Here is a 144,179-nt window from a genome sequence, read left to right as displayed (position 1 = left end):
AGTTTTCTGGAATTGAATGACAGCCCAAGTTCTGGGACTGTAGCAGTGTTAACTACTTCCTGTGAAAGAGATGTTTCAACATGATGACAGAAGGGTTACTGATAGTATGATGAAGAATTCTAGATTAGGCAGTGTTTCTTCCTGGTGGGAAACTGTGTTCGCTGGGCCTCAACACCTCTGTCTGCAACTGGATTCTGGATTTCTTAACGGAAAGGCCACAGTCAGTCCATGTGGGCAGCAACATCCCTAGTCCCATTATGCTGAGCACTGGCACGCTCCAGGGCTTTGCGCTCAGCCCACTACTGACGCATAACTGTGTTGCACGATTCAGCTGATGACACAGCATTGATTGGCCCATCAACAGCAATAATGAGTCAGAGTACAGAGGGGAAGTGGACTGGCTGACAGAGTGGTGTGAGAACAACAACCTAAGTCTGAACGTGGGGAAGACCAAGGAAATCATTGTGGACTTCAGGAAGCTGCAGATGAATTATTCCCCTCTGCGAATACATGGCTCCTCTGAAGAAAGAGTTAAGTACACCAAGTTCCTAGGAGTTCACATCACAGATGACCTCATCTGGTCCCTTAATATCACCTCCTTGAACAAGAAGTCACAGCAGCATCTACACTTCATAAGGAGATTGAGGAAAGTGAGGCACCCCCCCACCCCCCCAGTGTAAATGCATTTTTTATAGGAGCACCATTGAGAGCATCTTGACAAGTTGCATCTGCATCTGGTATGGGAGCAGTCAAGCATCGGACCAGAAGTCCCTAGAAAGGACTGTGAGAACGACTGAGAGGATCGTAGTGGTCTCCCTACCATTGATCAGGGACATTTATCAGGAGCGCAGCATACAGAGGACCCTGAGTAATATTAAGGATCCTACCCATCATCCACCGTCCTCTTTGACTTTTTACCATCAGGCAGGAGACTCTGTTGCATAAAAACAAAAACAGTTAGGATGGGAAACAGTTTCTTCCCTCAGGCCATGAGGCTTCTGGACTCTCGGCTGCATCGTATTCAGAGTGTCAATGGTTAATTTGTTCTATACGTTACAATATTTAATTTATGCACTTCAGTTTGTTTATTTATGACCAACTCATCTGTAGATTTCATCTTTATTTTTATATGGTATTATGTGTTATGTTTGGTATGTATACTACAGTGCTTTACACCCTATTTCGGAGAAACATAGTCTCCTTTGATAGTATACATGTATTAGTTAAATGACAAGAAACTTAACTTGACTTAACTTGACTTTTCCGGTAGACCCATTTCCCAAACATGCTGTTTTGACACTATAATAGTGACTACAAATCCCTAATTCAGAATAGTAGAATGTAAAAGAGGACATTCAACCTTCTGAGTTTGTACCGGCTCTAAGAACGAGCAGTCCAGCATTCCAAGTTTCTTGCCTTCTCCTTTAAAATAGTAATCCAGCTTCATTTTGAACAATACAATTCAATTTTCCTTCGTCACTGCCAATAACAGTGTTTTCCATAGCCCACTTAGTTATATCGGGTGGCCGAGTGGAGATTCATCTCTAGTAAGGGAGGTGTAAGACACTCTTCCATCTGTAGCCTGCAGATCACCCTTAGGCAAGGTGTAGCACCTGCTTAGGCCCCACACCCCACATCCCGATCAGGGTCACACGAAGCCATGGAGCAGGTGGTGGATGGTTGTGTGAGCAGCTGATGCATATCACAAGTCCTGGTTATGTGATCACTGACACCAGGCAGACAATCCCTGAAGAGTATTGATAACGGCTGGGGTCACCGTCTTGTAAAGACACTGCCCAGGAGAAGACAATGGCAAATCACTTCTGCAGAAAAATTTGCTAAGAACTATCATGGTCACCATGATCACCTATGTCAAACAACGCAACACATGATGATGATGATGACTCATTTATGTAACAAAGATTTTTCACTTGTCATTTTTTTGTTTCATTTGCCAGTCATCATCATTCTTTGTCCCTTAATTCTTGACTTCTGAAAATGGGACTTTTTTTTTATTCTCTCGCTTGCTGATGTTTGTATCCTTCATGATTTTAAACATCTCTGTCAGATCCCCTTATAAGCTCCTCTGTATCCAAGAGATCAATGCCAGTTTCTCCAAACTATCCATATAATCAAAGTCTTTCATCTCTGGAATCATTTTGGAAAATCTGTTCTACACCCTTTCTAAAATCTTTACAATATTTCCTAAAGTTCTGGCTGATATGGAGTTTTATAAGATTTATCATGGCTTTCTCACTCTTGTAGTCTTTAGCCCTGCTAATGAAGCCATAAGCTTTAGAAGAACTGGAAATCTCCAGCCTGGTGCAATCTCTGGCCCAAAGAATGTTGCTGTCAGATCATGCCCTTAAGCAGTGTTATCCTGCCAGTTAGAAGGTGACCTGTCTTGCCATTTTCAAAGTTTCAAAGCATATTTATTATCAAAGAATGTACACCTTGAAATTTGTCTGCTTACAGGCAGCCACGAAGCAAGAAACCCGAATTACCCAATTAATATAAAGAAAGACCAAAAACCACTGCGCAGAGAAAGAGAAAAAAAACATACATCGTGCAAACAATAGAAGCAAGCCAAAAGCACCTTGAACTAGACTGAATCCCAGGTCCACTCCCAGAGCAGCCGGCATAGGCCCCAAGCCTCGCTCCCAGTTCAACACAGCAGCGAGGCAGAAAGGCACAGCAGCCAGATCAGTTCACAGCCTTGGTGCCGTGGAGGGAGGAATAAACATTTGTAGATCAGTCCAACACTCGCCTCCATATCTGACACTCAGGCTTCATTGAACTATGTACCAATACTCCCAGATATTAGCATTTCTAAAACTTCCTACTAAAAGATAATACTTCACATTTCTCCTTATTAAATTTCATTTGATCCTTCCTGCCCAGTCCGCTAACTTACCATAATTTTTTTTTGAAATCTAGTAATACTCGCGGTTCATTATCCTGGAGATTTTGTGTCATTTGCACAGCACAGTCCCAAACCATTAATGTTCGTTCAGGAAAAAACTGTGGTCCTTGTTCTGACCCTTGGTAAACTCCACTGTATATTCTCTCCAGTCTGTAAAACCACCTTTTTTTTCCCCAGTTTTCCTGTTGCTCCTGTTATATTTTCCTGATATATTTCTATCCATTTTCCAACAGCTCTTTTTATTCCATGGAGTTTAATTTAAATGACAACCCTATTATGTGACATTTTATCAAATACTTTTTCCAAGGCCACTAACTTCATTTCCCTCATCAATCTTCCTGTTAATTTATCAAAATGCTCCATCAGATAAGTTCTTTATTGGCTGGGACATTTTGAAGTCATGAAAGCTGCTACACAAATGCAAGGCTAACTTTATAGGATATAGGGAACTTCCACAGACCCTGATGACGCTGTGATTTCACGTGAGAGCATCCTTCAGAAGGGTGAACCCACTGAAATCATCTGGCCCAGGGACAGTGTACCATGCCGAGTAATGAAGACCTGTGCTAATCAACTGGTTGGAATAGTTTACTGACATCTTTGCTTCAGCATTCTGACATGTCACCTGCATCAAGTAGGTTTCAATCATACCGTGCCCAGGAAGAACGTAGTAACCAGCCTGAATGACTATCATCCCGTAGCACTTACATTAGGTCTATCCAACCTTTTTTATGTCATGGACCAATATCATTAAGCAAGGCATCCGTAGGCCCCAGGTTGGGAACCCCCTGACTTGCATCCACTGTGATGAAGTGCTTTGAGAGATTCATCAGACAGCATATCAACTCCTGCGTGAGGAGTGACTTGGATCCATTGCATTTTCCTTACTGTCTCACAAAGTGCCTATTTTGGATTGGGTGTTGTGCAATGAACCAGAATTGATTAGAGAGCTTAAGGTAAAAAAAACCCTTACGGACAAGTAATCATAATATGATCAAATTTTCCGTGAAATTATAGAAGAAGAAGCTAAAGTCAGATATATCAGTAGTATAGTGGAGTAAAGGAATTACCGAGGCATGAGAGAGGAGTTGGCCAGAATTGATTGGAAAAGAACACTGATGACAGCAGAGCAGCAATGGCTGGAATTTCCGGAAGCAATTTGGAAGGAACAAGATATGTACATCTCAAAGAGGAAGAAGTATTTTAAAGGAAAGATGACACAACTGTGGCTAAGAAGAGAAGTGAAAGCTAACATAAAAGCCAAAGAAAATGCATGTGATAGAGCATAAGTTAAGTGGGAAGTTAGAGGATTGAGAAGCTTTTAAAAACCTGCAGAAGACAACTAAAAAAGTCATTCAACGAAAGTAAGCTAGCCAATAATGTTAAAGGGGATACCAAAAGTTTCTTCAGATACATACAGTATAAAAGAGAGGCAAGAGTGGATATCAGCCCACCTGAAAATGATCTTGGAGAGGTAGTAATGGGGGACAACTGAATAAGTATTTTGCATCAGTCTTCACTGCGAAGACACTAGCAGTATGGTGGAAGTTCCAGGTGTCAGGGGTCATTAAGTGTAAGAAGTTACCATAACTAGAGAAGGTTCTTGGGAAACTGAAAAGTCTGAAGGTAGATACGTCACCTGGACCAGATGGTGTACACCCCTGAGTTCTCATTGAAGTGACTGAAGAATCTCCCGCATATCGATAGTGGCTCCCTGATGCCCGGAAATTATATACAATATCCCGGAAATATATATTTTTGAGAAATAGAGGGAGAGGGAGAGCCAGCATCCTGATTGGTCTCTCTTCGTGCTAAGAGTGGTCCCCAACCACCGGGCCGCGAGGAAGAGATATGAGTCAGCTGCACCTTTCCTCATTCCCTGTTGAACTTAAACGCACGCGAGGTCATTACCCACACGTCATCCATGTCAGCAAGGGAAGGAGATCAACTCCTCGAGCTTGCAAATGACGATGGGCTGAAAAGTATGTTTGACATAACATCTCTGTCGGCATTCTGGATCAAAGTCAAGGCTGAGATAGCCATGAAAGCACTGAAAATGTCGTTTCCATTTCCAACATCATATCGCTGCGAAGCGGAGTTTTCTGCAATGAATGCAACAAAAACTAAATTGCGGAATAGACTGGACATAAGGAACCCCCTTCGACATCACCCCTTGATAGGACCGTCTTGTTGTAGGGAACAAGTATTCAGCCCAGGGCTCCCACTGATTCAGTGATATTGGTGTGTTGCAATGATTTTATATGTTCATACAGGGAAAATATGCACTGTGTGTTTAATATCCAAACATTACTTAAAATGTTATGATGCTATTATAATTGACTTATCACCTATATTCCGGTCGTGATTAACACCTCCCTCCGGGTCGGCCGGTCCGCAAGAATATTGTCAATATTAAACCGGTCTGTGGTGCAAAAACGATTGCGGACCCCTGCTAAGTAGACCTATCAGTTTTCTCTGTGGGTGGGCTTTTCAGTCAACCGCAAAAATAATGAGAGTGTTGCTCGCTGCACTGTTTGCAACACTGACTTTTCTATTGCCCATCGTGGGTTAAAATGCAAAAGACATGTTGAGGTGAGTTTAACAGGTGTCATTCGTTCACTAGCATAGCTAATGTTATTTAAACTAGCTGGCTAGCTGCTAAGGAGCTACGCTATTGACGTCCTACGTGATGAGGCCAAACTCCCTGTAGACTTGCTTAAAGTTGTAATAGAACAAACATGATAATATAAGTACATATTTTAATGCCACATTTTCTGCATATACCCAACTTGGTTTCCAAATTAGACAAAATCATGAAACAAAGTATTACATACACCCTTGGATGTCGACCGGGGGGGCGGGGTGGATATGGGGTTGTGGGGGGTGGGGGTGCTACCTCCCTGAAATGGTGGTGCTACCTCCCTGAAATGAGTTTTTGCAGGGTGGGATGTCTGAATTACTGGAAAGGTTCTTGCAAGGATAAAGATGGCTGATTGGCAGGAGGCAAAGAGTGGGAATAAAGGGAGTCTTTTCTGGCTGGCTATCGGTGACGACTGGTGTTCCACAGGGTCTGTGTTGGGACTAATTCTTTTTACGTTATATGTCAATGATTTGGATGTACCTTTATGTTTTTTAGCTTCCTGAGCAGCTTCTCCCTTGTAATAGTAACTGAACTCACTTCTCTTCCCTCACACGCTTCAACAAGTGGCACACTGCTAGTGTCTTCCACAGTGAACTAATGTAAAACTGGGGTGTATGGGGTGTCAGGGAGGGGTAGCACCTCTGGTGGGGGAACATGTCGCATCCTTTTCAGGGCGGTTAGTCCACCTTTGGTCCCCACCTGGCAGTCAGCTCTCACCTGTGGCTCCCCATAGCTGTTTGCATGCGACAGTGGCCACACCCCGGGCAATGGCTTCAACAAGCCGTATAAACAAGGTGAGGGTAGCTGACGGGTCTCAAACCCTTGGTGAGATAGGGAGTTGTCTATCCCAGCATGTGAAGACAGACTCCGGTGGATTGAGCGGACGAGACCAATGGAAGGTCCAACGGTCAAGAAGGCGGTCTCTGCAAGCGTTGTGGAATGTGTAGAGCAGGACAAGACACAGAAGACGTCCTGGTCATCCACTGCACCTAGTCCCATCTCCAGCCGTCTCAACTCTGTCTTGCCATTGGATCCAGATGGGAATTGGGAGAGAGAGTGAGGCTGATGTTGCACAACTCTCCCTCACTTAAGTCCAAATCAAGCGCTGGTCTCGACACCATCATAATGGTGTCGGGGTCCTCATCAATGTCGACGATGGACGGACACAACGTAAAATACTCATTTAGTTTATCTGTCATCTCCTTGTCCCCTATTATTATTTCTCCCACTTCATTTTCTGGTGGTCCTATATCCACTCTCATATACTTGCAAAAGCATTTTCTATCCACCTTGATATTGCTTGCTAGCTTGCTTTCTTATTTCATCTTTTCCCTTCTAGTGGTTCTTTCAGTTGCTTTCTGTAGGTGTTTAGAAGCTTTCCAATCCTCTCTCTTCCTGTTAATTTTTGCTTTGTTGTATGCTCTCTCTTTTGCTTTCACATTAGCTTTGACTTCCCTTGTCAGTTCCCTTGTACTATTTTGCCATTTGAGTATTTCTTTGAAATACATCTAACCTGCACTTTCCTCATTTTTCCCCCAGAAACTCAAGCCAATTCTGTTCTGCTGTGATTCCTGCCAGCATCTCTTTCCAATTTCCTTTAGTCAACTCCTCTCTCAGATCACTGTAATTTCCTTTACTTCACTGAAATATTGTTATGTCAGACTTAACTTTCTCCTAACCAAATTTCAAGTTAAACTCAGTCATATTGTGATCACTGACTCCGGTAGGAAACTTTGTCACATGGTGTGAGCAGAATTATCTGCAGCTTAATGTGAAAAAGACTAAGGAGCTGGTGGTAGATCTGAGGAGAGCTAAAGTACCGGTGACCCCTGTTTCCATCCAGGGGGTCAATGTGGACATGGTGGAGGATTACAAATACCTGGGGATATGAATTGACAATAAACTGGACTGGTCAAAGAACACTGAGGCTGTCTACAAGAAGGGTCAGAACCGTCTCTATTTCCTGAGGAGACTGAGGTCCTTTAACATCTGCCGGATGATGCTGAGGATGTTCTACGAGTCTGTGGTGGCCAGTGCTATCATGTTTGCTGTTGTGTGCTGGGGCAGCAGGCTGAGGGTAGCAGACACCAACAGAATCAACAAACTCATTCGTAAGGCCAGTGATGTTGTGGGGATGGAACTGGACTCTCTCACGGTGGTATTTGAAAAGAGGATGCTGTCTAAGTTGCATGCCATCTTGGTCAATGTCTCCCATCCACTACATAATGGACTGGGTGGGCACAGGAGTACATTCAGCCAGAGACTCATTCCACCGAAATGCAGCACAGAGCGTCATAGGAAGTCAGTCCTGCCTGTGGCCATCAAACTTTACAACTCCTCCCTTGGAGGGTCAGACACCCTGAGCCGATAGGCTTGTCCTGGACTTATTTCATAATTTACTGGCATAATTTACATATTACTATTTAACTATTTATGGTTCTATTACTATTTATTATTTATGGTGCAACTGTAATGAAAACCAATTTCCCCCAGGATCAATAAAGTATGACTATGACTATGACTATGACTATGACTATGACTAAGGGTTCCTTTACCTTAAGGTCCCTAATTGCCTCCGGTTCATTACATTACCCCCAGTCCAGAATAGCTGATCTCCTGGTAGGCTCAATGACAAACTGCTCTAATAGGCATTCAACAAATTCACTCTCTTGAGATCCATTACCAACCTGATTTTCCCAATCTACCTGCATATTAACTTCTCCCATGACTGTCATTACATTGCCCTTTTTCCATTTCCTGGTATAATCTGTAGTCCACATCCCAGCTACTGTTTGGAGGTCTGTATATAACTGCCATCAGGTCCTTTTACCCTTGCAGTTTCTTAGCTCAACCCACAAGGGTGCAACATCTTCTGATCCTATGTCACATCTCTCTAATGATTTGATGCCATTCTTTACCAACAGAGCCATGCCACCCCCTCTGCCTACCTTCAAATCCCTCCAATACAATGTGTAACCTTGGAGATTCAGCTCCCAACTACAACCACTCTTCAGCCACGATTCAGTAATGGCCACACCATCATACCTGACAATCTATAAAAGTGCAACAAGATCATCCACCTTATTTTTTATACTCCATGCATTGAGATATAACATTTTGAATACTGTATTTGCTAGCTTTTTTGATTCTCTATCCCTAATGCACTGATACTCACCCTATTGGCTGCACTTTTGTCCTATCATCTGCCTGCCCTTCCTGACAGCCTGATTGTAACTGTCTTTGCTTTTTTACCATCCATCCCATCCTGAGTCCGTCACTCCGGTTCCGATCCCCTTTGCCAAATTAGTTTCAACCCCCCCCCCCGCCAAAAAAAGCTCTAACAAACATGGCCACAAGAATATTGGTCCCCCTCAGGTTCAAGTGCAACCTGTCTCTTTTGCACGGGGCATACCTCCCCCAGAAGAGATCTCAATGATACAAGAACCTGAAGCCCTTCCCCCTGAACCAGTTTCTCAATCACACATCTATCTTCCAAATTGTCCTGTTTCTACCCTTACTGGCGCATGGCACAGGTAGCAATCCAGAAATTACTACTCTGGAGATCCTGCTTCTCAGCTTTCTGCCTAGCTCCCTAAATTCTCTCTTCAGGACCTCTTTGCTTTTCCTTCCTATGTCATTGGTGCCAATATGTACCGAGAAAAATTGAAAGGGTTGACTATTTTCTAAATAGAGAGAAAATACAAAAACTGAGGCACAGAGGAACTTGGGAGTACTTGTGCGTGAATCCTTAAAGATTAGTTTGCAGGTTGAGTCTGTGATGATGAAGACAAGTACAATGTTAGCATTCATTTCAAGAGGACCAGAACATAAAAGGAAGAATGACTTGTCATATGAAGAGCATTTGATGACTTTGAGCCTGTATTCACCAGAATTCAGAAGAATGAGGGGTGACCTCATTGAAACCTATCAAATGGTGAAAGGGCTTGATAGAATGGATGTGGAGAGGATGTTTCCTATGGTGGGAAAGTCTAAGACCAGAGGGCACTGTTTCAGAATAGAGTGGCATCATTTTAGAATGGAGGTGAGGTGGAATTTCTTTAGCTGGAAAGTGGAGAATCTGTGGAATTCTTTGCCATATGCAGTTATGGAGGCTAAGTCTTTATGTATACTTAAGGCAGAGTTTGATAGATTCTTGATTGGTCAGGGCATGAAGAGATATAGGGAGAAGACAGGAAATTGGGAAGAGAAAAATTGGGTCAGCCGTGATGAATTGGCAGAGTAGACATGATGGGCCAAATGGCCTAATTCTGCTCCTATAGCTTATGATCTTATGGTCAAGAGCAAATGCCATTCATTGGCTCTTCACTCAACACTAGAACATCTGAATAGTGAAGTTGTATACATCAGGATGCTTTTCATTGACTGCTATTCATCATTCAACACTATCATCCCCTTGAAACCAATCAAGAACAACAAGACCTAAGCCTGGACATTTCTTTGTGCAATTCGATCCTTGCTTTCCTCATTTGCAGACCTCAGTCAGTTGGATTGGCAACAACATCCCCTCCACAATCACTGTCAGCACAGGTGTACCACATGACTATGTGCTTAGCACCCTGCTCTACTTGCTTTATATTTATGAATGTGAGGCTAAGCACAGCTGCAATGCCATATTTAAGTTTGCTGATGGCGCCACTGTTGTTGGTGATGAATAGGTATATAGGAAGGAGACTGAAAATTTGGCTCAATAGTGCCACGACAATAACCTCTCACTCAATGTCAGCAAAACCAAAGAGTTGATTATTGATTATAGGAGGAAGAAACAGAGGTCCATGATCCAGTCCTTATTTGGGAACTGGAGGCGGAGAGAGTCAGTAACCTTAAATTCCCTGGCGTTATTAAAGGATCTGTCTTTAGTCTGGAACATAATTGCATTTACAAAGAAGGAATGACAGAGAACTCTACTTCTTAGAAGTTAGTGCAGATTCAGTATGTCAACTAAAACTTTGATGGACTTCTATAGATGCACAGTAGAGAGTATCCTGACTGGTTGTGTCATGGCCTCCTATGGAAACTCCTATTTCCAAGAACAGAAAAACATAAATTGGTGGATACAGTACTGTCCTTCACAGGAAAAGCCCACCCCACCACTGAGCACATTTACAAGCAGCACTGTCCCAGAAAGCAGTATAGATAGACAGATACTTATTGATCCCAAAGGAAATTACAGTGTCCAAATAAGTTACCTCAAACAGCCCAGCAGGAGGGGGCCATCACTTCCCCAGCTATAGATTGACTCATTATAGAGTCTAATGGCCATGGCTAAGAATGATCTCATATGGCTTTCTTTGGAGCAGTGCAGTTGTCTTAATCTGGTCTGCTAAGGTGGCATGCCAAGCATGAGAAACATCGTCCAGAATTACCAGGATTTTCCGTAGGGTCCTTTGTTCTCCTGAAGCCTCCAGTTTGTCCAGATTGACTCCAAAGACAGAGCCAGCCTTTCTAATCAGTCATCATGGAACCCCACCATCCAGTCTATGCTCTCTTCTCATTGCTGCCATTTGGACGGAGGTACAGGAGCCTTGGGTCCCACACTACCAGATACAGGAACAGTTATTACTCTTCAACCAACAGTCTCCTGAACCAGTGTGGACAGCTTCATTCACCTCAACTCTGAACTGATTCCACAAGCTATGGGCTCATTTTCATGTTCCTAGTATTTTTTTATTGTTCCTTTTGCATTTGCTCAGATTGCCTTCTTTTGTACATTGGTTTTTCGTCAGTCTTTCTTTGTGTGCAGTTTTTCTATTGTATATTTCTTGTTCTACTGTGCATGCCTGAAAAAAACTGGATCTCAGGGTTGAATATAGTGAAAACATACTTTGATAACAAATTTACTTTGAACTTTAGAACTTTGAAAAGGGGAGGTAAAGTGTGTGTAAGTGAATGCTCATGTGGAGTATAAAAACTGATTTAACTTGGTGGACTAAATGTTCAGTTCCAGTGCTTTAAATATGATATAATTTTCCAATCATACATAGCAGCAGTAGCAGACAAGGTGTGTCAATTCAGTGCTTATTCCCGTCAAGCTATTAATTGGTAACTTGCAAAGAGGCAGAATTGCCCATGTGATTGGTAACTGACCATGTCTGAATTAATTATACACACCTCATTGAAAACAAACTAGGTAACCTATGTTTGATCTGAGAGTGGTCTCTGGGAGTCTAGTGCAAAGGGCCACTCAGTACAACAGTTGAAAGATATTAATTCAAGAGATCACTAACCAGTCCCTCATGTGATGTATCTTAGCAGAAATTCCTGGGTCTGCCGCATTCAGCTGAGCACGTTCAGAAAAGCTAGAATTCTTCACTCAATGCTATTTCTAGGCTAAAGAATGTTGCTGGCAGTTCATGTCTTAAGCAGTGTACACCTGTTAATTGGAAACTGACTTTTGACAGTGTTTTAAGCATTTGTCAGGAGTAAGCACTTAAAGTAACTGCCACGAATGATGCTATGTTATACTTGCAACGAGCTGGGCAATTTGGATTGCAAAGGATGAAATGTATGTTCAGTAGAAGATTCCTGTATGAACTTAAACTGAGAAACTTTTCTGTGAGATTAATGCACGCTATTAAGACTGCCATTGAAAAAAAAATAGAAAAGAACTAGCAATAAATTAATGAGTCCTGAGGAAGGTTCTCAGCCTGAAACGTTAGCTGTTTACTATTTTCCATAGATGCTGCCTGACCTGCTGAGATCCTCCATCATTTTGTGTGTGTTGCTTTGGATTTCCAACATCTGCAGAATGTCTCATGTTAATAAATTAATGATTAGGATTTGACTTGAACTTTAGAAGTCCTAAGCACAAATAGGAGGAATTTCATGTTTTGAATTTCTGGAACTCCTGTACAATGAATGAGGAAAAGGTGGGATTGCATGAATGCAGTTTTGCATCGAGAGATTGGATTTCAGCCAGCTCTGTTTAGATTGTGAGTCAATTAAATATGCAAAGTATTGATTCTGCATGATGCTATTACTGCTTCGTGTTTTGTACAATGAAAGACCCCCAACATTTTCCAGTTTTCATAATATTATTGCCGTTCTGCACGCAGATAGAAACTCAAAGCCAAATGATAACATTTTCAGTGCAGTCTGAAGCTGTATTTTTAGCACTATTACCCCCCAAAAGCATACTCATTTAGCAAGTTAAGTGTATTTTTAGCAATGAGGTCTTGTTTAAGAAAAAGCAGGGTCTGGAATTGGAACAGATTAGCTGGACGTGCTGGAAAACATTTGACATCCTTGAGAAAAATACAGTCTGCAGTGAGATCCTTATTTACTGCTGATGGTTTGATTTTTTTAAATGTTGTGGGTGAACAAATCAACATTGTGCCATCAAGTGCTGATCCAATGGCACATTTCTCATCGTTTGCTGGGCAGGATCTAACAATTGTTTACAGAGGCATTTGGGAACTTTTACATCAGTGTAAAAGAACAAACTCGATGTAGCAACTCATCTGAGTGGAAAGTTGGAAAATGTCCTACCAGAGGTCACCTAGATTTGTTCATGATGCCTGACACATGTCATTGAGGAAGATAAGGAAGTTTAAATCTGGATGTATGTCAAATAGTCTTGAGAGGCCAAAGCAAAAGACATGCTGAATGACAAATATATTCAGTATTCTGGATTCAAAGAACAGTGAGAGGTAAAAGACAATCATTCTTTTAAAAAAAGAAAGTGTGATATAATAGGATAGAATTCCAGAAACAGATTCTACAAATTTGGGGACACAATTCAAGTGGTGGGTGTTATACATATTCCTTTCAAAGATTCAATTTAATTTTAGAAAATGTATACAGTATACAACCTGAAATTCTTAGTCTTCACAAACATTGATAAAACAGAAAAAAAGCCCAAACAATGAGTGACAGAAATGTCAGAACCCCCAAAGCCCCCTCCCTCCTCCCAAACACAAGTACAGCAAAAGCATCAACCCTCCCCCTCTCTCCCTCCCTCCACCTTGCAAGCAATAGCAAAGCCCACAAAGAGACCTTGATCTGGAGTCCATCCATCAACAAACTACAGTTCATCCCAACACGTCGTTATCTCAGACAAGTTCTCTCTCACTAGCGAGGGAGAGAGAGGTCGCTCCTACAAACCAGCAGCATGCTGTTTTGATGTTACAGTCTTCTGCGTTGCTATGAGTCCTTTCACGTGGTTATTCACCGTTATTATTCATTGGAACTTTTCCTATAATAGTCCGATCATACTCCTCTGACCTAAATTTCCACCCTTCATATCTTTCAATGGCTTCCCCTGTCCTATCACTGTGATCTGCTCCATCCATACAAACCCCAGAATCCGAGAGTTGTGGCCTGTAAAGCATGTGCAAACTTAATAGTTTTACTTCAGGTGACTCTGACTTCAGTTGCCAAGACTCTATTCCCTCCCTAAACTTCTATAGTCTACTACTTCGACAAAGCTTTTAGACACCTATCCCTGTGACCAGGGCCAGATTTTGTTCATGTCACCCTTAAGGTTGTTATAGCTGGGGTTAGTAATGGGGATAATTTCCCACTACCTGTAAATGCTCCTCAAGGTGTGCAACTCAAAAAGCCTCTGACAACCAAGACCAGCTCTTGGCCTTCACGTGTGGCTTAGCTACTAAGCCTGACAGAACAGTTTCTACCAATAGGAGAAGGGGCAAAGGCGGGTTGCTGGCACCCTAAGACCAGTCACTTCAGGCAGATAGGACTCACCAGCCATGATTGGTAGCCCATCTAGGAGAAGGAAACTTTGATCTTAAACCTCCACTGCCTTGCGTCTATACTCTCTCATGGGGAAGACTTTGGGAGTACAGTAAACCCCAAGGGAACAATCTGGAGCTGGAGTCCCTAACGCAGACCTACATAGAGTTCAACACTGACTGGCAACTCCTCTAATGATGCTGGCACCAACCTGTATCGGTTTCTGCAGTTCCTTTGGGTTCATTAGATGGATGGAGAGGGGCTACTTCCTGCATGTGCAACCACTTGCTCTCCATATTGTACTGCCCTGGCTTGCATATCTAGACAGCTAGGATACAACATCCATGGTCAACACTGACCAATGTAGGCCTGCGATTCAGAAAATAACTTATATTGTATTATGGATAGAGAGTAAAAAAAATGGCACATTTTTACATTTATTTGCACTACTTTGTGGCACTTCAGATCACAAAAAAATTAGTTTCTGTTATCCAACCAGCAATGCCCCTTTATAAACAGAAACTTGTGCCAGGTTTGCAACTGAACTTGGTGGTGAGTCACATTGAGTCTTATAGCCCCATCTACTGGAAGCACAATCCAAATTCATTCTCTTCCAACTGAAATCAAACAGGTTCAAACAAAGTCAGGTACAGACATTGCCATGTCCAACTGCTTCTTTAATGATTCTGATAGATGGCCACTGGCCTTTCTTGGGCAGGAATTGAAAATAAATTTCCTGGGTAAAACATAGGGATTATTTTTACTTGAAAGAGTAGTGTTGGATTTTTCTACGGTGTTGAAGTGCTTTGAAAGGTTGGTTATGGCCAGAATTAACTCCTGCCTCTGCAAGGAACTGGACCCACTGCAATTTGCCTGTCACCACAATAGGTCTTTGGCAGAGACAATCTCATAGGCTCTTCGCGTGACCTTGGACCATTTGGACAATACAAGTACTTATGTCAGGATGCTGTTCATTAGCTACAGCCCAGTGCTTAACACAATCATTCCTGCAATTCTGATCAAAAAGCTCGAGAACCTGGTCCTCTGTACCTCCCTCTGGAAATGGATCCTTGACTTCCTAACCAGAAGACCACCATCTGTGCAGATTGGGAATAACATCTCCACTTCGCTGACGGTCAACACTGATGCACCTAAGGGATGGGTGCTCAGCCCACTGCTCTACTCTCTCTGCACCCATGTCTATGTGGCCCAGCACAGCTCAAGTGCCATCTATAAGTTTGTTGATGATACAACTATTGTTGGCAGAATTTCAGATGGTGAGAAGAGGGTGTGCAGGTGTGCGATAGATCAGCTAATTGAGTGGTGTCACAGCATCAACCTTGCAGTCAACGTCAGTAAGACCAAAGGACTGATTTGTATCTCAGGAAGGGAAAGAAAAGAGAACATACACCAGTCCTGATAGAGGAATCAGAAAAGGAAAGAATGAGCAATTTCAAGTTCCTGGGTGTCATAGAAACATAGAAAACCTACAGCACAATACAGGCCCTTCAGCCCACAAAGTTGTGTCGAACATGTCCTCACCTTAGAACTACCTAGGCTTACCCATAGCCCTCTATTTTTCTAAGCTCCATGTACCTGTCTAGGAGTCTCTTAATGGACCCTATCATTTCCGCCGCCGCCGGCAGCCCATTCCATGCACTCACCACTTCCTGCGTAAAAAACTTACCCCTGACATCTCCTCTGAATTGAATTGAATTGAATGATCTTTATTGTCATTATACATAGGTACAATGAAAATCTGTTTGGCTTTTCTTAGGTAATTAAATAAAGCGGTAGATAAAAGCAAGACAGTAATAGAAAAACAGTATTAAATAGATAAGTAGCAGAAAATAGGTTGCAGCAGCACCAGAATATCACAGTAATGCACAAAGTGCCGTTAGTGCAAGTATCTGAGTCCTTGTGTGTGCATGTGTGTGCTCACAGTTTCAGTCATTGTTCTGTGGGAGTGGTGTGATGGAAGCCACAGCTCTGAAATAAATCTGTTCCTCAGTCTATTTGTTCTGGCTTTTCGTCCTGAACCTTGTGCTGGACAGCAGTGGGTCAAACAGGGAGTGGCCGGGGTGAGTGGTGACTCTGGTTATGCTGATTGCTTTCCTCCTGAGTCTACTGGAATAGATGGTGTCCAATCCTGGCAGCTCCATCCTGACAATTATTTACTTCCAAGCACCTTAAAACTATGCCCTATCATGCATGCCATTTCAGCCCTGGGAAAACACCTCTGGCTATCTACACAATCAATGCTTCTCATTATCTTGTACATCTCTATCAGGGTCACCTCTCATCCTCCATCACTTCAAGGAGAAAATGCCGAGTTCACTCAACCTATTCTCATAAGGCATGCTCCCCAATCCAGGCACATCCTTGGAAATCTCCTCTGCACCCTTTCTATGGCTTCCACATGCTTCCTGTAGTGAGGCGACCAGAACTGAGCACAGTACTCCAAGTAGCGTCTGACCAGGGTCCTATAATGCTGCAACAGTACCTCTCGGCTCTTAAAGTCAATCCCACAATTGATGAAGGCCAGTGCACTATTTGCCTTCTTAACCACAAAGTCAACCTGCGTAGCAGCTGTGAGTGTCCTATGGACTCAGACCCCAAGATCCCTCTGATCCTCCACACTGCCAAGAGTCTTACCATTAATTCTATATTCTGCCATCATATTTGACTTACCAAAATGAACCACCTCACACTTATCTGGGTTGCTGCAACACCACTTAATTAGCTGATCTATCGCACTCCTGTACATCCTCTTCTCATCATCTGAAATTCTGCCATCTGTCACTTCTCAGCCAGGTTTTGCATGTCCCACTGTATCCTCTTGACAGCCCTCCACACTATCCACAACACCCCCAAGCTTTGTGTCATCAGCAAATTTACTAACTCATCCCTCCACTTTCTCATCCAGGTTATTTATAAAAATCACGAAGAGTAGGGGTCCCAAAGCAGATCCCTGAGACACACCACTGGTCACTGACCTCCATACAGAATATGACCTGTCTACAACCACTCTTTGCCTTCTGTGGGTAAGCCAGTTCTGGATCCACCGAGCAATGTCCCCTTGGATCCTATGCTTCCTTATTTTCTCAATAAGCCATGCATGGGGTACCTTGTCAAACGCCTTGCTGAAATCCATATACGCTACATCTACAGTTCTACCTTCCTCAGTGTGTTTAGTCACATCCTCAAAAAATTCAATCAGGCTTGTAAGGCACGAACTGCCTTTGACAAAACCATGCTGACTATTTCTAATCATGTTATGCCTCTCCAAATGTTCATAAATCCTACCTCTCAGGATCTTCTCCATCAACTTACCAAGCACTGAAATAAGACTCACTGGTCTATAATTTCCTAGGCTATCTCTATCCCCTTTCTTGAATAAGGGAACAACATCCGCAACCTTCCAATCCACCGGAACCTCACCCGTCCTCATTGATGATGCAAAGATCATCACCAGAGGCTCAGCAATCTCCTCCCTTACTTCCCACAGTAGCCTGGGGTACATCCCATCCGGTCCCGGTGACTTATCCAACTTGAGCTTTCCAAAAGCTCCAGCACATCCTCTTCCTTAATATCTACATGCTCAAGCTTTTCAGTCTGCTGCAAGTCATCCCTACAATCACCAAGATCCTTTTCCGTAGTGAATACTGAAGCAAAGTATTCATTAAGTACCTCTGCTATCGCCTCCAGTTCCATACAAACTATCTCTGAGGATCTAACCTGTACGCAACATATCAATGCAGGCATGACAGCAGCTATATTTCATTAGGAGTTTGATATGTCATCAAAAACACTCACAAATTTCTACAGATGTACTGTCGAGAGCATTCTGACTGGCTACAACATGTTCTTGTATGTGGGTGGGGGGTTTCTGCACAGGATTGAAATAAGCTGCAGAGGGTTGTAAACTTAGTCAGCTCCATCATGGGAACTGGCCTCCGTAGTATCCAGGACATCTTCAAAGAGCGATGCCTCAAAAAGGCGGCGTCCATCATTAAGGACCCTCATCACCCAGGTCGTGCCCTGTTCTCATGGCTATCCTCAGGAAAGAGGTACAGAAGCCTGAAAGTACATTTTCAATAATTCAGAAACATCTTCCCTCTGTTATCTAATTTCTAAATGGACATTGAATACATACTACTCAACTACATTTTTATTTTTATTTTTGCACAACTTATTTAATTTTTTGCTGGTGGGGGAAGGGGCGATGTTTGCTTTGCTGCTGCTTATGCGTGGGGGGGAGTTGGGGGGTGCTTTGAGGTTCTAACATTTAACTGCCATTCATTCTTTGCGACATTGCTCTGTTTTCATGGGTGTTTGCAAAGAAAAAGAATTTCAAGATGTATTTTGTATACATTTCTCTGACATTAAATGTACCTATTGACCTATTGAATTCTTAAGTGGGAGGATGAGCAGCCAAAGGTTGTGATCAACGTCAGTATCAATGACTTGGGTAGAGAGAGAGACGAAGTCCTGCAAGGTCGGTTCAGAGAATTAGGTGCTAAGTTAAAGGACAGGACCCCCAGGGTTGTGCTCTCAGGATTGCTACCTGTGCCACATACTAGTGAGGCCTAAAATAGGAGGATCATACAGTTTAACACGTGGCTAAGGAGATATCTGCAGGAGGGAGGGCTTCATATTTTTGGAGCAATGGGCTCTATTCCAGGGAAGGTGAGACCTGTGGAGAAGGGACGTTTTGCACGTGAACTGAAGTGGGACTTCTCACCTCCTTCAGACAAGGAGTTACAGATGTCCATTAGCCTTTGGTCCCTGGATGAAGTGACTTCACTTCTTCCTTGTTAAACCTACTAATCTATGCCCCTTAGTTATTTCCCTCCATGTTAAGGGAAATAGGTCCTTTTATATTTAATCCATCCTGAAATTTTCTTTCTGCCTCGTCTGTTCTAAATATTCCCAGCCTAAGCAATTGTTCCTTATATCTTAGTGTCTGCTTATGAAAACCTCCTCAAATCTGCTGCTGTTACCTCTCCGCTGCTATGACCAGATTATATACAGTATTCCAGCATTGAGTTATTGCATTTTCTATAACCCTTCTGGGTGATGAGATTTCCCCTCAGATTCCCCTTAAATATTTCACCTTTCACCCTTAACCTATGTCCTCTAGTTCTAATCTTGACTAATCTGAGGGGAAAAAGCCTGCATGCATTTACCCCATCTAAAGTCCTTATAATTGTGTACACCTCAATAAGATCTCCCCTCATTCTCCTGCACTCCAATGGATAAAGTCCTAACTTTTTCAACTTCTCTCTGTACGTAACTCATGTTCTCAAGTCCCAGCAATATAAATTTTCTGTACATTCTTTCAAGCTTATTATTATCCTTCCTATAGGTAGGTAACCAGAACGGTGCATGATACTCTAATTTCGGTCTTACCAGCATCGTTTACAACTTCAACATAACTTCAAAACTCCTGTATTCAGTGCCCCGATTTATGAAGGCAAATGTAATAAAATCTCTCTTTATGGCTCTGTCTACCTGTGATATCACATCCAAGGAATTATGGATCTGTGTTCCCAGGACCCTTTGTTCTCCCACACTCCTCAGTGCACTACCATTCAATGTGTAGCCTTACCCTGGTTTGTACTCCCAAAGTACAACATCTCACACTTGTCTACATTATATTACATCTGACATTTTTTTTTCAGACTATTTTCTGGGCTGGTCAAGATCACGCTATGAGCTGTGATAGTATGACGCACTCTTGGTTTCATTCGCAAATTTGCTGATCCACGTTCTCATTTAAGTCATCAAATCATTATCATCTAAATTATTAATATAGATTTCAAATAACAATGGACCCAGCACAAATTTCTGTGAAACACCACGCATCACAGGCCTCCAGTTAGAGAGACAACTATCTACTAACACTTTCTGGCTTCTCCTGCTGAGCTAATGTTAGATCCAAATGGCTACTTCATCCTGAATGCCAAGTGACTTAACCTTGTGGACCAACCTCCCAAGCAAAACTTTGACATTATTCACCACCTTTTCTTCATCAACTTTCTTGGTAATCTCCTTGAAAAGCTCTATAAGATTGGTTAGTCATGACCTGTCATGCAGAAAGCCATGATAATGGTCCCTAATCAGGCCCTGTCTGTCTAAATACTTATATTTCCTGTACCTTAGAATACCTTCCAGTATTTTACCCAAGACTATCGTCAGGCTCACCAACCCACATACATACATATTCTTTTAAATTCATTTACGGGATGTGGGTGTCGCCAGCTAAGCCAGCATTTATTGCCTATCCCTAGTTGCCCTTGAGAAGGTGGTGATGAGTTGCCTTCTTGAACTGCTGCAGTCCCTGAGGTGTAGATACACCCACAGTGCTGTTAGAGACTATAACTTTGCAGGTTACTTTTAGAGCCTGTCTTGAACAACAGAACAGCATCAGCTATCTTCCAGCTCATCACCCGCAGTTTCATGATCTCTCTTAGTGTCCCTGTGATTACTGCACTAGCTTTCGCAAGGTCTGAAGGGGCACCTTGTCAAGCCCTGAGGATTACTTGCTCTCATGTACTTCAAGATAGCCAGCACTTCATCTTTTGTAATCTGTATACAGTCTCTGTACTCATGACTATTTTACCCCAGTTCTGTGTTTGTCCCCTGAATAAATATAAATGCAAAAAATTCATTTTAGATTTCCACTATCTCTTGACTCCATGCATAGATGACACACTAATCTTCAAACATGGTCATTGATGTCTTATTGAATCACAAATAAGGGCAAGTGTCAAATATATCCTCTTAACTACCTTATGTACCTGCAATATCTTCATGGATTTGAGGACATACAAACCCAGCTCCTCCAGTTCACTTGCACCTCTCATTATACTGTTTATTGTGTAATCCTGTGCTTGTTTGTCCTTATTAGATGCATTAGCCAATATTTCCTAGACTGAATTGCATTTCTACCAACACACTACCCAACATCTTTCAGTACAAACAGATTTCTCTCTCACTCACCCTCCCATCCAATTTTAACATGATGTACACTGATAAATGCCACACTAAGCAAGAATAATCACAATAAGAGCCTTTTTTTTCTAATCACTGAAGTCCAACTTGCAAGTTTCCCTTTGGGGCCCATGGACTTTTATTTTATTAAACAGCCTGTCACATGCGGTCTTCCTAAAGTCCATGTAGGCTACATCAAATCTAATGTGTTCATTGACTATTCTTGGTACCTCCTCAAACAACTGAATTATTAATGGATGTGGACTTCACTTTACGAATACTTACTTATTGTCCATTATTTACTGGCATTTTCCTGAAGATTCAAGTTTGTCTTTTTAATCTGCCCATCGAGATTAATACACTGATTTTTTAGATTTTTAGGTTATGAGGACACTCAGTCCTCGTTTATTGTCATTTAGAAATGCATGCATTAAGAAATGATACAATGTTCCTCTAGAGTGATATCACAAAAAAAATAAGACAAACCAAAGACTAACACTGACGAGACCACATAATTATAATATATAGTTACAGCAGTGCAAAGCAATACCATAATTTGATAAGGAGCAGACCATGGGCATGATAAAAAAAAGTCTCAAAGTTCCGATTGACTCCCGATAGTCCCCGATAGCAAGCGGCAAAAGGGAGAAACTCTCCCTGCCATAAACCTCCGGATGCCAACAACTGCCGACACATTGGAAGCACTTGACCACAGCCGACTCTGAAACCGTCCGAAAACTTTGAGCCTCCGACCAGCCCCTCCGATACAGCCTCCCAATCACTGTCCTCTGCTGAGCACTTTGACCCCGCCCTGGCCGCCGAGCAAAAAGCAAAGCCGAGGACTCGGGGCCTTCTCCTCCGGAGATTCTGGATCACACAGCAGCAACGGCAGTGAAGAAGGCATTTCAGAAGTTTTCTCCAGATGTTCCTCCGTGCTCTCACGTCTGTCTCCATCAAATTAGGATTGTGCACGGCACCCTACTTGACAGATAACAGATACTATTCATTGGAGTGGCCGCTGCGCGCTGTGTCGCGCCGCCATCTTCTCCTCCTCCTCTTTTAAAAACACTTTTAGCCTTTAATCAATGATATAACAGTTGGAGTCCTCCAGCTCCACATATGTAACCAAGGAAGAGTTGAAGATCATGATCAGAGCATCATACACAAAATGCTGGAGGAACTGGGCAGTTCAGGCAGCATCCATGACAATGATGCCTGCTCTTCTCACCTGCCTATCACCGCCCCCTGGTTTCGCTCCTCCCTACCTTTCTCCAGTGGTCCACTCTCTTTTTCTATTAGATTCCTTCTTCTCCAGCCCTTTACTTTTCCCACCCACCTGGCTTCACCTATCACCTTCTAGCCATCCCCCATGCCCTTCTCCCATCTTTTTATTCTGGTGTCTTCCCTCTTCCTTTCCAATCCTGAAGAAGATGGTCAGCTCAAAACATCGACTGCTTGTTAATTTCCATCGATGCCACCTGACCTGCTGAGTCCCTCCAGCTTTTGTGTGTGTTGCTCTGGATTTCAAACATCTTCAGAATTTCATGTGTTTATGATCTGAGCTTTGTGATTTCCTCCCCTTGCTTTTTGATACAGCTTGGAATGCATTTCATCTTGACATGGTAACTTGACCTCTGTCAAAGATGATAAGCCCTTTAATATTTCTTTACTCACAATGTGTACTTCCCTCCTCCAGAGCCTGCATTGATGCCATTTTAATGCTGACAGAAACGAAGAATTAAGAACCACACCAATTCCCCTTCCACATAACTTTTCTAGCCTATGTTCGTAAAGCATTACAATAATATTTGGAGGCATAGAGTATGGACATAGATCCTTCGGCCCAATGAGTCCCTGCCCATCCAGCTAATCCTAATTTCCTACATTTGGCCCATATTCCTTTAAGCCCCGTCCCTCTATGTATCTATCCAAGAGCTTCCTAAATGGTACCATTGACCCTGGCTCAACTACTTCCAGCAGCTTCTTCCATATACTCACCACTTTCTGTGTGTAAAAGTTGCCCCTCAGATCCCTTTTAAATCTTTCCCTTCTCACCCTGAATCTATGCCTCCTTGTTTTGGTCTCTCCTACCTTGGGGAAGACTGTTTCCATCCACTTTAGCTGTGTTCCTCATAATTTTAACATTCCTGTAAGGTTACTCCTCATTCTTCTAACTTCCAAGGAATAAAGACATAGCTTGGTCAACTTCTCCCTTTAACTCGGGCTCACTAGCCTGAACAACATCCTGAAATCTTCTCTGCATTCCTTCCAGTTTAACTACATCTTTTCTAAACCAGAGCTGTACACAGTAGTCCAAGTGCAGCCTCACCACAGACTCATATATACAACTGCAGCATAGTGTCCCAACTCCTATATTCAGTGCCCTGACTGATGAAGACCAGCATATTAAATGCCTTTTTCATTGGTATAGGAAAATAGGCCTTAATAGGGTTAATGAAGGGAATTTCAGCAATTCCACAGGAATTCAACAAATTGAGGTATTTGCTGTGTTTGTTCATGCTAGAACTGGCAAGTTCTGCTGTAAGTTACTGTGGTATTGACTTGATGTACTCTCCCCTCTACCGTAGCCTGGTCTACTGGGCATTTCATACAGTTCTGCATTTCGCAGCTATTATGTGTTACTTCGCTCGTTTTTTTATTCTCTAACTTCCCTCAATAACCCATCAACAAGAAGCATTCATCAACATGTTATCATCCCAACAACCTACAGAAGGTTTCATCTACCGAACGAACGCACATAAAAAATGCTGGTGAACGCAGCAGGCCAGGCAGCATCTATAGGAAGAGGTACAGTCGACGTTTCTGGCCAAGACTAACTCTTCTTTCAGTTAGTCCTGATGAAAGGTCTTGGCCCGAAACGTCGACTGTACCTCTTCCTATAGATGCTGCCTGGCCTGCTGCATTCACCAGCACTTTTTATGCATATTCCTTGAATTTCCAGTATCTGCAGATTTCTTCGTGTTTGCGCTTTTAATTCTACCAGAGAAAGTCATTTTCTTCAAAGATCATAGGGTCATGCAAAATGGAATCAAACCCATTAGCCAATTGTCTGCAATAACCATCAAGCTCTCTTTTATACACATCCTACCTTAGCCTCATTCTTTTTCCTCTCTCATCACCATTAACTCGCCCTAATTTTCTCAGTATCCAATTTGCAGTAAGGACAGTTTACAGTGGACAGATAACCCACCAAACTGCACAATCTGGACATGTCGTAGGAAACAGAAGAACCTGGGAGAAATCCACATGGTCACAGAGAGAAGATTAAAAACTCCACACAGACGAGATCAGGACTGAACCCAAACCTCAGGACCTGTGAGACAAGCACCACTAATCACTTTGCCATCCCATCTTCTTCACAACTTAAACCTGTTCTTTCTCACAGCTCTGAAGGTTCTTCAACCTGAAATATTAGATCTTCTTCACAATTGTTGCTTTACTAGCTGGATGTTCTAGCATCTTCCATTTCTCGAGTAGACTTTTCGGGCTTCCAGTCAGGTACGGGTATCAATATTACATAGAAACATAGAAAATAGGTGCCGGAGTAGGCCATTCGGCCCTTTGAGCCTGCACCGCCATTTATTATGATCATGGCTGATCATCCAACTCAGAACCCCGCCCCAGCCTTCCCTCCATACCCCTGATCCCCGTAGCCACAAGGGCAACTCCCTCTTAAATATAGCCAATGAACTGGCCTCAACTGTTTCCTGTGGCAGAGAATTCCACAGATTCACCACTCTCTGTGTGAAGAAGTTTTTCCTAATCTCAGTCCTAAAAGGCTTCCCCTTTATCCTCAAACTGTGACCCCTTGTTCTGGACTTCCCCAACATCGGGAACAATCTTCCTGCATCTAGCCTGTCCAATCCCTTTAGGATTTTATACGTTTCAATCAGGTCCCCCCTCAATCTTCTAAATTCCAACGAGTACAAGCCCAGTTCATCCAGTCTTTCTTCATATGAAAGCCCTGCCATCCCAGGAATCAATCTGGTGAACCTTCTTTGTACTCCCTCTATGGCAAGGATGTCTTTCCTCAGATTAGGGGACCAAAACTGCACACAATACTCCAGGTGTGGTCCCACCAAGGCCCTGTACAACTGCAGTAGTACCTCCCTGCTCCTGTACTCGAATCCTCTCGCTATAAATGCCAGCATACCATTCGCCTTTTTCACCACCTGCTGTACCTGCATGCCCACTTTCAATGACTGGTGTATAATGACACCCAGGTCTCGTTGCACCTCCCCTTTTCCTAATCAGCCACCATTCAGATAATAATCTGTTTTCCTATTTTTGTCACCAAAGTGGATAACTTCACATTTATCTACATTAAATTGCATCTGCCATGAATTTGCCCACTCACCCAACCTATCCAAGTCACTCTGCATCCTCTTAGCATCCTCCTCACAGCTAACACTGCCACCCAGCTTCGTGTCATCCGCAAACTTGGAGATGCTGCATTTAATTCCCTCATCCAAGTCATTAATATATATTGTAAACAACTGGGGTCCCAGCACTGAGCCTTGCGGTACCCCACTAGTCACCGCCTGCCATTCTGAAAAGGTCCCGTTTATTCCCACTCTTTGCTTCCTGTCTGCTAACCAATTCTCCATCCACATCAATACCTTACTCCCAATACCGTGTGCTTTAAGTTTGCACACTAATCTCCTGTGTGGGACCTTGTCAAAAGCCTTTTGAAAATCCAAATATACCACATCCACTGGTTCTCCCCTATCCACTCTACTAGTTACATCCTCAAAAAATTCTATGAGATTTGTCAGACATGATTTTCCTTTCACAAATCCATGCTGACTTTGTCTGATGATTTCACCACTTTCCAAATGTGCTGTTATCACATCTTTGATAACTGACTCCAGCAGTTTCCCCACCACCGACGTTAGGCTAACCGGTCTATAATTTCCCGGTTTCTCTCTCCCTCCTTTTTTAAAAAGTGGGGTTACATTAGCCACCCTCCAATCCTCAGGAACTAGTCCAGAATCTAACGAGTTTTGAAAAATTATCACTAATGCATCCACTATTTCTTGGGCTACTTCCTTAAGCACTCTAGGATGCAGACCATCTGGCCCTGGGGATGTATCTGCCTTCAATCCCTTCAATTTACCTAACACCACTTCCCTACTAACATGTATTTCGCTCAGTTCCTCCATCTCACTGGACCCTCTGTCCCCTACTATTTCTGGAAGATTATTTATGTCCTCCTTAGTAAAGACAGAACCAAAGTAATCATTCAATTGGTCTGCCATGTCCTTGCTCCCCATAATCAATTCACCTGTTTCTGCCTGTAGGGGACCTACATTTGTCTTTACCAGTCTTTTCCTTTTTACATATCTATAAAAGCTTTTACAGTCAGTTTTTATGTTCCCTGCCAGTTTTCTCTCATAATCTTTTTTCCCTTTCCTAATTAAGCCCTTTGTCCTCCTCTGCTGAACTCTGAATTTCTCCCAGTCCTCAGGTGAGCCACTTTCTCTGGCTAATTTGTATGCTTCTTCTTTGGAATTGATACTATCCCTAATTTCTCTTGTCAGCCACGGGTGCACTACCTTCCTTGATTTATTCTTTTGCCAAACTGGGATGAACAATTGTTGTAGTTCATCCATGCAATCTTTAAATGCTTGCCATTGCATATCCACCGTCAATCCTTTAAGTGTCATTTGCCAGTCTATCTTAGCTAATTCACGTCTCATACCTTCAAAGTTACCCCTCTTTAAGTTCAGAACCTTTGTTTCTGAATTAACTATGTCACTCTCCATCTTAATGAAGGATTCCACCATATTATGGTCACTCTTACCCAAGAGGCCTCTCACGACAAGATTGCTAATTAACCCTTCCTCACTGCTCAAAACCCAGTCCAGAATAGCCTGCTCTCTAGTTGGTTCCTCGACATGTTGGTTCAAAAAACCATCCCGCATACATTCCAAGAAATCCTCTTCCTCAGCACCTTTACCAATTTGGTTCACCCAATCTACATGTAGATTGAAGTCACCCATTATAACTGCTGTTCCTTTATTGCACACATTTCTAATTTCCTGTTTAATACCATCTCCGACCTCACTACTACTGTTAGGTGGCCTGTACACAACTCCCACCAGCGTCTTCTGCCCCTTAGTGTGACGCAGCTCTACCCATATCGATTCCACATCTTCCCAGCTTATGTCCTTCCTTTCTATTGCGTTAATATCTTCTTTAACCAGCAACGCTGCCCCACCTCCCCTTACTTCATGTCTATCCCTCCTGAATATTGAATATCCCTGATCGTTGAGCTTCCATCCTTGGTCACCCTGGAGCCATGTCTCTGTGATCCCAATTATATCATAATCATTAATAACAATCTGCACTTTCAATTCATCCACCTTATTACGAATGCTCCTTGCATTGACACACGAAGCCTTCAGGCGCTTTTTTACAACTCTCTTCGCCCTTGTACAATTATGTTGAAAAGTGGCCCTTTTTAATGCTTGCCCTGGATTTGTCGGCCTGCCACTTTTACTTTTCTCCTTAGTACTTTTTGCTTCTACCCTCACTTTACACCCCTCTGTATCTCTGCACTGGTTGCCATCCCCCTGTTGTGAACTAACCTCCTCATGCCTAGCCTCTTTAATTTGATTCCCACCCCCCAACCATTCTAGTTTAAAGTCACCTCAGTAGCCCTCGCTAATCTCCCTGCCAGGATATTGGTCCCCCTAGGATTCAAGTGTAACCCGTCCTTTTTGTACAGGTCACGCCTGCGCCAAAAGAGGTCCCAATGATCCAAAAACTTGAATCCCTGCCCCCTGCTCCAATCCCTCAGCCACGCATTTATCCTCCACCTCATTGCATTCCTACTCTCACTGTCGCGTGGCACAGGCAGTAATCCCGAGATTACTACCTTTGCGGTCCTTTTTCTCAACTCCCTTCCTAGCTCCCTATATTCTCCTTTCAGGACCTCATCCCTTTTCCTACCTATGTCATTGGTACCTATATGTACCACGACCTCTGGCTCCTCACCCTCCCACTTAAGGATATCTTGGATACGATCAGAAATATCCCGGACCCTGGCACCAGGGAGGCAAACTACGATCCGGGTCTCTGGACTGCATCCACAGAATCGCCTATCTGACCCCCTTACTATGGAGTCCCCTATCACAATTGCCCTCCTCTTCCTTGCCCTACCCTTCTGAGCTACAGGGCCAGACTCTGTGCCAGAGGCACGGCCACTGTCGCTTCCCCCGGGTAAGCTGTCCCCCCCAACAGTACTCAAACAGGAGTACCTATTGTTAAGGGGCACAACCACCAGGGTACTCCCTATTACCTGACTCTTCCCCTTCCCCCTCCTAACCGTGACCCACATTTAACTGACATTTCGATGACAAATCCTGCTATCTTCATTGGGGATGATGTCTAGTCATGTCTAGTCTGGTGGTATATATACTCCCATCATCGGTTCCTTCTGAATGGTTAGTCCTCATTCAATCAGGTTTCCACTGTCCCACCTTGTTTACAATTGAATATCAGTTCTTACTTAGAGCGAGACCACTGTCTTTGTTAAAATTCTGTCTACCCTATATTTCCTTGGTTTCTGGAAGGATCGCCAGAATCCTGTAGAAATACCAGATTAATACCATCCACAAACCAATAAGGAAGTTCAAATTGCAGCTTATCCCAGATGACCTGGGACTCAGGATGACTGACATTTACTGGATTCCCTGTGAATGCAAAGCAGCGTATATTGGCCAGACGGGACACGTGGTGGAAACCTGCATCAAGGAGCATAGGAGGTGTATTGGTTTGGGTTACCAAGAGGAAGCAGTGGTAGCAGAACATTACATTTGCAATGGCCATAGAATTGACTTCAACAGCACAAAGCTACTGTGCTGTGCCAGTGGGTTTTGTGACCAGCTGGTGACGGAAGCCTTTGAAATAAAACTAAAGGAAAAGAATTTTAACAAAGATGAAGGTCCCACTCTAAGTAAGAACTGGAATTCAATTGTAAATACGGTGGGACAGCGGGAACCTGATTGGATGAGGACTAACCAATCAGGAGTGATGGACGATGGAGGTACATATACCACCGGACTAGACATGCCTAGGCATCATCCCTGATGAAGATAACAGAGTTTACCATCGAAATGTCAGTTAAGATTGATATCTGTACCCAGCTGGAGGCCCAAGAAGAGTTTATTTGTCATATATGCCAGAAAAGCACTAGATCTTTTCTCATCTTCTATTTTTATTTGTGAAAGACCAAGGCCAATCATTTCCCTATGTATTTTCCTGCCACTTGATGGTATAGTGATAACTTATTTTTGACTGTTTGGAGCAAGCTATTTCTATTGACCATAGGCTCAAAAAGTGGCATGACAAAAATAAACCAGATGTAGTTGAGATCCATCAAACCAATTGTAGCAGTTACAATGTGTCTCATTTCAAGTTATTTTTCTGGTGGTAGTTTGTGCAAGATTAGTAAGCAAGTCATACACATTTCACTCCACACGAGGCAACTGTTAGAAATCATTTATCAAGTTGATGTATCTGAATAAGTCTTTACATAAATTTAGCTATTTCTTCACAGCAGTCAACAACAACATTTGTTATATGTACAATTTATAAAGATACAACCATTTGCATAGTGCATTCTTAAACCGTCCCATTGTGATTTATAAGGGCATTACCAAAGAAGATTTGACATGAGAATCACAAGGAGAAAATGGACTGATTGACAAAGAAGAAGACCTGAACAAGCATCTTATATGAGAAGAGACAGGGAGGTTCTATAAGTAGATTTCAGGGCACTTAAAGCTTGAGAGCTAAAGGCACAACCATCACTGGTGCAGTAATTAAAATAGAGGAAGTGTGGAAGGAGAGAATTGCAGGAGCAAAGATATTTTGAAATGTGGTAGGACTGGAGAAGACCGCAAGGAAACAAAAAAAAACACCTTGGAGTTTGAAAACAAAGATGAGAATTTTTAAGTGAAACGAGTGACTTGATGGACAGCTTGGCAAAAGTACATTGGAATTTTTTTTAAGGGTGTTCCAAAGCAGATAGGATGGTTTTAACAGCTGACAAACTGCTGTGGCATTGGTGGTGTGGGAGATAATATGGGTGTGGAAAGAGCCATAGGATATGTGATCAGAAACTCACTTCAGGTTCAGATATAACATTGCTTGTCTATTTCAACCTCATACAGTTGACAGAATAGAATTGGTGGTTAGGAAGACTATTTATCACAGAATCAAAGACAAGACCATTTATTTCCCAATAATTAATAAGAGGCGATCCCATATAACACATTTGTAGATATTGAGCAGTTTGAAGGCAGTCATGGGGGAGATCAACATGCTGTGGAAACTCAAACTGATTCCAATTGATATCTTGAAGCAGCAGCAAATAGAAAATGAGGAGGGAAAGAAGAAATATGAAGGGTATGCCAAATGAACAATACTGAATTTACTTAGCCCTGTTCCATTCTAGAGAGCCATCCACATCTCTGTTAGGAAACATTTAACGAAACATTCTGCCCAAATGTTGAAACATTTGCAAGTAGCTTATGTCAATCTACAACATGAAATTCTGCAGAATTATTGCTCCAATAACTCCATGTATAATGTCATACCACCTTGATAAACTGGCGGCAGAAAAGTAAAAGTGAGATTTTTATTTACTTGTTTACAAACAATCGGTTCAGCCCTGTTGAAGGAGTTCCCAAGTCCAGTGACTATTGGAAATTTAAGCTGAGGCTTCATTCTTTGCCTGAAAAGAGTCCTTCAGTTCCTTCTGCAGCTCAAGGTTCCGTTTCTCAGCATCTCCTAGTGCACGTGTGGTGTCACGGAGCTTGACCTCCATTGCTTCATACAGCTTCTTATGTTCCTCTATCTGTTGGTTGAGTCGCAACACTTTGGCCCAGACTTCATAATTCTCTGTTAGAACACTGCAAGTAAAAATGTATCAATTTTGTAAATGCCATCAAAATGTGAATCATTTTAATTATAACTAACCTTCAAAATTTCCAGCCTAGCCAATTGGATTGACAGCACAGTATACATGCACAGTGAAATATCTGAGGCAATTGGCATTTGTCGTGCAGTCACCATTTTGCACACACATAGTGTGCCATCCAGCAAGACTGATAATGCAATAGACACACAATGGGTTAGCAAACAGTATTGAAAGTAGATACAGTACATGGAGTACCATCTAAGTCAATTGGTAATGGATATTCAGTGTGTCATCAAAAAGATTTCATGGTAGAAACAATACACCATTTAGCAGGAGTGATAGTACAGTTAACCCTAAAACAGAATTGTTAATTGACAGTGCACCATTTAACAGGATTGACAGTAGATGCACAGCAGCTCACATAACAGGATTGATCAGAGGTGCAAAGAGCAGGAACAAATTCATTGATAGTAAACACAATCCATTACTAAAGGGATCTAATAGTGGATATGCAAGTCAACGTTGACCACTTATTACAGACCAATAATATACCATTAAACATAATTAACCTGGAAATGAACTGTACGAGTTAATGGGATTGTAAGTCAAGTTTATCGTCATTTAACCATATACAATACATGTAAATAATGTATATAACACAATGTAGAATATAGAAAGGAAATCGCAGTGGTACACATAACACACATTGTACAAGATAACTTATGAAAGTAAGGATAAAATCTACAGATGAATCACACATGAATAACAAACCAAAGTACGTAAATTAAATATTGCAAGGTAAGGACCAGATTAACCAGCAGTACTTTGAATGTGATGCAGCGGGGAGTTCAGAAGCCTAATAGCCTGACAGAAGAAACTGTTACCTATCCCAACCATTCTTGTTTTTATGCATTGGAGCCTCCTGCCTAATGGTAGAAAGTCAAACAGGATGCTGGATGGATGGGTGGGATCCTGAATAATGCTAAGGGCCCTGCATATGCAGCGCTCCTGATAAATATCCCCGATGAAGGGTAGGGAGACCCCTATAATCCTCTCACATTCCTTTGTAGGGACTTCCTAGTTCATTACCTAATAGGTTTAATGATAGACAGTGTGACTTCTAACAGGATTGATAGGATGTGCACAGTGCACTATTTAATAGGATTGATAGTAGATTCCTGGTGTAAGAACTATCAAAACTGCTAGAAAATACACAGTGTATCATCCAACTGGAACTGATGGTGGATATCGTGCATCTTATAAAAGATCCAAAGGCATATTCACAGTCTGCCATTCAACATACTTAACAGTAAAAATGCATTTACTCATCTAACAAATGGTAATAGACAACATTTATCTTATATAAAACTTGGAATAGATATGTAAGGCACAATCTGACAGGATTGATAGGACATGCAGCACCATTGAAAAGGATTGAAGGAACACACCCGATGCACCATCTAACTATGTAAATAGTGTACTATCCAATAGAATTGATGGTAGACAATACTGTGAGGAAGCACTGACCATTGACACATAGTACCCCATTTAAGTGGTCATTGTGGATGTGCATAACCATGTATTCAGACTGGGACCAGACACAATGCACCATTTGACAGGATTCATTGTAGTCATGCATTATAGCATCCAGCAGAGTTGAAAGTAAGACCATAAGCTATAGGAGCAGAACTAGGACATTTGGCCCATCGAGTCTGCTCTGCCATTTCTTCACGGCTGATCCAATTTTCCGTCTCCTCCCAATATCCCTTCATGCCCTGAACAATCAATAATCTATCAAACTCTGCCTTAAATATACACAAAGACTTAGCCTCCACAGCTGCTCGTGGGAAAGAATTCCACAGATTCACCACTCTCTGGCTAAAGAAATTCCTCATCACCTCCATCCTAAAAGGAAGCCCCTCTATTCTGAGGCCGTGTCCTCTGGTCTTAGACTCTCCCACCATTGGAAACATCCTCTCCACATCCACTCTATCAAGGCCTTTCACCATTTGATCCATTTCAATGAGGTCACACCTCATTCTTCTGAATTCCAGTGAACACAGGCCCAGAACCATCAATCACTTTTCATATGAAGAGCCATTCAATCCTGTAATTATTTTTGTGAAACTTCCTTTGAACGGTCTCCAGTTTCAGCACATTCATTCTAAGATAAGGGGCCCAAAACTGCTCACAATACTCCAAGTGAGGCCTCACCAGTGCTTTATTAAGTCTCAACATTACATCCTTGCTTTTATATTCTAGTCCTCTTGAAATGAATGCTAACATTGCATTTACCTACCTCACCACAGAATCAACCTTTTAGGGAATCCCACACAAGAACTCCCAAGTCCCTTTGCACCTCAGTTTTTTGTATTTTCTCTCCATTTAGAAAATAGTCAACACTTTCATTTCTTCTACCAAAGTGCATGACCATGCACTTCCCAATACTGTATTCCATCTGCCATTTCTTTACCTATTCTCCTAACCTGTCTAAGTCCTTCTGTAGCTCTCTGCTTCATCAAAACTACCTGCCCTTCCACCTATCATCATATTGTCTACAAACATTGTAACAAAGCCATCAATTTCATCATCCAAATCATTGACATAAAATGTAAAAAGAATCAGTCCCAGTACAGAGCCCTGTGGAACACTACTCTTTGCCTCCTTCAAATCAGCCGGTTTTATCCGTGCAAGAATCTTTCCTGTAATACCATGGGCTTGTAGTTCGTTAAGCAGCCTCATTTGTGGCACCTTGTCAAAGGCCTTCTGAAAATCCAAGAACACATCATCATCCAATTCTCCTTTGTCTATCCTGCTTCTTGTTTCTTCAAAGAATTCCAACAGGTCTATCAATCAAGATTTTCCCTTGAAAATCTACAGCCTATTTTATCATATGTCTCCAAGTATCCTGAGACCTCACCCTTAATAATCGATTCCAACATCTTTCCAACCACTGAGGTCAGACTAACTGGCCTGGTGTCTCCTTTCTTCTGCCACTCTCCCTTCTTGAAGAGTGGTTTGACATTTGCAATTTTCCAGTCTTCCAGAACCATTCCAGGATCGCGTGATTTTTGAAAGATAATTACTAATGCCTCCACGATCTCTTCAGCCACCTCCTTCAGAACTCTGGGGTGTACATCATCTGGTTCAGGTGACTTATCTGCCTTCAGACTTTTCAGTTTCCCAAGAACTCTCTAGTTATGGTAACTTCTTACGCTTAATGACCCCTGACACTTGGATTTCCACCATACTGTTAGTGTCTTCCACAGTGATGCAAAATACTTATTCAGTTCATCCGCCATTTCGTTGTCCCCCATTACTACCTCTCCAGCATTGTTTTCCAGAGGTCCAAAATCTACTCTCAACTCTCTTTCACACTTTAAGTACCAGAAGAAACTTTCTGTATCCTCTTTAATATTATTGGCAAGCTTTCTTTCGTATTTCATCTTTACCTTTTTAATGACTTTTTTAGTTGCCTTTTTTTGGTTTTTAAAAGCTTCCCAATCCTCTAAATTCTAATTTGATCATATTTTGATCATTTTCCCCTAAGGGTTCTTTTACCTTAAGGTCTCTAATCAATACTGGTTCATTGCACAACACCCAATCCAGAATAGCTGATCCTATAGTGGGCTCAACCACAAGCTGCTCTAAAAAGCAATCTCATATGCATCCTAGGAATTCCCCCTCCTGGATCCAGCAACAGCCTAATTTTCCCAATCTACCTGCATATTGAGTTCCCCCATGACTATTGTAACATTGCCCTTTTGACATGCATTTTCCATCCCCTGTTGTACTTTGTAGGCCACATTCTTACTACTGTTTGGGGGTCTGAATACAATTCCCATCGGGGTCTTTTTACTCTTGTTGTTCCTTAGGTCTATCTGCAATGATTCTACATCTTCCAACCCTATGTAACCTCTTTCTAATGATTTGATTTAATTTTTTATCATCAGAATATTGTCACCCCTGTCTGCCTTCCTGCCTGCCCTTATGATATAATGTGTGTCCTTGGACATTAAGCTCCCAATTATAATCTGCTTTCAGCCATGTTTCAGTGATGCCTACATCATACTTGCCAATCTGCAACTGTGCTGCAATTTCATCTACCTTATTCCATATACTGCGCGCATTCAAATACAACACCTTCTAAAGTAGACTTGTCTAATGTAGACATAATGTACCCTGAAACAGCCTTTTAACCATATTCACAATGACACACAACACCATGTACCAAGACTGAGACTAGACTCAAATGAACCATCTAACTAGATTGATTGTAGATAAGCAAGGCACCATCAGACAGACATTATATGTAGACAATATCTTTGTGATGATCCTACAAAAATAGTTGAAAAAATGTGATGTAACATCCAAAAGAATAGGCAATCGATTTTCAGTGTACCACCTAACACAGCATAGAAACACAGAAAACCTACAGCACAATACAGGCCTTTCGGCCCACAAAGCTGTGCCGAACATGGCCTTACCTTACCTAGGGTTACCCATAGCCCTCTATTTTTCTAAGCTCCATGTACCTGTCCAGGAGTCTTTTAAAAGACCCTATCGTATCCGCCTCCACCACCGTTGCTGACAGCCCATTTCACGCACTCACCACTCTGCGTAAAAAACTTACCCCTGACATCTCCTATGTACTTACTTCCAAACACCTTAAAACTGTGCCCTCTCGTGCTAGCCATTCCAGCCCTGGGAAAAAGCCTCTGTCTATCCACCGATCAATGCCTCTCATCATCTTATACACTTATGATATATACGCACATTGTGTGGATTCAAGGTTCTTTAGTGTTATTTCCAGTACACAAATGTAAAGGAGAACAAAATAATCGTTACTCCAGATCCAATGCAGCACAAAAAACACAGTAAGATAAAGAACACAATAATAGAAAATACAGTAATTATAAATAATATAGCTTATATACATTGATTGATTGTATGTCCGTAAGTTGATGCTAGACAGGAGTGTCTGTACATAAGGTGACTCTGACAGGAAATAATAAAGTAGTGCTGTTGGGGATGTGGGGTAGGGTTAGTGGGTGGAGGCGTTGATCAGCATTACTACTTGGGGAAAGTAACTGCTCGAGTCTGGTGGTCCTGGCATGGATGCTATGAAGCCTCCTCCCTAATGGGAGTGGGACAGGGTGGCTGAGGTGGAATTGCTGGCCTTCTTCTGACTCCTTTCTGTTTATATATGTCCTTGATGGCAGGTGGGTTGGTACCGGTGATCCGTTATAAATCCCTCATGTCCGCTGTGTGTAGTTTCCATACCATGCAGTGATACAGCATGTTAGGATGCTCTCTATTGCACATTTGTAGAAGGTCATGAGTATTGAATTATTGAATCAAAATGAGAATATATATAATAGGTACTGCAAAGAGAAAGCAAAAATAGAAAAAAAAATAATGAGGTAGTATGCATGGGTTCATTATCAATTCAGGGATCTGATGCCGGAGGGGAGGAAGCTGTTCCTGAAACGTTGAGTGCGTGGCTTCAGACTTCTGTACCTCCTCCTTCATGGTGGCAATGAGAAGAGAGCATGTCCTAGGATGGATGCTGCCTTTTTGAGGCACTGCCTCTTTTGAAGATGTCCTGGATACTGGGGAGCTAGTGCTCATGATGGAGCTGGATGAGTTTGCAACTTTCTGCAGCTTTTTCCGATCCTGTGCAGTGGCCCCCTCCATACCAGATGGTGATGCGACCAGTTAGGATACTCTCCATGGTACATGGGTAGAAATTTCAAATATAGCAGCTGCTGTGCCTTCTTTGCAACTACATCAATATGCAATTACAGGTTAGATCTTTAGGGATGTTGATACCCAGGAACTTGAAACAGCCCATAGCTGATCCCTCAGTGAGGGCTGGTGTGTGGTCCCACCACTTCCTTTTCCAGAAGTCCACAATCAGTTCCTTACTGACTTACTCACTGACTGATGTGCATAGTACAGCTCTCTTTGGCCTCCGCGAAAGTGGAGATGTTGGTGAGCTTTTGTGATTGTGCAGCATGTGTTCTGAGACTCTGAGAAGTTGTGTGGGATATGCACTCCCAGGAGTTTGAAACTGCTTGCAGTTTCCACTGCTGTGCTGCCGATGTAAAGGGGGGTGTGAGTGGTGCGAGTTCTCCTGAAGTTGATAACCATCTCCTTTGTCTTGTTGACATCGAGGAAGAGGTTATTTGGCTAACCACCGGGCTTTGAGCTCCTCCACTTCCTCTCTGTAGGCTGTCTCATTGTTGATAATGAATCCCAACCCTATCGTGTCATTAGTGAACTTGATAATCATATTAACACCTCATGGCCTGAGGTGTTTGGCCATGTGTGAGCAGAGTGCACAGCAGTGGGCTCAGCACACAGCCCTGGGGGCACCTGTGTTAAAGATGATGTGGAGGGAGGAGCGGTTCTGCATTCTGACTATCTGAAGTCTTGGTTGGGAAGTCCAACACCCAGTGGCACAGTGGTGTGTTCTGACCGAGGATCAGGGGTTTCCCTACCAAAGTCAGTAGTACTGAATGCCAAAATTAAATCCAGTAACAGTATTTTCACATAAGTGTCCTTGTTTTCTGGGTGTGTCAGGCCAGGCGCATGATAGATGCTATGGCATCTGTCGTAGAGCGGTTCTGTCAGTAATCAAGTGTCCAATGTGGTAGGAGTGCAGTTTTTGATGTGTGCCATTACCAGCTGTTCAAAACACTTCATGATGATTGACATGAAGTTGCCTCACAGGTGGATAGGGTAGTTAAGAAAGCTTATGGGGTGTTAGCTTTCATAAGTCGAGGGATAGAGTTTAAGAGTCGCGATGTAATGATGCAGCTCTATAAAACTCTAGTTAGGCCACACTTGGAGTACTGTGTCCAGTTCTGGTCGCCTCACTATAGGAAGGATGTGGAAGCATTGGAAAGCGTACAGAGGAGATTTACCAGGATGCTGCCTGGTTTAGAGAGTATGCATTATGATCAGAGGTTAAGGGAGCTAGGGCTTTTCTCTTTGCAGAGTAGGAGGATGAGAGGAGACATGATAGAGGTATACAAGATATTAAGAGGAATAGATAGAGTGGATAGCCAGCGCCTCTTCCCCAGGGCACCACTGCTCAATACAATGGGACATGGGTTTAAGGTAAGGGGTGGGAAGTTCAAGGGGGTTATTAGAGGAAGGTTTTTTACTCAGAGAGTGGTTGGTGCATGGAATACAGTGCCTGAGTCAGTGGTGGAGGCAGACACATTTGTGAAATTTAAGAGACTACTGGACAGGTATATGGAGGAATTTAAAGTGGGGGCTTATATGGGAGGCAGGGTTTGAGGGTCGGCACAACATTGTACTGTGCTGTACTATTCTATATTCTATGTTCTATGACATCAGTGTCATCAGGTGGTAGTCTTTGAGTTCTAAAGGTGCAGGGTTCTTTGGTATAGGAATGATGGTGGTTAATTTGAAGCATGTGGGGACAGTAGCCTGGATAAGTGAAGCGTTGAAGATATCAGTGAGCTGGCGTGCACACTCCCTGGGATGATAAGCAAACATACTGTACACCATCCAACAGGACTGATAGTAGGGTGCTTAGTTATCCTCTGGATTGAAGTCTGACAACCTGTACATCAACTTTATGTATTGATAGTGGATATATTGTGTAAAATATTTGATAGTAAACACGACTGCACTAACCAAAGGGTTAATGATAGACACATAACAGAACTAACCACAGGACTAACAGAATTCATAACCAATAGTAGATCCTCAGTGGATTATCTAACAGAACTGATACCTGCAGAGTATATTATCTGGAACCATTAATAGCTGATGTACACAGCACACTTTTACAGTATTCAAATGGTTCAAAGGGTTTCATTTTACATATATACTGTATACAACCTGAAATTCTTATTGATGATAGATCCACAGTGAACAAATGATTGTTAGTAGGTAGTGTAATTTCTGAAAGGATGGTGCACCAACTAATGGAATTGATAGAAACATTCTAAAAGGACTGTGGAGACACACAGTGCATTATTTAGCAAACTTTTCAGTAGGTGCGCAATGTACCATCGAACAGGACTGATGATAAACTCAGTGTACCATCTAATTTAATAGAAAATTGATGTCAAATGTACCATGTAAATGGATGTGATGGATGTGAAGTTTGCCATTTGACATCAAACTTCAGTAAAATTTTCATTCAGTGTTTCCAGATCCCTTCAAGGTCCTCACATTTCATAGTTCATCAATGAACAGTTGCAGCTTCAGATGTGGAGGTTTAAACTTGATGTGGCATTCGTTAGTCTTGCGAGACCATGGATCTGTGCCTGGAAAGTCTTCGCTCTCCAGGGCGCAGGCCTGGGCAAGGTTGTATGGAAGACCAGCAGTTGCCCACGCTGCAAGTCTCCCCTCTCCACGACACCAATGTTGTCCAAGGGAAGGGCATTAGGACCCATACAGCTTGGCATCAGAGTCGTCGCAGAGCAATGTGTGATTAAATGCCTTGCTCAGGGACACAACACGTTCCCTCGGTTGGGGCTCGAACTCACGACCTTCAGGTAGCTAGTCCAATGCCTTAACCACTTGACCACGTGCCCACACGTTTAAACTTATTTTCATTTAATGGCCACCTAAACCTTTCTGACCACACTTCGATTATCTGACCTATTGTCTGCTTATGTAGCACATTGACAAATTCTGTTCAATAATCACCTCTGGGAAATGTTTTAATTAAGATGTAAGTATTATATTAATGCAGGTTGCATTTGTCATGTTCTCAGATATGTGAAGCTCATGGATAGAAAGGGAAGATTTATGTTGACATTTCTTGTTATTGCAGTGCTATTTACCATAAGCCAGCTCTAGGTGATGAGTGACTGTTCCTTTTACAACTGAAGTCTGCACCATGTGGCCCCTTGGTTGCTAAAAAGTGTATCACACATGTAAACTTTCCCCACATTTCCTACATCACAAGAGTGAAAGCATTTACAAAGAATTTAAGTTCCTTAAAAGAATTTTAGTAATTTATGAGGCAGTGGACAGCACTGTATAAGTACAAACCTTGCATTTTACTTCAGTAAGGTGAATGGTTCTGGACCATAAAACCATAAATAATTAACTACTTAAAGTAATATTTTAGCTTGGCAACCATATTCATGACAGCCTCATAATTTTAAGTGTGATTTCAACGTAATTCCACTTCCTTTCCCACACTAGAATGCTTACGATAGACAGTCTTACAGAATATCCTGTGGCAACTCATAACCATTGAAAACCATTGTGGGAACTTGTATGTACACACAGGCTTTGGAAACTGACAAATTTTAAGAGCTTAAGCTTCTACTTGTTGTGTATTTAATATTTCAGTAATATTGTAAATATATTGCTTGATTAAGCATTCTTTGTTTGTTTAAATAACTCATTAAGGGTTGTATGTAAAACTACATGAATGGTTTATGTCATTATACCACCACCTCATAAGTGCACACCTCACGAAAGAAAAATGAAACATGCAGGATTTATTCCCAGCTCCAAGTTTTCCTTTCAATTGGTTTTATGTTTTGGAGTTACAAAACACAATGGTGGTGACAAGGAAGTTTTAAATGAACCCGAGACAACTACCCACCTGTTGAAGTTATAGAAACGTTGGAGTTAAAAAAAAATACTTCTTTGGGAAGTGACAGAGACGTTCGAATTTAAAAAAAGGCAGAGAACAGACAAATTCACGAATTCATAAACAATGAGTACTGGGTGATAATTATCATTGATATATTAAAAAAACAGAAATGACCGGCTTCTTCAGAAAGATAGACACGTTCGATTGCACAAGGCATAACTGGATATTGTATATGGAGCAAATGGATCATTATTTCAAGTAAATGAAATAGCTGATGCAAATTAAAATGGAATTGAACACTGGTTCAACTGTTTCACTCATTCCACAAAATGAGTTTGAACAGCATTTTAAAGATACTGAACTGGACCTGTGGATATCCAACTGAGAACTTATACTGGAGAAAAGATAACTCCTGTGGGAGTGACATTTGTAAAAGAGAAATATAACAACCTACAAGCCACTTTGGGCTTGTATGCGGTAAAAACAGGAGGGCCAGCATTGTGGGGTTGTGATTGTCTGTGACAACTACAAATTGATAGGAGATCTATCTACCATTTGCATGCCACAGACCCTGCAACGGAGTCAATTAAAAACAAGTTAAGAAAGGTACTGAATGATGCAACAACAGGAATTCTGCAGATGCTGGAAATTCAAGCAACACACATAAAAGTTGCCGGTGAACGCAGCAGGCCAGGCAGCATCTCTAGGAAGAAGTGCAGTCGACGTTTCAGGCCGAGGCCCAAGGGTCTCGGCCTGAAACGTCGACTGCACCTCTTCCTAGAGATGCTGCCTGGCCTGCTGCGTTCACCAGCAACTTTTATGTGTGTTGAATGATGCAACAGCAGTGTTCAAGGATGGCATTGGAAAACTCAAACACATCAAGGGTAAAATTGTTAGCACCTGTGGTGATTTTAAGGTCACTATCAATGCAGTACTGAAAGTAGGTCAATACCCTCTGCCCAGGGTAGAGGATATCTTTGCAAACCTCTCTGGAGAAAAGCACTTCAGCAAGTGGACCTAGCTGAGGCCTACCTACAGATGGAGCGAAAAGAAGAGTCTGAAGTGTTTCTCACCATAAATGCTCACAAAGGGCTTTATCACTATAATAGGCTGACTTTTGCAGTGGCATCTGCACCTGCACTATGGCAGAAATCTATGGACTAGGTGCTGCAAGGCTGTTTAGGCACTCAATGTTACCTGGATGACATCATTTTTATCTGTAAGGATGATGAGGAACATCTCCAAAATCTGAAACTGTGTTAAAAAGATGAGAAGATTATGGGCTTAGAGCATGATGCAACAAGTGTGAATTCTTTAAACCAAGCATCACTTACTGTGGTGACACCATTGACACACAAGATTTACACAAGTTTGCTGAGAAAATTCAAGCAGTGGTGGATGCCCCAAGGCCAAAGCGCATGTCACAGTTGCAGACCTTTTTAGGATTTGTCAATTATTATAGCAGGTTCCCGTCAAACCTGCCTACTGTGCTTCACCTCTTGAACTTAATACTATAGATCGGGAAGAAACAGAAATGGACAAAGCATTTTAAGGTGCCTTTCCAAAAAACAAAGGGAATGGTGATAACAGGCACACTGTACTTACACATTATGATCCATACTGTTCAGTGAAGCTTGCCTGTGATGTCTCACCTTATGGTATACAGTAGGTAGAATCATGTCACATGCTATGAGTGATGGGAGTGAATACCCCATAGCCTTTGTATCACATTGCCTTACCTCTGCAGAGAAAAGTTATATCCAGATTGACAAAGAGGTCTTGAGTCTGGTTTGGGACGTAAAACATTTCAAGTTCAAGTTTAATTGTCATTTAACCAGACATGAATATCCATAAATACAGCAAGATGAAACAGTATAACTCTGGGGTCAAGATGCAAAACACAGAGCCAAAAGTCATACATAACACAAGGCACATATAGCACATATAAGATCACAAGCACAGATAAGATATCAGTCACACAAAAAAGAATATAATCCAAGAGTCTGAGTCCATGAATGTTGCAGCAGTCTGCAGTTAAATACAATATGGCTTGTCTTCTGCCAAGTAAGCACAGGGAAGCAGCACTGATTCCAGCGTTGACGCCATGCCACACTGCCCTCTGGCACTCCGGTGAAGCGCACTGACCAACACCTCTCTCCTGGTCAACCGTAAATAGACGATACCACGGCTTGAGGCCTTATCCTTGCTATGACCGAAGCCATGCAGCTTCCCTGCCATCTGCTTCTACCACTTACCCCACCATCCACCAATAAATCAGTGAACTGGACTTGCAGCATTCCACGTTATCAATGTCCAACAGGGTCCTGTGATCACAAGAAAAGCGACTAAGGTGATCACTCGCTGTTGGACTGCACACTGCCTCCACGCGCCAACTCCTCCGAAGCTTCTCTGATGCAGCAGGCAACACAATCCACACCAAATCTAGTTCCTTCAACTTCTCTGCCAATCAGTACATGCTGATGAGGTAGACCTGCAGTACTTTAAATTCTTAATGTCCTGCAGGGTCTTGCGATTGTAAAAAAAATACATTTAAAAAATACAATCACCTTTGATTGGCCCCACAGAAGCCGCTGAGCTGAAGCTTATCACCGTCTTACTGGAAACTAGTACTTGTATGGGAGAGAGTTAGCCTCATTACTGATCATCAACCACTGGTGTCCATTTTCAGTCAACAGAAGGGTGCTCCTCTGACAACAGCTGCACAAATGCAGAGATGGATACTATTTCTTGGAGAACACAGTTACAAGATCAAACTCAGGAGGACAACTAATCATGGAAATGCTGATGGATTGTCCCAATTACCTTGGAAAAGGAAAATACCTAAAAAATTTATAAAATAGGACATTCCTCTTGATGTATTCTCCCTAATGCAAATTGAAAGACTCCCTATCACAGCAAAGATGATCCAAAGGGAAGCCAGAAAAGTAACCCACACTGTCTCAGGTCTACATGGCCACCCAAGGTAGAAACATAGAAACATAGAAACCCTACAGCACAATACAGGACCTTCGGCCCACAAAGTTGTACTAAGCGTCTCCCTACCTTAGAAGTTACTAGGGTTACCTATAGCCCTCTATTTTTCTAAGCTCCACATACCTATCCAAAAGTCTCTTAAAAGACCCTATCGTATCCACCTCCACAATCGCAGCCGGCAGCCCATTCCTCGCACTCACCACTCTCTGCATAAAAAAACTTACCCCTGACATCTCCTCTGTACCTGCTCCCCAGCACCTTAAACCTGTGTCCTCTTGTGGCAACCATTTTAGCCCTGGGAAAAAGCCTCTGACTATCCACACAGTCAATGCCTCTCATCATCTTATACACCTCTATCAGGTCACCTCTCATCCTCTGTCACTCCAAGGAGAAAAGGCCGAGTTCACTCAACCTATTCTCATAAGGCATGCTCCCCAATCCAGGAAACATTCTTGTAAATCTCCTCTGCACCCTTTCTATGGCTTCCACATGCTTCCTGTAGTGAGGCGACCAGAACTGAGCACAGTACTCCAAGTAGGGTCTGACCACGGTCCTGTAAAGCTGCAACATTACCTCTCGGCTCCTAAATTCAATTCCACGATTGATGAAGGCCAATACACTGTACGCCTTCTTAACCACAGAGTCAACCTGCGCAGCTGCTTTGAGCGTCCTATGGACTCAGACCCCAAGATCCCTCTAATCCTCCACACCGCCGAGAGCCTTACCATTAATACTATTTTCTGCCATCATATATGACCTACCAAAATGAACCACTTCACACTTATCTGGGTTGAACTGCATCTGCCACTTCTCAGCCCAGGTTGCATCCTATCAATGTCCAGCTGTAACCTCTTGACAGCCCTCCACGCTATCCACAACACCTCCAACCTTTGTGTCAAAATCACAGTTCCCCCATTTTTACCAGCACCGGGATAAACGCGCACATAACGGAGGTTGGCTTATGTTGGGATTGGGAGTTCTTACACCATTCAAGCTGAGAGCTAAAGTGTTGGAGAAATTACATACCAGTTGTATAGGCATGGTCAAAATGATAGTGTTGTCTCAAAGCTTTGTCTGGTGGCCTAGGATAGACTAGCAAATTGAGCAGTTTACCATGCACTGTTACGGATGCCAATACGTCCAGAAGAAATGTGTCCAGAAATGTCAGACTACTTCCTTCAGTCCAGAGTCAACTCCTACAACCACCATGGAGAAGGCCCCAGAATTTGAGAATTTTTCATTACCACAAGTCTCCTCTGCCATGCAGAGTGACACCACCACACCACCACCCCCCCCTCCCCCGCACCAGTCATGAAAGACATTATCCCACAAGAGTAAGAAAGCCTCCATAGCAATTAAATCTTCAGGTCTGATTGGGACAATTGAAAATTCACTATGCTGTGGATGTCTCTATAGTAGTTGCATTATATAATCTGTGTGTGTGTGTGTGTGTGTGTGTGTGTAGTTGAGATGCCTACTACATTGAGTTGTGTTTATATCTAGGCAGAAAGGAATGTTGTGTATTTAATATTTCAGTGATATTTGAGTAATATTGTAAATATACCATTTGATTAAGCATTCTTAGTTTAAATAATTTATTACAGGTTGTATATCAAAGTATGTGAATGGCATACATCATTCTGTCACCACCTCATACATGCATACTTTTCTGAAGTAAAACAAAACTAACGAGTTACTCCCAGCTCTATGTTTTCCTTTTAATTAGTTTTATTTTTCAGGGTTACAAAACATTACACTACTGAATTTAGAATTCCCAACTGTCTTTTAAGAGCAAAAAATAACAGGAGGAGGCAATATGACTCCTTAAATTTGCTCTGCCACTCTTTATTCAAGGTTGATCCTGTGCCTTGTCCATTTTCCCATCGAAACCACATATCCTCCAATTCTAAAGCACAAAATTCTAATAGCCTTGAATAGACAGTAATTGGGCATTCATGAACCTTTAAAACAGAGCAATTCTGATATTTTACAGCCGTCTGCATAAAACAAAACTCTCCTCATCTCAGCTCCAAATGACCTATCTCTTATTCGGGGACCATGTTCTTAGTTCTAGACTTCCAGCCAGAGCAATCAGCCTCTCAGAATCCACTGTGTGAACTTCCCTTAGAATTTTGGATGGCCTCTGATTCTTCTATACTGAGTAAAAGGGGTTACAGAAATTCAAATCTTTCTGTTGTTGAGACTGCATAGCTTTTGTGAGGCTCTGTTTGAAGCACCGCGTAAAATTTTGATCTCCATATCTACAAAAGAAAATACTTAGCTTTGAGTCAAAGAAAAGTAGAATCCTTTGATTGGTTCCTGTGATGTAGGAATTCTCACTTGAGGAGAGATTATGTAAATCATTATGTCCATAATACCCTACAACCTTCAAGGCAATTAAATCATAGCTGCTCCAACAAACTAGGAATTGTGATAGCTGAATTGCAAACAGCAGGCTATAGCATAAAGTGCAGTAATGATCAGATTTATTTTAAGAACTGTTGGCCGGATAGCTGGAAATACCATACTGCTCTTCTTCCACAGATGTTGTGGGATCATTGATATTTCACCTAAAGTGTTAAATATATAACACCGTCAGCAGTGAAGTCTCTGCAAGGGGACTTAAAATGGAAGTCTTTCAATTCAGAGAGGAGCATACTTCCCACTAAGCCAAATCTACCTTGGGAAACTCAGTTCATTATTAGAGATGCTTACCTTTCAATTCTGTCCTCATAACTTTGCTTCTGCTTGTCTAGCTTCTCTCTTAATTCGACAAGCAGGCTCCGAATCTGTTCCGTGCTCATTTGTCCCACATCAAGCTCCACCTTTTCATCTTCCCTTTCCACCTTTCCATCTTTTTGGGTCTTTGTTGAGAGGCTTTGGCTGTCCTTGAAGAGAGAATTCTCATAACTCTCCAGTTCCACACTAAGGGATTCACTTTGTTCAACAGACCATCCAGAACTCACAGAGTCTTTTTTCTGAGAATCACCAGAATCTGTTATATCATCGTAAGTGGAGACCTGTTCATAGGCAGTAGGAGCCTTCATAAGGTCCTGGGAATAACTCCTTTTGTGTCTGTCAGTTGTGTTTTCTTGAAAGGACTTGCGTTTGTCTGAGAAGTCGGCAGTATTAACACTGTGGGACATCTCTCCAGCTGAATTCAACATGCAGCTGCTGGCTGGAAGTGTCTGTGTCCTTTTCCTGGGGCATTCATTCCAGCTTTCAAATTCACTCTCCAATGTGTTTTCACCAATCCCATCAATTTGGTTGGGCTAAAAACAAATAAATTACTGTAAATACTCTTAATATTTCACTGAGAAATATGCATTTTTATTGTCTGTTTCATCTCCATTTTAAGATATCCCAAAATAATTTAAGCCTATAACTTGCATTTCAGGCTCTGTCATGATGCAGCAAACGGGGTACAGGTCAAGTTCCTTCAAAACAGCGCTTAGTTTAAATTTGTGCTGTTGTTGATGGGTAATGGAGGCCCATATTCCAGGGATAATTCCCCTGTTCTTCTCTAACAAAACTGCAGGGAACTTTATGTCTGCCAAGGAGGTCAGACGTGGCTTTGTATGAGCATCTTGGGTGAAAGATGTATAACATCTCAGTTTTGTCACCAGAATCAGTGGCCTGGATTACATTCCCTAGCTCCTGGAGTAGGACTCATACTTCTGATTTCTGAATTGAAGATGAGAGTGTTCCCACAGAGCCATAGCCAAAATCCTTAAAGTGAAATCAATTTATCACCTTGATAGGCTCCATAAGGCGCAATGACTGAATTCACAAATACAGTGGTTTCCAGTTAACAGGGCCATCAGTTAATTGGGGCAGCCACTTACTTGCAAGAACTCTTAAAGAACAAATAACTAATCGAGAAAATAGCTGGATTCCCTTCATTTATTTGGCACATTATGCTACCTAATTGGGACGGAAGACTGTAGCCAAACAGTTTCTAATTAGCATCAAACGCATGGACTTGTTTGGCCATAGGACACTACACCATGGTTAGAGAATGCAGTTTTTAAATGGTGTCATTTGTGTACACTTGTGATCAAAAAGCAGTGATTTTTGTCACTGATAGTTGGTGAGAAATAAGTAGAAAGACAATTCAAAACTGCTTTGTTCACTGCAGTTTCAAGCATTCAGGATTTAAGATGCCAGAAACATTCAGGAGTGAAAATGAAATGATTTCATACTTCAACAAGTTAGGAACTATAGAGAATTTGAAGGTATCAATATTCATTTTGCATGTTACAATGAAAACGAAGATTTGGAGGACGCAATCATCAAAAACATTGTACAATGACAAACCATTATCTACACTAGGTGTCTACACTGATTTTGTTCATTTACAGTCAATGGCACTGTAGACTTGATTAACTCCTTGTCGATAACTATTTAGAACTAACAAACAGTTTTATAGTACTTTAGTAGTATAGGCAGTGTTTTAATTTATTAGGTATTTTATTTAAACACAGAATTTGTTACTAATTGGAGCAGGTACTTAATTGGGCCAAAATATATTAGTCCTGGTTTGCCACAATTAACCAGAAATGACTATATTATTTGGAAGCAATGGCATTACTGATGTGTAAATGGAAAGATTACAGCCAGTCACTAAGTTGGTCTAAACGAGTCTACATTTTGATATTTTTTTCTCTGTCGGTGTTCTAGACCATTCAATTCCATGCTCACATTTAATATAGTTAGGTTTGTGTCCCTACCTAGGGGCAATAAGTTACATTGTTTGAAGTCTACAAAAGGAAACACCAACAAATCCTTGTGCTGCTAATTGAAGTTGGGGAGAAAATGATAACCATGCCACATGCTTCCAGCAAGAGTTCGGACAGAGAATGTTGATGTGGTAACCAATCCATTGTGCAGCTGCTATCCTCAGTCAGCATTCCCTATTAACCCCTCTAGAAATGGATATTGTATGTAATATCCATTTTCTTTGCCCAAATACAGAGGGCCGTGCCTTTAGTAACCTAGGCATTAGGCTTTAGAATTCTCTTCGAAATTCTCAGCCTCATGATATCTCTGCAAAATGCTTCCTAAACATATGTCTTTCAATCAAGTTTTTGGAAGATGCCAAATTTTGGTTGAGTTTCTTCCCATGGAACACATTGGAACATTCTAATGTCATAGAATAATAGAGCATGGAATCAAGCCCTTTGGCCCAAAACATCTATGCTGACCATGGTGCTCACCAATCTGGTCCCATGTGTCTAGATTTGACCCATATCACTCTAAAGCTATCCTATCCATCTACTTATCCAAATGTATTTGGAATGTGGTTATTGTACCTGCCTCAACTATATTCTGTGGTAGCTCATTTTATACACCCACCACTATCTGAGTGATGAAGTTACCCCTTAAATCCCTATTGCTAGGTTAAAATTGCTAACTATATGCTAGTTGTCAAAGAGCTGGTTATTGATGAAGATCATTCTTAGACAGCTGTACCCTGTAAGCACCGGTCTGATTCTCTGAAGCACCCCAGCCAACCATGCTCCGCTGAATAGAAGCTTTCTTGCTCTCTGACTTTGAAGGGGAAGGTGGTTTATCCTTGTGTTTTGGGAACAATTCATCATGGTTGCTGATCATCACAGTCATCAGTTTCTGAATTTGTGGTGCTCCTATATCAAAAGAAAAGATTGAGTCATTTCTCTGCTAAACATACTTATAAAATTTATACTTTACATTGGGAAAAACTATGAATCAAAGTAACAATATGCTCATCAGAAACCAAATTAAAACTACTGTAAGTTAATTGAGATGGATTAATTCAATATACCAGTGACCTGCACATGATGAAAAGAAGCATAAAATTGTGGATAATAAGGAACATTTTAGAAAGGTAATTTAATTGCTCACAGTTTTGAGCTCTCTATTTTATCTCTACATGGACTCTAGGTAATTTCTCCTCTGTAGCTCCTCTAGGTAATGATAGTTATTTAGTACGTAGTGGGTTCAGTGGGGCCAAACAATTGAATAAAACTATTTTTATGTGCCCTGACTGTCTAAGAATAGACCGATTCTCTTTATAAATGAGCATTTCCAGCTATTGAAATGAACCTTGTAATTCACATATATTTCAAACACTAAAACAAGGATTTCATCAAAATGGCAACTACTTCTTTCAATCAGCTCATTTACTACACATTGCACATCAACTTGCAATTATTTGACTCATTGCCAATGGCAGCGTCAACCCTAAAAATCAGATATTCTTTTCCAAATTCCCCAATTATTGTCAGGGATTTTTCTTGTGAAAATGATATCTCTTCATCACAGATTTGAGAGGCCTTGAGTAAAATCCAGAGGGAGTGCACAATGAGTCCTGAGTGTGCCAGAGGTGGGCTATTTTGTCCCTTGAATCCTTTCTGGCATTCACTTAGCTCACAATGAGTCTTATCTCGGCTTCACCTTTTTTTAAGAACCATTAATACCTTTGCCAAACAATATCTACCCATGCACAAGAAAATCTGCAGATGCTCGAAATCCAAAGCAACACACACAAAATGCTGGAGGAACTCAGCAGGCCAGGCAGCATCCACAGAAAAGAGTAAACAGTCGACATTTTGGACCAAGACATTTCATCAGGACTGGAGAGGAAGGGAAGAAATCAAACTAGGAAGGTAGGGGGAGAGAAGGAAGAAGCTTAAAGTGGAAGTTGATAGGTGAAACCAGGAAAGGGGAAGGAGATGAAGTAAAGAGCTGGGAAGTTGATTGGTGAAAGAGATAAAGGGCTGAAGAAGGGGAATTCTGATAGCAGAGGACAGAAGACCATGGAAGAAAGGGAAGCGGGAGGAGCACCAGAGGGTGGTGATGAGCAAATAAGGAGATAAGGTGAGAGAGGGAAACAGGAATGGGGACTGGTGTAGGAGATGCAGGGTTAATTACCAGAAGTTATCAAGAGGGAGGTGACGGGCAGATAAGGAGATATTTACCAGAGGGAGGTGACCCACCCCATCTACCCATCACAGATTTCCACTATTTTCTACCTGAATAAGTTTTTTTTCTGACTACTACTAAACGGCTGGCCCAAATTTAGTCTCTCTTCTTTTAGAGAGCCTTAACAGAAAAGTAGTGTAATGCCCCGGTTCACATCTGTACTGTTATGTTGTAGGTGTTTCATCTGGCAGCTCTGTGGGAGTGATTTGTTCTGCTTTCAGCCTGTTTGGGTTATTGTTGAGGTTAAAGGATGATGTAGTACATGTTCTAGTGGGAGGTTTTTCTTGGTGGGGGACAATAAGGGTGGGCTTGGGCTTGTTTTCAGCGGAGGTGAAGAGAGGAGACACTGGGGAGAACCAGTCATAGGATATGACCCGGTGGGAGACCTGTTTGTTCAAGATGGATGCGAGTGAAGTGCAGAAGGTGGTGTGAGCTTTCACGCTGACCGAGGGCCCAGCGCGTGAGTGACAGAGAAGTTCAACATGAACTCCAACTTGTGCACATTTGACTTTAGTTAAAATGGACCCTGTTCTTTTTGTTTTTCTTTATTAACCGTTTAGTTAAGTTAAGATTCATAAGTATAATTCCTTTAATAGTGTGTTATTTTGTGGAACTAATTTGTAACAAGGTAGCAAATTAAACAGCATTCACACAAATTGGGATTTGGGGTGGGACAAACCATCTCAATCTCCCGAGTTTAGAGGGACTTGAGAGTGTCTTCCCTAGACTTACGCAGCCAAGGAAATCAGTAGTTTCTCATTATCTTAAGGTATCTCAATAAAGTTATTTTTAGTTTTTTGGCTCAAGGGAAAAATTCTAATCTGTTTCTGTCTTCAAAATTCAATCCTTCTTAGCTCTGCCATTATCCTGGTGAAACACACTGAAACAAATTAATGATGAGGTTGGGCAACTTGGAAACTTTAAGGAGCCTGTAACCGGAAGAGTTGGATCTTATGCACCATTCAAAATGAAGGTAAAACTTGAGTCACTGTTTTATTTTTGCAGGCTTCATTATCCATATTTGCATATTATTTTATTTTGAGATACAATGCAGAAAAGGCCCTTCTATCTGCGCCACCCAGTAACACAATGATTTAACCCTATTCTAATTATGGGACAATTTACAACAACCAATTAACCTACTAACCATATGGCTTTGGATCTGGTTAAACTCCAGGACTTTAGACCAGGTGACCATTCGTCATATGTGCTGACAAACAGGTTAACTCCCAGTGGAATATTCCACTGAAGCATCAGTATCAGATCCAATTCTACCATCACCCATATCTACACTTTCTTCAGATCACAAAACAAGAGTGGGTAATCCCAATTAACAAGTGCGTGCCTATGAAAACCTCATGCTTGCTTTTCAATTCTTCCATGGTCCACATCTCTTTATGCCTATCCACCGCTACAATCCTCTCCAATCTCAGAGAACTGTCTCTAATTTTAATCACTGCTTTATTAGCATCAGATTCCCTCCCTAAACTTCTCTGCCTCTCTCGCCTCCTTTAAGCAGTTCCTTAAAGTGGACAATTCTACTACTTTCTTGGCCTAGTGTTTAATTTTTGTTGATAATGCTTGCCTGAGGACCCTAACTTGTTTTGTCTTGCTAAAAGTGTTTTCTATTGTTAAGCACACTTTCTAAATTCAAATTGTTGATATTATCATATCAGAACTTTTTTCTAGATCCTGGGGCTAGAAACCTTTCTCATGTTTATGCTGACTGAGAAAAGTTTGCAGATGCTGGAAATCCAGAGCAACACACAAAAAATGCTGGAGGAGCTCAGCAGGTCAGGCAGCATCTATGGAAATAAATAGATAGTAGATATTTTGCGCCAAGACCCTTCTTCAGGTGTTGAACGTATGTTACAAAAGTGGCACTCCACTTTCAACATTTGATTCTTTATAAAATTGAGCAAAACCTTGGAAGAGGATTACAAACTGCAAAAGATTACAGTATTCAGCTCTTGAAACATGAGACGAAAAATGATCTTTTCCTAGCCTTCTACCAATAACATCAATCAGCTGATGGGATGCATTGTCTGGTTTAAAGCTATTGCAACTTCATTTCTCGCCATTGTAAATGCTTGATCCACTTTCAGCAATTTTCATTAAGCTGTTGATATGATCAGATTTGGAGCAGGTCAGGGTCATTTCCTGTTTATCTTCTGTGCCATACATCCATGTGACCTTGTCCCTTACTGTCCATCTGCACTACTCTTTCTCTGCACTGTAACACTTCATTCTGCGGTCTGTTATTATTCAACTTTGTACTTCCTCAATGCACTGTTGTCATTTATTCATCTGGATGGATTGTAGACAAGACAAGTCTATTATTGTCAGATGTTACAAGATACAATTTACCAATATCGCTCACACAAGAGCAGGTTTGAGTTATTATTAACTATCTCAAACTGTAGACTTGATATTGTGTAAGGCTTAACTTGCCTCTCATGATGGCCACAGGATCCTCAATCCTGGGCCTGAAGAGATTCACTCCGATAACAGTGGCCAAATTGTCCACACTCATTTTGTTAACAGCGGAATGCAACTGGACTTCATGGAGAAACCTGAACAGGAAAGAGATCAGAGTTTGTCACATTATTATAGATTTAGGTCAAGTTATCAAAGTTATTTTGAAGAGAAGAAAAACTCTAACATCCAGTAAGCACTGTTCCAGATCATTGAATAATACAGCAACACAAGACCTATCTAGTCTGAGCCAGTTCTTTCAAAAACATTTTGTTGGATACTTTTCTATTTCCCTTTTGAAGGCAACTTTAAAATCAGTTATGAGCTTTGTACAATATAATGCCTTCCAAATCTTAAACACTCATTGCATGAATTCTCCTGTTCCTCCAGTCCTTTTGTAAATTGTTTAAATGTGTTCTCTGGTTACAATTCTGGCCTCTGACATCTCCATTACATATGTATCACATCCATACAGATATGTGGAAGGGTAACTTAATCTTTGATTGGTTGAAATGACTATGCCAAGTTGATTATACACCAAGGCTGATGTTCACAACCACCTTTAGCTCTAGCAACCAAAGACAGATTATTCCCGCACAATAGTAAACCAATCAGAATCAAAATAAAAATCACTCCCATTTTAAACTGAAGCCTTCATTGAACATACAACAGATGAGCAGAAAATATTAGAAATACTCAGTAAGCCTGGTAATATTTGTGTCTTGGCTTTTTATAAGAACTCCGTGAAATGGTGCAAGATTGAGTTCTAATGAAAGACCATTGACCGAAATGTGAACTCTGTCACTCTCTCTGGATAGTATTTTCAGCATTTTTCATATTTATTTCTGATATTCATCTACTTTCAAACTAATAGCCCTCTTCTAACCCTCTATTAATACCACACAACTTTTCCAATCTATCTCCAGTTCCATAGCCCTCAGATACTACATATCACATCCAATTTCATGGTTCTTTATTACACAGATGCATCCAGTGTTCATATTTTAATATTCGCTGCAACAAAGTTTGCAAATGTCCAAAGGGATGGGTTGTATTTTTTTCTAATAGACCTGCATACCTGCAGATGTAACCAAGCAGGTTGTAGTTTGCCTGAGGCAACAACGATATCAGTTTCGTCAGTTCCTGTTTCCCCTGTCAAGAAAAGATGACAAGTCTCAGTATTAATCATAATCAGAATCAGGTTTAATACCACCAGCAAATATTGTGAAATTTGTTAACTTTGTGGCAGCAATACAGTGCAATACATGATGATGTAAAAAAACTGAATTACAGTGAATATATATATATATATATTTTAAAAATAGTTAAATTATATAGTGCAAAAATAGAAATAGACACAGTAGTAAGGTTGTGTTCATTGGTTCAATGCCTATTCAGAAATCAGATGGCAGAGGTATTCCTGGATTGTTGAGTATAGCTGCTGCAGGAGTCACTTCTATTAATGCCACCCAGAAATAGACAAAAATCATCTAGGATGTCAGAAAGTACATCTTGGCTCTTTTGAATAAAACTCAATTGCACAATCACTTGAATGCTTTATCCCTTCACCAAATATTGAACCTAATACACTGACATAATTGTGTAAAAACCAAAAATGATAATGGAGATTGCCAAAGAAACAAAATGAGTAGGTTGTCCATGATAATATGAATATCAACCGGACTACAGGTGCTCTGTTTTGCTGGATAATTGTCTAATGTTGGATTCAGTTGTTCTCCGATCTTGGGAATTGCAAATGTTTTATCACGATGCAAGGAGGCATTATCAGCATACTATTGATGCGATGAGACTGACTCAATGACAATGTCTTCTCACATGTGATGAAACGTTTGCAAGTAAATTGCCAAGATCAGAGGACAACTCAACCCAACCATCAACCACCCAAACTACACATCTTCCGAATTATTGTATATTGTCACCAAGGCCACTGTTTGGAAACCCACTTATATTTCGTTTGGTGTGATGTTGCTCTAAAGAAGTATGTTAAATAGAGTAATTAAGATTCCATTAATCTAACACAATCTAATCTTTGGTGATGGATGAGCAGGCTTTCTGGACTTTTGGATGTTATTAAATATTTCAATCACTTTTATTTCAGTTTTAAGGAAAACATGTTAGACAATGGAATATTACGTTTTTCAGTGAACCTGTTGAGATTTAAAGAAGTGTTAGAAAGAGGATCAGATGATTTTAAAAGAATTTCAGTATTGGTATTACTTTATTATGAGAGGCAGCAAGGGAATCAGGACCCCAAAGAATAGAAAAGGATCATGGGGCCTGACACTGAACCACTGGAATTTCCTAACAGTCAGATAGAAGATTATTAGTGTATAATGTGCCTGGCTGTGCATTGTACACTGCAGTTAGGTCGGTAACTCTCACGTCTTTGAGACGGGATATATTGGGTCTCATGACTTGAATACGGAAAGGTCTTGGACAGAACAGTAAAGGTATGCAGCACTCTTACAACCGCTATCTTTTGAATTTTTAAATTGAAACCTCATCTGTCCTCAAGTGGATTGAAAACATTTCAAGTTCTCCCTGTTGAGGAACTGGAGGGACACTGATATCCCTGCCAAAAGGATTGCTGATAGTTGTCAAGAAGGTTTGAATTAATTTGACAGAGTGTTGGGAATAATTTGCAGAGCGGCAGATGCGGTAAAAAAATATAGAGAATAAATTAAGTCCAGTGGGCAAAGCAGACTGTGGCAAGTGGGGAGTATGAGAGGACTGACAAAACTAAATGCATTCACTTTAATGCATGGAGTCTCACAGGTAAATTAGAATAGCTTAGAGTGTGGAATTATGATGTTATTGCAATGACAGAAACCTAGTAAAGAGAACTGCAGGACACTCAGCTTAATGTTCTGGGGTTGTTCAGAAGCAACAGAGGGAAATGTAAAGGAGGGGAAGTCATAGCGGCAGCACCTAGAGAAAAGATATCTGGATGGGGTCATTCTGTGAGACCTTACAGGTAGAATTTAGGAATTTGAGCAGGCTGATAGTTCTGCTGGCATGATGCTACAGGCCTCCAAATAGTAAGCAGGAATCAGAGGTACAGATATGTAAGCAATTTGGAGAAAGGTATAAAAGGAAAATGGTTATGGGACTGGGTGATTTTAAATTTCCGAGTTTTGGCTGGGATTGCCTAAGAGCAAGGAGCTGAGACAGGGTGGAATTTGCTAAGTGCACCTAAGAAAGTTTTCTTGAGACAGAGTATAAGAAAGTCCTACTAGAGGCAGGAAATGAAACAGAACAGATGGTGGAAGTGTTGTTAGGGGAACACTCTGGGAACAGTGACAAAAATTTTGTAAATTTCATGGTAGTTATGGAAGAGAATAACTAACCCTCCCCATCTTAAATTGTCTTATGAGGACAAGTGGGATTAGTGTAGATGGGCAAAAGAGTAGGCATGGATTAGATGGGCTGAAGGGCACATTTCTGTTCTGCAGAACTCTATAGCTACAGGCAATTTATCACTGGGCCTTGACCAATATTAATCCCTCACTCAATACTGCTGAAGGGCCAATTATCAGTAGTTTTCACACTGTTGTCATTGGGAGCTTGTGTAATTAGACTCTCACATTTCTTATACAGAATAATAAATGTCAGTGAATCTCAGCAAATTGTCAGTGAATCTCAGATCCCAAAACAAAAACAATAAAAACTGGAGCAGCACAAAAGATGGCTATATGTCATTGTCTGAAAACCTCTTTGTGATGTTGTGAAAATTTCCAAAGGAATTTGAAGAATGTGAAAGGATCCACTTAAATAAAAAGTTTGGTTACCAGGTAGAAGAAATGGGATCTTACTGCCAATCTGTGCAATGGTTTAATGTAGTATCAGAGAATATATACAGTATACAACCTGAAATTCTCACTCTTTGCAGACATCCACAAAACAGAAAAAAAACCCACAAATGAATGACAGGTGTATTCCATTTGGTTAAAAATCATGGATGCCACCTTCAATTTGAAGAGGACTTTGGAGTTTGGAAGAAATAAAGAATCCATAGAAAGTGCAGAATCACTAACAGGGTACCAGGAGTGAGGGTTTACTTTAGTTAATGATAAAAATCTCTTCAGAAATTCAGGGATTTTATTTTCTATTTTTGTGATAGTCTAGTTTATACAAGTATGAATACTGCTGTGGTAACACATACAAAATGCTGGAGGAACTCGGCAGGTCATGCAGCATCTATGGAAAAGAGTACAGTCGAGGTTTCGGCCCAAAACGTCAACAGTACTCTTTTCCATGAATGTGCCTGGCCTGCGGAGCTCCTATAAGTATTTTGTGTGTGTTGCTCGGGTTTTCAGCATCTGCAGATTTTCTCTTGTTAATGATTGGAAAACTTTTGTGGTGTGAGTCATGAGGGTCAAAAGAGGCACAGCAGAAGAATTAGCAGCAAAGTAGAAAAATGATTATATTTTACCAATTCAGGCCAGATTGATCCCAGGAAATTTACTGTTCCCTTTGGACAAGGGTAATGTGGGTGAACAGAGAATTACATTATCCCACAGTCATCCTCACATCAGGAAGTCTTAACAGATTATAGGAGATAAACGAGACCATTAGATTTGAAAATACAGTACTTTATCAGACTGTGTGATATTTGTCTCTTAAAGATGACTTTCAATTCTGATGGCTTGCATTAATTTCATTTTGTTATTTCTTACTCCCTGGAATTCAGATGAATGGGAAGTTTTCATTTGTGGTGTATAAGGTTCTCCTCCAAGAGGGCCACAACTTTGTCATAGAATTTGGAGACCTGTGTGCCTCAATGGCCTAGAGAGTTATGTTGGCTGCATTCAGGGCTTTATGCTTTGCCTCCTGGTAGAGTCACCCATGACAAACAGGTCAAAGGGTAGAGGCCAGACTAAGAGTGATCCAGGTTCAGGGGTTCAGCTCAGGGCTAACAACCCTGACGAGTAAAACAAAATTGTTGCAGAGACAACAATGAAGAATCCTTCTATATATGTGTTCTAAGGAATGGACAGACTGATGGAGGATTCATTAATACTCTAAACACCAGCAGCGTAATGGGCATTAAGTAAGGAAGTATAAGATTCAGATTGGATTTGACAGTTTGAACTTAACAAATCACTTCTGAAATCTTCTTATTATTTTATAATTCAATTGACATTTTTTTCAGGCTAGACGATTTAAAACTAGGTGATAAATTCTCAGAGTAAATGGTTAGTGTTAGGAACTGAGATGAGATTTTCCTTTCCCTAGACACTCTTATCTAAATGCTATATGATTTAATTCCTGCCCGAATACTTTATTACCTGGTAGAAACACTTTATCCAATTTATTCCTTTGCTCTTCTGGCACGATATGATACTAACACTATCCAATGGAAGAATTGCTTGTGTCCCTTAATTTAAATAATTTTGAAAACTGGGCCATTATTTTAATGAAATAAGCCTCTTTTATAATATTATTCCTGCTATCATTCTGCTATACAAAGGACTCTATATTGTCTCCTTCCCATTCAAGCAATTTTAAATTTAAGTGAGCCCATCTACCTTTTTCCCACGTTCTGAAAACACCTTTCAATATTGATTGATCCCATTTTCTATTTCCTCTTAAATTTTTTTCTAGTACATTAAATGTTGTGAATGGATTTTACTGCTTCTACTGAATGTGACTGGGTGTCTTGAATCTGAACTCTGAGCACAAAATCTTCATTTTTCTTTTAGCTTTAAATTTATGATCTTTGTCAGAATCAGTGAAAATAGTTCTTTTAATCCTTTTGCCCTTGTCATGATCCAAACATTTTTACAAGATGTTAAGAGGAGGTGTATTTTTAGCCAGCCTTGCTCTGCTAGTTGGAGAGTCTTGCTTGGAATAGAATCTAAAAGATAGAGTCAAATTTTCTGGAGTCTATCACACCTATACTGCGGGATTTCCAGACATCATAACTCACACAAGGTAAATTGTTAATTCTAAATCTGGGATTTCTAGATTTTTGATTATGAAAAATTCTCAGGGATATGGCAAGAAACATAATAAATAGTGTTGAGTTATGAATCAACCTTGATTTTGTTAAATGAAGGAGTGGATTGAGAGTCAATTCCTTCTCCTATAATCTTGACTCTTTTTGTTGTACTAAAAATCCAATGGAAATTTTAAAATAATGTTTAATACTCAGAATATATGTAAATGTTTCCTCAACTAGATAAGATGGATATTTTGGGTGCATTTGAGAGGCAATTAAATTAGCACGTGAATATAGTGGAAAAGTATGGGAAGGCTTGATATTATTGTGTAAGTCAGGATGGACCAGATGGGCCAAATGACATATTTCTCTGTTAGCCTTTTTGCATTTTTTTTATTTAGAGGTAAAGAGAATATTCGTGAGCCTCCCATGTGACTAATTGAATGGAACTGAGCGATTGTATATCATCATTTAATCTTAGAGTTGTGGACACAGCTCAGCACATCTCGGAAACCAGCCTCCCCTCCATGGACTCTGTGTATACTTCACGTTGCCTAATAAAGTGGTCAGCATAACCAAAGGCCTCACACACCCTGGGTATTCTCTCTTATCCCCCTTTCCATCAGGCAGAAAATGCAAAAGCCTGGAAGTCCATACCACCAGGCTCAAAGACAGCTAACCCATTGTCATAAGACTATTAAACTGTTCCCTAGTATGATAAGATGGACTCCTGACCTCATAACCTACCTTGTTACGATTTTGCACCTTAATATTTACCGGCACTGCACCTTGTCTGTAGCTGTTAAACTTTATTCTACATTCTGTTATTGTTTTATCTTGTTCTACCTCACTACACTGTGTAATGATCTGATCTGTATGAACAGAATGCAAGGCTAGCTTTTCTCTGTATCTCGGTACATGTGGCAATAATTATTAAATTCCAGTTCTTAGCTCCTGAAGACAGGTGGCAGATCAACTGAAGATCCCACTGGTGATAGCACTGGACAGTTAACATCTTAGTTCACGTGTATTTTCAATTCTTTAATTATACAAAATATACGGGCATAATTGACTTTTAGATAATAAATCCGTATTCTTCAAAGCTAATAGAAAACAGCAAGATAGAGTATAAATTACAGGTAGACGAATAACTCACCAACTTGTTTTCGCCGTCCATCTTCTGACTGCATGCAAGGAAGTCTTCATATTGGGACCAAGGAATGACCGGTTCTGGGAGCTCCCTGAAGTACAGCTTGAACAAAGAGGCGACAGTGTGCACATCCGTATCCCTGGAAGAAAAGGCATGTGTCAATATATAATAATTTAATGAAGCAGGTGGAAGGAATTTTAAAGAAATTCTCGCAGATAATTTGGATAGATTAGGGCATAATGGCCATTGTGCAGCTCATTATATTTTTTGTGCCTGGAGACAATAATTATTTTGCAGAATTCAGGTTAAAGTCAGTCACCAGGCAAAATTCTGAATTAAGTGGTATCACACTTTGATGGCGTGAGGAGGCTTGTGGACAGACTCGCCTCCTAAGGCCTCACTTCAATTAGAAGTCTGAATGACATACAAAATAAAAACAGCAGCAGATCTGGAGATTCCCTCACGCAAAATTAATTCAAGGCAGGATAGGCAGCTGGTATCTGTTGGATGAAATTTGTTCATTTGTTTCAAATTGCCAAGTAAGTTGATAGAGATGCTGATTCTTGTAACTTATCCAGTTCCTCCTTCAATCTAACTTTACCATTTACTTCAACCACTTCCTATGATTATGAGTTGCACTCTGAGTAAAGAAGTTCTTTTTTGCATTTCTTATTTTATTTTGTGGTGAATGTCTTGTATTTGCACTAACCAACTTCTGCTGCCTCAGGGAAGAACATATTAAATACATTGCAAAATGCTGCGAGAAATCAGCAGGCTAGGCAACATCTATGGAAATGGGTAAACAGTCAACATTTCATGCTGAGACCCTTCAGCAGGACTGGAAAGGAAGGGGAGAAGTCAGAATAAGAAATCTGAAGGCCCGAAGTATTGACTGTTCCTTCTTTTCCATAGATGCTGCCTGGCCTGCTGAGTTCCTCCAGCTTTTTATGTGTTGCTTAGGCTTCCCAGCATCTGCAGATTTGCTGTTTTTTATATTAAATACATTTAAATATATTTAAATACATTAAATACACTTATTGTCACTTTCAGTCTTCTGTTCCCAAGATATCCTGTTCACTCCTCCATGATAGGTGAACCCCCACATGCTTGAGATTTTCTTAAATGCTTCTCAAAATCTTGAATGTGTACACCCACCAAATAATAGCACACAAAATTCCAAAATTGGCAAAAAGAATTTAAGCTGATTGAACACAACCTCTCACTTTTTCAACTGTAATCCTCTTGAAATGTACCTAATTATTGCTTTGATTTTGATTTTATTTTCATGAGTCCCCCATTCGTTGTCCCAAATTTCCCAAGACCTTACTCCAGTTAGAGCTTTGCTGGCCATAATGTGTGGACTTACTTTTCTTAAGTTACTCTTTATGACTGGGATTCCCAACATTTTTTAATGCCGTGGACCCCTACCATTACCGAGGGATCTGTGGACCCCGGCTTGGGAACACCAGCTTTATGATGATGAGTGTGATTTGTTACCGGGTACTGCATGGAATTATTAAGGACAGACACACTGTCATTGGATCAAAACAAAGGTTTACTAGATTGATTACTAGGATGAGGGGTTTGACATATGAAAAGATTTGAGAGCTTATTAGAGTTCAGAGAAATTAAAACGTGTAAAATTCTGAGCAACACTAACAGGATATATGCCAAGAGTACTTTACTCCTAATGGAGACATCTATAACTAAGGAGCATTGCTTTGGAAAATTTAGATCAAGCAGGAATTTTGTCTTTCAGCATTGTTTTGGAAATCTCTACTCCAGAGAGTTGTGGAGACAGTCACTGAATATATTCAAGGATGTGATCAACAGATATTTAAACAAGAGAACAATGGAACACACATAAAAAATGCTGGTGAATGCAGCAGGCCAGGCAGCATCTCTAAGAAAAGGTAGAGTGGATGTTTCGGGCCAAGACCCTTCGTCAGTACTAACTGAAAGAAGAGACAGTAAGAGATTTGAAAGTGGGAGGGGGAGGGGGAGATCTGAAATGATAGGAGAAGACAGGAGGGGGAGGGATGGAGCTAAGAGCTGGAAAGTTGGAAGGATATATGGCTGTAGTAGCGAGTCTGAGTCAAAATGTGGTCGAAAAGTTGAAGGGCCGAAGAAATTACAGATGGAGAGCAGTGAGAGGTGGTTTCACCGAACTCCCGTCAAAGAGAAGATTTAAACTTCTTCAGTGTAGGCACTGTTTGCGTTTTTAAAGAGAACAATGGATATGGGGAGAGAGAAGGAAAGTTGTCAAGGCTGCGATTGAATTAGTTGTGACTGAATGACAACAAGTTTGAGGGACAGATTGACCAGTTCCTGGTCTTTTAAGTTTTGGTATTTGGAGAATGGGTAACACAATCCATAGATTTATGCACTTTATGAGGTAACTTTAAGATAGATTGTTTAAAATATTGACTTTGCGGGCATGGTGAACTTGTTTCAGAGAAAGGCTATATAGGATGAATTTATATACGGATACAGTAAAATCTTAAACTATATTTTATCTGAAATATTGCTGATTTAAAAGTTTTTCAGAGCCATTTTCTATTGGAGAGAGTTCAGAGGAGGTTCACAACAATGATTCTGGGAATGCAAGGGTTATTCTACAAGGAACGTTTGATAGCTCTGGATCTGCACTTGCTGAAATTTAGAAGGATGAGGGGGAAATCACATTGACCTCTTTCAAATGTTGAAAGGCCTAGACAGAGTAAATGTGAAAAGGATGTTTCCCATGATGGGGGACTCTAGGACAAGAGGGCACAGCCTCAGGATAGACAGGTGCCCATTTAAAACAGAGGTGCGGAGAAATTCCTTTAGCCAGAGGGTGGTGCATTGGAGGAATATCTTACTACAGGCAACTGTGGAGGCCAGGTTGTTTGGTGTATTTAAGGCAGAGCCTGATAGGTTCTTGATTGGACATGGCATCAAAGGTTACGGGGAGAAGACTGGGGAGTGGGACTGAGGAGAGGAAAAAATGATCAGCTATTATTGAATGATGGAGCAGGCTTGATGGACCAAATGGCCTAATTCTGCTCATACGTTTTATGGTTTTATGGTATTCCAGGTGCAAAGCACCAAATGACAAGCTATTCGGCTGAGAAGAGGCAAGAGGAATTTTAACTCTGTGATCTGCATAACACTGAGTTGAACTTTGGCACTGTAGATGAGCAAGTAGATTTTATATCGCTTTTTAAAGATTCTGTTCATTTTAATTTACCCAGTGATATCAAAGTGGAGCGGAATGTGTACACCATTGCTGAAAGATTAATTCCAGTGCCTAATGCAAAATCATCAACCACAAGGATAATTGCTGAATAGTGTGACGATCATAAAAAAAATGCACAAAGGGAGAACATTAAACTAAATATATTGTTTCTTCCCCTCTCCAGTTTCTACAGGCATCAGTCCCTCTGCAATTCCCTTGTCCATTCATCCCTCCCTGCTAATCTGCTTCCCAAAACTTATCCCTGCAAGCAGCTTAAGTACTACATCTGCCTCTACACTTCCTACCTCACCTCCATTCAAAGCCCTAAACAGTGCTTCCAGGTGAAGCAACACTATACCTGCAAATCTGCTGAGGTTATCTATTGTGTTTGGTGTTCCTGGTGCAGCCTCCTCCACCTTCATGAGACCCAGCATTTATTGGGAGACCTGTTCATTGAGTACATTTGCTCCATCTGCCACAAGCGGGACTTCCTGGTGACAAATATTTTAATTCAGATTCCCATTCCCATTCTGACGTGTCAGTCTGTGGCTCCTCTTGTGCCAAGATGAGGCCACCCTCAGGGCCTCCGTCTGGGTAGCCTACAACCTGATGGCATGAATATCGATTTCTCCTTCTGGCAAATAGATTTCCCTCAGCCCCGTATCTACTGCTTCTATTTCCCACTCTGACCTTTTACCTCTTCTCACCTGCCTAATACTTCCTGTAAGTCCACTCCTCCTTCCCTTTCTCCGATGTCTACTCCCCGCACCTGATTCCTGCTTCTCCGATGTCCACCTGCACCTATCAGATTCCTGCTTCTCTAATGTCCACTCCCCACACCTATCAGATTCCTGCTTCTCCGATGTCCACTCTCCGCACCTATCAGATTCCTGCTTCTCCGATGTCCACTCTCCGCACCTATCAGATTCCTGCTTCTCCGATGTCCACTCTCCGCACCTATCGGATTCCTGCTTCTCCGATGTCCACTCTCCGCACCTATCAGATTCCTGCTTCTCCGATGTCCACCCTCCGCACCTATCAGATTCCTGCTCCTCCGATGTCCACCTGCACCTATCAGATTCCTGCTTCTCCGATGTCCACTCTCCGCACCTATCAGATTCCTACTTCTCCAGCCATTGACCTTTTCCACCCACCTGGTTTCACCTATCACCTACTACCTCCTTTCCCTCCCCCCCCCACCACCTTTTTTTCTTTTGGCAACTTCCCTCTTCCTTTTCAGTCCTGAGCCCAAAACATCGACTGTTTATTCACTTCCATAGATGCTGCCTAACCCACTGAGTTCTTCTCGCAGTCTTTTTTCCCTTGTGTGCTCTTTGCTGCGTATTGATAATACACTTTCCTAAATGTGATGGCATTATAGCAATTTTCCTCACAATGGATGTTTCATTTGCATACCTGTTAAATGTTGGCCTCTCTCCAGCATCAAAAGCATCCCTCAGTTCTTTGACCAAGTTGTCTTGCCCAGGTAAGCGAAAGATTCCTTCTTCTTTTAGTCCCTGCTCCCGCATGAAGGCAACACACTTCTCCACGATAATGGGCACCAAGTGTTGGCCAAACTTTTGCTCATATGCCACTGTGTCTGTCAGACGCTGGCCGAAGACAGCTGAGGGAAGGAAAATAATTAAATTAGAAATCTACCAACCCTCTTGGAGATCAAAGATCTCAGAATCAGGTTCTACCACCTTCACAGAGAGAGTAGTAAATCCAAATATGAAAATGTTCTTCCTATCTCCTATAGGGATGATGAGATTACTGGCACGACTTGTCTAAACCAGCATGGATAACTTCACTCACCTCAAATCTGAACCGATTGCACAACCTACAGACTCACTTTCAAGAACTCTGTAATTCACATTCTCAGTATTTTTACACAATTTGTCTTTTTTTTTGCACATTAGTGTTTATCAGTCTTTTTTTGTAGTTTTTCATAAATTCTACTGCATGGCTGCAAGAAAATCCCATGGTAGTATATAGTGACATGTGCATATTTTGATAATAAATGCACTTTGAATTTTGACTGCTGATAAAAGGAATTCCAAAGGAAATTCCTGGCTTTGCCGCAAACATGACCATTGAGCTGTTAGCATTGTATAAATGATGACTTCATTTCAAATTGAGGTAATAGTTTAATTACCATGAGTCCAACAAAATTTCATGTAGATTTTAGGCCTATGTACACCCTTCAAGCTGCGATCATGCCAGTGATAGGCTGAAGTACAAAGGTGCAGCAAAATCTCAGTGTCAAGCACTTGAATGGCTACGGAGCATAGATGAAGATCTTTAACAGTGTTTATTGGTTATTTTATTTACTTAGTGATACAGTGCAGAGTAGGCCTTTCGGGCCCTTTGAGCCGCACCGTCCCAGCAACTGCCAAAAAACCCAATTAACCCTAACCTATCCATGGGACAATTTACAATGGCCACTTAACCTACCCGGGTACATCTTTCAACTGTGGGAGGAAACTGGAGCACCCAGGAAAAACCCATGCATTCTACGGGGAGGACATACAGAGGCTCCTTACAGAACAGTGCTGGAATTGAATTCTGAACTCTGGAACATCCCAAGTTGTCATAACGTCGTGCCAACCTAAATTAGACCCAGCACGCAAATTCCATTAGAAAGACAGCACGGCAGCGCCCCTTGTTGTGTATTTAATATTCAATAATATTTGAGTAACCTTGTACATATATATTGGTTGATTAAGCATTCTTGTTCATTTAAATAATTATGGGTTATATGTAATAATACATTCATTGCATACATCACCATGCTACCAAGTAATACATGTGTGCCTCGCTAAAAGTAAACTCAAAGTTACACCCTTATTTCAGACTCCATATCTTCATTTAAATTCGTTTAATGTCTTGAAGTTACAAAACATAACACCTCTACTTCCTTAGAAGTGTGCAAAGATTTGGCATGACATCTAAAACTTTGACAAACATCTACAGGTGCATGGTGGAGAGTATTTAACTGGTTGCTGCATCACAGTTTGGTATAGAACACAAATGCCATGGAACTGAATGGAGAGTCTACAAAAAGTAGTATCAGGCTAAAACAAGAATATTTAATCATATCTATCGAGCTCTGCTGCTCGAGATTGATGTTCTGTAAGGTATCTTGGAAGGAAGCCTTACTACCTCACTTTTTTATATTATTTCTGTTTTTGCACTATTTTTAATCTATTCATATAATAAACATATACATAAATAAATAGTAATAAATAATAGACATATATATCTACTTACTGTGATTTATTTATTTATTTTTCTTCTTCTTTCTATATTATCATCTATTGCATTGAGCTGCTGCTGCTAATTTAACAAATTAAATGATTTAATTCAGAAGATGGCGGCGCGATGCAGCGCGCGTGGCCGTTCCGAACTGATATCGTATCTGTGAAGTAGGATGCCGTGCACAATCCTGATTTGATAGAGACAGACGTGAAGAAGCACAGAGGAACAGCTGGAGAAACTTCTGAAATGCCTGCTTCGCTGCCGCTACTACTGCACGATTGAGAATCTCCGGAGGGAAGGCCCCAAATCCTTGGCCTTGCCTGTTGCCTGTTGCCGGGGCCGGGGTCGAAGCACTCGGCGGAGATGGTGCTCGATGCATCGGTGTCAGAGAGCTGGTCGGAGGCTAGGAGTTTTGAGTCGAACTGTGGTCAGATGCTTCCGAGGTGCTGCATCGGCAAGCTTGCGGCACTGGAGGTTTACCGTCTGCGCGAGATGATGGGACTTTCGGGAGTCTTTGAGACTGTACTGTACCTATGGTCTGTTCTTATCAAATTACAGTATCGCTTTGCACTGTTGTAACTATATATTATAATTATGAGGTTTTTGTCAGTTTTTAAGTCTTGGTTTGTCATGTGTTTCTGTGATATCATTCTGGAAAAACATTGTATCATTTTTTAATGCATGCATTACTAAATGACAATAAAAGGGGACTGTGTGTCCTCATAATCTAATAATCTAATCTAAAATTTCACAACACATGCCAGTAATAATAAACCTGATTCTGAAGTAGTAAATATGGCCCAGCCCATCAAAGGCAAAGCCCTCCCACATCACTGAGTTCATGAACAGTTATTACCCCTCCTGAATCGGAGTGAATGTTGAGTTCAAAACACCGTCAAGAAAGGAGCTGCAGAATTACAAAGGGTAGAGTGAACTAACCCCATCTCCTTGGTTAAATATAGCATGTAATTTTTGCAGACCATTTCCACTGCTTTCAACAAACTCAACTACAATTTATATTTATGTAGCATCTTTTGATGTAGTAAAATAATTCAAACACGTTGTTGGAAGAGTGTATAGACTTGAGTCAGAAAAGAGGACTTTGAGACAGATGGTCAAAAGTCTATTCAGAGCTAGGTTTACTCTTAGAACAAGGGAGAGAGAGAGGAAGAAACATTTGGAGAAGGAATTCCAGGATTTAGGAACTCACCTGATGATATGATCACCAGTGACAGAAGGATGAAAACCAAGGATACTCATGAATCAGAGGGAAATGGAAATCATAACAAAAGAAAGCTGAAGTTCTGTTTACTCAATGTCTTTACTGTCAGGGCAAGAGTGAAGTCAACAGGTGCTGAATAAGATCTGGAGAGTACAGAGGCAGATGGGTAACAGAGATAGTTTGGAGGGAGCTATTAAATAAGCTATAGAGGCTGAGTGAGGAGGGAATTCCGGAAAGCAGACTCAGGTGGATGAAGGATTATACAATCAATAAAGTGGGTGGTGGATATTAGGACTGACAATGGATATTTTAATTTAATGCAGCAAATCATAAGGACAGAAGAAGTAGGAGCAGGAGTAGGCTATCTGTCCCATCAAGTCTGCTCCACCATTCAATAAGATCATGACTGATCTGGCCATGCATTCAGCTTCTCCTACCTGTCTTTTCCCCATAAACGTTAATACCCCTCCTATGCAAAAGTGTATGTAACTGTATCTTAAATATATTGAATGATATAGCCTGTTTCTCTGAGCAGGTAATTCTGCCACTCTGTGGGAAAAGCAGTTTTTTTCTCAGCTGCATCCCAAATCTGATCCCCTGAACCTTGAATCTATGTCCCCCGGTTCTAGTCTCACTTAAAAGTGGAAACAACTTTCCTGCCTCTATCTTATCCATCCCTTTCATAATTTTATATGTTTCTGTAAGATCCTCTCTCATTCTTCTGAATTCCAGTGAGCACGGTCCCAGATAATCCAATGTCTCATTATAGGCTAAGCCACTCTTTTCCAGACTCTACCTCCTGAATCTCCTCTGCACTCCAAAAGCCAATATGTCTTTCCTCAACAACACACAAAATGCTGGAGGAACTCTGAAAGTCAGGCAAGTTCTATGGTGGGGAGCAAACAGTCATGTATTGGGCTGTGATCATTCATTAGGATTGGAAAAGAGGTGGCAGACGCCAGAATAAGAAGGTTGGGGGAGGCAAAGGAGTACAAGCTGGTAGGTGATAAGTCAGACCAGGTCAGGAGGAAGGTGGGTGAGTGGGGGTGAGGGAATGAAGTCAGAAGCTGGAATTTTCTGATAAGGCCACACTTGGAGTACTGTGTCCAGTTCTGGTCGCCTCACTATAGGAAGGACGTGGAAGCATTGGAAAGGGTACAGAGGAGATTTACCAGGATGCTGCCTGGTTTAGAAAGTATGCATTATGATCAGAGATTAAGGGAGCCAGGGCTTTACTCTTTGGAGAGAAGGAGGATGAGAGGAGACATGATAGAGGTGTACAAGATAATAAGAGGAATAGATAGAATGGATAGCCAGCGCCTCTTCTCCAGGGCACCACTGCTCAATACAAGAGGACATGGCTTAAAGGTAAGGGGTGGGAAGTTCAAGGGGGATATTAGAGGAAGGTTTTTCACTCAGAGAGTGGTTGGTGTGTGGAATACACTGCCTGAGTCAGTGGTGGAGGCAGATACACTAGAGAAGTTTAAAAGACTGCTAGACAGGTATATGGAGGAATTTAAGGTGGGGGGTTATATGGGAGGCAGGGTTTGAGGCTTGGCACAACATTGTGGGCCGAAGGGCCTCTAATGTGCTGTACTATTCTATGTTCTATGTTAAAATTAAAGGGCTGAAGAAGAAGGAATCTTATAGGAGAGGACAGTGAATCACAGAAAGGGAAAAAGGAGGGGAGCCTGAGGGAAGTGATGGGCAGCTGAGGAGAACAGAAGGAGTAAGAAGTAAACACAATGGGGACTGGAACAAGAGAAAATAAGTGTGGGAGGGGGAGAAATTACCATAAGTTAGAAAAATCACTGTTCACGCCATTAGGTTGGAGGCTACCCAGACAGAATATGAGGCGTTGTTCCTCCAATATGAGCTTGGCCTCATCATGGCAGAAGAGGAAGCCACAGGCAGACATGTCAAAGAAGGAATGAGAAGTTGAATTGAAATGGCATCCTGCCTCTTGCTGCGGACAGAGCAAGTGTGCTTGGCAATGTGGTTCCCCAGTCTGTGTCAGGTCTCACTGATGTAGGAGAAGCCACACTAGAGCAATAGATACAGTAGATGACCCCAACAGACCTGCAAATGAAGTGTCTTCTCATCTGTAAGGACAGTTTTGGTCCCTGAATGGTGCTGGGGAGGAGGTGTAGGAGCAGGTGTAGTAGCCATCACTCTTGAAAGGATAAATACCAGGAGAGAGGTCAGTGGGGAGGGATGAGAGGACAAGGGAGTCACATAGAGTGTGATCCCTCCTGTGAGTGGAACAAGGATGGCAGGGAGAGATGTGCTTAGTGGAAGGATCCTGTTTGGGATGACAGACATTATAGAGAACGATGCACCAGATACGGAGGCTTGTGCTGTGGTAGGTAATGATAGTGGGATCACTATCCCTGTTGTGAATCAGGGGGATGGGGTGAGAGCAGATGTGTGAGAAATGGAGAAGATGAGGGAAAGGGCAGCATCAGTTGTGGTGAAATGGAACCCCTGCTTTTTTGAAAAAAAAAGGAGGACATCCGAAATGTTCTAGAATGGAAAGTGTCATCCTGAGAACATCATTAAAGAGAAACAGAATTAACATTTCAGCTCCAAGACCTTTCATCATAACTGGGAAAAAGAGCAAGTAAGATTATTTTCAGCACCAGGAAGTGGTGGAGGGTCAGACAGAACAAAGGTAATATTTTTGATAGGTAAGACCAAAAGAATAGGTAGAGCTATTGCAATCAGATTATGCCTCTTTGTCAACTGTGTGTTGTTAATAGTAGGGCAGTGGCAATACGCCTAATAAACAACTATAATAATGAAAAGAGAAAAGCTAAGCCAAAGGATTCCAGTAGACTGAATGCAGATATTCTGAAAAGCAAACACCCAATCTGCATTTGGTTTCTCCAATATCCAGAAGACTGTATTGTGAAAATGGAAACCAACGTGTATAGTAAATTGGAAGAAACACGATGAATTACTGCTCCACCTCGAAAGACATTGATGGGAAAGGACGCGATCTAAGGACAGTGGTGCCACCTACTTCGTCATTAGCTTATTTGGTTCCATCTTATCAGAGATTTTCCCTTTGATCTACCTATTCCTCCCTGACCTTCTTTGCTTCTAAAGCCTAATGTTTTTTTTCTCTCTCTTTGCTTTTGTCAAAGAGCTCTAGACCTGATACATTAACTCTGTTTCACCTTCCACAGCTGTTACTGGATCTGCGAAATATATTCAGCATGTTCTGTTTCTATTTCAGATTTCTAGCATTAGCAGTTTTTATAGATGTTCAACTTAAATTCAGGTACTTGAGTAAGAAAGCAATAAAATGATAGTATCGAGCAATGAAACTATTGTAGAAACACTTTAGGGAAGGAAATTTCTTGACTTCCTCAGTTTGGCCAATATGTGTCTCCAGAAGCAGCATATGACTAACAGTTTACTGCTTTCTAAAATAGCCTAGTAAGAAATTCTGTTGAAAAGTGTTTAGTGATGAAGCTAGTTTTGCCAGCATTGTCCACAACATCTGAGGAAGTGAAACACAGGCTGGTCATAAATTTACTTTATGGTCTATTTGGCAAAATTCTGATATTCAATTTCATGGCTGCTGATGAGATCCAGTTCAGTGGTCTATGGTTGTAAAAGGAAACTTAGATAAGGCATGGTCTCAAGAAAATAATCTTTGCTAGCAAGTTTTGAGTTGTTGGAAGCAGCAGACCATAATTAATGGTTGATTGTGCAATTATAAAGGACGGAAACTGAGCTGCAAGTAAAGTTCATGTTTAGTCTTCCCTGCCCTGCTCAGTTTTAATTATTAGGATCCTCAGGTTGAATGCTTTGTTTTTGTAATTCATAGCTATGGTTTTTTCAACAGAGTGAAGCTCTCTCCTTAACATAAGAAGGATGGATTATTAACAACACTTGTTAGCAAAACACATAAAGCAAAGAATCAAAGACTTAAGGAATGAAAGAGTTGTGAAGGTATCGTTGGTAGGCTATGAACAAAGTGCCGTAGAATAGGATCAATGCAGATACAAATTAATAGTTGGCATAGACCCAGTTGGCTAAGTGGTCTGTTTATATATGCACTATGACTCTGACTGAAATAAACACCAAGGTTCAGGTATCAAAACAAATATACACTCAATGTATACACTTAATTACGTACCCCCCGTACCTAATAAAGTGGCCACTGAGTGTATTTCTGTATGTTCATGGTCTTCTGCTGCTGTAGCCCATTCAACTCAAGGTTCGACATGTTGTACATTCAGAGATGCTCCTCTGCACACCATTGTTGCAATCCATGGTTAACTGAGTTACTGTCCCCTTCCTGTGAGCTTGAAGCAGTCTACCATTAACAACGCAACACGAGGAAATCTGCAGATGCTGGCATTTCAAGCAACACACATCAAAGTGGCTGGTGAACACAGCAGGCCAGGCAGCATCTCTAGGAAAAGGTACAGTGGACGTTTTGGGCCGAGACCCTTCGTCAGGACCATTGACAAGGTGTTTTTGCCCAGAGAACTGCCATTCACCGGATTATTTTTGCACCATTCTCTGTAAACTCAAGAGACCACTGTGTGTTATAATCCCAGTTTCTGATATACTCAAACCATCCCGTCTCCCACCAATGATCATTCTATGGTCAAAGTCACTTAGATTACAATTCCTCCTCATTCTGGTGTTTGGCCTGAGTATCAACTGAACACTTTGACCATGACTGCATGCTTTTATGCATTGAGCTGCTGCCACATGATTGGCTGATTAGATATTTGCATGAACCAGCAGGTATACCTTCTAAAGTGGCCACTGAGTGTGCTAGACAACACTCAGGATCTGCAAGAAATAGGTCTCTCTTGCCATGAGCTGTTGTATGACTTCAATATTTTAGAGTCATATACAAAGTAGTGCAGAATTGTGCCAGTTGAATCAGAATCAGAATTATTATCACCGGCATGTGACGTGAAATTTGTTAACTTAGCTGCAGCAGTTCAATGCAAGAAAAAAAAATTAATCAAACAAAAATAATAATAAACAAACAAGTAAATCAATTATGTATATTGAATAGATTTTAAAAAATGCAAAAACAGAAATAATGTATATTAAAAATAAGTGAGGTAGTGTCCAGAGCTTCAGTGTCCATTTAGGAATCGGATGGCAGAGGGGAAGAAGCTTTTCCTGACTCGCTGATTGATATGAGGCATCTGCATGACTTCCATCAAAGGGAATGAGAGGTACAGAGAGAAAGTGGAGACAAGGGTTTTATGTGTAAGTTAAGTATTTTGCAGAAGTTTTACTGATTCCTTCTGCAGTCACAACTCTACACCATGCCAGATTTCCAGTTCCTGGAATTGAAGAGATAGCAGCTTCTGTAAACTGTTGTCTGTGATTCCTTGTAAATAATACACTAATGGAAATATTTTCTGAGAAGCTAGATTACTTTGAACTGAGGTTTAAGTTAGAAAGTTCTCAAAACTTGTGTGACCGAGGCCTAAAAATTCAATTAAGTGTGTTGCATAGTTGATGCAGCATGATGGCTAGTCAACCTACAAATTTCAGTGGTATCTGAAGCCACCCTAGCCCTGCAGAATAGCAATTGCAACTTTTAGCCCTGGACCAATGACAATTAGTCAAAGAATGTGGCCTTGCTGGATTTCTGGGTGAAGGTCTAGGCTTTGGAGAGTCACTGCATACATGGGTCACCTCACGGGACCATTGGAGACTTGACAACAGGAACTAGAACATTGTGTCTGGGGATGATAGATAGTGGGGCCTCCAAACTAAGCCTTCAGTTCAGAGTCAGAATCAGAATCAGGTTTAATATCACTGGCATATGTCATGAAATTTATTGTCTTTGCAGCCCCAGTACAAAGCAATACAAAATAATAGAAAAAAACTGTGATGGCAGAGGAGAAAAAGCTATTCCTGAATCATCAGGTGTGTGCCTTCAGGCTTCTATATCTCCTTCCTGATGGTAGCAATGAGAACAAGGCCTGGGTGAAGGGGGTCCTTAATGATGAACGCCACCTTCTTGAAACGTCACTCCTTGAAAATGTCTTGGATACTATGGAGGCTAGTGCCCATGATGGAGCTAAGTTTATAACTCACTGCAGCTTATTACAATCCTGCGCAGTAGCTCTCCCATACCAGATAGTGATGCAGCCAGTTAGAATGCTCCCAGTATCTCTGGTGACATACCAAATCTCCTCAAACTCCTAATGATATATCAACATTTGATAATGACATTGTTGGGTACAGCTAAGACCATCTGAGCCACAGTGTGTCACAGCCTGAAACCTGTGGACTTAAGAGTGACATCAGAGTTTTGGGGGTGGAAGTTGGTTTCTCATTCAGAGAATAGGGCAGAGGATGGAGAATGAAAGGTGAGTAAGAGAACAACTTACAAGGATCTCAGAATTTTGAGTAATACTACTCTAATATGACTATCCCAGGTGACTAGTGTTGTTCTCTACAGGTGTAACACTCTAAGACCCCACAATGCTCCGTAAGGAACTCTGCATGCACAAGGGTACTCCAATATGACTATCCCAGGTAACTGGTGCTGTTCTCTCCAAGTAAGACCTCACAAAGCTCAGGAGGAATTCTGCACACAAAAGGGTGGCTCACTCTGTGAAGTTTCCAGAGCGTTGCAAAAGTGACTTGTGTTTCTGATTAAGTCCATGTTCGGTCATAAAACACTGAATCTCTAGCCCAAAATGTTTAAAAGGGCTTGATCTCAGAACAAGACTATCTGGGCCAAAGCAGGAATGCTGAAACATGGATTCAAATGGAAGAGGAATAGACAATAAACTCCTAGCCATTCAAATCCTCAATTCCATTTTTCTCCCTGGATCCCCATAACCATGGACACCATTGTAGCACAAAAAAAAATCGATCTGTCTCAGCCTTAGATGGCATAATATTTATTGGAATGTAGGTACTGGCAACCAAGTTGGTTCCCTTATCAAGATCCTGGTAACTGGGCTTCTTTCTCAGGAGAGGCAGAATTTTATAAGATTATGAGAGACATAGATAGTCAGTCGATAGTTTTTTCCTCAGGTTGAAGCACCCAGAGCACTGGAGGGCGAGTGTTTATTTATTTTTTACCTTATTGAAATACAGCATGGAACAGGCCCTTGCAGCACTCCAAGCCGCGCTGCCCTGCAACCCTTTGATCTACCAACCGTAGCGTCTTTGCATAGTGGAAGGAAACCTGGGCACTCAGAGGAAATCAATGTGGTCATGGAGAGAACTTCTCCCTGGCGGTGGGGGAAATTGAACCCCGGTTGCCTGTACTGTGAAACATTGTGCTAATCACTGTGCTCCTGTGGGGAGGGGGTAAGTTCAAAGGAGATGTGTAGGGCAGGTTTTGTTTTACAAAGAGCGGTGGATGCTTGGAAAGTGCTGCCAGGTGTTGTAGTGGAGGCAAATATGATAGAGGCATTTCAAAAGCTCTTAGATTAGGCACGTGAATGTGTAGAAAATGAAGTGATATGGACCGCGTGTAAGCAGAAGGGATTAGTTTAGTTATGTGTTTAATTACCAGTTTAACTAGTTCAGCTCAACATCATTGGTGAAAGGACAGTAACTGTACTGTGCTATATTAATAGGACCATAAGACATAGGGACATCTGTTCTACCATTCAATTCTAACTGATATACTTACTCTCTCAACACCATTCTCCTGCCTTGTCCCCGTAGCCTTTGATGCCCTTACTAATCAAGAACCAAGAAATGAACTTAAAGTTTGCAGCAAACTTTACACCGCACGCTGTTGGAGCAGTGCTGCCAGGATAATCAAGGACACGACCCACCCAGCCAACACACTTTTCGTCCCTCTTCCCTCCAGGAGAAGGCTCAGGAGCTTGAAGACTCGTACGGCCAGATTTGGGAACAGTTTCTTTCCAACTGTGATAAGATTGCTGAACGGATCCTGACCCGGATCTGGGCCGTACCCTCCAAATATCCAGACCTGCCTCTCAGTTTTTTTGCACTACCTTACTTTCCATTTTCTATTTTCTATTTATGATTTATAATTTAAATTTTTAATATTTACTATTGATTTGTACTCCAGGGAGTGCAAAGCACAGAATCAACTATCGTTGTGATAATTGTACGTTCTAGTATCAATTGTTTGGCGACAATGAAGTATAAAGTATAAACTTTACTGTGCAAGTTCCCAAATTCAGTCCTCCTCCAGCTAAAAGTTGACAAAGAAATTAAGAGTTAACCTTTCCTGAAAGATAACCAGCTGGAAGGACCACTGCATTTGAGAAGTGAGGCTGAGCAAACTCTGTATAAGGATGCTTTGGTTTCTGTAGTTCAAAGACTGGACTAACTGTGTTCAGCTATAACACTGAGACATACCTTACTCTATTTGAAGAAAGCTGCATTGTGCTCTCTGCTGTTCTTTGAGGCTAATGAGTCAAAGGTAAAATGTAAAAATGTATCATTTTCTTTTCCCTGCATCAGATTTAACTGTGCAAAATGCAGTAAAGGATGAGGTTCAGGGATAGCTAATTGTTTCAGGAAGGGATATTCAGGGGAAGAATGGTGTTAATATAACACCAGTAAATACTTTAACATTGGTCCAGCAAATATGCTTCTATAGATATATTTGGGATATTTTATTAATTATGAACGCTTTATTGCTGCAAAAAAAAAAATTTCCAATCCTGGCATGAATGTTCTAAATTTCGTGTGAGATGCAGTGCTGTTCATATGAGAGATTTCACAGTGCATTACATATTTTCAAATAAATTGTTTAGTAAGCTTAATCCAACTTTGCACCCACTTGTCAACAATGACAGTGGCTTCAAAAAGTCATCGAAATAGGCCTTTCAGCCCATTGAACCTATACCGATCACTGGCAATTTTTACACTGAACCTACATAAATCTCATTCTATTCTCCCCACATTCTCATCAGCTCTTCCTCATCCCACCACTCATCCCCCACTTTAGGGGTAATTTACAGAAGCCAGCTAAGCTACGTCCCACATGTCGTTGAGATGTGGGAGGAAACAAGAGTGCACGGACGAAACCCACGTGGTCACAGGAAAAGTATGCAAAGTCCACTCAGAAAGCACTGGAGGTCAGGATTGATCCCAGTTCAGTGGAGTTGAGGGGCAACAGCTACACTAGCTACACCATTAGAACATAGAACAGTACAGCACAGTGCTGGCCCTTCAGCCCATGATGCTAAGTCAACCTTGAAGCCTACTCCAAGATCTATCTTAACACTTCTCTCCCTCAGAGCCCTCTATTTTTCTTTAATCCATGTGCCTAAGAGTCTCTTGAATCTCCTTAATGTATCCTCTTCTATCACCACCTCTAGTAGTGTGTTCCATACACTTACCACCCTCTGTGTAAAAAAAAACTACCTCTGACATCCCCCCCCCCCACCCATACTTCAGTTATCGTAAAATTATTCCCTCTCTATTTGCCATTTCCAATCTGGGAGAAAGGTGTTGGCTACACACATAAAAATTGCAGCCAGGCAGCATCTCTAGGAAGAGGTACAGTCAACGTTTCGGGCCGAGACCCTTTGTCAGGGCTAACTGAAAGAAGAGCTAGTAAGAGATTTGAAAGTGGGAGGGGGAGGGGAGATCCAAAATGATAGGAGAAGACAGGAAGGGGAGGGATAGAGCCAAGAGCTGGACAGGTGATTGGCAAAAGGGATACGAGAGGATCATGGGACAGGAGGCCCAGGGAGAAGGAAAAGGGGGAGGGGGGGAAAGGGAGAGGATGGGCAAGGGGTATGGTGAGAGGGACAGAGGGAGAAAAAGGAGAGAGAGAGAAAGAATGTGTGTATAAAAGGTGTTGGCTGTTTGCTTTATCTATTCCTCTTATACACCTCCATCAGGTCACCTCTTATCTTCCTCACTCCAAACAGAAAGCCCCAGCTTGCTCAACCTTTCCTCATAAGACATGCTCGATTGTGCTGTCCAAAGAGATCAATCTCTGTTGATCAGGAATGGGCATGTATTATGAGTCCTACTCCCTGTCTAAGATCAGCCACTGTTAAGCCAGGATCAAATCTTAACCACCTTTATGCTTTGGTGTCATGTGCCTACTTAGCGGCATCAATGGAGTGAATCAACTTTACTTCGGAACACACTTAGCTATCAGATATTATTGGTTTTGATAATATCAATTGTGCACACGGTATTTCTCAATTTCCTTCCACCAACTTAGGATGTCACTGAATGCTTTACAATTTTTGAAGTGTACATACAAATATCGTGTAAAAATGGTTCCAAGGTTATCAAGACGAGCTCCCACTACCTAAAGGTGCTCCTCACGGCATGTGCCTCAAATAGCCTCTGACAACCAAGTCCAACTCCTGGCTGTCTCATGTGGCTTAGCCTCTAAGCCTGGCGGAACTGTTTCTAATGACAGGAGAAGGGGCGAAGGCAGGTCCTGGCGCCTTAAAACCAGTGTTTTGGGCAGATGGAGCTCATCAGTTTGGGAAGGCAGTCCATCTAAGAGAAGGGAAAACTCTGATTTCAAATGTCCGCTGCCTTGCGGCCATACCCAGTCATGGAAAAGGCTTAGGGAGTAAACCCTGAGGACAAGTCTGGAGCAATCCCTAAGGCAGCCCGACGTTGCCTTCCACCTCGTTCTGGCAACTCCTGTGATGACAATGGTGCCAATCTGTATCAGCCCTTGCCCTTCCCTTGGACAACACCAGTGGCGTGGAGAGAGGAGACTTGCTGTCTGGGCAACTGCCGGTCTTCCATACAACCTTGCCCAGGCCTGCGCCCTGGAGAGGAATTTCCAGGTGCAGATCCATGGTCTCGCGAGTCTAACAGATGTCACCACTGTGTAAAAATCCAGCAGTCAGTTCACTAACAGTTGTCACCATCATCAATATGTGCCATGATTGTTCTTGGCAAATTTTTCTACAGAAGTGGTTTGCCATTACTTTCTTCTGGGCAGTATCTTTACAAGACGGGTAGCCACAGCCATTATCAATCTTCTTCAGAGATCGTCTGCCTGGCGTCTGTGGTCGCATAACCAGGACTTGTGATGTGCACCAGCTGCTCAAACAACCATCCACCACCTGCTCCCATGGCTTCATGTGACCCTGATCAGGAGGCTAAACAGGTGCTACACCTTGCCCAAGGGTGACCTGCAAGCTAGCGGAGGGAAGGAGCACCTTACACTGTTTTTGGTAGAGTCATATCTCCACCCCACCACACTTTCACTAACAGTACTGAAGCATGAATAAAAGTGTCAATAAAAAACAGAGGATCTGCTTTAGTAACGTCTTTTGCTGAGAATTAGCCATAACTCCAGGGAGATTCGCTTCTACAAATGGTGCTTTGCAATCTTTCCACTTTAGCTTGAGTTTGAGGTTTGAGGTTTCATCTAAAGGTCAGAACCATCAGCAGTGTAGCATCCTCGTACTAATCACAAAATATCAGTCTGTAAGATTGTAGCACATACATTTTAAGAATATTTTTGTCATAATCAGTTTTTATAAACAGAAATTAAAGACAAATCTGAAGCTAATATTGTACCTCCTGCAGAAAGGCTTCCCATCGATCTTCGGATTGCTTTCACCCACTCTTCCATTTCATTCTGAGAATTGGCCATCAACATGTGCGAGTCCTGAACATACCCTAGCCGATCTCGGTCACCAGGGACTGCTGAAAAGCACCAGATGTCAAAGCATTAGCTCACATTTTTTTTAAGTCCACCTGTTTAAACTTCGATATACATTTCATAATCAGAATCAGGTTTATTGCTACTGACATGTCAAGAAATTTGTTGTTATATGCACAGTGCAATACATAAAGTGTAAAAAGAAAGCATAAAACATTTTATTGCCCTACACCAATTACCGATAAATATTACAAAAATAAAAGACTTCCAATGCACAGAATCTGAAATAAAATCAGCAAGCATTGGAAATACTCAGCAGGTCAAGGCAGTATCACCACCAGTTTGGGATTTCTCAGCCTGGTCAAGAGTGAAAGACGATTTTTCAGGTCAAAACCTTTCATTGTAACTGTAATTGTATCTTTAATGTGGTAAAATGTCGCAAGACTCTTCAATATGCTATAACCAAACAAAATTTAATACCAAAGCCACTTACTACAGACACAAGAAAACTATTCAGGAGTCTTTGGACAGCCCTTTCCAGGCCCTTAACCTCTAGAAGAACAAGGGCAGCAAAAGCACAGGAACATCATCACCTGGAAGATACCCCTCAAACCACCGTTATGAATTGGACATTGCTAATCCTTAGACGTAGCTGGGTCAAAATCCTGGAACTTTCTCCCTCACAGCCTTGTGGGTATAACCCACACCTCAATATTGCCCAGTTCAAAAAGGTTCAAGTTCCAATTCAAGTTTATTGTCATCTGACTGTAGATATATACAGCCAAATGAAGCAATGTTCCTTTTGACCACAGTTCACCCATAAAACATGTATCACACACAGCACATAACCGTCTCTATTTCCTGAGGAGACTGAGGTCCTTTAACATCTGCCGGACAATGCTGAGGATGTTCTACGAGTCTGCGGTGGCCAGTGCTATCATGTTTGCTGTTGCAGGCTGAGGGTAGCGGACAACAACAGAATCAACAAACTCATTCGTAAGGCCAGTGATGTTGTGGGGATGGAACTGGACTCTCTCACGGTGGTATCTGAAAAGAGGATGCTGTCTAAGTTGCATGCCATCTTGGTCGATGTCTCCCATCCACTACATAATGTACTGGGTGGGCACAGGAGTACATTTAGCCAGAGACTCATTCCACCGAGATACAGCACAGAGCGTCATAAGAAGTCATTCCTGCCTGTGGCCATCAAACTTTATAACTCCTCCCTTGGAGGGTCAGACACCCTGAGCCAATAGGCTGGTCCTGGATTTATCTCATAATTTACTGGCATAATTTACATATTACTATTTAACTATTTATGGTTCTATTACTATTTCTTATTTATGGTGCAACTGTAACGAAAACCAATTTCCCCCGGGATCAATAAAGTATGACTATGACTATGACCATGACTAAACCAAAATATTTTCATAAATAAGTTAATGAAATATAATAAAAATGCATGTAATGTGCAGCACTGCTAAACAGTAAACAGTACGTAAACAATAAACAGTCCTCCGTCCTAGTGATGAGACCTTGGTGGTGGCAGGGTATTTTTTAGCCTTACAGCCCAAGGGAAGAAACTACTATCCAGTCTGGCAGTCCTCGTCCTGATTCTTGTACCTCCTTCCTCATGGTAATGAGTCAAAGAGACTGTGGGATGGGTGGTAGGGATCCTCAACAATGCTTTGGGCCTTTTGTATACAACACTCCTGGTAACAAGACCATAAGATATAGGAGAGAATTAGGCCATTTGGCCCATTGAGTCTGCTCTGCCAATTCATCATGGCTGATCCAATTCCCTCTCTCCTGCCTTCTCCCCGTATCCCTTCATGCCCTGATAAACTAAGAACCTATCAACTTCTGCCTTAAGTATAACCAATGACTTGGCCTCCACAGCCATCCCAGCAACAAATTCCACAGATTCACCACTCTCTGGCTGAAGAAATTCCTCCTCCTCTCGCTCCAAATGCATGTCCCTCTATTCTGAGGCTTTATCCTCTGGTGTTAGACTCCCCACCACAGGAAACATCCTCTCCACATCCACTCTGTTGAGGCTTTTCAACATTCAATAGGCTTCAGTGAGATCTCCCATCTTTCTTCTGAATTCAAGTGAGTACAGGTTCAGAGCCATCAAATGCTTCTCATGTAATGTGGTAAATTTTACAAACAGAGAGGAGGGAGACCCTGGTGACTCTCTTGGTGGTTTTTACTATCCTCTGTAGGGAGTTGTATTTGGATGCCTTGCAACGTCCATACCACAAAATGATGCAGGTAGACAGGACACTCTTGATTGTGCCTCTGTAGAAAGTTCTTGGAATGGGGTCAAGAGCCTTGCTTCTCCTCAGAATGTGTAGACACTGCTGTGCCTTCTTGACTAGTGAGGAGGTGTTGTGGGTCCAAATTAGATCATCCGTTATGTACACACCAAGGAACTTCATGTTCTTCACTCACTTCATGGCAAAGCCATTGATGTGCAGTGGAGAGTGGTCGACCAGTGCCTTCCTGGAGTCCACAATCATCCCGTTTGTCTTGTCCACATTGAGATTCAGAGTGTTATTTTTGCACCATTTGTCAAACCTCTCAATCTCCTCTCTGTTTGCCGACTCATCGCGATTGCTGATGAGGACAACCACTGTATTATCATCAGTGAACTTGGTGATGCAGTTTGAGCTGGATCTGGCAGTGCAGTCATGAGTTAGCAATGGGCTAACCACACAGCCCTGGGGGGCATGAGTGCCCAGTGTGATGGAACTTGAGATGATGGAGCCAACTCAGACTGACCGGGGTCTTTCCATCAAGAAGTCCAACATCTATTTCTAGAGAGGGATGTGGCATCCCAACAAGGACAGTTTACCTACCAGCCCCTGAGGGCTGATCATATTAAACACTGAGGTGAAGTCGATGAACAACATCTAGGTGTATTAGACATTTTTTTCTATGTGGAACAGGATGGAGTGGAGGTTCAAGGTTATGACATCAACAGTGGATCGGTTTGAATGGTAGGTGAACTGGAAAGAGTCCAATGTAGCTGGAAGGCGGAATTTTATACAGTCCATTGCCAGCGCTCAATGCACTTCATGACTGTTGAATTCAGCGCCACTGGGCAGTAGTCATTTAGGCCAGTTACAGTTGCTACCTTGGGCACTGGAATATTGGTGGCTGCCTTGAAGCCTGCAGAGACAGTCGACTGTTTCAAGGAGATGTACACTAAGACCTCTGTTAGCTGGGCTGCACAGTCCCTCAACATCTGACCTGGTATGTTGTCCAGCCCTGCAGCTTTGCTTGAGTTTACCCTGGCTAGGGATCCTCCATACTTGATAGATGAGGTTGTTCCCCATCACCTTCTCAAGGGCAATGAGGGATGGGCAGTTAAATGCTGGTTCAGCCTGTGATGCCTATGTCCTTTGAATGAACTAAAAAAAAATTCAGACCATTAGGTCCATGCCTGCACCCAGCAGAGCAATCCTATCATTAACATTGGCCATCTGCTTATTTCCCTGTACTTTACTTCCTTTTTTTTAATACTTTATTTTCGAAATTTTCAAAAAAAACAATGAAATCAACAAGAACATACCACCTCAGACATGTATAAAAATGAAATAAGCAAAAAAAAAGAAAGAGACATAACATTGGAGGGATGCCTATTGTACAAAGTGCTCAAAAATACTAAACATTAAATCTCAAATGAGGGCCATGAGAAATCAGCTGGGGGGAAATTGCTCATCTGCCCCCCGGCCTCGTCCAGTCAGGCAAGGAATGGATCCCTGATAGCTGAAAATTTTTTAATTGAATTGTTCTCAAGAACCTAAGATTCTCCATCTGTATGATTAGAAACATAGAAACATAGAAAATAGGTGCAGGAGTAGGCCATTCGGCCCTTCGAGCCTGCACCACCATTTATTATGATCATGGCTGATCATCCAACTCAGAACACCGCCCCAGCCTTCCCTCCATACCCCCTGACCCCCGTAGCCACAAGGGCCATATCTAACTCCCTCTTAAATATAGCCAATGAACTGGCCTCAACTGTTTCCTGTGGCAGAGAATTCCACAGATTCACCACTCTCTGTGTGAAGAAGTTTTTTCTAATCTCAGTCCTAAAAGGCTTCCCCTTTATCCTCAAACTGTGACCCCTCGTTCTGGACTTCCCCAACATCGGGAACAATCTTCCTGCATCGAGCCTGTCCAATCCCTTTAGGATCTTATACGTTTCAATCAGATCCCCCCTCAATCTTCTAAATTCCAACGAGTACAAGCCCAGTTCATCCATTCTTTCTTCATATGAAAGTCCTGCCATCCCAGGAATCAATCTGGTGAACCTTCTCTGTACTCCCTCTATGGCAAGGATGTCTTTCCTCAGATTAGGGGACCCAAACTGCACACAATACCCCAGGTGCGGTCTCACCAAGGCCTTGTACAACTGCAGTAGTACCTCCCTGCTCCTGTACTCAAATCCTCTCGCTATAAATGCCAGCATACCATTCGCCTTTTTCACCGCCTGCTGTACCTGCATGCCCACTTTCAATGACTGGTGTATAATGACACCCAGGTCACGTTGCACCTCCCCTTTTCCTAATCGGCCTCCATTCAGATAATAATCTGTTTTCCTATTTTTGCCACCAAAGTGGATAACTTCACATTTATCCACATTAAATTGCATCTGCCATGAATTTGCCCACTCACCCAACCTATCCAAGTCACCCTGCATCCTCTTAGCATCCTCCTCACAGCTAACACTGCCACCCAGCTTCGTGTCATCCGCAAACTTGGAGATGCTGCATTTAATTCCCTCATCCAAGTCATTAATATATATTGTAAACAACTGGGGTCCCAGCACTGAGCCTTGCGGTACCCCACTAGTCACCACCTGCCATTCTGAAAAGGTCCCATTTATTCCCACTCTTTGCTTCCTGTCTGCTAACCAACTCTCCACCCACACCAATACCTTACCCCCAATACCGTGTGCTTTAAGTTTACACACTAATCTCCTGTGTGGGACCTTGTCAAAAGCCTTCTGAAAATCCAAATATACCACATCCACTGGTTCTCCCCTATCCACTCTACTAGTTACATCCTCAAAAAATTCTATGAGATTCGTCAGACATGATTTTCCTTTCACAAATCCATGCTGACTTTGTCTGATCATTTCACCACTTTCCAAATGTGCTGTTATCACATCCTTGATAACTGACTCCAGCAGTTTCCCCACCACCGACGTTAGGCTAACCAGTCTATAATTCTCCGGTTTCTCTCTCCCTCCTTTTTTAAAAAGTGGAGTTACATTAGCCACCCTCCAATCCTCAGGAACTAGTCCAGAATCTAACGAGTTTTGAAAAATTATCACTAATGCATCCACTATTTCTTGGGCTACTTCCTTAAGCACCCTAGGATGCAGACCATCTGGCCCTGGGGATTTATCTGCCTTCAATCCCTTCAATTTACCTAACACCACTTCCCTACTAACATGTATTTCGCTCAGTTCCTCCATCTCACTGGACCCTCTGTCCCCTACTATTTCTGGAAGATTATTTATGTCCTCCTTAGTAAAGACAGAACCAAAGTAATTATTCAATTGGTCTGCCATGTCCTTGCTCCCCATAATCAACTCACCTGTTTCTGCCTGCAGGAGACCTACATTTGTCTTTACCAGTCTTTTCCTTTTTACATATTAAAAGCTTTTACAGTCCGTTTTTATGTTGCCTGCCAGTCTTCTCTCATAATCTTCTCTCATTGAGAGATCATATGATTGAGATCATATCAGCCATCCAACTCCGAAAGGAAGGGGGAGAAGGTGATTTTCATTTCCTCAAGATAAGTATTTTGGCAACAATCATCCCCAGAATCAGAGACTGTTGTATGGCTGCAGGGCTCCTATATGTCCATCAGATTTCCCATTTTACTATGAGATAATTTATAATAAACAGTTAACCTACCGACATAATTTTCAGATAAGGAAGAAAACTGGAGTACCCAGCAGAAACTACATAGTCACAGGAAGAACATGCAAACTCTACAAAAACAGTATCCAAGGCTATGATTAAGCCCAAATCTCAGGTGCTGAGAGGTAGTAGCACTAACCTCTGCATGGATGAAGCACCTGTAGATAATGGTTAGTCAAAGAGATTCCCAACAAATTTATCAAGTAGAAAGAAGGGCCAGAGAGGTTTAGGGAAGGATTTCCAGAACTTAAACCTTAGTGGCTAATGGTAGAGTCAGCATAGGGTTGATTAGTTAGAGGAGCACAAAGCTCTCAGAGGTGTGTTGTGTGAGAGGAAATGTGACACAATGGACGAACTGGGTAAAAAAAATGAATATTATAATTGAGTTGTTCCTTTGATTAAAAGCCCACCTTCACTCAGATGATACATTCATGGTCATAAACAAATGCAGGATGTAAGGTAATGAGATGACTTAAGAAATTTTGATTTAAAGTCCTGATCACTTGGAAGATGGCTGTAAGTGATTAAACTAATACTATTTCACCATTAATTTTTTTTTCACCATCAAAATGAGCAGTGTTTAAGGAGATATCTAACATGGTGTGCTGAATGAAACTTGCCATCATTTCATGTTAGCTTCACTCACAAATACCACATCCTCTACATGTACAGAAACCAATCTTGGACCGAAGGTGCCTAAGCCTGGTCTTGAGTTGTTTTTCTCTTTGGTGTCTGTAAGTGTCAGAAATGCTTTCACAGAATGTACCCATAGCTTTAGGCCATCCAAATACTGAGGTGTGAACTGAATGAGCCACATTTGTCAACTGATACCGTTTTCTCACCATAGTCAAATGTTGATGCAGCTCATTGCAATTGATTCAATGCTGGTGATTGCTTCAACAAAACAAGAAATAAAAGCCAAATGCCTCATGGTATATAATCATGTAATCATGTCAGCTGTCAGTCCTGGTGCATATTGGATGAGCCTACCTTCCCTTTGTTTGGGGAAAACCTTTACAGAGATCTCACACACACTGGTGAACGATGAGAAAAATAAAAGCATAGAAACTAAATGACAAAGAGGGAGAAAAAGTGGGGAGAAACAGGGAGAGAACAAAATTGCATTAGCGTCGCCTGAAGCTCATGCAATGGATTCATATGACTGCTTGTAGCTCAGTATCTGTTTCTGTTTTTAAATGTGACTCATTTTGAAGACGGAAAACTTCCACCATCAATTTTACAGCGTTTGTTATAATCATCCTTAAAAAGAGAGAGTATCCATTTTAATGGTCAGATTGGAGAGGCAGCTGTGCTTAATTTTGGTTAAGCACTCCATCAGTGATACAGAGCTTGACAGCATGAGTTGTCAAAACTGACTGGTTATATGAAACCTCAAATGTAATACTTGCATTAGGAACAAAAAAATATATATATATACATAATTTACTGCATCTCCTGTGGGATCCCACCACCAAGCACATCTTTCCCTCGCCCTCCTGACTTTATACTTTCTGCAGGGATTCCTCCCTACGCATCTCCCTTGTCCATTCGTCCCTCCCCACTGATCACCCTCCTGTCACTTAACTTTGCAAGCTGAACAAGTGCTACACCTCCTCCCTCACTACTATTCAGGGCCCCAAACAGTCCTTCCAGGTGAGGTGACGCTTCATCTTTGAGTCTGTTGGTGTCATTTACCCTATCTGGTACTCCTGGTGCGGCCTCCTTTATATTGGTGAGACCTGACATAGATTTGGAGACTGCTTCGCTGAGCATCCGCTAGAAAAATCAGGATCTCCCAGTGGCCACCCACTTTAATTCCACTTCCCATTCCCATTCCGATAGGTTAGTCTATGGCCTCCTCTACATCGTGACGAGGCCACACTCAGGTTGGAAGAGCAACACTTTATATTCCGTCTGGTTAGCCTCCAACCTGATGGCATGAACATCGATTATATTGAACTTCTGGTAATGACCCCCTCCCTTCGCCATTCCTCATTCTCATTTCCCTCTCTCACCTTATCTCCTTACCTGCCCATCACCTCCCTCTGGTGCTCCTCCCCACTTTTCTTTCTTCCATGGCCTTCTGTCCTCCCCTATCAGATTTCCCCTTCTCCAGTCCTGTAGCTCTTTCACCAATCAACTTCCCAGCTCTTTACTCCACCCTTCTCCCTCCCAGTTTCACCTATCACCTTGTGTTTTTCCTCCCTTCCCCCCCCCCCAACCTTCTTACTCTGCCTTCTTATCTTTTTTTTCTCCAGTCCAGATGAAGGGTCTCGGCCCAAAACGTTGACTGTACTCCTTTCCCTAGATGCTGCCTGGCCTGCTGAGTTCCTCCAGCACTTTGAGTGTGTTGCTTGGATTTCCAGCATCTGCAGGTTTTCTCATGTTTATATATTTTTTATTGTTCCTTATATTTCTAATATTTTTCTTCATGGTAGTATTTTGTGTATCTTTGCTGCAACTTTTTCAGCATCTCATATCGTTTTGTCTAAAAGTGTACAATGGGGTTCAAAAAACGGACATAAATTGTCTGTATGGCTCTAAGATTGTGAGATCGCTATCGGATTCCAATAACTGTGTGGTTGCAGGTATATTGGAAATTGTTCTGAAATACACTCAGTTTTCATTATAGCTGCAACCACACTGTTCGAACAATTTGATAAATAAACCAATTTAACATGTTTTACAAATATGTACTCTATAGTCATCCTTAGTAATAGTCAAAGTAGACATAAGGCACAAAGGTGAACACCTCAACCCAGCAACATTTCTTTCTCCCTTTCTCCCTTATGTACCGCTTCCTAAAATGCATGGAAGCTTTCTTTTTGCCTCAACTTGTGATGCAAGTTCCATATTTCAATAATTTTCTGTGTAAAATTTAAATTGAATCTCTGACTAGACTTTTTAGTGATCATTTTACATATTAGCCCGTGCTTGTATTTGGAAGCACTTTGCTTAATTCCAACTTATTAACCCTGTAGGTAACCTTTTCTTTAAAGGTCATTTCTTTTCTAGACCCTGTTTGATTTTACCAATGACCATAGGTTCCGATTATTATTGAAGCTTCTCTGTACTTGAAAGATCAATTTATTCAAATCCTTTAAACTCAAAACATATTCAACCTATACTTGGAGAACAACACTCAATAGATAGATGTCTCACTTGTTTTATCTATTATTTTAAAAAGTTCAATCAGATTGTTCATGTGAAATAAAAGACAATTCAATTAGCAGCCCAACTGAATGATAATGTTAAACAAAGGTTTGTGTTGAAATAGGTATAAGACAGCAAGTGAAAATGTGGCTTTCATTCCACATTCCCACTCAGTGTATGTTTTACATACATTGTGAAGATACATTTCAAAGAAAGGAGGACAATCACACCACAAAGGAGGGAGTAGAGGTTCTGCTGATAGCATGAATTAAGGAAGGGTGGGGGGAAGATTGAATTTCAAATTCAGTATTTTTGTATATGAATATTATTTGATCAGTAAAACAATACCAGTGATTCAGATTCCCCCTCCCCCAGCAATCCATCACACCCCCCTCACCATCACCACCACCACCAGCCACTGAATTCAGTAGAAAATCCTCTGATATTTTCAGTGCCTCCATGTGGTACACAGCCTACCATATCTTCCCCTCCCATTTTCATCATCCAGTGAGACCATTCCCCCTCTGACAGTCTGATCCTATTTCTCCAGCACATCTGAAAGCAATTGGAAAAGATACAATCTATGCCTTTTTACCTGCTCCTGTCCTATCGTAGTGTAATCCAAAGTCTTATATCAGCAATATACCCGTAAATTATCTCCCTTTATGAGCTTCCATGTCTCCATTTAAAGGGATAGGTAGCAATTAGATTCCAAGAAAGTCCAGAATTGGTGTATTGTGTAGGAAAATGTGATTGCCCCCAGGGTGCAGAGGAAATTCATTAGGATGATTCCTGGATTGGAGGACTTTAGTTATGGGAGCAATTGAATAGGGTGGGCTTATTTTCCCTGGAATAATGGAAGTTGAAAGTTGACCAGATTAAAATACATAAGGCTATATGATATATAGGCAGGGCAGATGGTCAAGGTCTTTTTCCCATGATAGGGATGGTGAAAACAAGGTTTAAGGTGAGAGGAAGGGGTTTTTAAAGGGGATCCAAGGGGTAGGTCTTCACACAGAGAATGACATCTATCTGGAAGATGATACATAAGAGGTAGTGGAATCAGATAAGATCACTTCATTTAAGAGGGATTTAAAAAGACACTTCAATAGCCAAGGCATAGATGGACACATTTCCAGTGTGGACAAACTGGACTATTGTAGATGGGTTAAAAAGTTTATTATGATGGGCTAAAACCCAGTTTCAATTCCATATGACTATGGTAATGTTTACTACATCTCCTCCCAGTCTGAAAGTCCTCCATTCCATTCTCCCTGCTTCTTCTTCCCTATTATATCTAAACTAATGATCCAACTGTCCACATTGGAACTTAAAATATGGTTACCTCATCCTCAACTCATGAGTTTTCTTCAACCATATTTGACAAGACCCTCAGGGGCATCTGTGCTTTAGACGTCAACCGCTCTCCTGTTGGTCTCATTTTTCACATTCAATGGAGAATCCTCTGCAATGTCTGATACACCCAATATGATCTAGATCTTTCCACCCACAATTTTTACAACATTCTGGGGAATCCTATTTCCACTGCTTTGATTTCTTCTTCCATTTCACCAAAGTCTTCTCCCCTTCTCATGACATCTCCTCAGGCAACCATGAGCATGTAACACCTGCTTTTTTTCCACTTCCCTTCTCATATTCCTCCTGCTAGAGAACCAATTTTCTTGGCTTCCAAGTATTCAGTAAGTCACTGAGGAACCAAATATTTTGTTTTAATTTATTTAGAGATACAGCATAGAACAAGGCCGTCCAGCTCACTGAGCTGTGCCGCCCAGCAAACTACTGATTTAATCCTAGCCTAATCACAGAATAATTTAAAATGACCAATCATCCTACTAATCTGTAGACTTTGGACTACAGAAGGAAACCAGAGCACGTGGAGGAAACCCACAAGCATACAAGAAGAAATGTACAAACTTGCTTACAGAGGATGCCGGAATTGAACTCCAAGCTCCATCAGCCAAGCTGTAATAATGTCATGTTAACCGCTGTGCTACCATAGCAGTTGACATGACCATTTTCACAGATTCCCTTTTTGGAATAGGAACCCACTAAGAATTAGAGGGAAGTGAAGGGATCAATTAGCTCATAACTTGGTCCTCACTGTTGCTGTGGTGCATGATGGATGCACAGCATTTTTGAGACAGATCAACAACAATTCCAGATTTCATATTGGAAATTAAATCAGTGCCATGGTGAATTTGAAAGCAAGGAAGGTTAGCTACTGGTATCATGATAACCAAGGCACGTCAAACATACAGGTGCTTTCAGTAGAGGTTTTGTACAAAAACAATCATTACCCGAACTAACTTTCTTCCTCTTGTGACCCAGGGATGAAGTTTTTCAATTGTATCTTTCAAATTTTATCCCCAGTGAAATATCTTGACATAGTCGAGCTTTTAAGTTGGGAGCCTTTCTGGATTTCCCAATCCACTCTGGGTTAAACAGTGAGACCTACCTGGAACAATTTCAAAGAGGTACTTTCCTGGATCTTCTGGGTTTGCAGGATGTTCATTAACCTTGCAGTCCTGAAGAACAATGCAGCCCTGTAGGTAATACAGATGTAAGAGCTATTGTTATAATGAGGCCTTTTAATTAAACGTAATGACAGGTTGCGTTTATAAAGAATAGTGCATTACGAAGGCCATGATATGCAAAGTAGTGATATGCCTTATAAATACCATTTTGTTGACAAAGGATTGCCATCAACAATGTTAATCTGGGTTTACGTGGTTTCACAGCATTTGTGTAGATTTACTTTTTCAACGTTTATTTGAAACCATTTATTACCAACAATTAACATTAGGTTACCTGTGGTTTCCCGTCTTCCTCCTCCTTGTAGTAACTCAGGTAAGATCCTCGAAGAACAAACCAACGAGATTGCCACTGCTTCACTAAAGACCTCTTCTTCTTCAACCAGCCTGACTTGACAGGACGCTCCAGCATATTGGGAGATGAAGGTCGATTTGAGCTGTGTTCTCCTGGCATCACACTCTTAGAACGGCCTACAAACAAAAAGAAAGACATGTTTTTTCTTATATGTTTTTTTTTTAACAGAGTGGAGGGTGCCTGGACTGTACTGCCCAGGGTCATTGTAGGAACTTTTGAAAGTCTCTTAAATAGGCACAATGATGTAAGAAAAATGGAGGATTATGGGCTGTGTAGGAGTGAAGGGCAAAATTGAGGAGGTTTATATAGGTTAGTGCAAAATTGTGGGCTGAAGAGCTTGTACTGTGCTATGTTCTGTCTTCTACCAGCATCTCAGACCAAATAAAACAGTTACTGAAGATACTAAAGAACTTCTGAAGAGTTGTCATTAGGAAACTAACCAGTGTATTTGAATTCTGCAGCTCGTTGACACTAAGGTAATAATGACTAATCCAGTTCAGTAAGATTGAACAAAAGGAACACCATAAACAGTGCCTCTAAAATAGTACAGTGTAACCTTTTCCACCCGCTTAACAGAGTAGATGACATTTTGCAACAGTGCATCTGAAAGGAAATGTGTCAGACAGTGCATTGCACCATCGTAGGAGAGTTAACTGAGAAATAGCAGTCAAAACAGAGATATTATTGGCCATTTTATGTTTTATGTAACCAGAGAAGTACTCTGCATTTGAGATCCTGTTGTGTGCCTTTTAAAGGCTCACATAAATTGTACTTATAACAAACTTGTCATTGAAAAACAAAATGGTATACTCCGCATTTCTATATTAGCTTGTTGTTACATACCCCGTAACGGGGTTGCCAAACCAGCAGAAATGGATCACTCAGTTGGAGTCTGGATTACTAGAACTAAGGAAGTTTTATTAAAGAAACAAGCAACACAGTACTCTAATCAAAAGGATAATGAATGCAACAGTTCAGCAATGATAAACATACATGTACACAGAATTAAGATAACAGGATCAATCAGTAAGATAACAGGATCAATCAAGCTCTATCGTTGTCTAGGGGTAAATGACCAGTTTCAAAGTGACGCAAAGTTCAGTTCAATTTAGTTCAGTTCAGTTCGCAGTAATCGCTGCCATGGTGATGGACAGTGGGGGGAAGGAGAGAGAGAGCAAAACAAATGAATATTCAAAACGGCTTCCACACAGACCTTTGCAGTCAGCTTTCGGGCGAGTCCTTTGTGATGTCATCTGAGGTCACCGACCGTGACCCCTCCGTTTCCCGATACGATCGTTTCTCTGCGGTGAACCTGGCACCCAGGCAAGTGTGGACACACACCAGGTTCCCGCCGATCGTGCTTTTCCACCCTGAGCGTCTATGGCTTGATCCCGCGATCAGCCGTCCAAAAACTTCCCACCGGCTTGTGAGAGACGCACTGCTTCCAGGGTCTCGTTACCTCAGGGTGTCGTGTGTGTGTCTTGCCTTAGCGAACCTTTTTATCCCCCTGCTGGGGTATCGCCTGTCCATCACTTCAAACAGTTCAGGGTTCAAAGGGGGAGCCGATCTTTGACAGCTCTCCTTCCGTTACTCTCTCCCGTCCCTTCATTAACATCTCCAAATGCTGCTCCATTGTTTTCCTTATCTCTCTCTCTCCTGAAGACAGGCGGCAGACCAACTGCTGATCCCACTGGTGCCAGCACAGGACAGCTAACATTTAATCTATGTGTATTCTTGTCACATTGTACATTACTTGGCGCCCTGAAATCTTTCCACCATCTACAAAACACATCACTTATCTCTCCAAGATAAGTGGCCAAGTGGTTAAGGCGTTCGTCTAGTGATCTGAAGGTCACTAGTTCAAGCCTTGGCTGAGACAGTATGTTGTGTCCTTGGGTAAGGCACTTAACCACACATTGCTCTGTGACGACACCGGTGCCAAGCTGTATGGGTCCTAATGCCCTTTCCTTGGACAACATTGGCGGCGTGGAGAGGGGAGACTTGCAGCATGGGCAACTGCTGGTCTTTCATTACAACCTTGCCCAGGCCTGCGCCCTGGAAACCTTCCAAGGTGCAAATCCATGGTCTCAAGAGACTAACGGATGCCTATATATTATCTGTCCAATATCATTCCAGCAAGAGAGTCTGAATACCAACCTTTGCTTTTAATGATAATACCATTGCCACATCCTCCACCATTAATATCCTGGGAGTTACAGTTGACTATAAACTTAGCTAGACCAGGTACACGGTTGTCAGAACTCAACTTTTTCAGTGACGCTCATTTTGAGTTATACTACCACCCACTCAGAACTTGCCTTGATTCAAACTTGGATCACAAAGCTGAATTCCAGATGTGAGATGAGAGTTACTGTCTTTGACATCAAGGCACAGTAGCATAGTACAGTAGTTAGCACAATGTTTACAGTACCAGTACCAGTGAACCAGGTTCGATTTCCACCGCTGCCCATAAGGATTTTACATGTTCTCCTCGAGACCGTATGGGTTTCCTCCGGGTGCTCCAGTTTCTTCCCACAATCCAAAGAGGTACCAGTTTGTCGGCTAATTGGTCATTGTAATTTGTCCTATGATTAGGTTTAATTTAGGCCAGGATTAAATCCAGGGATTGCTGGACAGCACGGCTCAAAGGGGCAGAAGAGCATATTCCACGTTATATCTCATTAAATAAATTTTAAAAAGGCAGTATTTGATCAAGTGTGTCATCAAGGAGTTCCAGTAAAGCCAAAGTTATGGGCATCAAGGGAAAAGTACCCTAATGGTGAGAATTGTATCTTGAACAAAGAAAGTTCGTTGTTCCTGGAAGTCAATCAACTCAACCCAAGCTGTCACAAGCAGTTCACGTTCTGACACCCCAAGTCAGGAATGTGATGGACTCTCCTCTTATCTGGATGAGTGCAACCCAGACAAATCTAAAGAAGTTTGGCACCATCCAAAATGAAGCAGTCCTCTTGATTGGCACACAATCCAGCACCTGGAACATCAGTTCCCTTCACCAGTGGCACACTGTAGCTGCAGTATACCATCTATAAAATATACAGCAGTTACTCATCCAGGATACTCTGACCTTCTCTTCCCTCTGTAGCCTCTAACAGTAGACTCAAGGACAGCTTTTATGACTCTGTTATAAGACTCTTGAATGGACATTTCATGTGCTAAAAATGAACTCTTGATCTCCTCATCTACCTCATCAAGGCCCTTTCACGTTACTTGTCTGCCTGACTGTACTTGCTCTGTATGCGTAACACGATATTCTGAATTTTGTTTTTCTTTTTGCTACCTCAACGTACTTATATCTGACTGGCAAGCAGATCAAAGCTTTTTACTGTATCTCAATACACGTGACAGTAATGAACCAATATGAACAGCAAGAAGGTCAATGGCAGTTAATGCACAGGAACATTAGCAAGTTATGTTCCACTTTGATGTGATTTTATTCTGACTTGCAAACATGTCACCATTCTTTCATCACCATGAAAGATGGAAATTCTAGCAGTATCCTGGGAGCACTTTCACCTAAAGGACTGATGTGACTCAAGAAGAGATTTCCCAGCTCTTTCCCAAGAATAGTTATGTTGCAGCAATACCAAGATGTTGAAAAATAAATACATGACCCATAGCTTCAGAATGCACCATCCACAAGGTATGTTCCTGAAATTTATCGAAGCTTCCTGAACAGCACTTTCTAACCCTAAGGCACCGACAATTAAGAACATCAGGAGCAAAAGGCCCATTGGAGTGTCAAGACTGTGAGATTATCCTCACCAGAAGAACTGCAATACCTTAAGAATGTGGGTCTCCACTACCTTCTTCTGGGCAATCAAACATAAGTAACAAAAATGGCTTTATATATCTTTAACGTGGTTGTTTCTTTGCAAGGTAGTTTCTTCAAGAACTCTGCACTCCTTACATCTTGGCCTCTTGAATATATGGGCATTAAATTCTGGCCTTCTATCCAAAACCTCTCTGACTCTTCCTTCCGCCTCACACTGACTTCTTCTTTTCTTAAACTATAGTATTATGGCAATCCAGTCTTTAAGAAAATTGGCTAAGAAGATTGATGAAAGTAAGGCAGTAGTTGTTGGCTATATGAACTTTAATAAGGCATTTGTTAAGGTCTGCATGGTAGACTGGTCCAGAAAGTTTAGGCACTTGGGAACCAAAATGACTTGGCTAATTAGATACACAATTAGTCTGGCTGGGACTATTGTTGTTTGTGATGTAATCAAGTTGAATGTGAATGTAGGAGGTATGATTAGTAAGTCTGTGGATAATAAGAAAATTAGTATGGGTGTGTTAAGCGAAGACAGTTGCGAAGTGAAATCCATGTCAGGATATATGTCAGACAGAAAGTTGGCAGAAGCAATTTAATTCCAACAAGTAGGATTTGATGCATTTTGGGAAGTCAATTGGGGATGTGTGGAGGAAACTTAAATAGGCAAGGCACAGTAGATATAGACCTAGTGAAGGTCAATGGGTTTGGTGTAGATAGACAAAAAGGTAAGCATAGACATGATGGAACAAGGTGACTGTTTCTGTCCTGTGCAACGCAATGACTTACAATAAAGAGGCCTAAATAAATCATCCTGAACTTAAATCCCAGCATTATAGCTGGAATGTAAATTCAATAAATAAGCTGGCATTGAAATAAATTGACATGAGTTACAAAAGTACTGGACCGACTATAAAAAAAATCTTGGTTCACTAATATTCTCAACGGAAGGAAATCCGTCAACTTTTGTAATTCTTGACTAATCTTGTTAACTCTAGACTCACTGCATTGACTCTGCAGTGGCATAGCAAGCTACTCAGGGGAATTAGGGATGAATAATAAATGTTGCCCTTTCCTGAAAAATAACTTTGAAAAATCCACCTCCTTGGCCAAGCATCACTAACGTGTTCTTAGGTGATTGATTGTTAAACTTAGATAGATAATCTTCCTGTGAAACACAGAGATGTTATTCTGTGTTAAAGTTGTTATATACAGTACATTCAAGCTACAAGCAACCTCTAAGTCATAACATGCACAGGGTTGATCGTCTATTGTACTGAGATGGAGAAAAGCCAGAAAGCTAACCCTTGGCACTCTTGCATTCTGAGTATAGAACTGCACCCACATGGAATTCAATTCTTCTACATTCAATAAATAATACATAGGAAAGGTATTTCTGAAAATCAGTGTGGAAAAGAAATACAAATTTTGTTTAAAAACGCAAACACGAGGAAATCTGCGGATGAGTCTCGGCCCGAAACGTCGTCTGTACCTCTTCCTATAGATGCTGCCTGGCCTGCTGCGTTCACCAGCATGTTTTGTGTGTGTTGTATGAATTTTGTTGATGAGTAGGGTCAGGGCATAATCAGTACTAGCGTTTTAGTTCATTAGACACCAAATTACTGGTTTCCTTTATTCATGGTTGAGGGCTGTTTTGAAAGATGCACGACCTTTTACCACAGACCAGTCTTTAGGCCAGTTTTCTGGAAGGCCAGTGCTTTGTCTTTGCACTCTGATCAGTTCTGTTTACAGTAATATACTTAAACAGTTGAACATATAATTGATCTGTGAAAGCTGTAAGCAGTCCCAAATGCAGGAAGTGGTTGCTTAAAATAGAAATGAGTCGTCCAGATGCCTACACTATCATTGCACTGACAGGAAATTGATGTGCTTAAACATGGGGAAAAAAAAGGAAACATACCCCAAGTCACCCTTTTAATTCCAAACAATCCTTGTTCTAAATCTGGAATGACAAATGAGTTAATGATTGCACCTCTTATGCATCCGTGATTTTCATCTGGCCCTTCACTGGAGCTGCAAGCCAGTTCTGGAACTCCTTCAGTAAATCTCATAGCCTTTCTCTATTCATTTAATCTGCTCCTTTAATTCTACCACTTGAGTCAGCTTTTGCAGATCAGTCAGTGATATAATTCCTGTTCAGTACTTCAAGGACGGTTTTCCTGGTCAAAATCAGAGAGACATAGAAAAGTACAGCTCAGAAACTGGCCCTTCAGCCCATCTAGTCCATACCAAAAGCAATTTAAACTGCCTACTCCCATCGATCTGCACCGGGACCATATGCATGGTTATGTAATTAATTTTATCTGTGTTATAAATGCTTATCTAATAAAATTAACCATTTGAACTCGTGCTTTCAGAATTCCATGTCCACTGACTAGCCATAACTGTTGATTCCTAAATGAGCTCAGTACCCTAGCCTCAACTCAGTCCTCTGGCCAGTTACCCAATTCACTTTCGCCCAACTCTCTGAAAAGAACATATCTCATGCTATCTGTCCCCAACCTATTTTATTCCATGGAGCCTTACCATTAAACTAGGGGTCTATGGACTCCAGGTTGAGAATCCCTGGTCTATACTTACAGTGCCAAAAGGCAAGCCTAGTTGATTGATTCTTAGAATAGAAATAGCATAGATGGGGGACCTTCTGAGCACTAGTGATCCAGGTCCAATCCTAACCTCCAGTGCCATCCATAAGATGGAGCATAAGATGTAGTAACAAAATGAGGCTATTCAGCCCATTAAGTCTGTTCCACAAGCCTATCCAATGCAGAGTGCCCCCATGACCGTATGAGCTTTGAACTGAGCTGTTCCAGTTTCCTTCACACCCTCAAGACCTGTAAGTTGGTAGGTTAAAGAGAAACTGAAAATTGACCTTAATGTGTTGGTAAATGTGGGGAGACCAGGCTACAGAGGAAATTAGAGGTTCAAAATTCAAAGTAAATTTATTTTCAAAGTACATATATGTCACCATACACTGCCCTGAGATTCATTTTCTTACAATAAGTACAAAGGAACACAATAGGATCAATGAAAAAACACACCCAACAAGGTGGATAAATGACAAAAGCGCAGAAGGCAACAAACTGTTTAAATACAAAAGCAAAAATACAAAATAACTATAATAAATTCTACTACTACATTGACTGAGGCCTAGGGGGCCGGCGTCGGGCACATTTATGCCTTACAAGGCGCGAAACGAAAGACTATGTGGTGCGCCACTCCTCACACAGACAGTAGGTGGCCGTTGACTCACAAAGAGTGCATCCGCCCTTTGACAGGTTTTGTTTTCAGTCCTGCTGTGTGCCTACACACCCTCCTCTCTGGTTAACCGAAGTGCAGCAGGGGGTGTGCCGGTTGAGTCGCCAACAACCCGACCAGAGACAGGTCGTACTGGGCTACGTGGTACCAGTGGCAAGGCAAGGCCCTGACCTGACATGTAATAAATATGGAGAACATTGAGAAGAGTCCTTGAAAGTATTGTCCATTGATTGTGGGAACAGTTCTGTGTTGGGGTGACTGAAGCTGAATGAAGTTTTCCCCTTTGGTTCAAGAGCCTGATGCTTAAGGGGTAATAACTGTTCCTGAACCTGGTGGTGTGGATCCTGAGACTCCAGTACCTCCTTCCTGATGGCACCTGCAAGAAGCGCATAGCCTGGATGGTGGGGATTCTTGATGATAGATGCTGCTTTTCTGCGACAGCACTCTTTGTAGGTATGCTCAATGGTGGGGAGGGTTTTGCCCATGACAGATTGGGCTGCATTTACTACTGTTTAAGGGCATTGTTGTTTCTATACCAGGCCGTGATGCAACCAATCACTATACTCTCCACCGTGTATCTAAAGAAGTTTGACAAAGTTTTAGGTGACATGCAGAGTCTTCGCAAACTTCTAAGAAAGTAGAGGTGCTGACATGTCAGATAAGATTAGATTAGATTATGAGGACACGCAGTCCTCTTTTATTGTCATTTAGTAATGCATGCATTAAGAAATAATACGGTATTCCTCTGGTGTGATATCACAGCAAACACAGGACCGATCAAGACTGAAAAACTAACAAAAACCACATAATTATAACATATAGTTACAACAGTGCAACAATACCATAACCTGATGAAGAATAGGCCATGGCACAGCAAAGAAGTTCAAAGTCTCTTGAAAGTCCCACATCTCATGCAGACGGGAGAAGGAAGAAAACTCTCCCTGCCACGCCCGACCGCAGCCCATTTCTGAGTCGTCCGTAAACTTCGAGCTCCGATCAGCCCTCCGACACCGAGTACCGAGCATCATCTCTGCCAAACGCTTCGACTCCAGCCTCAGTAGCCAGCAGCAGGCAAAGCCAGGGATTTTGGGGCCTTCCCTCCGGAGATTCTCGATCGCACAGTAGCAGTGGCAGCAAACCGGGCATTTCAGAAATTAATCCAGACATTCCTCCGTGCTCTCACGTCTGTCTCCATCAAATCAGAATTGTCCATGGCCCCTATTTAACAGATACGATGTCATTTCACCAGAGAGCTGCGCGCACTGCATCGCGCCACGATCTTCTCCTCCCGCCATGTCTTCTTTGTAATGGCACTATGTGCTGGACCCAGGACAAATTCTCTGAAATTATAACACCAATGTATTTAAAGTTGCTGACCCTCTCCACCTCTGATCCCCTGACAAGGACTGGCTCATGGACTACCGGTTTCCCTCCTCTCATAGTCAATAATCAACTGTTTGGTTTTTGCTGACCTTGAGTGAGAGTTTGTCGTTCTGGGACCATTCAGCCAGATTTCAATCTTCCTCCTATGTGCTGATTCATCACCGCCTTTGATTCAGCCAACAACAGTGGTGTCATCAGAAAACGGCAAAATGGCATTGGAGCTGTGCTTAGCCTCACGGTCATACGTATAAAGTGAATAGGCCAGGGGACTAAGCAGACGGCCTTGTGATGCACCTGTGTTGATGGAGGTTGTGGAGGAGATGTTGCAAATTTGAACCGCCTGGTGAGAAAATCGAGGATCCAGTTGCACAAGGAGATCTTGGCCTAGGTCTTGGACTCATTGATTAGTTTTGAGGGGACAATAGTGTGGAATGCAGAGCTGTAGTCAACGAAAAGCATTGTGATGTCTGCATCACACACAAAAACTGCTGGTGAATGCAGCAGGCCAGGCAGCATCTATAGGAAGAGGTACAGCCGACGTTTTGGGTCGAGACCCTCGGTTAGTCCTGACGAAGGGTCTCGGCCCGAAACGTCAACTGTACTTCTTCCTATAGATACTGCCTGGTCTGCTGCATTTACCAGCAATTTTTTTGTGTATGTTGCTTGAATTTCCAGTATCTGCAGATTTTCTCGTGATGTCTGCATCTTCACTTTCCAGCTGTTTGCAGGTTTGGGTGAAAATCCAATAAAATGGCGTCTGCTGTTGACCTGTTGTGACGTTAGGCAAATTGGAACAGATCCAAGTCACTCCTCAGGCAGGAGTTAATATATTTCATCACCAATCTCTTAAAGCATTCCATCGCAGTGGATGTAAGTGCTATTAATGATAGTCATTGAGGCAGGTTACCACGTTCATCTAGACCACCAGTATGATTGAAGCCTGTTTGAAGCACTTCAAACTGCTAAAGCAAGAGGTTAAAGATATCACTGAACACTCCAGCCAGGAAGTTTCATAGGGATGAATGGGGAATGGGATTGTTTTGTGAACTTTTGTAGACTGAATTAGGTTCCTTCACTGTCAATAGGGAATGTGAAACAGTTCCAATACAGCTAGTCATACTCTGTTCCCTCACTCCCAGTAATCCTTTCTCTTTCAAATTCTGATCAACTTCCCTATCAGAAGCTGTGAATAACCTCAACAAACCTGTCAGTGCATTCTAGATACGACCACACAGTGCATAAATAAAATTCTCATGTCCTTTTTTTGCCAATCATCTTAAAACTTTTTGTTGGTTCTCAACCCTTCACCAGTAAACTCCTCAATATATCAAACCTTTCATATAGTTAGTCCTTCCTGCAGTCACTAAAAGCATTTATTCCATTATGATTTATGCCAATAAAACTTGTGTCTAACTCTAGATATACTCAAAGCCACTAAAAGGTTGTCCTCCAATTAATTAATTGTCATCACAGTGAAAATCAAATTGAGTACAGTCTCCTAAAATCTGATTGCCCTTTGTATATAATTAATTTTTTTTTCATACACGAATATTACTGGCAAGGCCAGTAGCTGTTGCACATTTCTTGAGAAGGAACGATTTTCAGCTACCATTGTGTTATAATGTGTGGCTTACTAGATAAAGTTAGAGTGCACTAAAGCGGCAATTCCGGAGTTCAGTATAGGCTGAACCAAGTAAGGATATGAGATTTATTTCCAAGAAGGACATACATAAATTGCTTGGATTTGTAGAACTATTCACTAGTTTTATGAACACCATAAGTTTTTTAAATAAATGATTTGTTATTTTTATCTGACTTTAAATTCCATAGCTGCCATGTTAGCTCTGTGCATTTGCTCATATTTGCACAGCTAGTTCAGGGCCCTGGGTTACTTGTTCAGAGACCTAACCACCAGATCCTACTACCACCCCCATGCACTAACCGGAACTGTGTTAAATGCAGTTGATCTACCCCATAAGTGGTGGTAAAGTAAACTCAGTTCCAAAACCACATTCAGTGACAGATAAAATGAACTTAACATTGTGAAGAAAGTACTGAGAAGCATACTCTGTATGCTTCCTTTCTGGTCAATGGGGTGTGACATACAATAGGATCACTTTCTTGAGTTCTTTCTGCATCACAGTCTCATCTTCTCTTCACTAACTTTCAATGCAACTGTACCTAAGCTTTGCATGCTTAGCCCACTGCTCTACTGTCTCTACACTCTTGACTATGTGGTTAAGCGCAGCTTAAGCACCATCTATAAATTTACCAATGCTATTGTTGTTGGTCGAATCTCAGATAATGATGAGGCGGCTTACAGGAGTGAGGTAGGTTAGCTGGCTGAGTGATGTCACAATGACAGCCTCACATTCAATGTCAGCAAGGCCAAGGAAGTGACTGTAGATTTGACACCAATGCTCACTGAGGGGTCAGCGGAGGAAATGGTCAGCAGTTTCAATTCCTGGGTGTCAACATCTCAGAAGATCTGTTCTGGGCTCAAAGACATTGATAGAAACATAGAAACATAGAAAATAGGTGCAGGAGAAGGCCATTCGGCTCTTCGAGCCTGCACCGCCATTCGGTATGATCATGGCTGATCATCCAACTCAGAACCCTGTACCTGCCTTCTCTCCATACCCCCTGATCCCTTTAGCCATAAGGGCCATATCTAACTCCCTCTTAACTGAACCGGCCTCAACTGTTTCCTGTGGCAGAGAATTCCACAGATTCACCACTCTCTGTGTGAAGAAGTTTTTCCTCATCTCGGTCCTAAAAGGCTTCCCCTTTATCCTCAAACTGTGACTCCTCGTTCTGGACTTCCCCAACATTGGGACCAATCTTCCTGCATCTAGCCTATCCAATCCCTTTAGGATTTTATACGTTTCAATAAGATCCCCCATCAAACTTCTAAATTCCAACAAGTATAAGCCTAGTTGATTCAGTCTTTCATAGTATGAAAGTCCTGCCATCCCAGGAATCAATCTGGTGAACCTTCTTTGTACTCCCTCTATGGCAAGAATGTCTTTCCTCAGATAGGGGACCAAAACTGCACACAATACTCCAGGTGTTATCTCACCAAGGCCTTATACAACTGCAGTAGTACCTTCCTGCTCCTGTACTCGAATCCTTTTGTTATGAATGCCAGCATACCATTTGCTTTTTTCACCACCTGCTGTACCTGCATGCCCACTTTCAATGACTGGTGCACAATGATACCCAGGTCTCATTGCACCTCCCCTTTTCCTAATCGGCCACCATTCAGATAATAATCTGTTTTCCTGTTTTTGCCACCAAAGTGGATAACCTCATATTTATCCACATTAAAGTTGCACCTGCCATGAATTTGCCCGCTCACCTAACCTATCCAAGTCACCCTGCATCCTCTTAGCATCCTCCTCACATCTAACACTGCCGCCCAGCTTCGTGTCATCCACAAACTTGGGAGATGCTGCATTTAATTCCCTCGTCTAAGTCATTAATATATATTGTAAACAACTGGGGTCCCAGCACTGAGCCTTGCGGTACCCCACTAGTCACTGCCTGCCATTCTGAAAAGGTCCCGTTTATTCCCACTCTTTGCTTCCTGTCTGCCAACCAATTCTCTATCCACATCAATACCATACCCACAATACTGTGTGCTTTAAGTTTGCACACTAATCTCCTGTGTGGGACCTTGTCAAAAGCCTTTTGAAAATCCAAATATACCACATCCACTGGTTCTCCCCGATCCACTCTACTAGTTACATCCTCAAAAAATTCTATGAGATTCATCAGACATGATTTTCCTTTCACAAATCCATGCCGACTTTGTCCGCTGATTTCACCACTTTCCAAATGAGCTGTTGTCACATCTTTGATAACTGACTCTAGCATTTTCCCCACCACCGATGTCAAGCTTACCGGTCTATAATTCCCCAGTTTCTCTCTCCCTCCTTTTTTAGAAAGCAGGGTTACATTAGCCACCTTCCAATCCTCAGGAACTAATCCAGAATCTAAAGAGTTTTGAAAAACTATCACTAATGCATCCACTATTTTGTGGGTTACTTCCTTAAGCACTCTGGGATGCAGACCATCTGGCCCTAGGGATTTATCTGCCTTTAATCCCTTCAATTTACCTAACACCACTTCCCTACTAACATGTATTTCCCTCAGTTCCTCCATCTCACTAGACCCTTGGTCCCCTACTATTTCCAGAAGATTATTTTTGTCCACCTTAGTGAAGACAGAACCAAAGTAGTTATTCAATTGGTCTGCCATGTCCCCCTTGTTCCCCATGATCAATTCACCTTTTTCTGACTGTAAGGGACCTATATTTGTCTTAACCAATCTTTTTCATTTCACATATCTATAAAAGCTTTTACAGTCAGTTTTTATGTTCCCTGCCAGCTTTCTCTCGTAATCTTTTTTCCCTTTCCTAATTAAGCCCTTTGTCCTCCTCTGCTGGATTCTGAATTTCTCCCAGTCCTCAGGTGTGCCACTTTTTCTGGCTAATTTGTATGTTTCTTCTTTGGAATTGATACTATCCCTAATTTCCCTTGTCAGCCACGGGTGCACAACCTTCCCTGGTTTATTCTTTTGCCAAACTGGGATGAATAATTGTTGTAGTTCATGCATGCGATCTTTAAATGCTTGCCATTGCATATCCACCGTCAACCCTTTAAGTATCATTTACCTGTCTATCCTAGCTAATTCACGTCTCATACCTTCAAAGTTACCCTTCTTTAAGTTCAGAACCTTTGTTACTGAATTAACTATATCACTCTCCATCTTAATGAAGAATTCCATCATATTATGGTCACTCTTACACAAGGGGCCTCGCACGACAAGATTGCTAACTAACCCTTACTCATTGCTCAATACCCAGTCTAGAATGGCCTGCTCTCTAGTTGGTTCCTCGACATGTTGGTTCAGAAAACCATCCCGCATACATTCCAAGAAATCCTCTTCCTCAGCACCCTTACCAATTTGGTTCACCCAATCTATACGTAGATTGAAGTCACCCATTATAACTGCTGTTCCTTTATCATACAACCTCCTCCAGGTGACCCAGCCGGGGCTGATCAGACCCCAGCTTGTGTCCAGATGGCTAGCTACTTATGACTCCATGGCTCCCCTCTTTTGAGCCACAGCCATCTTGATGCCCTCTCTGCTGCATCGGTGGTACTGCGGATGGCTGTCCTCTTCCTCTCTCCCTCTAGGCCCAAAATGCTGAAAGCTCTAGCTAAGGAACAGGCTGCAAATCCTCTACAATCAACCTCCACTGGGAGACACCTCGCTCTCCATCCAGCCTGCTGACAGTTGCTGACCGGTCCTGCGTACTTGGAGAGCTTCTTTTCAAAGGCCTCCTCCAAGCTATCTTCCCATGGGACTGTCAGCTCCAGCAGCACCACTTGCTTAGTAGACTCAGACACTAGGACAATGTCTGGTCGCAGGGTGGTGGCTGCGATATGGTTGGGGAACTTCCTGATGTTGTGGATCCTCAATGCTCTTTGGTTCTTCGAGTAAGATGTTTTGGAGCCCTCCTTCTCCTCTTCTCCGAACGATCTGCACATTCAGTTCATCCACCTTGTTATGAATGCTCCTTGCATTGACACACAAAGCCTTCAGGCTTGCTTTTACAACACTCTTAGCCCTTATACAATTATGTTGATGCAATCATGAAGAAGGCACACCAGCAGTTTTACTTCATTAGGAGTTGGAGAAGATTCGATATATTACAAAGACTCTTACAGACTTCTATACATGCTTGGTGGCGAGTATTCTGATTGGTTGCATAAAAGCCTGGTATGGAGCCTCCAATGCACAGAATTGCAAGAGATTGCAGAGGATTGTAGAATCAGCTCGCTCCATCACAGGCAGTAAACTCCCCACCTTTGAGGACATTTTCAAGGAGTAGTTCCTCAAGAAGGTGGATCGCACGATCTAGAACATGTTTTCTTCTAATTACTGTCATCAGGGAGGAGGTACAGGTGTCTGAAGACTGACACCCAATGATTTAGAATTAGCTTCCTCTCCTCTGCCATCACATTTCTGAGCAGTCCATGAACTCATTATTCCTCTCATTGAGGCTGTGAGTGGAGGTTAGGGGGATGGAAATATTAAATACCGAAAATGTGACCATTAGCTTTTATTAAACAACATTACTAAGGAATATGGAACCAAGTCATGTTGATAAACTTTAGTAACAAGTTATCTGTTACTAACTAATACATCATGAGATATGTCTGGGGATTTCAGGGTTTGTCATGTTCCTGTTTTCCGAACTCATTACTGAACTTGAGAAATATAAATCAGAAATAGTGAAAATGAAGAGCATTGAAAGACTACTCCTTTAGGATACTCATTCAGTAATCCAAGTGCTCCTCTGCATTTATTCAGTCCGGTTTATGATTGCGCAAAGGTACAGAACTTGGATAAATGTACCAAATATTTTCATTGCTTTGAATTAATTTTGGGATCTTATGAGCCTGTGATGTAAAAGGGTCAGTTTGTGACACAGAGCCTCAACTCACTGATCTTGGGTTAAATTCTAATCAGAAGTTACATTTGTATTAAAGCCTTATCAAATCATATCTCAATAATGTCCAAGCAATTGGACAGGAAATGAGAAGCCAGAACAAGGAAGTGACATAATAATAATGTTAGTAGCACTCTTAGCTTGAAATCAGAAAGTTCTAAGTTTAAGCCCCATTTCAGTGACTTTAAATCAATCATCCAGAACAAATTCTGGAGGTACTTTGCATTGTTGCAAGTATTCTTTGAATGAGACGACAGACTTGGGCCCTGTCTGCTTCTCAGATGGCAGGAATATTTCTGCAGAACAATTTTAAGGAAGAGCAGGGGAGTTCGATGCTGCTGTAGTGGTCAACATGTATTTTAACCAACACCTGAAGCAGGTAATGTGATCATTACATTTCTGTCCATGGAACTTTAATTTGAGGAACTTAGCTGTCGTGTTTCCTGATTTACAAATGTGACATGGCATAATGTGTAGCCCCAGTACCCATGAAGGACCAACCAAAAGTCTTGAATGACTATTGCCCAGTGGCCCTGACCTCACACATCATGAAGACCCTAGAGAGGATAGTCCTGGCTCAGCTTTGACCCCTGGTCAGATCAGCTCTTGATCCCCTGCAGTTTGCCCACCAGGAGCACATTGGAGTCGACAATACTGTCAACAACTTGTTGAACCAAGCCTACTGCCATTTGGATAAGCAGGACAGCACTGTGTGGATCATGTTTTTTTGATTTCTCAAGTGCCTTCAATGCCATACAGCTGGAGGAGAAGCTCCATTCAATGCAGGTTGATACTTCCACTGTATCCTGGATAATGGACTATCTGACTGACAGACCACAGTTTGTGTAGCTTCAGAACTGTAGCCAGACATGGCTATAAGCAGCACTGGGGCCCCACAGGGGACTGTATTGGCTCCCCTCTTGTTTATTCTGAATAACTCAGATTTTAGATGCAACACTGAATTATGTCATCTGCAGAAATTCACTGATGACTCAGCAATAGTTGGGTGTATAAAAGGAGGATGGGAGGATGAATACAGAGCCCTGATGGAGGACGTTGTCAAATGGTGCAAGCTGAATCATCTGCAGCTCGACATTGGTAAGACAAAGGAGATGGTGATGGACTTTAGGAAGACTAAGCCTGCACTGCTCCCTGTTACTATTGATGGTGAGGTCGTGGATGTGGTGAGGACCGACAAGTACCGGAGGTGCACCTGACAGACTTGAGTGGAGCACCAACACAGAGGCTGTGTACAAGAAGGGCCAGAGTCACCTCTACTTTCTGAGGAGAATGGGTCCTTTGGAGTATGCAGGCCTCTCCTTCATATGTTCTACTAGTCTGTTGTCACCAGTATAGTCTTTTATGCGGTGGTGTGTTGGGGCAATAGCATCAACACAGGTGAAGCCAACAGGCTCAAAAAATTAATAAGAAAGGCTGGCTCTGTTGTAGGAATCAAACTGGACATACTGGAGGCTGTGGTAGATCAAAGGACACCCTGGACAATCCTAGCAATTCTGGATGCCACTTTGCTGATCAGAGGAGCACTTTTGGTAATAGACTAAGACAACTGTGCTGCTCCAAAGAGCGCTATATGAGGTCATTTATACCCTCGGCCATTAGGCTCTATAATGAGTCATTATAGCTGGGGGAGTGATGATCCCCTCCTGTTAGACTGTTTGAGGTAACTTGTTTTTTATTTTTTCTTACTTCTCTTTTAATATTTGTATACCTGTGCACTTGTAACACTACTGTGACAATATAATTTCCTTTGGGATCAATAAAGTATCTATCTATCTATCAGTGGCTTCATAGCACTTTGAGAGTTCCTAAAGTTGTGAAGTAAATTACATAAATTAAATCTTTTTTAAAATTTTCTTTCATAGTTTTAAATAAACATATGCTCTTAAAATTTCTACCCCCACCTACCCTCTTCTGGTCACATCTTTTCTGCACCTGCACAACTGGTACACATCAGCGAAGACTATAGTCAGATGCAAGGAGTATCAGTAGTTTCTGCCACTGAGTATCACTATCTGATTCCAGGAAGCTGATGCAATGCAAGCCATTTGCTTCACCCTCACACCAAAGCATTTTTCTCATGGGCAAGCCCTGTAGAAGTAGACAAACAGGGCACAATGTTTTTTGGCAAACCTGGTTCAATTCCTGCCACTGCCTGTATGCTCTGCCCATAACAGCGTGGGTTTCCTCCCACAGTCCAAAGACATACTGGATAGTGGATTAATTGGCCATTGTAAATTGTCCCATGATTAGAAACAAGAGAAAATATGCAGGTGCTGGAAATCCAAGTAACACACACAAAATGCTGGAAGAACTCAGCAGGCTAGGCAGTACCTGTGGAAGGGAGTACAATAGATGTTTTGGGCCGAGACTCTTCAGCAGGACTGGAGAAAAAAAAGATGAGTCAGGATTAGAGCATGAGGGGTGAGGGGAGGGAGAAGGTGAGAGGTGAAACCAGGGGGTGGGGTGGGGTGAAATAAAGAACTGGGAAGTTGATTGGTGAAAGAGGTACAGGGCTGGAGAAGGGGAAATCTAATAGAAGAGGAGTGAAGACAATGGAAGAAAGAAAAAGAGGGAGGAGAACCAGAGGGAGACGATGGGCAGGCAGGGAGATAATGTGAGAGAGGGAGAAGGGGATGGGAAATAGAGAAGAAGTGGGGGGGGGGGGACATTACTGGAAGTTCGAAAAGTCGATGTTCATGTCATCAGGTTGGAGGCTACCCGGATGGAATATAAGGTGTTGCTCCTCCAAACTGAGTGAGCGATACATTATATTCCACTTGGGTAGCCTCCAACCTGATGGCATGTACGTAGATTTCTTGAACTTCCGGTAATGTCCCCCCCCCCCACTTCTTCTCTATTTCCCATCCCCTTTTCCCTCTCACCTTATCTCTCTGCCTGCCCATCGTCTCTCTCTGGTGCTCTTCCTTCCTTTACTTTCTTCCATGGCTTTCTGTCCTCTATTGGATTCTGCCTTCTCCAGCCCTGTACCCCTTTCACCAGTCAACTTCCCACTCCCCTACCTCCCGGTTTCACCTCTCACCTTGTGTTCCGCCCTCCCCCTCCCCCCACCTGCTTACCCTGACTCCTCGTCTTTTTTTTCTCTAGTCCTGCTGAAGGATCTCAGCCCGAAATTTCAACTGTGCTCTTTTCCATAGATGCTGCCTGGCCTGCTGAATTCCTCCAGCATTTTGTGTGTGTTGCTTGTCCCGTGATTAGGTTTGGATTAAACTGGGGGAATTGCTGGGTGATGTGGCTCGAAAGGCTCGAAGGACCTATGTTGTGTATTTAACATTTCAATAATGATTGAGTAACCTTGTATGTATGTAGTTATGATTAAGCATTCTTATTTCTTTAAATAATTCATTACGGGTTACATGTATAAATACATGAATTGCATATGTCATTATGATACCATGTGATATGTGCACTCCTTACTTAAAGAAAACATGAAGTTAGGACCACATTTCAGACTCCTGTTTCTTCCTCTGGATGAGTTTAATGTTTTGAAGTTACAAAACGTAACATTGGCGACAAGGTATTTTTTAAAATGCACCCAAGATGGCTACCAACCTGTTAAAACGCAGTGAGCCATTCAAACTAAAAAAAATATGGTGAGTAAAAAATGCAGCACAGCACATGCAGAGACATCGAGTTAAAAAAAGGGTGTAAACTGAAGAATTCAGTGTTCATGAAGAGTGAGTACTGGGTGATAATCATCAATAATCATAAATAAAGAGTAGAACTGTCTGGCTATATCGGAAAGATTGACACGTTTGATTACACAACAGGTAATAGGCTCATATGTACTGATCGATTGGAACAGTACTTTGAAGCAAATGAAAAGCGAGTACCAATTTTGCTGAATGCATTGGGTTTAAAGGTATACAGTTAACTTCTAAGTTTGATTGCTCTAACTATATCAGCAGAAATGAGCTTTGTCGATATTGTCAAAGTAATGCAGGAACATCTAGAACCAAAGCCATTTTTGGTTGCAGAGTGCTTTGGGTTTCATAAGTGGAATCAAAAAGAAGGGGAGTCCATTTCAGTGTACGTGGCTGAACTGAAGAGATTGTATGAGCATTGTCAGTTCAGTAACGGGCTTAATGATAGACTAAGACATTATTTAGTTTGTGCAATCTCACAAGAAAGCATTCTAAAATGGCCCCCAACTGAAGCACAACTTGTATTCAAAAGAACAGTTGAAATTGCTGTTCTAATGGAAAGTGCAGACAGAGATACAACTGAGCTGCTGTCAGAAATAAAAGTGAGTGTGAACAAAACTGCAGTGTCCAAACAGAAACCAGTCTGGCAAAATAAATTATGTTAACCATAGTGGCTGGGGCTCACATACACCAAGCAAATGCAGGTTTAAATTTGACAAAGAAAGCGTGCAGAAGATGCAACAAAGTAGGATACATACAAAGAACATTTCGGGCAGACAAAAATAAATGGACTGCTTAGGGAAGAGAAAATGCCGAAAAGTCAATTTGCAATTTCAGAAAGAGCACTAATCTGCATGTTGTTGATGAAAAATCTGATAATGGTGAGAGTAACACAGGACTGGGCAACCTTGAGATTTACAATGTGAAAGCTAACAATAGACCAACAATATGGTTTACCTCAGAAGTGAACGGCAAATTAATTAAAATGGAATTGGATACTGGTTTGGCTGTTTCAGACGTACCACAAAATGAGTTTGAATGGCATTTCAAAGATTTTAATCTGAAGCCTGAAGATATCCAACTGAAAACTTATACTGGAGAAAAGATAACTCCTGTGGGAATGACATTCATGACAATGAAATACAACAACCAACAAGCCACATTGAGCTTATATGTGGTACAAACAGGAGGACTAGCATGGTGGGGATGTGAGTGGCTGAGGCAACCACAACTTGATTGGAAATCCATCCACCATTTGCATGCCATGTTCCCCGCAATGAGGCCAACTGAAGGTAAATTAAGAAAGGTATTTGATGCTGCTACAACTGTCTCCATGCAGAACATCATGAACCATTGCCCGACAGAGGACAAACAGGCATTGGTGACAACATCTTTGCCTCTGGTTGGAAAGCACATTGGACCAACGAAGGACCATGCTGCTCAGAGGAAGCGTGAAAGTGAGGAAAGCAGTGGTCAGACTACAACAGCTTTCGTAGATAACCTATCTGAGAAAGTTTTTTGTATGTTAATCAGGAAGTTATTTGTGAAATATAGCTTGGTTTTATGCTGGAAGAGAGTTCAAGGAACTTCAGAAAAGTTGCAAGGATTTGGGTCTTGTGAGTATAAAGAACCAGAATTTATTCTGCATGCATTAAGGTTATTGCATGAATTTCAAGTGGGAGACAAAAGGTTGTTTGTAAAAGTAGATGCAAAGACCAAACAGAAAGGAATCATGAAGATACAAAATCAGAGGATTTATCAGCTGATGCTGTGGATGCGGAAACCAAAAGGAGAGATCAGATCATAAAGGGAGCAAAAGAAGGATTCATAAGAAAATACTCCATTGAACTAAATGTACCTTCCCAAGATCTAGATGCTCAAACTAGAAGAAGAAAAAGGAAGTGGAAGAAGAGTGGTTACCGCTGTCAGAACCACTTAATGCAGTGTTAGAATTAACTTCTACAACTACCATGGAAAAGGCCTCAGAGCCTGAGATGTTCTCACAGCAATCAGTTTCATTAGCCACGCAGAGTGATTCTCCTTGTCAGGGAACACAGTTTTCCGCAAGAGTAAGAAATCCTTCACAGTGATTAAATCTTTAGGGATAAACAGGACAATTTAAAACTTACTATGCTATGGATGTCTGTATATAATAGTTGTATTATAAAATATAGTGTGTATATATGTAGTAGAACATAGAACATAGAATAGTACAGCACAGTACAGACCCTTTGGCCCACATTGTTGTGCCGACCCTCAAACCCTGCCTCCCATATAACTCCCCACCTTAAATTCCTCCATATACCTGTCCAGTAGTCTCTTAAGTTTCACGAATGTGTCTGCCGCCACCACCGACTCAGGCAGTGTATTCCATGCACCAACCACTCCCTGAGTAAAAAACCTTCCTCTAATAACCCCCTTGAACTTCCCACCCCTTACCTTAAAGCCATGTCCTCTTGTATTGAGCAGTGGTGCCCTGGGGAAGAGGCGCTGGCTATCCACTCTATCTATTCCTCTTAATATCTTGTATACCTCTATCATGTCTCCTCTCATCCTCCTTCTTTCCAAAGAGTAAAGCCCTAGCTCCCTTAATCTCTGATCATAAACCATACTCTCTAAACCAGGCAGCATCCTGGTAAATCTCCTCTGTACCCTTTCCAATGCTTCCACATCTTTCCTATAGTGAGGCGACCAGAACTGGACACAGTACTCCAAGTGTGCCCTAACCAGAGTTTTATAGAGCTGCATCATTACTTCGCGACCCTTAAACTCTATCCCTCGACTTATGAAAGCTAACACCCCATAAGCTTTCTTAACTACCCTATCTACCTGTGAGGCAACTTTCAGGGATCTGTGGACATGTACCCCCAGATCCCTCTGCTCCTCCACACTACCAAGTATCGTGCCATTTACTTTGTACTCTGCCTTGGAGTTTGTCCTTCCAAAGTGTACCTCCTCACACTTCTCAAGGTTGAACACCATCTGCCACTTCTCAGCCCACTTCTGCAACCTATCAATGTCTCTCTGCAATCTTTGACAATCCTTTACACTATCTACAACACCACCAACCTTTGTGTCGTCTGCAAACTTGCCAACCCACCCTTCTACCCCTACAGTGTAGAGATGCATACTACATTGAGTTGGAGCTTATAGCTAAGCCGGGAGGAGTTGTGTATTTAATATTTCAGTAATAATTGAGTAATCTTTTATATATATTGTTTGACTAAGCATTCTTGTGCCTTTAAATAAATCATTATGGGTTACAGTGCCTATAAAAAGTATGCACCCCTCTTGGAATTTTTCATGTTTTATTGTTTTATCGCAGTGGATTTAATGTGGCTTTTTTTTGACTCTGATCAACAGAAAAAAGACTTTTTCATGTCAAAGTGAAAACAGATCTCTACAAAGTGATCTAAGTTAATTACAAATATAAAACACAAAATAATTGATTGCAAAATTGATTGATTACACAGACTCACCCTCTTCAAGTCAGTATTTAGTAGATGCACCTTTGGCAGCAATTACAGCCTTGAGTCTGTGTGGATAGGGCTCTATCAGCTTTGCACATCTGAACACTGCAATTTTGTTTCATCCTTTACAAAGCTGCTCAAGCTCTGTCAGATTGCATGGGGATCATGAGTGAATGGCCCTTTTCAAGTCCAGCCACAAATTCTCAGTTGGATTGAGGTCTGGACTCTGACTTGGCCACGTCAGGAGAAGAACTTCGCTGTTTTAAGCTGTTCCTGTGTAGCTTTGGCTTTATGCTTTGGGTCATTGTCTTGCTGGAAAACATACCTTCTCCCAAGTCACAGTTCTCTTGCAGACTGCATCAGGCTTTCCTCCAGGATCTCCTTGTATTATGCGGCATTCATTTTACCCTCTCCCGTCACAAGCCTCCAAGGCTCGCTGCAGTGAAGCATCCCCACAGTATGATGCAGCCACTGCTTCATGGTAGGGGTGGTGTGTTTTTGATGATGTGCGGTGTTTGATTTACACCAAACATAGTGTTTAGTCTGATGGCCAAAAAGCTCAATTTTGGTTTCATTTTGGAATTTTGGAACCTTTTTCCAGCTGACTTCAGAGTCTCCCACATGCCTTCTGGCAAGCCCTAGCCGAGATTTCATTCGTGTTTTTCAACAGTGGCTTTCTCTTTGCCACTCTCCTGTGAAGCTGCGGTTGGTGAAGCACCTGGGCAACAGTTGTTGTATGCACAGTCTCTCCCATTTCAACCACTGAAGCTTGTAACTCCCCTGGAATTGTTATAGGTCTCTTGGTGGCCTCCCTTGCTTGTCTCCTACTTGCACAGTCAGTCAGGTTTTGAGGACGGCCTGCTCTAGGCAGATTTACAACTGTGCCATATTCTTTCCATTTCTTCATGATTGACTTAACTGTACTCCAAGGGATATTCAGTGACTTGGAAGTTTTCATGTGTCCATCTCCTGACTTCTGCTTTTCAATAACTGTTTCGCAGAGTTGCTTGGAGTGTTCTTTAGTGTTCATGGTGTATTTTTGCCAGGATACTGACTCACCAGCAGCTGGACCTTCCAGATAATCAACTGAAACAACTTGACTACACACAGATCTCCAAGAACAGATTTCCATTTAACTAATTATGTGACTTCTAAAACCAATTGGCTACAGAAGTGATGATTTGGTGTGTGTCACATTTAAAGGGGTGGGGGGGTGTGAATACTTATCGAAACATAGAAACATGGAAAACCTACAGCACAATACAGGCCCTTCGGCCAACAAAGCTGTGCCAAACATGTCCTTCCCTTAGAACTACCCAGGCTTACCCATAGCCCTCTATTTTTCTAAGCACCATGAACCTTTCCAGGAGTCTCTTAAAAGACCCTATCATTTCCGCCTCCACCACCGCTGCCAGCAGCCCATTCCACGCACTCACCACGCTCTGTGTAAAAAACTTACCCCTGACATCCCCTCTGTACCTACTTCCAAGATACAGAGGGGATGCAATACAAAAGGGATACTTATGCAATCAATTACCTTGTTTAATATTTGTAATTAATTAAAGTTGTAGATCTGTTTTCATGTTGACATGAAAGAGTCTTTTTCTTTTGATCATCAGTGTCAAAAAAAAAGCCAAATTAAATCCCCTGTGATAAAACAGTAAAACATGAAAACTTCCAAAAGGGCTGAATATTTTCTATAGGCACTGTATATAGATATAAATATGTGAATTGCAAACATCATCATGCGACCACAGGCTATGTGTGCGCCTGGCTAAGAATAAACACAAAGTTAGACCCACATTTCGGGCTCTGTGTTAGTTTTAACGTTTTGAAGTTACAAAACATAACAGCCTGGAGTTAACTTATATGTTATGTCCTAGCATTCTTTCCAGAAATAACTATCCAATGCCACGTTATGAACCTTTTTTGAATGATGTATTTCCTTCAGAACTCAAAATACACCAATTCTCTCGTTTCTCAAAGACAGGACTTCTTCTTTTGGGAACAACTTTGTTCTCTTCCTCTTTTCTCAGTTCTCTTTCTATTTATCTTGCTTGTAGATTCAACAGGCTCTTTACATCATAGTTTCACCCAGTTATTCCAGCTGATTGCTGAGGTTTCCAAACCTCCTGACTTGTATTACTCTTTGGGTTTACTTGCTGTCATCTTCCTATTGTCATAACCGGGATAGTGTTCATTTTGTCCTAATCGACCATCCACAAGCCTTCTCATCCAGCACATCATTCTCTGCAGTTCTTCCCACCTCCAACAGGATCTGATCACTGAACACATCTTTCCCCCTCCCCTAATCTCCATGTTCCACTGGGATCACTATGTTTGTGACTCCCTTGTCCATTCATCCCTCCCCACTAATATCCCTCCTGGCACTTATCCCTGCCAAAATAGAACATAGAATATAGAAATCTACAGCACATTATAGGTCCTTCAGCCCACAATGTTGTGCCAACCATTTAACCTACTCTAGAAACTATCCAGAATTTCCCTAGCACATAGCCCTCTATTTTTCTAAACTCCATGTACCTATCTAAGAGGCGCTTAAAAGACCTTATTGTACCTGCTTCCAATGTGTTTTGTTACTTCCTCAAAGAATTCAATCAGGCTCGTAAGGCACAACCTGCCCTTGACAAAGCCATACTGACGATCCCTAATCAGATTATGTCTCTCCAAATGCTCATAAATCCTGCCTCCCTATCTGCTCCTCGATATCGCTGTTACTATTGGGGGGGGTGTCTATAAAAATCACCCAGTAGAGTTGTTGCCCCTTTCCTGTTTCTGACTTCCACCCACACTGACTTGGTAGACCATCCCTCCATGACCTCTTTTTCTGCAGCCATGACACTATCCCTAATTAGCAATGCCATGCCTCCATCTCTTGCCTCCCCCTCTGTTCTTTTTGAAACATCTACAACCTGGCACACTCAGCAGCCATTCCTGCTCCTGAGACATCCAGTTCTCTGTAATGGCCACAACTTCATAGTTCTACGTATTCATCCACGTTCCAAGTTCATCCATCTTGTTTATGATACTCCCTGCATTGACATAGACACATCTTAAACCATCAAGCTGAGTGCACCTTTTCTCTAACATCTGCCTATCCTTCCTCACAAACTCCCTACAAGCTGTCTCTACTTGTGCTCCAACCTCCCCATCCTCTGCCTCTTCTCTTCATTTCCCACCCCCCTGCAAATCTAGCTTAAACCCCCCAAATAGCATTAGCTAACCTCCCCACCGGGATTTGATCCCCCTCAGGTTCAAGTGCAACCCGTCCTTTCTGTACAGGTCATACCTGCCCCAGAAGAGGTCCCAATGATCCAAAACTCTGATTCCCTGCCCCCCGCTCCAATCCCTCAGCCACACATTTATCCTCCACCTCATTCTATTCCTACACTCACTGACGCATGGCACAAGCAGCAATCCCAAGATTACTACCTTTAAGGTCCTGCTTCTCAGCTTCCTTCCTAACTCACTGTATTCTGCTTTCAGGACCTCCACCCTTTTTCTACCTATGTTGTTGGTACCAATATGTACCACGACCTCTGGCTGCTCACCCTCCCATTTCAGGATATTGTGGACGCACTCAGAAACATCATGAACTCTGGCACCTGGGAGGCAATTTACAACCCTTGTTTCTTTTTTGCGCCCACAGAATTGCCTATCTGTCCCCCTAACTATAGAGTCCCCTATTACCTCTGCCATCGTCTTCCTTTCCCTACCCTCCTGAGCCACAGGGCCAGACTCAGTGCCAAAGACACGGCCACTGTTGCTTCCCCCAGGTAGGTCACCCCCCCCCCCCGCCCGCCCAACAGCTCTCAAAATGGAGTACTTTTCAAAATGGGGGGACATAGAATCAGGAGAAGTAGAATCAGTATGGATAGAACTGAGGAACAGTAAGGGCAAAAAGACCCTAATAGGTGTTATCTACAGGCCCCCAAACAGTAGCATGGATATTGGGTGCAAGTTGAATAGGGAGTTAACAATGGCATGTGGCAAAGGAAATGTCGCAGTAGTTATGGGGGATTTCAACATGCAGGTGAACTGGGAAAATCAGGTTGGTACTGGACCCCAGGATAGGGAGTTTGTAGAGTACCTACGGGATGCATCTTTGGAGCAGCTTGTACGAGAGCCGACCAGGGATAAGGCTATTCTGGATTTAGTGTTGTGCAATGAACAGGATTTGATAAGTGATCTTGAAGTAAAGGAGCCATTAGGAGGTAGTGACCATAATATGATAAGTTTTTATCTGCAAGTTGAGAGGGACAAGGGCAGATCAGAAGTGTCAGTATTGCAGTTGAACAAAGGAGACTATGGAGCCATGAGGGAGGAGCTGACCAAAGTTGACTGGTTGGATATCCTAGCAGAAAAGACAGTGGAACAGCAATGGCAGGTATTCTTGGGAATAATGCACAAGGTACAAAATCAGTTCATCCCCCGGAGAAGGAAGGATTCAAAGGGGGGAAAGTGGCCACAGTGGTTGACAAAGGAAGTCAGAGATAGCATAGCATTAAAAAAGAAGTATAACGGAGCTAAGGTGAGTGGGAAGATGGATGATTGGGAAGTTTTTAAGGAGCAACAGAACTTAACTAAAAAGGCAATACGGGGAGAAAAAATGAGGTATGAACGCAAGCTAGCTAGGAATATAAAGGAGGATAGCAAAAGTTTTTTTAGGTATGTGAAGAGAAGGAAGATAGTTAAGAACAATGTTGGGCCCTTGAAGAATGAATTGGGAGAAATTGTTATGGGAAACAGAGAAATGGCAGACGAATTTAATAAGTACTTTGGATCTGTCTTCACTAGGGAAGACACAAGCAATCTCCCAGATGTATGGATGGGCCAAGGACATAGGGTAACAGAGGAACTGAAACAGATTGACATTAGGAAGGAAACGGTGATGAGTAGACTGATGGGACTGAAGGCTAACAAATCCCCAGGTGCAGATGGTCTGCATCCTAGGGTACTAAAGGAGGTGGCTCTGGAAATTGTGGATGCATTGGTGATCATTTTCCAATGTTCCTTAGATTCAGGATCAGTTCCTGAGGATTGGCGAATAGCTAATATTGTCCCACTTTTTAAGAAAGGAGGGAGGGAGAAAACAGAGAACTATCGCCCTGTTAGCCTAACATCAGTAGTGGGGAAGATGCTAGAGTCCATTATTAAAGATGAAATAGCAGCATATCTTGATAGCAGTGATAGGATTGGGCTGAGCCAGCATGGATTTACCAAGGGCAAATCATGCTTGACTAATCTATTGGAGTTTTTTGAGGATGTAACCAGGAAGATAGACGCGGGAGATCCAGTGGATGTGGTGTACCTTGACTTTCAGAAGGCATTTGATAAGGTGCCACATAGGAGATTGGTGGGTAAAATCAGAGCTCATGACATTGGGGGGAGGATATTGACATGGATAGAAAACTGGTTGGCAGATAGAAAGCAAAGGGTAGCAGTGAATGGGTGTTTCTCGGAATGGCAGGTGGTGACTAGTGGGGTGCCACAGGGCTCGGTATTGGGACCACAGCTGTTTATGATTTACGTCAATGATTTAGAGGAAGGCATTGTGAATAACATCAGCAAGTTTGCTGATGATACTAAGCTGGGTGGCAGTGTGACATGTGATGAGGATGTTAGGAGAATTCAAGGTGACTTGGATAGGCTGGGTGAGTGGGCAGAAACTTGGCAGATGGCGTTTAATGTGAATAAGTGTGAGGTTATTCACTTTGGGAGCAAGAACAGGAAGGCAGATTATTATCTGAACGGTGTGGAGTTAGGTAAGGGAGAAATACAAAGAGATCTAGGAGTACTTGTTCATCAGTCTCTGAAGGTGAATGAGCAAGTGCAGCAGGCAGTGAAGAAGGCTAATGGAATGTTGGTCTTTATTACAAAGGGAATTGAGTACAAGAGCAAGGAAATCCTTTTGCATTTGTACAGGGCCCTGGTGAGACCACACCTGGAGTATTGTGTGCAGTTTTGGTCTCCAGGGCTAAGGAAGGACATCCTGGCTATGGAGGAGGTGCAGCGTAGGTTCACTAGGTTAATTCCTGGGATGTCCAGACTGTCTTACACAGAGAGGTTAGAGAGACTGGGCTTGTACACGCTGGAATTAAGGAGATTGAGGGGGGATCTGATTGAGACATATAAGATTATTAAGGGATTGGACAAGATAGAGGCAGGAAGTATGTTCCAGATGCTGGGAGAGTCCAGTACCAGAGGGCATGGTTTAAGAATAAGGGGTAGGTCATTTAGGACAGAGTTGAGGAGGAACTTCTTCTCCCAGAGAGGTGTGGAGGTGTGGAACGTGCTGCCTCAGAAGGCAGTGGAGGCCAATTCTCTGGATGCTTTCAAGAAGGAGCTAGATTGGTATCTTATGGATAGGGGAATCAAGGGTTATGGGGACAAGGCAGGAACCGGGTATTGATAGTAGATGATCAGCCATGATCTCAGAATGGCGCTGCAGGCTCGAAGGGCCGAATGGTCTACTTCTGCACCTATTGTCTATTGTCTACTTATTGTTAAGGGGTACAGCCACAGGGGTGCCCTCCACTACCCGATGCCCTGCCTTCCCTCTCCTGACGGTCACCCACTCATCTGTCTCCTGTGGCCCCGGGGTGACTACCTGCCTGTAGCTCCTGTCTGTCACCTCCTTACTCTCCCTGAAAAGCCGAAAGTCATCGAGCTGCAGCTCCAGTTCCCTAACTCGGTCTCTAAGGAGCTGCAGCTCTATGCACCTGGCACAGATGTGGCCAAGAGGGAGGCCGGAAGTCTCCTGTACATCCCACGTCTGACAGCCAGAACAGAAAACTGGTCTCGCAGTCATACCCACTATTCTTGTTAGCGGCGGATAAAAAAGTTACCGACCTCAGCTAGGCCTGTCCTCGCTGAAGCCCCGATCAGCCAAAGCTTTACTACCCTGACTTACACTGCTCCGATGACTGCTCCTCTAGACGGGGTCTCTCTTTTATTTCAGATCTTTCTCAGCGTCCTTGCGCGATGACGACCTACTGCATCTGTGCACTTCTCCCTGACCTGTGCAGAGCTCGCTCTCTCTTCAAATTGATTGGTCTGTCGCTAATTGGAGAGAGCGGGACAAGAACTGTGCCTGCCCCATCACCTACACCTTCACCACCATTCATAGCCCCAAATAGTCCTGCCAGGTGATGTGACGCTACATCTGTGAGTCGGTTGGGGTCACCTATTGTATCCAGTGCTCCTGGTTAGGCCTCCTCTACATCAGTGAGAACTGACACAGATTTGGGTACAGCTTTGCTGATCTTCTTCGCTCTGTCTGCTGTGAAAGACAGGATCTCCCGGTGGCTACCCATTTCAATTTGACTTTCATTTCCATTCTAAACATGTCTATCCAGGACCTCCTCTACTGCCTCAATGAGGTCACTCTCAGGTTGGAGGAGCAACACCTCATATCCCATCAGAGTAGCTTCCAATGTGATGACATGAACATTGATTTCTCTAACTTCCAGTAATTTCTCCCTGTTTCTCCTTCTCTCTTGTTCATTCTAGCTCCCCCTTTTACCTCTTCCCCTCTCCTCACCTACCCATCATCTTCCTCTGGTATCCCTCCTCCTTTCCTTTCTCCCATGGTCCACTCCCCTCTTCTATCAGATGCCTTCATCAGCCTTTTAGCTTTTCCACCTGTCATCTGCCAGCTTCATACTTCATCTCACCTTCCCCCTCACATGGCTTCACCTATCACCTGCCCGCTATATGCATTCTCTCCCCCATCTTCCTATTCTGGCTTCTTCCCCCTTCCTGTCCAATTCTGATGAGGGTCATGGCCCAAAACGTTTACTGCTTATTTCCTTCCACAGATGCTGCCTGTTCCTCCAGCAAGTTGTGCGTTGCTCTGGATTTCCAGCATTTGCAGGATCTCTTGTGTTTTGGCTTTACTTGTTCCTGGTATGATTTCAACACCACACTGTGAGACTGCTGTCTGATGCAGTCAAAAGCTTCTCAGCCTGTTGTTTGTTACAAGCTCCATTTCCAGCCCCTCCACCAACTCTCAAATACCAATTCCTTCCAGTGAGTGCCCAACTCAGCTGGATGTTAGATGCAGTTTTTCTACTTTACTCAAATCCAAGAACCTGTCACTTTAAATGAGTTTGCCTTTCTCTTAACTTCCACAAATGAAAATGGATTTCATCTGCTTATAGCTAATATTAGGTTCTTGGTAGTCAAGGTCCCACACAACTGTTCTCAGACATGGGGATTTTCGCTGAGGTAAAACAAAAACTTACAGAAGTGCTTTGCCTGGGGCACAAGAAAGAACTGACTTCCTTCCTTTTATCTTAACAGGAAGAAAGTTGGAGTCTAAAATAAAATGTATAATTGTTCAAGCAATGCATAGGGCAATATTGTCAAAACACATTGCACTCCAATTGCAGCCTCTTAAATTTCCTGACACTGCATGTGCCTAGCAAAATTATGTGTGTATGAGTGTTGGCATGTGTGTATTGGCATCTATATGTACCCATGCATTAATACGTTGGCTCCTATTTATTCGTTTTTGTATGTGTCAGCTTTGCATCTTTGTTCCTTAAGGATGTTATAGCCAGCGATGGTAATGGGGATAAGATCCTACCACCTATTAATTGCTTCCAATGGCGTGCGACTCAGATAGTCTCCGACAACCAAGTTCAACTCCTAGACTTTACGTTTGGCTTAGCTACTAAACCCAGTGGAACCGTTTCTACTTACAGGAGAAGGGGCAAATGCAGGTTATTGGTACTTAAAAACCAGTCTCTTCGGCAGATGGGGCTCGTCAGGCAGCAGTTGGCAGCTCATCTAGGAGAAAGAAAAGTCTGATCTCAAACCTCTACTGCCTTGCGGCTGTTCCCACTTGTGAGGAGGGCTTCAGGAGTAAACCCCAAGAATCAAATCTGGAGCTGGAGTCCCTAAGGCAGTCTTACATTGAGTTCAACCTTGACTGGCAACCTACGATGCTACTTGTGCCAAATTGTGTCAGTCTCTGTCATTCCTTTGGGTTCATCAGCTGCATGGAGAGGGAGAGCTTGCTACATGGGCCACAGCTTGCTGTACATTTTGTACTGCCCTGGCTTGCATATCTAGTAGCTGGGATGCAACACCTATGCTTGATCCTAACCAATGGAGGCCTCTGGCCTCCATCTTTGCATGTACTAGTTCATTTGTGTCTCATGGACTTACATTTGAATATTAGCTTGTTGGCCTTAGCCTTGTGCTAATGCATGAATGTACACCATTGTGTCTTTGAGGTGCATATTCATCTTGAGTAATTACTATAATCAACTTCAGGGAATTACAGGTTGGCAGCTCCATATCTCTCAACTGTACTGATGTTAGTGGAACTAAATAGAGTGAAGTTTCTAACGTGTCATTTTTGCTGAATTGTTGATCTTTGGATACCCCTAAAACCTAAAAACAGCCACTAGAAAGAAGTTCTTTCATGACTTAGTTGGTAAATGCAGCAGGCTACTACCAGAGGTCTCACCGATTTGGGATGAGCTGAACTATCAAGGCAACTTCTAATGGTCTTCTTACCTGCTATCAAGAAAAACCATGCAGAGCATGAAAAAAGTGCACTTGCTTCACAAGTTCACCACATGGAATTAAATGGTCAGTTCTGTTTAAAACAGACTTACGTACACAACTGTGCTTATTGTTTTTTGACATGTTCCTGTACAACCACAAGAAAGGTACAACCTATGGGGCAAAGAACTCCAGATGGCAACAATCCAAAACCAAACAGGAAATGGTGGAAATGCTTAGCACACCAGGCAGCGTCAGTGGGGCAAAAAACAATTTAACATTCCCTGGTCAAAAGAACTGGAAAACTGAGAAAACAAGCACGATTTCAATTGCAGAGAGGGAGAGAAGTGAGAAGCAAAATGATTGTGATAGGTGGAGACCAGAAACGGTAACACAAAAAGAAAGGTAATAATGACTTTAAAACAAACGACATTTGGAGACAGAAAAGGAAAAGGAAACAAATTGAAATAGAAAGCACAACATTCTCTTTTGCTTCTTCTCACTGTACAGAGCCTCAAACCAAGTGGAAAAATTACTTACTTGTACTTTTAATTCAGAATACCGCATTTGCTGTTGACATGCAGTCTTCTCCATACTGAGATTCGGTCACCACTTTATACGATATCTTCATCAGTCTGCAAGTTTCCACTGGATCATCACCTTTATTCTTCCCCTCACTCCTGGTGCAACATAGCTTAAATCTTGCTTTGATCTAATAAGCTCAATCAACAGCACCTCATCTTCCAACTTAACATATGACAGCTTTCTGGAGTTTAACAAAATTGGAAAAGAGTTCATCTTTACAGTTCCACTTTTTTTTCCTTCCTTTATTTGAATTTGTTTTTATTTTGAATTATTGACCTTTTGTCATATTACCTCTCTTCATTCCTCAGCCTCTCAGTTCCCTCCATTCCTATAGGCATTCACTCATTTTAAAATTTGACTCCAAACTTTTCCACTTGCGACAAAAGTTTTCAAAAGATTGAGTTATTCCACTGCTTTCACTTCTTTATTTAATTGCTGTGTGAACTGTACTGTAATGAACCCCTGGAGACAGGCTGATCACCATGAAAAGAAAAGAAGCGTCTCCTTGACTGTGGTCAGAGGCAGCATTCTGTGTAAGCTGTATTGATTTGGCAGGTGTCTAATGGCAGCCAGCTCCCATGAGGTAGTCAGGAAAGTAAATTATGAAGATGACATAAGGAAGATACAAAGAGAAATAGATAAGTTCAGTGATTGGGCATGTAGTAGATCTGTCAAATGAAGTTTAACATGGTGAGCACTATCTGAGCTACAAAACACAAAGATCTCTGAATATTCTAACACGTACTCTGCAAAAGGTTAGTGTGCAGGTGCAGCAAGTAATTAGAAAAACTTTTACATAAGGCATTGGTGAGACTACATCTGGAGCACTGTGTTCATTATTGCTCTTCTATTTAAGGAAGGATGTAAATGCTATGAGAACTGTTCAGATTCTTTGCTAAGTAGAAGATCAGTAATGAACAATAATAGACAGTTGCATCTAATGGATTTAGAAGAGTGAGAGGCAACTTGATTGAAATATCAAATCATGAGGGCTCTTGGCAGGTTGGATACAGAGATGATGCTTCCTTGTTTTTGAGGAGTCTTAACCCGGGTGATTTTAAGAATAAGGAATGGAATCATCCATTTAAGACAGAGATGGTTTTTTTTTTTCTGTCTCAGAGGTCTGTGAGTCTTTAGAATTCTACCTCAAAAGGCGGTAGAAACAGAGTCTATCAACATTTTAAGAGGTATGCAAGTACTTGATAAGCAAAGGGGAAGAGGGTTAACTGGAGACATTGCGAGTGCAGAGGGCACAGTCAGATCAGATGAGATTTTATTGATTGCCAAAGCAGGCTTGAGGATCTACGTGGCCTGTTCTTGCCGCTAATTTGTATGTACTAAAAAAGTACTATACACGTGTTATAAGCCCCAGTGCTGAATCCTGCTCCTCATGTTGATCCAACTTACTGAGTCAAATTAAAAACTAAAAATGCTGAAAGTACTCTGCAGCTAAGACAGCAAATATGAAAAGAGAAGGAGCATGTTTCCAGGACTTCATAATCTCATTTCAGATTTCCAACTCCTGCAGATTTTTGATTTTCACTCAACTTAGTGGGTAAATGCCCATGAAGGGGGATAAAGGAGAGTTATTTGAAAGACGTTGAGAAGTCACTAAAGGACCACTGAATCACACTGGCTGACTGAGCAGCAAGGAAAAATGGACACTGTTCTCACTGTGCTGTTGTAGTTACTTTGTAGTGTTATCGTGAACCCACATCCTGTCACAGGAGTCAGCCAATCAACATTTGCACTGTTCACTAAGATCTGCAAACAACATGACTCAAGTCAACCGTTCCTCTGCGATGTTGCAAAATCACTTAGAAAACCATCTGAATGTTAGTGATATGAGTCACATACATATATGTTCATTGACGGCGTGGTGTATATTGTACTATGTCTTCATTGAAGAATCACATTTCATCTCAAAACATTTAAACTCAAAATAGTGCACTCCTGACAGTAAAGCACTTCGAAACATGGTCTAAGAATCATTTCAATTCATTCTGCATCAGTCTCCAAAACTGCATGCATTTCAACACTTCAAGTATTTGTTACCTTGGAACAGGAAGAGCCATATTTAGCAATGTGTGTCATGTCTTACTTAAGGTATTGGGACACATCTGTATCTCATTTCTATCAGAATTATATTGACAGGTATATCGTACACATCACACGGAGGCAGTACTAACTACAAAATTGATAAACTCTGTTGATATTAAATAAAGGTTAAATAATGGTAGGAATACCAGGGTTGACTCTGCCCATTTAACTCATTGTGTTTCATTATTGTAAAACATACCTTTATCCATACAGTATAGGGACTCAAGTGACCTGAAGGTGGCTAGAGCAGGGATCCAAGTAGGTACTGGCAGGAACTGGAGGGCAGAGGAAGCTGTTCAGGAGGCAGAGGCGAGGCTGAGTCACAGGAGGCTGGTGGGAGTGGTCACACGAGGCCGAGCTGGGCTAGGATCCTTTCCAACTCCCCAAATGGACACCAGAGGGAAGGAAAGGCGTCGTCTAGTTCAGGAGGAGGTGAGAGCAGTAGTGGAGGAGATGAGAGCCTGTAAGGCAGTGGGAATGAAGCAACAGGGAGCTTGGACAAGATGGGAGAATGCGGTTGAGAGGAAAGTGACCTGGGCTGATCTTTGGAAAGCCGAACCACACCGCATCCAATTTCTCATCCAGGCAGTGTACGATGTGCTTCCAAGCCCATCAAACCTGCACACATGGGGCAAGGCAGAGTCATCTGCGTGCCCACTGTGCTCCAAGCAAGGAACCCTGGAGCACATCCTCAGCGGCTGTGCAAGGGCACTTGGTGAGGGACGGTACAGGTGGAGGCATGATCAGGTCCTGAAGACCATCGCTGAAGCCGTCAGCGCAGGAATTGAGTGGGCGAAGCAGTCCCGACCCGCCAAGCAGACAATTGCCTTTGTCAGAGCTGGGGAGCAGCCAATACCTGCCAAAAGGACATCTGCAGACATCCTGACCTCTGCAAGGGACTGGCAGCTGTTGGTGGACCTTAAAGGGCCGCTGAAGTTCCCCAACCATATCGCAGCCACCACCCTGCGACCAGACATTGTCCTAGTGTCTGAGTCTACTAAGCAAGTGGTGCTGCTAGAGCTGAGAGTCCCATGGGAAGATAGCTTGGAGGAGGCCTTTGAAAGGAAGCTCTTCAAGTACGCAGGTCTGGTCAGCAACTGTCAGCAGGTTGGATGGAGAGCGAGGTGTCTCTCAGTGGAGGTTGGTTGTACGGGATTCGTAGCCGATTCTTTAGTTAGAGCCTTCAGTATTTTGGGCATCGAGGGAGAGAGGAAGAGGAGAGCCATCCGCAGTACCACCGACGCAGCAGGGAGGGCCTCAAGATGGCTGTGGCTCAAAAGAGGGCAGCCATAGAGTCATAAGTAGCTAGCCATCTGGACACAAGCTGGGGTCTGATCAGCCCCAGCTGGGTCACCTGGAGGAAGTTGTATGATGTTGAAAGACCCGAAACACCCGAAGATTCCAGGAACATCACTGAAGATGTGTCCAGAAGCATCAATAGATGTATGTACACAGATTACTCCTTTTCTTTACCTGTGACAACATATAAGTGATCAGATCACAGAGGAGGAGCTTGGGTGAGGTTGTGAAGAGATTTATATGAGTGAATGTATACAAGGTTTTTGAACTGAATTTATTAGGGAGGATGAGCCAGCAGATATCAGTCAACTTGTGAGTGCTCGACATTACGGAAGAGAGGGAAAAGCAGCCTTGAACAGGCTGGAATAGCCTGATCAAGCCTGTTTTCAAGAGTCATCAAGAGTCAGGGTTGTGAGACCAACTGCGAGGATGTTGGACTGGTTGAGTATGGAAACGCTGATGAGTTTCAGTGATGGGTGTCCATCAAGCTTACCGAGTTGTGACAGCAAGTTTTGGCTTGTTTTTCTTCCACTTAAACATGACTCAAGTTCCTTTGCAGCTGTGCCAAACGACAAGAGTGACAGTAGCCCTTCCATTTTCCCGCATATTCGTCTTTTATTAAGCACACAACCCATTATGGCAAATAGGAAAGAAATCCGGTGCAATTGGAAACATGGATGAAGTAGACTTTAATATTTATGAAAGGTGCTTTGCAATGTGTAGTTGCTTAACCACCACATCGCACTGGCACTTATTAAATCTGAGAAAGCATGTATTCCTCCACGTGATCCATACACTAACGGTAAACATATTTTAAAGTGGAATTGTGCCAAGATATGCACTGAATTGCTGCCAACAAGCCCTTTTGAATTTAAATTGAACCCTAATTATGAATTCTGTAGATTGTTCTACATTATTATACACTATGATAAAGGTGTACAAAATTATCCTCCAAGAGGACCACAATCCTGTCACGGTTTGGAGACTTGTGTGCCTCGATGACCCAGAGAGCTACGTTGGCTCAAGTCAGGGCCTTGTGCTTTGGCCCTTGGTAGCATCACCCTTGCAATAAAGGTCAAAGGGTAGAGGCCAGACTAAGAGCAATTCAACTATCCTCCAGGTTCAGGGGTTCATCTCAGACCTAACAACCCTGACTGGTAAAACAAAATTGTTATGGAAACAGCAATGAAGAATCCTTCTACATCTGATTGTGACGGTATTCCTGAGTCTTCACCCAGGGCTTGCATGACTGACAGTAGTGAAAACCGAGAAGAGGCTACTGACACGATGAAGGAAATCCTGAACACTGCCAGAGATGGAGGACCTTCATTGCTGCTCTAAATGCCAGCGACATAAAAGGCAGTCAGTAGGCAAGTACAAAATTATATGGGGAGTCGAGAGGTAGACGTTAGTAAATGTTTTCCAATAGCAGAGGTGCCTGTAACCAGAGGACATAGGTTTAAAGTAAGAGGTAAGAGGTTTAGAAGCAACTTGGGAAGAATTTACTTCACTCAGAGGGTGGATGGAGTTTGTAATACACTGCTTGATGGGACGTTGGAAAGAGAGACTCTCGCAACACTTAAGGACTATCTAGACAAGCACGCAAAATTGCAAAGCATAGAGGCAATAGGCCAAGTGCAGGTAAATAGGGTTAGTACTGATGGTTGGCAAGGACATACTGTGACTCCAGTAACCTAAAGTATTTTTGATTGATACACACGGAAGGAGACTATTAATGCAAACCACAATGCCGTGCTTTGTAATGTAGCATTCATGTGGGCACGCCAAAACATCAACAGAAAAATGGTGGGCAGTAAACAGCAAAGGGAAAGTTTAAGTGAAGGAGTCTGAAATTCTTTATAGTGTGCTGATTTGACAAGTATTGTGAAGACCAAGAGGGAGGAAGGGGAATTTAAAAATGGAGACTTAAGCAGGAAGTCTTCTGGCTGAAGGATCATAGACATTGGAGAGTGAAATGAAGAGTAGTGGATGGGGGGCATACATAAATGGTAAGAGAAATGAAATTTGTATGATATACTGAAACATTTTATTGTCTGGTTAAAATTGACAGGTAAGCAAATACCATAGTTCCACCAGTATGAAATATTACACCACCAAGCTCAGTAAATCCTTGCAGAGGATAGGTTTGCAGAAAGCTTGTCTACATAAATATCCAAGTGAGTGAAAATCTGCTGCAGCAGTAATTTCTTAATGCAGCTGCCACACGTTCTGAGAAACAGTAAGTAGGTCACTGATCTGATTCCTCTCTCACCAAATGTCGTGGCAACTAGATTTATTTCCCCACAAACTGTCCAACCATATACTAATGAGATCTCAATGATATAATAAAAAATTAAATATATTTTCATATATGTCTCTCCACAGAACGCTGTGTATCAGAGGAGTGCAATCAACTCCCACTAAGACTCAAAGCTTTACTGCATCACTTAGGTTTTGAAATGCACAGCAAGATTACAAACTCTCCAGAAAATCTCTCTCAATGAGCCTATTATCCACAGTTTCCCAGGAATATCTAGATACATGCTGTTTGTCACTAAATCCCACCACTTTCAATCATAGAATCAACCTTTACTGATTAGTAACTTCTCTCCTTTCCCCCGTAATCTCACTACTGCACCTAGTTCATGTAACCAGATACGCTCATGAATTGCAACATACAGGGGAGGGAATTTCCGTATCAGCTTCCAAAGCAGTCTTAGTCAAGATATAAAGTAAACTGACAGACAGGAGGAAAGAGTAGATTAGTAGGTTAGGCTTTTGACTCTCTGTACCTATACGTGCAGAATCAGCTTTAAGGTTGAAATCCCAAACGTTCCGAGGTAGCTTGAGTGACATGGTCTCCCTCTTTTGAAAGGCTGGAGGAGGTAGCTCGTCTTCGAAATGCACGCTCTTCTGTTCTGTGAGGGCAAGTCCCTGTCTCAGCTTATGTAGATGTCTGCCAACCCACATCCTTGTTCCGTACAGCTCGACTGTGACCAGCGTATGCACAAGGAAGGATGGTGCTCTCTGTGTTTCAGTTCATAATTTTTAACAAAATGATTGAGCCTGCTTGCACTTGCTTCTCCCAGCCTTCAGTTCTCAGTTTCATGCAGACAGGTGTGCCCATTGCAACTTTCTTGCTAAAGTTGCAAAGAAACAAGTTTTTTGCCATATAAGGAAGTGGGTGTATGTTTCACATTCTGAGTTATCTAAGTATTAGGTAGAGTGCAAGCTTTTGCTAGCAGTTACTTTACTCATTCCGGTGTCTTTCCTCTTTCCTATACTTCCCTTCTACAGGGTTTCTGAAAGGAGTCATAATTGAATCTGAAGGTTAACCAAAGCAAATTAATTTCAAGAGGGTGAACCCATGAAAAACATTCAGCCTAGATGGGGTACCTTGTACCTTGCCCAATGCTAAAGACCTGTGCTGATCAACTGACTGGAATGTTCACTGAGATCTTTAACTTCCCGCTTCAGCAGTCTGATGTACCCACCAGCTTCAAGCAGACTTCAGCTATACCGGTGCCTAAGAAGAACATGGTAACCTGCCTCAGTGACTATCGTCCAGTGGCACTTACATCCATAGCGCTGAAGTATTTTGAGAGGTTGATGATGAAACGTATTAACTCCTAAACATGAGGAAGTCTGCAGATGCTGGAAATCCAAAGCAACACACACACAAATTGCTGGAGGAACTCAGCATGCCAGGCAGCATGCATGGAAATGAATAAACAGTCGATGTTTTGGGCCAAGACCCTTCTTCAGGACTGAGAAGCAGCTTGGATCTGCTCCATTTTGCTGCATACATCAGGATGCTCTTTATCAACAACAGCTCAGCGTTCAATACTATCACTCCCTCAGAACTGATCAATAAGCTCCTTGACATTGGCCTCAATACCGTTTTGTGCAGTTGGATCTTCAATCTCCTCACTTAATCCCAGTTATTTTGGATTGACAACAACATCTCCACAATGTCCATTAGCACTGGTGCACCACAAGGCTATGTGCTTAGCCCTCTGCTCCACTGGCTTTACACTTATGACTATGTGGCTAAGCACAGCTCAAATGCCATTCTCAAGTTTGCTGATGACACCTCTATCATTGGCTGAATCAAAGGTGGTGAGAAATCAGCATATAGGAGGGAGATTGAAAACCTGGCTGACTGGTGCCATGACAATAACCTCTCACGCAATGTCAACAAGACCAAGGAGCTAACTTCAGAAACCAAAGGTCCACAAGCCAGTCCTCATCGGAGGATCAGCAACTTTAAATTCCTTGGTGTTATCATTTCATAGGACCTGTCTTGAAGCAAAGGGGATGACTTCACTCAACTTCACTTGTCCCATCACTAAAATGTTCCCACAACCTATGCACTCACTTTCCAGGATTGTTCATCTCATGTTCTTGACATTTATTGCTTATTTATTTATTATTATTATTCCTTTTTGTATATGGTAGTTTGTTCTCTTTTGCATACTGATTGAACGCCCAGTGGGTGTGGTCTTTCACTGATTCTATTATGGTTATTATTCTATTATTGATTTATTGAGTATGCCTGCAAGAAAATGAATCTCAGTGTTGTATATGGTGACATATATGTACTTTGATAATAAATTTACTTTGAACTTTGAACTTTACTTATGATGTGATAGGGGGAAAGAATAAATAAGCCTGAAACCCTAGTTTGGCACTAGCTGTGGTGATGTATTAAATTCTAGACACCACACATGAGAAAAGACAAGAAGACTTTGGAGAGTGTACTAAAGGTAGTTGCTAAAATGCTTCCAAGCTGAGAGATTACCATTCCATGAACAGAATGGAGAGGCTAGATCTGCTTCTCTTAGAGCTGGGATGTTTAAGAGGAGCTTGATGATAATTTTTAAAGCATGGAACAGTTAGATGGAATAATTAAAAAGAAATCATTATCGGTGGATGAAGGCTGATAAGCAGAGGACACAGATGCAAAGAGACTACCACAAGAGCCAAGGGTGAGCTCTGTGTTCAGAACTTGGGATACATAGTCGGTAGGGATGGAGATACAGATTGCCTGGCAGGGAAATAAACAAATACCAGGGGAAAAAAGAGTTGCATCGACAGACAGTAAGAAATATTGGATTGACTTTTGAAGATCCGATACAGGCTCAATGAGTCAAAGGGCTCCCTTATATGGTCTATTATCCTATAATTTTATGATGCTGAGTTTGATGACAGTGTCTACTAATTTATCAATCATCTAAATAATAATCAAAATCCCTTTATGGCAGCATTTTGCATGATAAGCATTCAAAGCCAAGAGACCAAGCAGTTACTTCCATTCACTAGACTAGCATTCAGACTCCTTTTCCAATTTACTCTACCTCAAGCCTTTACCAAAGCAAGTCAGGGTTTGCTTCAGAATTCAGTCAGGCTATTTAACCAACCCCATTTATGATTACTCCAGTTTGAACTCACCTGAAAGAGCTTGTTCTGTGTCTTGTGTGAGGAGCAGGACCAAGAGGGTGTGCCATTCCTTGACTCTGTTTCTAGGATTACCCCATTAAAGGATGGTGGGTGACAATTTGCTAAACAGTAGTCTGCACGTTGCAAGTAATTGCTGATTGTGCTCAGTCAGTTGCTGGGTAGACCAAAGCCATGACACAAGACACACACATCCAGTTCCATCCCGTTATTAGCCACTGACTAAGGGTGAAACTAATTATTGATAATTATATATATTTCCTGTGTTCAATTAGACCTTTTTTTCCCATTACAGTTGAGGTTTTCTCCAGGTGTGTGAGTTTACTGCCATACCAAAGTCTAATGTAAATTACCCCAAGAGTAAGTAAGTTGCAAGTAAACCAAAATGGAGTTGATAAAAGAAGAGGATCATTTTTAGATGGATAGAAAAGATAAGGAGAAGGAGAATGTGACTGCTGTGATTACTCCTTTGGGATATGGTATGGAGCCAAGTAGCCTTCTTCTGTGCGATTATAAGATACTAGACCCTCCATTCTTTCATTGGTCAGCAGTCCCTTGTCTAGCCAAATGCCACTGAAAGGGATGTCCATTCCTTTGCGATTCTTAGCTAAAGTCTCCAAAGGTTGCAAGGGCAATCTTCCAAGCTCCAGCATCTGTAAAACTCTGGTCCCTGTGTTTGAACACACACTGAGTTCCATTCTCATTGGCCATGCTTATTAGTCTTCACTGGCTGTTGGTTTAGCATTGCCACAGTTTAAAAAAAAACTCACATCATGCTTATCATTACTACTTGCCTAGCCTCCTATAACTTTCAAGAATTGTTTTCTTTTTCACATCAGTTGTGCTTTTGCCAATGTTTTCATTCCACCATTGATAATGTGCCATGTTCCCAATCCTACCTCTCTCACTCACTCTCTTTTTCTCTCTCTCTAGCCCACTCTCTCCCTTCCACCCTCTCTCCCTACCACCCTCTCTCACTCTCACCTTCTCTCCCTCCCATACTCTCTAACTTTCCCTATCTCTCTCTATCACTCTCTCCCTTCAAGGTTCTCACATTAAAGCTAATCCCCTTGACCAGAAGTCAGTCCACTTGTTCAGTGTCAGTTTTTTTGTCTGATTTTCCTTTATGGGATGCCTTAGGTGGGTTTGCAGTGTTAAATACAACATATTAACTACAGGTGTGGGGAAGGAGGAGGAGATATGCAGCAAAATTACCCCTGAGATCATGCCCAGATATGAATAATGTTGATTCTCACAGCACTGAACCAACTTAATCTCCACGAGGCTGAATCCCTGGTGAATCTGGGAAATGTTAAGACAAAGAGCAGGCCCCTCTGCAGTGAGGCCAGTCTGCACCCAGTCAGTGACCTCACTCTGCCTGATTCATTCACATCAGCTGATGTTTCAGTGTATGTGAATGAGTAAATAGTCAAAACCAGGCAGTGAATAATCGCAACAGAAGCATCGTGCAGCCCCTCTGTTACAACCTGAGAGTAAGTCACAGGAATCAATCTTTCATAATATTGGAATATCTCAATTATTACTGCCAATAATTTCCTCCCTTAACAAATCATTGTGCGGTTTTTCATAATTGTTTATTTATTTAGAAATGCAGTGTAGAACAGGATTTTCCAGCCCAATGAGCTGCACCATCCACTAACCCACCTATTTTAACCCTTGCCTAATCACAAGACAATTTACAATGACCAATTAATCTACTAACCTTTACGTCTTTGGACTCTGGGAGGAAACAGGAGCACCTGGAGGAAACCCATACGAACATGGGAAGAATGTACAAACTCTCTTTGTGTTTCTGCTTAGAGATTTCTGCCTCTTCCTTATATGGTTAAATGAGAGATTTGCCACTGTACCACTGTAGTGTGTTGGCTTGGCCCTGACATCAGAGCCTTGTGAGTCAATGATGGGTTAGGTCAGTGTTTAGCCAGCTTATTGTCCAAGTGACCTGACGGGTATATTCCATATCAGGAAGGAATATCATTGACGATGCCGATTGCTATTCCTTCCTCTGCTTTACATTCATTTTCTAACTGTTGATGACTGACCATTTGCAACAATAGTGAAGATAGGCAGATCACCCTTTCATAAATAAAGATATGTCAGGAGAATCAAAACCAGGCTTATCACCGGCATGAAATTTGTTGTTTATAAAAAGTGTTGTCCATATGGATGATCTTAAAGTTCACTCTATAAGTTACAATATGAAATATATTAAAACAAACAAATAATGGAAACAGAGAGCAAAATAGCGCCAGTGTTCTTGTTTCATGGACTGTTCATAAATCTGATGGCAGAGGGGAAGAATCTGCTTCTAAAACGCCGAGTGTGGGTCCTACTCCCTCCCTGGTGGTAGTCACCAAAAGAGGGCATGTCCTAGATGGTGAGGGTCTTTAATGGTGGATGTCACCTTCTTCATGTGTTGCCTTTTGATGATGCCCTTGAGGCTAGTGCCTATGACGGAGCTGCTGAGTCTACAATGCAACCAGTCAGAATGCTCTCCAAGGTACATCTGTAGAAATTTGCTAGAGTCTTTGATCAGAAACAGACCGACTGATAATTTTTTTTTACTGCGTATCGTGACATCGCACTTTTGAAGGCACTGCGCTGCAGACAGCCTCCGTAAGGGCATAATCATGACTCAGATAAAACAACCGCCTTACGGTTCCAGTGACTAGGTTCAATCCTGACCACTAGTACTGTCCTTGTGGAGTTTGCAGGTTCTCCCTGTGACCTTGTAGGCTTCCCTCAGCTGCACTGTTTTCCTCCCAAGCCCACATATGTGCTGTCTGAAAGATAAAGATCTTAAAGAAAGGATAAGCTTTATTTGTCATATGTACATTGAGACATCAATACATACAGGGAAATGCACCACTTTGTATCAAGGATTTGCTGGGGGCAGCCCGCAAGTGTTGCCAACCCTCTAGTGCCAGTATAGTATGCCCACTACTCATTAACCCTAGCCCTAACCATACATCTTTGGAATGTGGGAGGAAACTGGAGCATCCAGAGGAAACCTATACAGGCACAAGGAAAACATACAAATTCCTTACAGGCAGTGGTGGGAATCAGTGATTACTGACATTGTAAAGTGATTGTGCTCATTGACACGTTAGCGTGCTGTCCATAATGGTTAATTAGCTACTCTAAATTACATTTGGTAGAGTGTAGCCGAAGGGAGAGTCAGTTTGGTGGGAGTGTGGGATGTTGAGTAAGTGGGCGGTAAGTTAAGGAACATAACTGGATTGCACTGAGCTGCCATAGCTTCAGTCTGCAGAATGGTCTTCTGTCTTGAAAGAAAATATGAACTTGTCCAGTACGGATGATCTTAAGGTTCATTCCGTACAGTGTTGGTCGATAGCATGACACCTGGGGTCCATTCTGTCCACATGCATTGTCAGAATCAGAATCAGGTTTATTATCACCGGCATGTGACATGAAATTTGTTAACTGAGCAGCAGCAGTTCAATGCAATACATAATACAGAAGAGAAAAAATTAATAAAATTTAAAAATAATAATAATAAATAAGTAAATCATGAAATACGTGTATTGAATAGATTTAAAAATGCGCGAAAAACAGAAATATTTTTAAAATGTGAGGTAGTGTCCAAGGGTTCAATGTGCATTTAGGAATTGGATGGCAGAGGGGAAGAAGCTGTTCCTGAATCACTGAGTGTGTGCCTTCAGGCTTCTCCTACCTGATGGTAACCGTGAGAAAAGGGTGTGCCCTGGGAGCTGAAGGCCCTTAATAATGGGACACTGCCTTTCTGAGACACCGCTCCCTGATGATGTCCTGGGTACTTTTATAGGCTAGTGCCCAAGATGGAGCTGACTAGATTTACAACCCTCTGCAGCTTCTTTCAGTTCTCTGCAGTAGCTCCCCCTTCAGGTGTCCCTTAGAACTTGTAGAAAGCGAGTACAGAAATTGCAGGGAACCTGGCAGAGTTATTTGAAACATTCTTAGCCATGAGTGAGGTGTAGGAGAATTGGAGGATAGCTAATGTTGTACCGTTTTCAAGAAAGGCTCTAAGAATAAACCAGGAAATTATGAGCCTGTAAGCCTGACATCAGTAGTGAGTAATTTACTGGAATATATTCTAAGGGACAGGATATATAAGTATCTGGATAGACATGGACTGATTAGGGTAGTCAACATCACCTTAAGCATGTTAGGTTGTGTCTAACAAATCTTACAGAGTTTTCGAGGAGGTTACTGGGAAAGTGGCTGAGGGAAAGGCAGTGGACATTGTCTACACTGTCTTTAGCAAGGCCTTTGACAAAACCCTGCATTGGAGGCTGGTCAAAAAGGCCCAGTCACTTGACATTTAGGATGAAGTAGTAAATTGGATTCAACACGTACTTACTGTTGATGGAGAAGCCAGGGAGTGGTAAAAAATGTTGCCTATCTGACTGGGGGCCTCTGACTAGTGGTGTGCCCAAAGAATTGTTGCTGGGTCCATTGTTATTCGTCACCTATATCGACGATCTGGACAATAATGTGGTAACTGAATCAGCAAATTTGTGGATGACAGCTAGATTGGGGGTGTAGTAAAGAGTGAGGAAGGCTCTCAAAGCTTCTACAGGATCTGGAACAGCTGCAAAAAAGGGGTGGGAAAATGGCAGATGGAATTTAGTGCAGACAAGTGAGAAGTGTTGCACTTTGGGAGGACGGACCAGGGTACGACTTACACATGAATGATGAAAGCACTGAGGGGTGAAGTAGAACAGAAGGATCTGGGAATAGAGATCCATAGTTTCTTTAAAGTGGTGTCACATGGAGATAAGTTCATAAAGAGAACTTTTGGCTCATTGGCCTTCTTAAATCAGAGTATTGAGTACAGGAGTTGGGATGTTATGTTGAAGTTGTATATGACATTGGTGAGGGCAAATTTGGATTATAGTGTGCAGTTATGGTTACCGAGCCACAGGAAATATATCACTGAGATTGAAAGAGTCCAGAGAAAATTTATAAGGATGTTGCCGGGACTTGAGTTATAAGGAAAGGTTTAACAGGTTAGGACGTTATTCTCTGGAGTACAGGAGAATGAGAGGAGATTTGACAGAAGTATACAAAATTATGAGGGGTATAAAAAGGGTAAATACAACCAGGTATTTTCCATGGAAGTTGGGTGTGACTAGAACTAGAGGTCATAGGCTATGGTGAGAGGTGAAATATTTAAGGGGTACCTGAGGGGGAACTTCTCACTCAGAGGGTGGTGTGAGTGTGGAACAGGCTGCCAGCTGAAGTGATGGATGCAGGTTCAATTGCAACATTTGAGAGAAGTTGGGATAAGTACATGGATGGGGTGGTATGGAGATCTATGGTCTAGGTGCGAGTCAATGGGACTAGGCAGAGTTTGGCACAGATTCGTCAGGCTGAAAGGCCTGTTTCTCTGCTGTAGTGCTCTATGGCCCATGTATGTACCTCAATATTTCTTTGCTCTCATTTTGCACTATTTATTGAATTTATTTATTTAAATATACAGTACTTTTTATTTTAATTTATAGTTTTTAGTATTATGAATTGTAATGTACTGTTGCTGCAAAAAAAAACAAATTTCATGATATATGCCAGTGATATTAAACCTGATTCTGATGTCAACTAAATAGAAATCAGCCACAAGAACTCTGACTAGTGTCAGTTACCAATTGTTTAACCTCCACAACTCTGGATTTTCAGAAAATCTTACCTGACTCAATTCTACACAGGAGGCTCATTTAAAATGACCTTCCTTTGTTGATTAACTCATATGTGATAGGGATGGGAAATATCATGATGTGAAAGGAAAAGGTTTTTAAATATAATCCCCACACACTGAATTAAAAACAGAAATTGCTGCAGTTACTCAGCAGGTCAGACAATGTCTGTGAAGAGAGATGCTTCCCTGCCACAGAGATGTCAAGGGTTTAGCTAAGACTCTAAACCTACCTCCTCTAGGATTTCATGCATGAGTAGAGGAGATCACAGAAAATCACAGAGTGAGCACTGAATGCGGTACGTTAAGTTGATAGTACAAGCACATCTCTCCTTCACCTGGCAGGGATGCTGAGGATTCTAGGAACAGGTAACGAGGCAGGTGTTACATCTCTTGTCAGCAGCTGCATAGCAGATTCAATGGGAAGTGTAAAGACAATGGAAGAGTGAACCAAGATGTCCCAGTGTTGGAAATACTGAAAGGGGAGCGGAGGGGAAGATGTGTCTTTGTTTATGGGATCTCATTATATAAGTTGGTAACTATATAAAATGATCCACAGAATGAGGATTCTGATGAGATAGAAGGCGAGGGCAAGGGAAATCCTATCCTAATTCTGATGTGAGGAGAGCAGGAAATGGACTAAATATTAGCAACATAGTGCAGGGCAATCCACTGTAGAGGAAAAATCAAACACTGGTCAAGACAGATGTTACAGAAATGGAGGAACTGGAAGAATGGAATTGAAACAATGTGAAATGTGAATTGTTTCCCACATGAAACAAGGTAGCAAAGTGAAAGGAAGAGTGGTCAAGATAGCTATGGGTGTCTGCTTGCTTATAGCGGACATTGGTCATTGACTTCCCCTGAAATATGGGTGGAGAAAGGGAAGGGCAAAGATGGAACTTGGCAAAAAAGTAATGAAATTTTCAAAATCTGTCCATGAACAGATCATTCTGGAAATCCTGACAACATGGTTATCAAGATATGTAGATTTGTTCACAGGGCCCTGGAGTGTTGTAGAACAGAGGGACCTTAGGCTACAAGTACCTGGTTCCTTGAAAGTAGCATCTCAGGTATACAGGGAGGAAAGAAGGCTTTTTAGCATGCTGGCCTTCAATCAAGGCATCAAGTACAGAAGTTGGGATGTTGCAACTGTACAAGATTTTGTGAGGTTGCATTCGGAACGTTGCGTTCAATTTTGGTCACCCAGCTGTGGGAAAGATGTCATAAAGCTGGAGAGAGTGCAGGGACTTTCCAAGATGTTGCCAGGACTCAAGGCATTGAGTTAAGGAGAGAAGTTCAGCAGGTTCAGACCTTTCCTTAGAGTGTAGGAGGATGGGGGTTATCTTGTAGAGGTGTATACAATTATGAGGGGCATAGACAGAAGATGAATTCACACTGTCTTATTCCCAGGTCTGGGGAATCAAGAACCAGAGAGCACAGGTTAAGGTGACGAGGGAAAGATTGAATAGAAACCTGAGAGAAAATTTTCTTTCAACCCGAAAGTGGTCAGTATATGGAATGAACAGCCAGAGGAAGTAGTTGAGGCAGATGCACTAACAGCATTTAAAATATATTTGGACAGGTAGATGGATAGGAAAGGTTTAGAGGGATATGGATCAAGTACAGGCAAATGGGACTAGCTTAGATGGGAATCTTGGTTGCCAGAGACCAGTTGGACCAAAGGGACCAATGAGATATACATAATTTCAGGGCTGGATTTTCCTGGCAAAGAGGGTGAGTCACGGGGTTCAGGCACCTGTCAAAAACTGTGAATGGACTAGTAAAACTCAAACTGATAAAACCTGGAACAGTGGGGCCTGCAGGTGAAATATTTGAGCTTCACAACTTTATCCCTACATACCTGATTTTGTACCTTTTAAATAATTAATGGCATTTAATCATTGCATTGTTTCACTCCTCTTAAACAGAGTGCTAGTGATAGGTGGCAAACTCAGCTTGCATCACATCCCTTCCCCCTGTGTTCTATGTTCTATGGTACTTTCAGCCACATTACATTAAATCCAAGTGGACATAGCTTCCAGTCAGGACAATGAAAGGTCAAAAAAGGGGACTTGCTTCTTGTTATGAGAAAGAGACTTCCTGCTGAACTATTTTAGCATTCAATCTTGTGGAAAATATTAAATTAAAAATAACAACAGGTAAATTATTCACGACTGTTGACAATTTAATATTTATATTAAAAGTTTTGAATGGCTGCCACCCTTACAGTATTGATCAAAAGGTTGCATAGAATTGCATATAGAGGGCAGAATGTAGATCAGCTGGACAACATACACAAAATGTCCTGCTGAAGGATCTCGGGCCGAAACGTCGACTGTACTCTCTTCCATAGATGCTGCCTGGCCTGCTGAGTTCCTCCAGCACTTTATGTGTGTTGCTTGGAGTTCCATCATCTGCATATTTTCACTAGTTTGTGTGTAAGTCAGTTGGTCCCTGTTGGTAGCATGTTCTGTACAGGGATATTCAACTTACTCTGTCGTTGGAGCAACCTATTCCTTTCTTTGTCATGTGCTGACATAAATTACCCTTAAATATATCTATGTTGTTCATTTCAACTATATATTGTGGGAGTGAGTTCCATATTCCAACCAGGATAAAAATAATTCTTCCTGTTATAACAAGTTATGGTCCCCTGCTTGGACCTCCAGAAAAATGTAAACATCTTCCCAATGTTGTAGTCTTTCATGATTTTAAAGACTTCTATTAAATCTCTGCTGCAGCTCTTCTCTTTCTTGAGAAAAGTGCCTCAGCTGAGTCAGTCTTCTATTGGACATAGTCTCTCTGGTGCCATCCTTGTAAATCCTTTTGCTCCTTCTCCAATGCTGACACATTTCCCTTAACATTGAGCTGTGGAATGACTTACCAGAGAAGGGTATTACCATGGAAATTTTCAGTAACAAAAATGGACAGCATTTTTGTCATTTAAAAACCAGTCCAGTTCATTGCCATGCTGATCTGATCTGGTTTACGTGTGACTCCACACCCACAATATTGTCACTAACATATGACTGGCTCCTAAACAGGCCTATTAAGCTCTGCTTAAAATCCTGTCAGGATTAAGTGTATCACACAGTGTACAGTTCTCTCTCTGTGCATAGTAAATTTAGTCATTTATGTGTGGTGATAGTGAAATGGAATGGAAAACAAAATGCTTTGTTATCAGAGCAGATGCTTATTCCAACTCCATTTTACATTTGTTTTGTGGTCAGCACCATCTAGTGGTGCTTTTTGGATTCTGTCTTCTAGTGCATTTTTCTCAGGCAGAGCAAACCTGTTTTTTTCTGAGAGGTGGAAAATGTGTGCATCGATGTTGGATGGCCAATGCAGGCCAAAGTCTTGGTTGATAGCAAGGAGGTCCAGGAATTAGAGACTCCACTTGGCTGCACAGACACATCGATGTGGACCCTCCCGCAATTGCTTACACACTTTCATAAGGACATAAACATACACTCTTAGCTTCCCTCCCTCAGCCTCACAGATGCAATTTCCCTCCTTTAACCTCTCCCCTCTGAATTCCTCTTCTCAACACCTCCATCTCCTCACTTCACATTCCCACTCTCCCATTTCTTTTCAGCTTCTTCCTTCTGTACAGTTGCCCTCTCAGTTCTTTCACTACCCACAACAGGCTCTGAGTGCAGGCCCTTGCCCTATTCCAACATGACGCTACCCCGCCCGCAGCCTCCCTGATGATGTTTCCCAATTGCCTTCCTCTGCCCCAATCCAATCTACTCAGTCTGCAGCCCACCGCAGACTACTGAGAAAATCTTGGAGAAGCTTCAGCCACCTGTTTGGTGCTTCCTCTGCTAGCAGATCATGGCCATTCAGTGCTTTCTGGCCATGTTGATGAGTCTCTGTGCACATTTTCTTGGCAGATCATACAATGCCATGTTTGTAATAATGTCACAGTTTGTTCTTGGTAATTGGACAGATCCTAATAAGGTTGCCAGGCTTGGTGGCAATGCAACGTAGCCCAGTTAAGAAAAACATACTCTAGCTTTTGGTCATCTTTGCTGGTTTCTCTTTGATAGGCCACTATCCATTCTCATCCACCTTTAGACATCAAACACCTTCTAGAGAAGAGTACAGCAATAGAGGAAATAAATCTTGAGAGTTCTGGAGGTTTTAAGGAGTCTCCTTTAGCTTATTATGAAATTGAATAAACAATCAAAAGTGCTTTAGCTTCTACAGACAACAGTTATTTGATGGAGAAGACTAGGAGAAGGGTAAGCACCTCAAGAATTTCAAAATCTGGCAACAATGGTGACAGGCTCAAATGTCAGAAGTTTGTTGAAGGTAGGATTTCCAGAGTGTTGGAAATTCAAACACTGTCAGGTATTCGATGAGAATTTTGGTGGGAGTAGCAGTAGCAAACATACGGTAATATATCTGCTAGATCTTGGCATTTAGTGCTGGCAACCCAGTTATATAACAAGTCTAAGCATGACCTCCAGAAGGCATTGTGAGCACAAGGGCAGTTTAAGCCTGGCCTGGGTTTGCAGATAGGCATTCAACATCTGTAGCAACCTTGCACAAAATAACTTCCTACAAGGCCAGATTGGGTGGTTGCCACTTATGCTGCTTATTGTTGCCAGATGTGCTTAATACCTTTAATGCACATTTTGATAGGTGAATTATGACACACTCACAACTCCTCAGCAACTGGATATTCAACTTCCATATTAGCATAACTCAAGTCAGTAAGGATTGGTAACAAAATCTCCTCCTTTCTGACCATCAACACAGGTGCTCAAGACCGCATACTTTTTCCCCTGCTTTACTCGCTATACTCTGACTGGCTAAGCACAGCTCCGATGCCATCTTTTTTACTGTTGGACAAATCATAGGTGGTACTGAGTCATCTTAAGAGAACGAGATAGGTCACCTGGTTGAGTGGTGCTCCGAAAAACATCTCTCACTCAGTGTCAGCGAAACTAAAGAGATGATTGTTGACTTCAGGAGGGGGATGAATGGCAAATGTGTGCCAGTCTACATTGGTGCATTGGCATTGACAAGCGTCAACAGCTTCAAATTCTTGGTCTATATACATTTCAGATGGACCTGTCCTGGACCCAGCACAGACACAGTCAAAAGAAAAGTGTGCTATCATCTTTCTTAGGTCAAGGATGTTCAGCTTTTCATCAAACACTCTAACTTCTGTAGATGTACTGTTGGACGTATCCTAACCAGTTGTGTTGTGATCTAGTATGGCAAATTGAATGCACAGGAACATAGAATCTGCAGGAAAGTGGACTCTGCCCAATACTTCATGGGCATTATTTCTCCCTACCATTAGCACTATCTACCAGAGGCACTGCCTCAAGAAGGCATCATCTATCATCAAAGATTTCTATCACTTAGGATATGCTATCTTCTCACAGCTACTATCAGGTAGAAGCTACAAGGGGTGATTGATAAGTTCATGGCCTAAGGTAGCACATTTATTTTTCAACATAGTCCCCTCCTACATGTACATACTTAGTCCAGCAATTGTGGCACATACGGATCCCTTCTTTCTAGAAGTAGTGCACAGCAGGGGTGATTGATAAATTCGTGGCCTAGGGTAGAAGGAAATGAATTATTAACTTCAAACTTTCTGCATATTCACTCAAAGAGTTGAACTGCATGTGCTTGTAACGAGAGCGTCTTGGACCTCCAGGTAGTCCACAGCAGGGGTGATTGATAAGTTCATGGCC

At 42.0% G+C, this 144,179-nt stretch overlaps 1 protein-coding gene across 2 annotated transcripts; it reads right to left on the bottom strand.

The window, feature by feature from the left end:
• Positions 1–29,780: 29,780 nt before the first annotated feature.
• On the bottom strand, positions 29,781–130,314 carry LOC140201834 (rho GTPase-activating protein 25-like). Of its 2 annotated transcripts, none has more exons than XM_072266543.1 (11): positions 130,085–130,314; positions 91,569–91,762; positions 91,216–91,303; positions 79,560–79,685; positions 64,994–65,201; positions 60,367–60,499; positions 54,327–54,400; positions 53,225–53,346; positions 49,283–49,455; positions 46,526–47,082; positions 29,781–31,210 (listed from the first exon to the last, which is right to left on the bottom strand). In XM_072266543.1, exons 1-11 carry the CDS (start codon positions 130,260–130,262, stop codon positions 31,009–31,011), a joined length of 2,055 nt encoding a protein of 684 aa, XP_072122644.1. In that variant the 5' UTR covers positions 130,263–130,314; the 3' UTR covers positions 29,781–31,008. The 2 variants fall into 2 exon arrangements, with proteins under 2 accessions (XP_072122644.1, XP_072122643.1); XM_072266542.1 differs by having other exon boundaries at positions 79,560–79,688; positions 130,085–130,311.
• Positions 130,315–144,179: the final 13,865 nt, after the last annotated feature.

This window comes from Mobula birostris, chromosome 8 (genome assembly GCF_030028105.1).
Source record: "Mobula birostris isolate sMobBir1 chromosome 8, sMobBir1.hap1, whole genome shotgun sequence".
Taxonomy (NCBI): domain Eukaryota; kingdom Metazoa; phylum Chordata; class Chondrichthyes; order Myliobatiformes; family Myliobatidae; genus Mobula; species Mobula birostris.
This window is presented reverse-complemented; position numbering and strand designations above follow the sequence as displayed.

What these genes read in the sequence shown, in the direction of transcription:
- LOC140201834 (XM_072266542.1), bottom strand. Translation starts at nt 130,262, where the DNA reads ATGTGGGTTGGCAGACATCTACATAAGCTGAGACAGGGACTTGCCCTC. An exon ending in CTGCTTGGTTACATCTGCAG is followed by an intron (nt 53,347 to 54,326) that starts GTATGCAGGTCT and finishes TTTCCTGTTCAG; the next exon opens with GTTTCTCCATGAAGTCCAGT. An exon ending in TCCTGTGGCCATCATGAGAG is followed by an intron (nt 49,456 to 53,224) that starts GCAAGTTAAGCC and finishes CTTTTGATATAG; the next exon opens with GAGCACCACAAATTCAGAAA.